This window comes from Gymnoscopelus braueri, assembly GCF_963280865.1.
Source record: "Gymnoscopelus braueri genome assembly, chromosome: 5".
Taxonomy (NCBI): Eukaryota; Metazoa; Chordata; class Actinopteri; order Myctophiformes; family Myctophidae; genus Gymnoscopelus; species Gymnoscopelus braueri.
This window is the reverse complement of record NC_137606.1, coordinates 4,096,856-4,241,034: the sequence shown is the minus strand read 5'-3', so window position 1 is coordinate 4,241,034 and position 144,179 is coordinate 4,096,856. Positions and strand designations below refer to the sequence as shown.

Here is a 144,179-nt window from a genome sequence, read left to right as displayed (position 1 = left end):
CTTGTAGGTCTGATATTTTCAACACGCAACACCATGGTACGAAGAATAGGCTGAGCTATCGGATTACTGTAGCGCTGTGAGATACAGCAGCACCAGGCAGATCATGAAAAAAACTTTAAATAATTATGATGGGTTTTAATGGTAGTTTTATCCAAATATTAATATTAATAATAGGCTTAAATGTGATTTCTTTTGCGTGTGAGAGTGGTGTTGATGACCCGCAACACCCGCAACCCGCATAATTGCCTCTGAAATCTTGACTGTCTGCCCGCGCCGCGGGTTGACCCACGGGACCCGCGGTATAACGGGTCAACCCGCGCATCACTAATGGGTACTGTTCTCCTGATTGTGTCACCTACCTGAAAATGTATTTTCTGTTTATTTAAGAGGTGGAGAGACTGGGAGACTCCTGTTACTCCTGTTACTGAACAAACACTATAGCAATGATTACTATACAGAATACAGTACACAATATCGCTTACCCTACCATTAACAATCAATTCATTCCATATTGTCGTACTATGCATCATCCATCCTTCAAAACGTGATAATGCGTACCTCTATGTATGTATCTGTAAAGGATGCTTCGTAATCCCTGCAAGCTCCAAAGTCCAACAGAATCACCTATAGTGACAAAATGAGTACAAAGCATCGTACATGAGTTGATGCTGGGGACATTATGATGACAATACAAGGAGTCGTTGCTTGCTGCTTCTCTTCTACAGCATGACAAAGTAACGATACAAACAACTGAATTTGTAATTATTATTTTGTATACAACTAGAGAAAAGTTGTATGAAAACATTAAAATAAATCAAAAACCTAAAAAAATAGCCATTTGTGAGCTTGTAGATTGGCTATTTCCGTTATTCATCGTACCACGGAGTACATAAGGTTTAAGTGGTTTAAAAGGCACAAGATTTTGAATTATGAATTCTAGCAGTAAAAAATGCACGATTCAAGTGTTGATTAATTCTCTTGGCATGAGGATTGATTGAGTGAGAGCACCGTGTATAGGCTCAGGTGTTCCGTCTTCCTTTACCTTGTTAGTCTCTGTGTTGTAGAAGAAGTTGGCCCAGTTGGGATCTGTCTGCATGAACCTGAACTCAAACAGCTCTCTGAGAGTCAGCTGGAGGATTTTAAAACAAATCTGTGGAGAGAGGAGAGGTGAGAACATTATTGACTGAAAAAGAAACACCCTTACACAATAATGAACAAAACTCTGTCAGTCTATATATCTGTCCATCCTCATCCAGGGTTCTCCTCTGTGGTTTGACCAGTCGATCTGAACTTTGCACATGGGCATTGACCACTGGCAAACCGTTGCTGTCAGACAGAAAATATGGGTTACTTGCGTAACCCCGGTTTTGTAAATTGCGATGATACAGAAGCTTCACATTCACTCCCTCAGGGCCAAAACCCTTTTTGGCCCGATGGGCCTTTCGTCGCTTCCCGGCAGCCTCCTCGCCCGAGGGCATAAGAGGAGCAGGAACGCGGAAGTCATCCTCTTAACACACCAGCTTCCTTCTGCCAAGCAAAAAAGAAGGGTGTTTTAGTGAACAACTCGTTCGCAATTTACAAAACCGGGGTTACGCAAGTAACCCATAGTTTTGTTGCATTGCTTCTCTCGTTGTTCACTATGGGAGATATAAACCCCCGGAATGTATCTACGAATCGAGATACCACAACCTGCTGTCCCAGCCCTCCCCTGGGCGCCAGGGCCACGCCCCGAGGGGCGTGACCCTTGCCACCCAGGCGCCAACAGACCCACCGGGTCTAAGGCACGGAACAGGAGAAAAGTGGGGCCCTGACAGACCAAGGTCTGCCTTATAAACTAAAAAGCAGGCACAGCCTGTCTATTCTAGTGGGGGAGGGCCCTGACAGACCGAAGTCCGCCTTATAAATCTAAGGCCCAGACATCGGCCTATCCCACACTAAGGCACAGGGGCATGAACAGAAACTACCGCCGTTCCATGCACCCACCCACCCTCAGGTGGAAGCCACACCCAGGACTGCGTGCGCCAATGAAGACGCCGCCACGTCCAGGCTGTAGAAAGCAGCGAAAGTCGACGGCGACGCCCAACTCGCTGCAGTACAAACGTCCTGAATAGACACCCCTCTGCAGAGGGCCCAGGACGCTGACACACCCCTAGTAGAGTGCGCCCTCAGGCCCTCAGGCACTGGGGCTCCCCTACTGGTGTACGCCAGGCGAATAGCCTCCACAATCCAACGGGAAAGCGTAGACTTAGTCACCGCCTTTCCCCCAGGCCCGGGGCCCAAGGAGACAAACAACTGGCTAGGCCGGCCCTGGGCCGCAGTCCTCTGGACATACAGCCGCAAGGCTCTCACTGGACAAAGACAGTGCAGCCTCCGATCCTCCTCTGAGGCAAACGGAGGCGGGTGAAAAGCCACCAACTCGGTTGGCGCAACCACCGTCAGGTGGTTCTTGGGGATGAACGCCGGGTTAGGTTTTAGAACAACCCTACTACCATCACCAGCAAACCTCATGCACTCCGGAACCACCGAGAGGGCATGTATATCGCTCACCCGTTTCGCTGTTGTCAGCGCAACCAAGAGTACTGTCTTGAGCGTGAGGAACTTCAGTTCCACCGTCTCAAAAGGTTCAAAAGGAGGACGAGAGAGAGAGTCTAGCACCAGGACCAAGTCCCACGTGGGAAACAAAGACCTTGAGACAGGATGTTCACGCAACGCGCCCTTCATGAACTGACCCACAAGTGGTTGTTTCCCCGCGTTTTTTCCATCGGGGAAACCAACATGGTTGGCCGAAATGGCCGCCAAGTACACTTTAACCGTGGAGAAAGCGTTCCCAAGATCCAACCTATCCTGTAGGAAGGTCATGATATCTGCGGCCGACGCCTGGAACGGGACCACAACCGGGGACTGTTCCATACACCACTCCTCGAACACGCCCCACTTAGCTCCATAGAGAGACCTAGTGGAGTGTGCCCTAGCGGCCTGAATAGTAGCTACCACCCTAGGTGGAAGTCCAGTCGCAGTCAAGTTCGCCCTCTCACGGGCCAGACCCACAGAGCTAGGTCTGCGGGTCTGGGATGATGAAGTTCGCCCCCCGCCTGCTGCAGCAGGTCCTCTCGCAACGGGAGGGGCCAAGGCCGCTCGTATAGGAAGGGAGCTATCTCCGACCTCCACGTGCCCCATGCTGGGGCCACCAGCAGCACCGTCAGGTCCCGGAGCCTGATCCGTTCCAGAGTGGGGTGGATCAGCTCCAGCGGAGGGAACGCATAAAGTAGCCCCCCCGGCCACTCGTGTGCCAGGGCGTCCAAACCCAGCGGAGCCTGTCCTTTCATTGAGAAAAACAGCGAGCACTTCGCGTTCTCCTCCGAGGCAAAGAGGTCCACCTGGGGCCGACCGAACCTGGTCCAAATCTGGGCCGCGACCCCGGGGTGCAGAGACCAGTCCGAATAATGAGTCCTGCCTCTGGACAGAAGATCGGCTCCCCTGTTCAGAAGTCCAGGCACATGAGAGGCGCTGATTGATTTCAGGTGCGAGTTGCACCACAGTATCAGCCTCCGAGCCAGACCATCTAAGGTAGGAGACTTCAGACCTCCCTGCTTGTTGATGTAGGCCATGGTCGTGGTATTGTCTGTCCTGACCAGAACGTGACAACCACCGATGTGGGACCTGAAATGTTTTACTGCCAGAAAGACTGCCATCAACTCCAAGTAGTTGATGTGTGCTTTCCTCATACTGCGGTCCCATAGACCCCTGGCCATCCGGCCCTCGAATGTTGCGCCCCAACCTGTCAGGCTGGCATCTGTGGTGATCATCTTCCTCGAGATGATCCTCCCCATCGGGACGCCCTCCGACAGGAAAGAAGCTACTTTCCACTGTTGAAGGGATTGCATGCACGCCGCGGACACTGTCACGTGACGAAAACCCTGAGTGGCCGGGATCCTGAGGGAGCCCACCCATCTCTGAAACGGCCGCATGTGTAGTCTGCCCAGACGCACTAAGGAAATGGCCGAGGCCATGAGTCCCGCTGCCCTCATGCAGATTTTGTACTGGACCCTGCGTCCCAGTTGAAACAATGCCAGACACTTCAGGAAGGAATCTATCCTCTCCTGAGACAGACGCGCCCTGAGAGCGACCGAGTCCAGTGCTATACCTATAAAAGTAGCGCGACGGGACGGTGTGAGCACGCACTTCTCGAAGTTTAGCGTGAATCCCAGGGAGGTCAGGTGCGACACCACCAGACTGGTGTGATGACATGCTTCCTGACGCGAATCCGCCGTCAGAAGCCAATCGTCTATGTAACTCGCTATGCGAACGCCACTCTGCCTAAGAGGGGCTATCGCTGCCTGAGTGCATTTCACGAACACCCTGGGACTCAGGGACATCCCGAACGGGAGGACCAGGTACTCGTACACCCGACCCTCGAATTCGAACAGCAGGAATTTTCTGTGCGGTGGGTAAATAGGGATGTGGAAATATGCGTCCTTGAGATCTATCGAGCTCCACCAGTCGCCCTGGCGGACTGAGCGTAGTAACGCTGCTGCCGTCAACATTTTGAATTGAAAAGTTTTCAAATACCTGTTGAGAGCTCTGAGATCCATTATGGGACGTAATCCACCCCCTTTCTTCTTGACCAGGAAGTATCTCGAGTAGAAACCGAGACGGCTTTCTCCTGGTAGCACTTCCCTTACGGCATTCTTGCGTAATAGAGAGGAGATCTCCTCTCGTAACGTCACCGCCGCTTGACCACTCGCTTGTGACAACAGTACTTTGTTGGACATGGGTGGTTTGGTGGAAAATTGCAGTCTGTAACCCTTTGCTATCGTACGAAGCACCCAGGGGTTGGGGTTGCATTTTTTCCATTGCTCGATGTGCAATGACAACGGATTTGGGGGGGTTGTTATTGTATTCGAGCGTACATGAGCCGCCATCTTGGCGCCACTCGTTGGCCTGACAACCGTGCTTGGTGTTACTTCCGGGCCCATGTACGCGGCCATTTTGGAAATACTGGCCACGCACGTGGGCGCCGCCATTGTTGCCGGCAACACGTGTCTGCGAGCAGCAGCGGCCATCTTTATTGGCAACACGTGTTGTGCAGTGGGGGCGGCCATTTTGGCTACCCCCACCTTCCTTACAACAATTTGGCTTATATTTACCTTGTGACTTTCTTTCATGGACCAAGGAAAATTTTGGCGTGACCCTTGTAGGAAATGACGGTTTTGGCCCGCCATAACGCCTTTTCTCTGTCCAACGACCACCATGGACCCCCCGCGGGGGGTCCGTAGTGGTCGTTGGCTCATTTTGGGTACCTTTGGTTGCAGAACTTTTTGGTTGTTTATTACAGCATTTTTCGTCATGTAAGCAACATTTGCAACAAAAGCAGGGGACACATTCACATTTAACGGCGCATACACATTTAAGTAATTCTCTACAACAACATGTGTATTCAATTGTGCATGCACATTCACGTAATTTGCTACTGTGACATGTGTGTGTGTGTGTGTGTGTGTCTCTGAACTCGGGGCTCGTAGCGCAGTTTACTGTCGCCACTGACTCCGATGAAGGTCTCCTCCTCTTCCTCGTCGTCCTGGTACTGAGGCCCGCGGCCACTAGAACCCGATGCAGATCCCCCGTCTGAGGGGAGAGGGAACCGGGGGAGAGAGCCTCCCTGCACGTCTGGCAGGGAGTGATGGTGTCACCTAGTTGGCCCCCCACGCTTGGACGTGCGACCTCTGTAACCGCCTCTCTGGTGAGGCTTGCTGGGTGGAGGGCGAGGACGGTCGTCCTCTCTCCGGTCCCGCTGTTCGCTTCTGGCGGCGGGCGGGGCGGAGAAGGAATGGGTCTGGCGAGACGGAGCGTCCTGTCGGGTCGGTGGTCTGCCTCTCTCCGGCCGCGGAGGACGGTTCTGGGGTTTGGGGGGAAGAGACCTGGTTGGAACCTGGATGCAGGACAAGGCAGCCTCGTCCTGAGCTTTACGCACTGCGGCGCTGTCCTGCAGGTAGCTCATGCCCCCCTTGAAAAGATTACCTGGAGTCACTTTTAGGTTCTGGAGATTCTTTTTGTCATCAGGACCCTTGAAGTTGACGTGGTCGAGCCACCGCGCTCTCTCATGAGTAACACACAGTCCGAGTCCCCTGCCGGTCCACTCTGTGGAGTATTTGTTAAGCAGGATAAGCTCCTGTGTGATGCGCCTCATCTCTGCTAGCTGCTGAGGTGTGGCGGTGTCTCCTGCCTCGCTCAGGAGTACTTTCAGGGACCCCTGCAGCAGCGCTGTGGCGTTGAGGGCTCTAGCTCCGGAGGTAAAAGCTTTGTAGAGAACTCTGGTGGCTGCAGAGCCAGACACGTCCTTCTCGTTGGTCAGAAGCGGAGGATCCTTAACCGTGGAGAAGGGGAGCTTCTGGTTTTTCGGTATGCTAAGGGCGAGTGAGAGGGCTAGGGTGCGATCCATGGGGGGAAGGGCCAGGAGACCGAGCTCGCTCGCACCCGCACAATCGATGTTAAAACGTAGCCTTTTAGGATCAGAGTCGGGGGTTAAAGGGGAATCCCACGACGATGAGAGAGCTGCGTTGAAACCCCTAGCCAGGGGAAGCTTTGATTTCTTGGCAACCTTTTCTTCCACCGAGTCGAGACCCTGAAACTCCGAGGGGTTGGCGGGGGGCTCCTCGGTGTCGTCAGCCGGCCACTTAAGACCGCATCTAATGGTAGCTGTTTTGTAGAGCTCCAGTAAAGTGGTCTCACCTTTTTCGGCTGGTGGGAGAGTGCTGCCAGGCTGAGCCGCAGCCGCCACCGCAGGCATAGTAACAGGGAGAAGGGTCCTCGCTTCAGGTGGGCCGAGAACTGGGGGGCCACGGTCATCCGTGCAGAGCCGGCTGTTGCTGACGCTCGGGCCGCCGACGTTCTTCCCATACGGCGGCTAGGCTAGCTGGCCCGCGGTCCGCCGATCGTCGAGAGGAATAGTAGCGGCGGTCTCCGTCGTACTCGTCCTCGCAGCTCTCGAACATGGCTCGTGGTGGTAGGAAGAGCCTCTGGGCCCTGTTGAACCTTTCACTGAGCTCGGAGGTGTGCAAGCCTGCACACTCGTAGCATCTCGGGTCGCCGTAGACGGCGTCCTCAGCGTGTGCGAGTCCCAGGCAGCTAACGCAGTGGTCATGCTGGTCCCATTCCTCGAGAGGCTGGGAGCATGAACGGGAGCCGCAACGCCGCGGGGGAAGGTCCATGCTGGTCTCCAGCTGTCGGCGATCGGCGACGGCTGGACGGTCCCGTCGATCCATGAAGAAGAGCTAACAAGTTAGCGGTGTTTTCCACGCCGGGAAAATAGTAGTTAGAGGGAGAAAGGTTGGGGAACTCAGTGGACTGGGATCCAACCCGTCGCTATTGAGCTTGTAGAAACCCGCAACCTCGATTCTTAGAGTGTGGAGCTCCTTCACACGCTTGGCAGAAGGAACAAAGAGGATGACTTCCGCGTTCCTGCTCCTCTTATGCCCTCGGGCGAGGAGGCTGCCGGGAAGCGACGAAAGGCCCATCGGGCCAAAAAGGGTTTTGGCCCTGAGGGAGTGAATGTGAAGCTTCTGTATCATCGCCGGAGGGCGCTGTTTCCCATAGTGAACAACGAGAGAAGCAATGCAACAAAACCTCTTATTTCCATTTTCAAACTTTTCTTTTTTTCGTAATCATTTACAAAATGACTTGATCATACAAAATGACTTGATCATACTACAGTGTCACACAAAAGCATCAAAAGTAGCAGATCTGCAAGCTTGAAACACGGCTACTTTTGCCATTTTTTTATTTGAATCCTGAAAAGTAACAGTTTTGGACATGAGGTTTCCGCCCGACGGAGACGAAATGCAGGACGTGAGGAAGTCGATTTTTCACTTTTCCCCAAATGTAATAGCTATTTATTAGCATGTTTTTGCCACAGGCTATGGGATCTGTCATCACAGTCCCATAGCCCGGACGGTCGGACGGTGGGTGGAAATGCAGGTTTGAACTAGTTTAACACCGTAAATTAATTTGAACCTTGATGTTAGAACACCGCAATACTGCACTCTATTTAAAATACCTATCTATCAAGGCCCTAAATACTTCAGTGTCCTGTACACTATAGTAGTACAGTGGTTCACAACCTGCTCTGGATCAGGGCCCACTCGAAAGTGTTTACGGCCCACCGATCTGACCACTTAAGATGGTAAGTGGTCAGATGGGTGGGCCGCATGCATTTTCAGATCATGTTTATTTTAATGATCGATCAATCGAATTATGTTTTTTTTTTTTTTTTTATGTTAAAATTTTAAAGCACTGTATTATATAGTGATTATTGCTATATAGTGTTTGTTCAGTAACAGGGGTCTCCCTCTCTCGCCAGCTCTTAAATAAACAGAAAATACATCTTCAGGTAGGTGACAAAATCAGGAGACAGTACCCATTTATCAGCTTAATTCTGTATAGTGTTCCAGTTCCAATTTGTCTGCTCATTTCTTTGTGTCATCACTTCCAATTTCACTTGTTTATTGTGTATCCTGTTTGAGTTCTCTATCCTGATTGGATACAATTGGTATCCCAAACTGGGGCTCGGGAAATTATTTTCCTTTGCGGAAGCACAGTGAAACCCTCTGGGATTAGCAACCATCAGGGGATCGATCATACTGGAGATAAATATTCTGTGACTACTTCAAAAGGTGAGAAAAATAGAAAAATCGCTAGCACTGGGTGCACGCAGCCAGAAATAAGTCTGGCAGTGAGAGAGTTAATGTGCAACATTGTTTTCTCACTCAACAGTAAACAAACCAACATTATGTAAGTGTATACAGGGTATCTGCACATTTCCAGAGTTACAATTTAATGACTTTTAAGGACTTTTTAATACTAAAGAGGCAAACATTGTGAAAATAGCCATTCTACGAGCTCACGAGGCGAGGCGTTGTGAGCTTGTAGATCGGCTATTTTCACAATATGTATATCTGTGGAACCGAGTCAAACTAAATGTTATGCCTCAACTCCTACAATTCCAAGTGCTTGTCAGGGTGGGGGGTCCCCAGTTCAAATATGATTATGTTGGGGGGAGTCACGGCCTGAAATGTTTGGGAACCCTTGCCCTAGACAAATATCCACTGTGCTCCCAGCTGTTCAGTGTGTGTGTGTGTGTGTGTGTGTGTGTGTGTGTGTGTGTGTGTGTGTGTGTGTGTGTGTGTGTGTGTGTGTGTGTGTGTGTGTGTGTGTGTGTGTGTGTGTGTGTGTGTGTGTGTGTGTGTGTGTGTGTGGCCCTACGTGGTTCCTAGTCTCCTGGTCCAGGTCGACACAGCGGTCCAGAGGGACCCCCTGGACCAGCCCCATGGTCAGGACCCTGCGGGCCGACAGGTCATCGATCACCTCCGGGATCTCAAAGTCCTCCTCTCCCTCTAGCAACGACCTGAACATCATAGACAATGCAAAACACACACAAAAAAACACAGGTACCGTATTATAATTTATAATATGGTGTTCATCGTTATTTCGACCTAAGATAATGTTTTTCATAAGTCTATGATGAAGTGGAGTTGTAGGCTATAAAGACTGCAGGGTTTGGGAAATAGCACTGGATTGTGGTGCAGTTTGTTAAAGGACCACTTCACCCAAATTCAGCCTTCTTGGAAGGCACCATTTCTGACTATTCTATCTGTGTCTCAGAGGAGGGCTGTTTACAGTTCAGAAACCTGCTTACCAGTGACATCATCGGTAGGCAGGTTTGGTCATTTCCAATCTGGGAACCCATTCAGTAAAAAAATGTTTTATATCTTTTTTCTTCGTTTTTGCCTCTGGGGGCACCACCTCCCTTTGCTTAGTCCACTTCATCCGGGGTGATTCTGTGTTTATTCGTACTAACAACAACACTACATGTTTAGGGCAGTGGTGCTGACAGATTCTGCTGTTAGTAGAATCTGTCTTGACTCTTTTAAAGTGTATTATCAATGCAAGAAAGAACAATGGCTTCCATTTCAGCATGCTAACTTTCCAGGGATAGAAAGGCTGTAGTTTCTAATAGCTTTGAATCCACATCGATGATGCCATTGTCAGGCAGGTTTCTGAACTGTCCACAGCCCACCAATGAGACGCAGAGTGTGTAGAATAGATGGAAATTGTAATCATTATTGAATGAGCATTAGTGAGGTCCACGAAGATATGGTTGAAAATGAGTGCTCCTGTAACATTTGGATGGATGCTTAAAGCAGCACTATGTAACTTTCCTCTTCTAGCCCGGATTTGAACCCGTTTTCCTGCGCAGGTGCTGCCATTTTTACCATTGAGCTAATAGAGCCTGCCTGCTTGCCCAGGGGATAAATTGAATCTTGACCATCAGGTCACAATTTGTGTCAGATCCTGTGTCTAGGTGAGACATGACCTGAACAAATGTATATTGTTATATCATATTAACATACTCTACCATACACACAGAAAATCACATTTTATTCATTAAAAAAAAATTACATAGTGCCGCTTTAACTTAAGGTCTTGGGAGGACAAACACACCTTAAACTGTATCCCAAGAAAGTCAGAGTCTTGGTGCATTCGCATACTCCTGTCCTGTGCAGTGTGAAATGGTGTATGACGGTCAAGACTGCCAACAAAAAATAAATAAATCACTTGATCCAAACCTGAACTTCTTGGCACACTCCGCCTCTCTCTTGTAGTCACACTCCCACGCCAGCTCCCGCTGAAGAACCTCTAGGCTGCTGTCTGCAAACAGACCTGCAGGAAGAGCCACAGTGTCATTTTCAGTCCATTTATTGTAGCAAACAGCCCAACATCAATAGAATATGTGGTTCTCCAAGTGGGGTCCGGGTCCGCTTAAAATATATATATATTCAAAGATTTGCACACATTTTCTAAAAATAGCCAAAGTATAAAATAATGGTTAAAGTGGTTCAAATCTAAAATGACAGATCTTTTGGTGTCTTAATGGGTAAAAAATAATTGTGGATGTACTGCACTGTAGGACTGCTTTGAACACAGTGAGGTGGTATATACGTAACATGCCCTGGCAGTACAGTAAGTCATGTTCCAGCCTCCTTCAGGAACATAGTTTTACTGGAAGAATTACTTAAAGACTAATATCCATCACGCATTACGTGACGCCACAAATAAGAAATAACCATTAACATTTCATTTCACTCTTCACGTTCATCTACAAAACGTGAGTCGTCATTGTGTCCTGAAGTTGGCGAACCCCTCATGACTAACGGTGGTAACTGTAACAGTCATCTTGTGTTCTCCTGGATCGCATTCCCTTAATTGCATTGCGTTGCACTTACTGAAATTGGCCTTTTGCAGTCGAGCCGTTTCTCGGTTTTGATGCAAGCTCATTACCTACGGTTGTAATAATTGGACATATTGATGTTGCCTCGTCCAGTGGTTCTCAAACTTTTTCATGCCGCGGACCCCCAAAATGATATGTATTTGGCCGCGGACCCACATCTCAAAATATTCAGGGGGGGGGTCCCTGGCACAAAAGAAATTCAGATGGGGGGGTCCGCGGCTAAATACATATCAATTTGGAGGTCCTTTTGAGAACCAGTGAGTTGTGCAACCTCTGTGTTCAAAGCAGTCCGTCGTCGACAATCCTTTTTAATGGGGACTCTTTATGAGGGAGAGCTTGTGATGCAAACATGGTGCAAGTACTGTAGAACCCTCACCGCCTGGCAACACCACGCTCATCCTCAGCACTGACATCAGGTTGTCGATGTCACTGTGGATGCTCTCTGCCACCCCTGGGTACTGGAGTACACAATAACAACAGGATGGAGAGAAAACTGCCATCAGGCATTGTTTGTTTAACCACTTAAAGCTCCACTATGTAACTTTCCTCTTCTCCCCCCGGATTTGAACCCGTTTTTTCCTGCGCAAGTGCTGACATTTTTACCGTTGAGCTAAAAGAGCCGGCCTGCTTTCTTAGGGGATAAATTGAATCTTGACCATCAGGTCAAGATTCGTGTCAGATCCTGTGTCTAGGTGAGACATGACCTTTGACACGATCTAAGTGTCTCAATAGAAGAGCAGGGAGACAAAATACAACCACCCCAATTGTATAAGTTATATTGTTGTATTAACATACTCTGCCATACAGATTGGACAACATTTTAATGTATTCATAAAACAAAAGTTACATAGTGCCGCTTTAAGCCCTATATACTTCAATGTATGACAAATTGTGAAAATAGCTACAAGCTCACAACCAGTTGCAATGATGTCAGGGCAAATTTAGGGCAAAAATGTGAAAAATATTAAATGTAATATTGACACGCAACGTTTTTCCATCTTTTTAGTATTTTTTAGCCTTCTCTTTTTTCCCTACACCGTCGCGTGTCTAAGGAGTTATGACAGACAAGCACTTATGGACATTAGCACAGCGATTACACACAGAATTCCGGACTTTTTTGCTGAAAACCTTCCACTCGGCTGGGTGGGGGGTGGGGCCCCCTTTGTTCCGGATGGATCAACAAACCCCCGACGAAAAAGACCGTGGCGAAGAGGCACGAGAGCGGGTCTTCTCGTAAGAACAACAAAACGTGGATATAAACCTGCACTGCCTTCAATCCTGCTAGCGAACGTTAGATCTCTGTGTGAATCAAGAACAGTGACCACTATGGACGACTTACTGGCGCGCGTTAAATACAACGCAGAGACGAGGAGGACTTGTGTTGTTGTGCTAACAGAGACGTGGCTAACGGAGTTAGCATCTGATTCTTCTATCACTCCTCCTGGCTTCACCGCGTATAGGAAGGACAGAGATCCTGTACTGAGCGGTAAGCAACGTGGGGGGGGAGTTTGTGCCTTGATCAACAACAACTGGTGCAAAGATGTTAAAATCCTAGACAGTCACTGCTCACCAGACCTTGAACTTTTAATCATAGCCTGCCGTCCTTTCTACCTACCACGCGACTTCAGCATCGTGATTGTAGCCGTTGTTTACATTCATCCTGGAGCTAATAAGGACACAGCTATGAGGGAATTACACCAGGCGATCAGTGCACAAGAAAATCGCCACCCGGACTGCGCAGTCATCTGCCTAGGCGACTTCAACCGGACAGACTTAAAAAAGGTCTTTCCCAAATTCCACCAGCATGTCGCCTGCAGTACCCGTGGTGACAATGTTCTTGACCACTGCTACACGCCCTTCAAGGATGGATACAAAGCTCTCCGCCGCCCACCGCTAGGAAGCTCTGACCACGACGCCATCCAGCTGCTACCTGCCTACAAACAGAGGCTAAAAAGGGAGCCGGTCGTTGAGAAGGAAATCCGAATCTGGTCTGAGGACACAGACGCTATGCTACAATCCTGCTTCTACCAGACTGACTGGGGGATGTTTAAGAACGCCGCTGGGAATAACATCAACGAACTCTCAGACTCAGTCACTGGCTTTATCAGCAAGTGCATAGATGACATTGTCCCAAAAAAGACAGTTCGGATCTATCCCAATCAGAAACCATGGATGGACAGCGGAGTACGTGCACATCTGCATGAACGGGACGCTGGTTTCAAATCTGGCGACGTGGAAACGCGCAACACGACGCGCGCGGCCCTAAACAGCGCCATCAGGAAGGCGAAAAAGGCCTACACAAAAAAGATGCAAGACAAACTCAGCAGTGGCGACATCAGGAGCACATGGCAGGCAGTACACACCTTGACAGACTGCAAAACAAGAACCAGAAGCGAGGTGAACCCGCCTGCCTCCCTCCCCAACGAACTGAACACTTTCTACGGCCGGTTTGAGATCAGCTCCAACCGCGGCAGCCAAGCGGGGCCATCAGCAGCACCAGCAGAGGAGAACCCTCCTCTAACCATCTCGGAGAGAGAAGTGCGTACAGCCTTCACACGGGTCAACATCCACAAGGCAGCCGGACCTGATGGGATTCCAGGCCGGGTCCTTAAGACATGTGCAGACCAGCTGGCGGGTGTCTTCGCTGACATCTTTAACCTCTCCCTCTCCCTGGCTGTGGTCCCTGCAGGGTTCAAAATGTCAACTATTGTGCCCATTCCCAAAAAGGCCAAAGTGACATGCCTGAACGACTGGAGACCTGTTGCTCTCACCCCGATCGTCAGCAAGTGTTTCGAGAAACTGGTGAGGGAATACATCAGCTCCACGCTACCTGCCTCGCTGGATCCGTGGCAGTATGCATACCGCAAAAACAGATCCACCGACGACGCTATTGCCATGGCTCTCCACACCGTCCTCTCGCACATGGACAACAAGCTGCTGAAGGACAAATATGTACGTATGCTGTTCGTGGACTACAGCTCAGCATTCAACACCATTGTCCCAGCAATACTTGACAAAAAGCTCAGACACCTAGGGCTACACCCAAGCATGTGCGACTGGATACAGGACTTCTTGTCCAACCGACATCAGGTGGTGAGAATGGGCAGCATCACATCCGACCCCCTGACCCTCAACACCGGAGCACCCCAGGGATGCGTGCTGAGCCCTCTCCTCTACTCCCTGTACACGTATGACTGCATAGCCACACATGTCTCCAACACCATCATAAAGTACGCGGACGACACGACAGTGATAGGCCGAATCGTCAACAACGACGAGTCTGACTACAGAGAGGAGATCAAATCACTGGCACACTGGTGCCGTGAGAACAACCTCTCTCTTAACGTCGACAAGACCAAAGAACTGATCGTGGACTTCAGGAGGCCGCGGAGAGACCATGCGCCCATCCTCATCGACGGTGCTGCAGTGGAAAGGGTCAGCGAGTTCAAGTTCCTCGGAGTACACATCGAGGAGGACCTCAAATGGGAGACGCACTCCACACACGTGAGGAAAAAGGCTCAGCAGCGACTGTACTGGCTCCGCCGCCTGAAGAAGCTCGGAGTAGGACGTCGCATCCTCAGGCTGTACTACAACAGTTCTGTTGAAGGCATCCTAACAGGCTGTGTCACGGCCTGGTACGGGAACTGCACTGCCCGAGAAAAGGTCAGCCTACAACGAGTAGTGCGATCGGCAGAGCGGATAATGGGAATCGAGCTCCCAGCGCTCCAGGAACTGTACAAAAAGCGGTGCGTGGTCAAAGCCAAGCGCATCATCAAGGACAAGCACCACCCAAGTCACAGACTGTTCAACCCCCTACAACGACCGCGACCGGGCAAGGGGCTCTACCGCAGTATCAAGAGTTCCACCACCAGATTTTGGTGTAGTTTCAACCCAGCTGCTGTCAGAATGCTGAATGGGGCATAAGCCTGGATGAGTTCAGCAGCCTGACAACAGGCGGGGCAGACTTTTCTGGCTCTTCCTTCCTGAACACACCTGTGGATTATACCAGGGACAATGACTTGGACTTTAGCCCCCCCTCGGACACACCTGTGGACTACACCAGGTACAAATGACTTTTTGTTGCACTCCCTCATGGAGCTACATGCGGATTATACTAGGGTCAGTCCACTCTAGGTGGACACGCACTGACCTTTTGCACCTTAATCCCTTGTATAACGCACTGACTTTTTTGGGTCTTTTTATTGTGCTCCTTTTCCTCTAAGCACCTTAACGTCCTTTGTCTATCATGCACAGTATAAGTATAACATGCACAGTATACAATACATTGCTGCTATGCTCAGGCACCTTAGTTTAGTTCTTTAGTTTTTTTATTATCTCAGGTAATTTGTAAATATGTAGATAACTTGTCTGGCCTTCTGTTGCTCTCTTGTTTTTGATCTCCTTCCCACCTGCCCCCCTCTTCTTCTCCCCCCCCCCTCTTCTTTCTATGGAAACTAACGTTGCGATGGGAACGATGTACAAAAAAGAATTTCACCCACTTTTTTACCTTGTAAACCTGTGATGTGACAATAAAACTGATTCTGATTCTGATTCTGATGTAAAATCTTTTGAAAAAAATATGTCCAAAATAGGGCTAATGTCGTTAAAAACGAATCTATTGCTAAGTAGTGCTGTCAAATGTTATATTTTGCATAGAAAATTATATAACTGGTGTCAGTACCTTTATAGCCACAAGAGGGCGCTTTGCCGCAGATTGTCACAAAGAAGCTTACAAAAGGTAATGTGAACCAATATTTATGTCATGTCTTAGGGTTTAACTGACTTTGGACAGGTGGAAAACTATAGCTGATCTATTGCAGAGTGATGGCTCTACTTCAATGTTGTCCGACATGAAATAATGACTTGTGTAACCTACCGGACCAGTACATTAATCCTGATAGTGTTTCAGTAGTGCACATCACCAGCTTGTAGTTGACAGAGCGCTCAAGTCCTATTACGCGATTTCTTGTGATTTCTCCTAAACAATAGCACAATATGTACATGTTTTTATGTTGTTCCTGCTGTTCTACATACTGCCAACCAGGAGAAGAAATCACAGACGGAGGCTTTAACCTTTGCTTTTATGAAATATACCAGACCATTAGGGTTTAATCGAAAATACTTCGAAACATGTTGCTAGTTTGACCACTTGCTCTAATCTAAAAAAAAATAAAAAAAAGGGTATTATTATTATTATTTGAGGCTTGATTATTAACTGGACAGCCCTAGTTACCCCCAATTATAATAATAGAGAGTAAAATAAATAAAGAGGAGGGAGATAGCTTGAGATGGTTTATGTGTGTGTGCGAGTGTGTGTCTGTGTCTGTGTCTGTGTCTGTGTCTGTGTGTGTGTGTGTGTGTGTGTGTGTGTGTGTGTGTGTGTGTGTGTGTGTGTGTGTGTGTGAACGGTGTCTTACCTGGATCTTCATGGCGATCTCTCTGCCATCTTTTAAAACCCCATGATGCACCTGGCCTATAGAAGCAGCAGCGAATGGTTTGTCTTCAAAGGACGATAGTTTTTCTCTCCAGCCTGCACCCAGCTCCTCCTCTAAAACTTTCTGCACACACAACATTAGTTGTGATAAATAATCTGTTGTTTTATGGAGTGTTACATGGAAATGGAGTCTTACACAAAACATACACACTGTATACTATCCATGAACTGCAAGGTGTTAACTCAGTCCAAATCACTCTCACACACACACAGTGGTGAGCTGTGGATTTTTGAACTATGGGGGCTCTATTTTATGACGTCACGTGTGTGCACATAGCCACTCAGCTCAGTGCTAGTTGAAATACTGTATTCAACATGTGATTATTAATGTATTTATATTTCTTATTATTTTTTCTGCATTGTTAATTTGTTGTTTTTATTTTTGTTTCAATTAATTAATTATTTTCCTTTTAGTTTTATATAAAAGCCCTTTACATAGATTCACCCACACATAACTACTTAAAATAATCAGTCAACTTGTCTTTACTTGAATTACTTTTTTTTAAGACTTACATTGCTTTCAAAACAGTGGTTTTTAAAACAAGTAAAAAATAAAAAAAAATACCCTTTTGCTACTCACCAAAACAAAGACGGTTTTGTGGAGTTGAAAGCCTACTTTACTAAATGGGAACACTGTGAGCCCCCACCTCACGTCTAAAATACACTTTTTGGCCAGAAAATAAAATATTTCACCAGAATTAAAACCTGTTTTTGGTTACTTCACAGTGCCCTCTACAGTTCTGGTCAATGGAATGTTCCTATTGACCAGATTCTTCCTTCCGGTGAAATATTTTCTTTTCTGGCCAAAAGGTGTATTTTAGACGTGAGGTGGGGGCTCAGAGTGTTCCCACTTAGTAGAATAGGCTTTCAACTCCATTAAACCGTCTTTGTTTTGGTGAGTACCAAAAGTGTATTTTTTTATTTTACTACAGACGAGAGGTTGCGCTACCACGGTGCGAGGGGAAAGAATGGAAAGTACCATAACGTTAAGGAGAACTCCTTCTAACGCCATGGACCAGAGCTAGACAGGGATAACTTTGTAGCTCTTGTGTCCTCTGATAAGCGATTAACCCTTTCACACTCCATGGCTTTTCTCGAGCAGCCAGGTTGAGGCCATTGTTTAAGGTGTTAAAGACGGCTCGCGGGCGGCTGACGGTGTGTGCTTGCGCGTGCATGTGGAGCTCGTGCATGTGGAGCACGCGCGAGCCCCCAGCCCCCATAGTGTCAGAACTAAGGGGTCGCCGACCCCCCTAGCACCCCCTTCAGCTCACCCCTGCGCACACACACACACACACACACACACACACACGCACACACAGAGTATGTAAGCAGTCACCAGCTCAGTGGCCTTGTGGTTAGAGTGACTGGACTAATACATGACTCAGAGAGTGACCAGTTGAGTTCCTATCAAAGTGATATAATAAGGACTCACATTCATCTGCCAGACCGGCATGAAGTCAGCACTCTGCCTCACTCTCTCAAAGATCTTCTGGAGCTGGGGGTTGATGAAGCTGTTGTCTGGGTGAGGAGAGAGAGGACGGAGCACACGGACATACTGTAAAAAACATTGGTTCTCAAAGTGGGGTCTGGGGACCCCCAGGGGAGCAGGGGGTCCCCAGCAAAATGAGTTAATAAAAGCGTCACAATCATTTTAACCCCTTTATCCACATTTTATACTTTTGGCTAATCAAAAATAGCAGAATCGAAAGTGAATAAAAATCGTGAACATTTTGAGCAAATCTTTGAATATATATATTTTTAAAGCAAACATTTGTAACTCAAATCTTTACTTCTGGGGGGTCCCTGGAACAGAATATTTTGAGATGGGGGTCCGCGGCCAAATACATATACTTTTGGGTGGTCCTTGACATGAAAAGGTTTGAGAAACACTGCTGTAAACATGAGGAAAATGATGAGTCAAAATATATACAAATGGCTATACACAAATGGTTACTAAAATTTAGCATTTTTAGCATTTAATGCTAGACTATGAATTTTAATGCGTTTGCTCCACACACTTGAAATGATAAACTGTGGACTTTAATATGTACTGTGTAGTGTAATCTCTGATGTATGATGTATTGTTGTGTTTTTGTTTGTTGTGTTGCTTTTTTGTGAAGAGGACCACAACAATGGAAAATAAGCCCTCTGGCTTTATTGTGTTTTTTTATTGTGTGTCGGGAAAGAGTGCTATTGAGCTATTTTTTTTTATGTGATATCACCAAATAAAATCAATCAATCAAAACAACAAAAGTTGTTTTGATTGATAAAGAGGGGGTCATTGAGGGAGTTCCAGGGGGTCCCCAGCTAAATGATAGGTAGTTAGGAACCAAATGGACCCTTATGGGTCTGTAACTCTGAGAGTGTACAAATGGAACCAAATGGACCCTTACGGGTCCATTTGGTTCCATTTGTACACTCTCAGAGTTAAATTAACATAGATTTTACAACATAAATTGGGGTCCCAGAGATAGAAATGCCATTAAATGGGGGTCGGTATTCAAAAAGTAGCAGTTTGTGCCGTGTTTCAAGCTTGCAGATCTGCTACTTTTGATGCTTTTGTGTGACACTCTAGTATGATCAAGTAGGAGTAGGGCTTTAATGTACGAAAAAAACACCAAAAGTTAGAATATGTGTGATTAACACATTAACCGCCAAGAACGTAGTCCTACGGTCCGTTAAATCCAACTGTTAAGCGCCGAGACCGTAGCCCTACGGTCCACGGTCTTTTCGCGCTAAAAATTTCCGGGTGCACTTTCGGAATTTTTTTGATCCACTTCCGTTTCCGGTTTGATGACCGGAAACGGAATTATTTGGGATCCGGTTTTGACGATCACGTCCGCCCTCGTTCTACAGACGAAACTGAAACTCAATTCTCTTCCTGTAGTTTTTTCTCCTCGCATTTCACTGTTTAACGTAATCCGCTCTAACTACAACATGGATGCCCCGTTTGACACGTGGATTTCACTGGGAGATACGTTGAGATGTCGCGGATGTAAACAGACCGTGTACGGCTCAATCTTAAGGATTTTAACAAGATCTATGGCGACATGAAAAAAACAAAAAAACAACAAAAACACCTTGGCACTGGTGAGTACATTATGAGATTAACCTCTGGCGGTCGATGTGTTAAGAGGTTTCTGGCCGACAGCAGCGATATAGAATAAATCACAAAGCATTTCGTGGACACACAAACGCACACATAGTTGTTCATGTCCATGTTTGGTCGCAGTGCGTATCCCTGTACCAATGTCACCATCCTCTACTATATAGCTACTGTAATGTACTGTACTATTAGCAGGGTTAGGGTTGGAATGCGGAGGAACCGGATCCCAACATTGGACATTCCGGAACTGGTTTTTATAATCACACTGTCAGAGCTGGTATGTGGACTTCACGTCTGCTATACAATTACAATACCAATGGTTCTCAAACGTTTTAATTTTAAGGACCACTTTAACTCTGAGAGTGTACACATGGAATCAAATGGACCCCCCCCCCCCCCTATAGGAATCGTTAAAGGGAACTGTTAAGGAATCTGACCGTCAAGAGGGAATCGTTAAGGAACCGGAATCGGATCCAAACCCTAACCATAATTCAATGATTCAGAGTCACAATCTGAACCACAGTATGTACAGTCATTACCTTGTATGCTGAGCATCTGGCCGATCTTGAGCGCGGCCCCTCGGACTTTACACAGCGTGTTGACTATTCTCTCAGCGTTGGCCTCCGACAGGAGAGGAGAGTCCAGCAGAGCATCTGAAAGGGAGAGGAGAGGATATTTGGTTGATTTCGTCGACTAAAACTATGACAAAAAATGACTGTTGACTACCTTTTTTTCTCTGACGAAAACTAAATAAAAACTACGCTATGATGACTAAAACTAGGATTAAACATCCTGACAATTTCGTCAACAAATAATAACGTCTGTGTCATTTTAGATTTTAGTCATATTTTATACTTTGGATATTAAAAAATAGCAGATATACAAGCTCATCTACGAGCTTGTAGATCTGCTATTTTTGAAAATAATCAAAATGTGTGCAACTCTTTGAATATAGGCTATATATATATATATATATATATATATATATATATATATACACATCTTTGCTCCTGAGGGGGTGGTTCCCTGGAACTAAATATTTAGAGATAGGGGGGTCTGCGGCCAAATACATATAATTTTGGGGGTCCTTGACATGAAAAAGGTTTTGTTCCAGGGACCCCCAGAAGCAAAGATTTGAGTAAAAAAATTCGTTTCCAAAAAATAAAATACAAAAATATATATATATATATATACACACACACACACACACACACATATACACATGTGTGTATATATACAGTACATTACTTTTCACAATTTTTTTTTTTGCAGATCTACAAGCTCATAGCGCTGCACTTGGTCTTGGTGCCATGCTATGAGCTTGTATATCTGCTATTTTTGAATAGCCAAAGTATAAAATAATGGTTATAGGCTGTAGCTAAAAATATAAAATGACACAGATGCGTTCCCGGATTGAATGGGTTAAATGAATGTTTATATAGCAACAACTAATGTGACACAGATCCCGGATTGAAAGGTAATAAAAGGTACAACAACATATAGGTTCAACAAAAAATGTGGTCATGGGCCAGATTTCAATACTGGAAAAAAAGGTCAGTGACGTGAAGGTCGGTATCCTGACAGCAGTGCCAAACCGTCAAGGCTGGGACAGTGGTACATCATTTAACAGCGATTAAAAGCCTTTGACAACACTGCCCGACAGGTTTGCTAACAAGTTGATTTAATACCAGTCTGCTGCTTGGCAGATTCTAACAAATTAGACAACATCTCATGGGTCTACTAAAATGTCCATCTGCTCTGCTACATCCTGCCAACTCTGGACTGCACTCAACCATTCTGTGTCGTTAAGGGGTTGACAGTAGAAAAGACAGCGAGCAGGAGGTTAGAGAACATGAGGATAAGAGTTACGAGACAAGAGAGACGGAAGGCTTTACCTCCTTGTCGTTTGCCACCACCCAGGGACTGTTTCGCCACCTCCGCGATGGCACCGAAGCCCAGCCCTACAGCCAGTCCTGGGGAGGGAGAGAGGGAGGGAGGGAGGGGGGGGAGAGAGAGAGAGAGAGAGAGAGAGAGAGAGAGAGAGAGAGAGAGAGAGAGAGAGAGAGAGAGAGAGAGAGAGAGAGAGAGAGAAGAGAGATCAGATGAAGTTGCCGTTAGTCCTGTCCAGTGGTGGAAAGTAACTAAGTATATTTACTTAAGTACTGTACTTAAGTACTATTTTATACCTAGGCTATTTGAAAATAGCCGATCTACAAGCTCACAAAGCGTCGCATCGCGACTCGTTGTGAGCTTTTAGTGTTCGCTTGAAAAATATATATTCAAAGATTTGCACACATTTTCATGACTTTTCAAAAAAATAGAAGATCTACAAGCTCATAGCATAGATCTGCTATTTTTTGAATAGCCAACGAAATCAAAAAATGTGATGCGTTCCCGGCCTTAAAGGGTTAAAAACTAATTCTTACCACCAAAGTTAACCAGCCTGCTGAGCCTAGTGGCAGGAACCTTCCTCTCTCTGGCACGCTCACTCAGCTGGGGAGAGTAAATAGATGACACCTGTGTGATTTATTTATTTCACACACCAGACATTCAAATCATGCTGAGGCAACAAACTGCCAGCATTATAATTAATAGTTTAACCACTTAAAGGTAGTTCACCCCAAAAAAAAATTTTTTTAATCAATTACACACCAATTTTTTGGGTTTTTTGTTGCATTCCTGAGACAATAAGTTGATGACCGGGTCATCAGTCAATAGGACACTCAGTAGGAGAAGTTTTCGCGTCCAAAATAGGGATGCTAGGGTTTAAGTGGTTAAAACAATATTTCTTAACCAGGGCACTAGATCAGTGGTTCTCAAATGTTTTCATGCTAAGGAATTTGGCCACGGACCCCAATCTGAAAAGGTTTTGTGCCAGAGACCCCCAGAAGAGAAGTTATAATTTGTGTTAAAAAAATGCTAAATTCTTCAAAATACTTTCACGATTAAAAAAAAATGTACACGCTCGTAGATCTGCTATTTTTGAATAGAAATGTATTAACACAATTTAGCTGGGGACCCCCTGGAACCCCCTCAAGGACCCCTGGGGGTCACCCCCGGAACCTTTGAGACCCACTGCACTAGATGTTCTGATATAGCTGTGGACACACATAGAATAGGAACAATGCATGAATGCACTATAAAATATTTTGGGTTTCAGTTGTGAGCCACTGGTTTTATTATGTACCACAAGGTCTGAAGGTTATAGCCAGGTTATAACCTTGACTTATATCACAAAGGGAGAGACATACACACACATAACATAGTGAGCGTCTGACAGATGTTACATAACGTCTCTGTCGGGTGGAAACCTCATATGTCCAAAAACTGTTACTTTTCAGGATTCAAAAGTAGCAAAGTAGCAGATCTACAAGCTTGTAGATCTGCTACTTTTGATGCTTTCGTGTATTGCTTTAGTATGATCAAGTAGGGCGTTGATTTACGAAAAAAAACACACAAAAGTTAGAATATGGAGATAAGAGGTTTCTGCCCCGACAGCAGCGATAATATAGATTATAGATCTATTCATAATAAGGGTCTGGACACCTTGTCAATGTTTCACCTACGGGGTGTGTCAGGAGAATCTGTCACACATGCCCATGTACGGAACATGGAAAGAGGACTTTTGCGGTTTCTGCCCATTCAGCATGGAACGAGCCACAAAGTATCTTGAAACTAGAGCAGTTGAACCCATTGAACTCTTTGACATCCAGAATGAAAGAGGCAGATTTTATTAATAGATGTTCTATGTTTTTAAGTTGTCAGGTTATTGTAATAGTTTTAATTTAGTTTATTCTAAATTGTATTGTGATGCTTCTTTCTTGTGGGTTTGAAATTGCACTGCAGCCTGTCGTGTTCCCAGGGCTCCCTTAACGAGATTTTTAATCTCGATGGGACTTTCTCCTGTTTAAATAAAGGTCAAATAAAAAATTAAGAAAAACGCAATGTACCAAGTGAAATTACCATTACTACAAATGTGGTGCCTTCAAAACTGCCCTAAAAGAGTACCTTCAGGTGGCTGCAATTCGAAGCTGGCCCCTGTAAACGTCATAACCTAACCCCCCTCAAACTTTTTACTGTACATATTTTAGTTTTTCTTATTTTTCAATTCTAAACTGTTTATATGATGTTCTGCATAGTAGTGTATCTGTCAGACATTTAATGTCACCATGAATTGAGTACAAAAGGACCCCATTTGAAACAAGCCATTAGGCTTTCATGGGCTTTTTAATCCCATTTAGTTGACCTTGTTTTTAAACTGTACTTTCATGTGATTTTTTTCTGCAAACTTCTAAATGAAGTATTCATTCAATCAATGTTTATGTATAAAGATACTTTCATGTTTACTATTTAGTTGTGCTTTGAACATTTTGTATGTACTTTTGGCCAAATAACTTTCGCACCAAGTTCCTATTACACACATTTAGGAGACGCTCTTAATCCAGAGCGACTTCTTCTTCACCACAAATAAAGGCATTAACCTGTATGAATGAGGCATTATATGAATAGTTCTGATGCATCATACTCGCCAGGGATTTTCACATCGTGTATTCGTCACACCCGCAGAGTTATTTTATTAATTAATTATTAATTTAAAAAGTAACATGAAACCACTTTAACTCTAGTATCCCTATTCTGGGCATGTCATAACAGGCAAACATGTACCGCAATCTACAAGCACTCAACGCAATGCCTTTTGTACTTGTAGATTTGTTATTTTCAGCGAAGAGATCTGATCTGGTGTACAGTAGACTAGAGGGAAAAAGGAGGGGACCAAGTATAGACCCATGGGGGACCTCAGTCAATGAAGTATAAGTGGTTTAAAACCCTGCATGCAACAATCATCTCTTGATCGTGAACTTGACCTTTGACCCCAAAACCTCTGCTGGGCAGCCTTTTCCACCAAGTTTCATGAAAATCTGCACATCTGTTCTAAGTTATGTTGCCAACAAGAAAAAAACAGGCAGGACCATTTACAATGCCACACATTACTGCAGGCAGGGGAAATACTCAATACCTGACCTAGGCCTGGTTTACAGACATTACATGGGGCATAGCTTCAGATAACATATCGTTGCTGTCGGGCAAAAACCTCTTATCTTCATATTCTAACTTTTCGTGTCTCTTCGTAAATTAACGGCCAACTTGATCATACTACAGCATCACACAAAAGCATAAAAAGTAGCAGATCCACAAGCTCGAAACGCGGCGCGAAGCGACGCGTTTCGAGCTTGTGGATCTGCTACTTTTGATGCTTTTGAATTTGAATCCTGAAAAGTAACAGTTTTGGACATATGAGGTTTCCACCCGACAGAGACGATATACTCGTCACATCAACACAATTACGCAGTAAGATGCAGTCATGATGATGCAACCAAACCTTTTGCCTGACAGGTTTGACCAGCGCCTTCTTTGCCTCTCTGGCCTTCTGGATGTCCTCTGGCGTGAGTCTGCCGGCCACCACTGTGTCGTGGACAAACCTGACCTGGTAGTGGTGGCGCAGGTGGGGGATCCTAGCGGGGATGTGGAGGAACCGGGCACTCTGTCCTGGCCAGCCTGCCCCGCCAGGAGCCGCCGTCCCTGGGGTCGGAGGAGGAGGCACTCCTGTGGTTGGAAGTAGAGAGAGGGTGGAGGCAGGGATCATCGTACCAGTGGTGGAAAAAGTACTCAAATGTTTTACTTAAGTAAAAGTATCAATACTGCAATGTAGAAGTATTTCGTTACAAGTAAAAGTCCGGAATTCAAAATTTACTTGAGTAAAAGTACAAAAGTATTGATATTAAAATGTACTTAAAGGGATATTTCACTTTCAAAATAACTTTGGGTAATTTTATCGTCTACTCAGGCTTTTGTGAGCCCCCCAAACAGTTTTTAAGTTGCTTGATTCAGTATTTAGATATTTGATATACAATATCAGACACGCCCCCTTCCTAAACAAACCCATTATAACTTCAAACTCCATTTTTAACATGTTAGATTCATCAAAAACACCCGTCCTTGATTCTGGTGACTCACCCTGCCCTCCTAATGCGTGAGGGGGCCGTGTTTTTTCTATTACTTTTTTCATTTATTTTATTTTTGGGCGGTGAAACCGCCCCTATAAGTGAGATTTGGGAAAATGTACATTTTCCTGCGCTGTGATCTGGGCCCAGGAAGTTTGTACAATTATCCTGCGCTGTGATTGGCCAATCACAGACTATTCAGGACTGTGATTGGCCAGTGTCACATGACACATGTGCATAGCCCTATATAAGAAACCATAACTTGAAAAAAACCAAACTTTGGTTTTTTTCAAGTTATGGTTTCGTCCATCATAAAGAGTGTTTCAATAAATGTATTTATCTTTTGTACATGATTGGTTGACTCCATTCAGTATTGTGATTAGCTAGCAAGACACCGCCCACTTCACACAGGGTGTGATTTTTTTATTGTATTTTATTTTTTTCATTTTCCAAAAAATATATAAAAAATAAATGAAAAAAGTTATTGAAAAAACACGGCCCCCTCGCGTATTATGAGGGCAGTGTGAGTCACCAGAACCAAGGACGGGTGTTTTTGATTTTTTTTTATATAATAGGGCTAAAGTGGTTAATGTATGTTTTATAATGTAATAATGTATATCTGCAAAGTAACTAGTAACTAATGTTTTCAAATAATTGTAGTGGAGTAAAAGTACAACATTTGCCTCTGAGATGTAGTGGAGTAAAAGTATAGACAATTGGAGATACTCCAGTAAAGTGAAAGTACCTCAAAATTGTACTTACAGTAAGTACAGTACTTGAGTAAATATACTTAGTTACTTTACACCACTGCATCGTACTATATTGGCTGAAAAATACGACATTATTACAGTGAGAGCCACGACTAAATCAACTAAACAACACTATATGTAGTGCTGAAAATTTATATTTGGTCAGAATTTATTGAGAGGATAGCCCCTTGAGGTGCAGCACCTCATTTTAGATCCTATATAGAACCAGAGACCGTTTCAATTAAGAAGGACAGTTAAAGTGAACACACTAACAAAGGAATAGATACCAGTGAAGTTGCCTTCTTGCCTTGGGCTGCAGCCAAATAAGGGAACTATACAGAGAACAATGATGCGTTCTGTATGGACACCTCAGTACAAATCTACATAGGGAATTAAATAATACATTAAGAGGCTTGAGATGAGTATCTGTGGTGTTCTGATAATAATAATAATAATGTTCTGACAATATCAGCATAATCTACAATATAGAGATCATAAAAAGCCTACACTGAAGAAAAGAAAAAAATCAAAAAACACCTACTGTACAGAAAAGTCATCATCTCTACATTATATGCTACCAGTGGTGGAAAGTAACTAAGTACATTTACTCAAGTACTGTACTTACTGTAAGTACAATTTTGAGGTATTTTTACTTTACTGGAGCATTTCCAATTTTCAGTACTTTTACTCCACTAAATCTCAGAGGAAAATATTGTACTTTTTACTCCACTACAATTATATGAAAACTTTAATTACTTTGTAGATATTTTATATTATTACAAAACACACTAACCACTTCAGCCCTATATATATTTCTGCCATTTGAAAATAGCAGATCTACAAGCTCACAATGCGTCGCATCGCAACGCATTGTGAGCTTGTAGATCTGCTATTTTCAAAAGATTTATACATTTTGAACTTGTGAAATGGGATATTCCGCACAATGAGTAGCTTTACTTTTAGTACTTTAGTACAAAAAGTATATTTTGATGCCGATACTTTAGTACTTTCACTCAAGTAAATTTTGAATACGGGACTTCTACTTGTAACAGAGTTGCAGTATTGATACTTTTCCACCACTGTATGCTATCTGCATGCAAACATGGCAGACCTAACAATACCTGCTGGCATCTCCTCTGTGGCCCCATCTGGAGAAAGCTCAGACCCTACGGACCACTTGGCTGCTTCTTCAGGGTCCACCGCCTCCCAGCCCTCGGCATCAGGAAACACATCTTCCTCTATAGACTGTTGCTGCAACAGGAGCAAGGTTGGACAGGGGCGACTTAGCCAAACGATGTGTACTGTGTAATTACTGGACAGATATGAGTAAGTGTAAACCATTGGTTCAAACCATTGGTACCCCTCCTTCTTTGAATCTTTGAATTATATACATACATTATATAATACATTTTTTAAAGTGAACATTTGTAACTCGAATATTTGCTTCTGGGGGTCCCTGGAACAAAATATTTTGAGATGGGGGTCCGCAGCCAAATACATATCCTTTTGGGGGTCCTTGACATGAAAAGGTTTGAGAACCACTGGTGTAAACAGAGAAAGTCACAGATTCATTACTGTGGCATGTTAAGAATTGTATTTAGATTGCTTGTTGTTTAGAGGCAGATGCTAGCTTTGATGTTTACCTGGTATCCTAGTCTCTTTGAAGCACTACGTTGTGGTCTTTGTGCTCTACTTACAGTATGTTACCATCACTTGTTGACTATGGTGCATGTAGGGCTGTCACGATTACAAATTTGAGTTGACGATTAACTGTCAAGCTAATGATTGCGATTAACGATTTAATAGTGTTTTTGGCATTGAGCATTGGAACATATGAAACAAAAACATACATTTCTGTTTGCCTTTTAGGCTTCGTAATCAAAAATTGCACAGGCAAGATATGTCAAATTAAATATACAAAGAAATTACTAAAAGAAAAGAAAAAGAAAAAACATTTTCTAATAATTTTATACAAATAAAAAAGGTAAAAATAAGCTATTCCTCCTTTTTAATGTATGAACATTTTTCAATGTGGAAACGATTATGACAAAAATAATTGCGATTAGACGATTATGTAATAATTGTGACAGGCCTAGGTGCATGCTTGCTCTACTTACTCTGACTTTGCAGTTGTAAGTCGCTCTGGATAAAAGTGCCTATAGCTAATGCCTATATTGTAAATTGACATACAGATGAAAAATACGGCCACTTGTGCCAAGACTGACATACATGAGGAGGTCCTTAGCCCAATGTTTGACAACATCAGGGAATATAGTCAGGAGAAGAATTTGAATTGTCTCGTCTTTGGGATCTAATTATTACAAAGCTTGGGGGAGTCGCGCCTCAACAAATAAGAGAAGACTAGAACAAGTTTAAATCAGCTGCTCTTCATGTGTTGCATCACTGCAAATCCCACATTTGGATGCACCAAGTCAGAGTTGGATGAACTTTATCACGCTTAACTTTTCTACTCGTATGATAAGACATTTGCAGGGATATTTACATGTAAATATCAGATTATATACTGTACATGATTTTAGCTGTGTAGGAATATGGTATGTTGCGTCAAATGATGCAGTCAGCTCTACAGCTTTCTCCCAAGTAGTTGAAGCATGTTTATATTTTTGTATCAACGCATTGACGGAGATGGCTGATCTACAACCTCTAAAAGAACTTGCAGATCTACAAGAACTTGTAGTTCTGCTTTTTGGTTATTACTTTTTATAATCGAATAATTAGTTTGACTGTTACACCTCTAGACTATATCAGTTCACTTCTCACCCATAGACTGTAAAAAGAAATGGACAAAGTTGTAGACTCTACAGACCGTAAATGTAGCCTATTTTTAAACAAGCAAAAACCCATCATTTGCATTGAGAGTTAATTCTTCTGACACCAGCAGGGGTACAACAGCGAAACTACAGGCCATTCATATGAACTGTCACTTCCAATATAGACAACATTTCGAAGGCGAATGCTGGACCCTTGTTCTCACCGTAGCGCTTCCTCCCATGACGGTGCCCATGAGCCCCTCTACTGCCTCCTGGGCAGCCTTGACCACAGTCCCCGGGGTGGAGTTGCAGGCCATCAGTCTGAGCTGCTCCCCCTGGGTGCTGCAAAAGGAGCAGCCCACCTTGTTGGCCCCTCGCAGCACCTGCATCAGCTCACTCAGAGACACTACGGAAAGAGAGACACAGCAGACCAGACGGATGAATGTCTCAAGATTGCAATATGGGACAAATCCCTGATTACTAAAAAAAAACCTAACATATTAAATGTGGAGATTACAACAGGGGTCTTCAACAGAGGGTCCTCAGAGATAGTGCAGGGGGTCCGCCAAATCTTTGTGTGATAGGGACTTTATTTTTTTATGTTAACTTAACATTAACCACTTGAACCCTAGCATCCCTATTCTGGGGGGAACATTAGCCGAAAATAGTCGATCTACAAGCTCACAACGTGTGAGAGATTGTAGATCGGCTATTTTCGGCGAAGAGGTTTGGTGAACAGGGAAAAAAGAGCAGGCCAAGTACCGAGCCAACGGTGAGAAGTGGAATATAGAAGACATAAATAAGGCCACATTTTCCACATAATAGAAGTGATTCTAAAGAAACCCTGAAGGTTAATGTTCTTTATTCTATACCCTGCTAGACAGGGTTTAACCTTGGATGTGACTTGGCTGTCCAGTGTGTCCATGGCCATGCATGCATGATCATGAAGTACAGTATGTGAACACACGTGTCATTTTACACACCCTGTTTGTATTACAGTGGTCTAAAGTAACTAAGTACATGTACTCAAGTACTGCACTTAAGTGCAATCTTGAGGTACTTTTACTTTCTTCAGTATTTACAATTTTCAGTTTTACATCTCAGAGGAAAATATTGTACTTTTATTCCACCACAATTACATGACAACTTTAGTTACTAGTTACTTTGCAGATTTTGATTATTATTACAAAACATACATTACCCACTTCAGCCCTATATACATTTCGGCCATTTGAAAATAGCAGATCTACAAGTTCACAATGAATTGTACAGCGAAGCATTGTGAGCTTCTATATCTGCTATTTTCAGAAGATTTAAAACTTGTGAAATGGGACATTCTGCATAATGAGTACTTTCTACTTTTGGTACTTTAAGTTAAATATATTTATTTTGATACCAATACTTTTGGACTTTTACTCAAGTAAATTTTGAATCCCGGACTTCTACTTACAACAGAGTATTTCTACATTGCAGTATTGATACTTTTACTTAAGTAAGAAATGTGAGTACTTTTTCCACCACTGCATTTCAGCCAGTTTTTCTCACGTTGTGTAACCGGTGGCTAACGACAGAAGCTAATGCAACTCCATACATCGCAGCATGCTGTATTGTATTGCACGACACGTACAAAACAATGACACTGGACATTCAGTTGTGAATCAAACTACTCACTTATTGTTGTAAAGCGATGTTCATTCACTGTGATGGATCATGTATGTTACAGCAGCGATCTGACCTCCTCCACTAGATTACAACCATTCCTTTGGAGAAATAACACACAGCAACAATTTTGTGTCCCGGAAGCAAGCCGTGACACTCGTCCAATTACATTCTCGCATTCATTGATCACACGGGCGGGAACAGTTTGGGGCCAACCAATGAGAGTGCAGAGAGGGCACGCGCTCCGGCTCGTAGGTGCTCTGATAGGTTCTACGGTCCTATTGGGGGCGTGTACTCTGTGGATGTTTCTCCAATCGGTGCACATAAAGGGCGGGGCAAAGATGGGAACGGGCGTCCAATCACGGTTTCTGAGAGGCGTGTCCGTTTGGAGGTTGTCCTCTGCACATGTAAGGATGGAGTTACAAAACCCTACCATAGCAACATGTGTACTACTGTAGCAGTGTAGCTACTGGATATACAGTATGTCACTATATCTGGTGCTGTTCCACACTTGTCTATTTTTCTTTTCTTTTCTCTTTTTCATTTAATAAATAAATAAATAATACAACTTTTAATATGTTTTTTTTTCTCTATTTCCACCTCCTTTCCCATCAACATCTCTCCTTCCCATAGAGTTGTAATATTGCTCCTTCCCCTTGTTGTATTTCCAATGCATCATATTGTTGTCACCCATCTCTTAATTTTGTAATTCATAGGAACACAAAACAACAGCAAGAAGGGGAAAAAATGCATGGATGAAATAATGATCTCTATTGAAATGATTTAATATGTATCCCTTTTATTTTTACTTTCTGTATAGGTGAAGGGGTTTTACATGCAAAAAAAAGAAGAGAGAAATGGGTCGAAATGTCTGTTAATAACAGAGACATAAAACATGTGAAAATTAGGGCCTCACATCTAGGCCCGATCCGAGGTTGGTCCAGACAGCACTGGCCTAGTCACTCTGCACACACGTCATGCGAAGTCCGGCCCCTCTGGCCTCTCCTCTCCTCCCTCCCCGCTTTGCTTTGCGGCCCTAACCTCTAGTCCCAACCTCCCAACCTCGGTCATGTGATAAAGAGGTCAGACTTCCTGTATCTGGTTGCTATGGCAACCTGCCAGATCAGGCTGAGGGTCTGATAGGCAAATCAGAGAATCAATCAAGTCTGATCACTGATCGAGGTGGGGTAAGATGCCTAAACCATAGCCATAGCTCTGATCAACAGTCTGTGGCGGGTCTTGGAGGCATGTGGAGTGATCCTGTGCTTGCGAATTCCGGACGAACTTTCGGAGCTTTTGTCAATTATATAGTAGTAAGATAAGATTATGGAAGTAAACTGAATGATTTATTGTTAACATGTTTGGACTCAATAAAGTATTAAAAAAAAGAAGGGAAAAAAGAACAAGATTATAAACCCCATAAATATTAAACAAAGTAAAGATAAAGTAAACAAAGACTCTCTCCTGCTTGACTCTCTGGCACACTTGCATGGATTACTAGGATATAGGCCTACAGTAACCATTCATATATTCATCCATGCATAGCCTATATATCAATAGATGTATATTCATGCTTGTACATACATACATTCATTATCCATTCATTTTTTCCTAAAATGTATACAATTCCCATGCTTAAAAACATTCGTTATGAGCTTGTATACATCTGCTATTTTAGAATGTTTTTGAAAATGACATGCTCCAAATAGGAGGACTTTTACACCAGACTTCACTGAACTAGAGTGTCTGTCAAACAGAAGAAATCTGCAACAACTACTGTAGAATGTATTCATTTTATTTAACCTTTATTTAAACAGCAAATCTCATTGAGACCTTATACGTACTGTAGGTGACATTCTCCAGAAAGACCCTGTCAGACAGCAGCAGCAACCCACACACAGTTACAGACACATAGGACATTCAGTAAAAAGATGAGACAAAAACAGATAATAAAATGCAAAGAAAGTTATAAGTTACTGCTAAGTGCAAGTGCAACCTAGCCAGGTAAACCCCCTCCCTCCGGAAATCTCATTTGCATTTGATTTCAGGGAGGTCTGGGATTGCGCAGGGAGTAAGCATGCCCGAACACTGCGTGTTCGAACCAATCAGCGGCTGCTAGGGGCGGGATCATCCAATCACCTGCCTAGTAGCTTGAAAAAAAAGAAAAACTGTCTGTCATCGATTCTGCGACCGGAGTCTCAGATGGGAAGTAGGCTGTGAAACAAATGTGTGTCGCAAGCTTCTTCCATTTGACGGTGTCAGGTTAAGTGCAACCCTCCATCTGCTTAATAATTGTAGTACAATGCAGAATCAGAAACACTATTCAAGTCAAGTATGAGTTTCATACAAAATATTCCATCTATCACCTGACACAGACACAACCCGACATAAAATGGTTATGTTCCCTCAACCCTAACCCCATCCCCAACCTCAAACCTGAGGGAACTTAGGACTGTCAGTTGGAACATAGGACTGTCAGTTGGAACATAGGACTGTCAGAGGGAACATAGGACTGAGAGACCCCATAAGGATCCATTTGGTGAAAAGAGAATAAAGACTTCATTAGGGTCTAGCATGCATACAGTATGTGTTGTGAAGATTTGCATGTGCATGCACACAAACACACATACAGTATACCATTGGCTATAGTACACACACACACACACACACACACACACACACACACACACACACACACACACACACACACACACACACACACACACACACACACACACACACACACACACACACACACACACACACACACACACACACACACACACACAGAATATTCAGCAGTTACTCCTATCTAGCCCTCTGCTGGACTAAAAGCTTTGACTCTAAGCTCCTACTGTGTGTGTAGCCAAGGAAAAGATGCAATGTGCAAAACACTATATGACCACTATGTGTCTTAAATCTATTCTCATACCATTACTTGTGGTTGATGCATCCACTGAGTAGCCTGTATACTGATAATCTATCAGTAGCTTTGTATACTGACAGACTGTAAAATGTCCTACCGAACAAGTTTGATCCTGATAACCTTTTGGCACAGTGATTATGGTGTAAGGTGCTGGTGAATCCGTGGACATTTTTTAAATTAATCTTAAGACATACATTTAGCATTGCTTTTACCTAGGCTCTTTGCACTGAATTCATTTGCTTTTATTTCTGTGTCTATTTTATTTATTTTAATGAGCTTAACCACTTAAGCTCTGTTTTACTTTGTCATACTATGGTGTTGCTCAAAAATAGCAAAATAGCTGATACAAGCTCCTAAGGTGTCACAATGCCACGACAAATTGTTGTTGGAGTATTTGTCACTGTGCACTTCTTGAATACGATTTTGAACATTTTCACCTATAATAATGATAATGATGCATGAAATGTGCTATATAAGTACAGTAAGTTTCATTGATTGATTGATTGACTGACTGAAGGTTCAATGCACCTTCTCACTACAGCCCCAAGTCAACAACAATTGTTGCATCTTACAATGTGTATGAATGCAAAATTGTTCTGTTTGATGTGTGTGTGTGTGTGTGTGTGTGTGTGTGTGTGTTGTGTGTGTGTGTGTGTATGTGAGAGAGAGAGAGAGAGAGAGAGGGGGGAGAGAGAGAGAGAGAGAGAGAGAGAGAGAGAGAGAGAGAGATAGCAAAGGGCCAAAGTAGAGAGAGAGAGAGAGAGAGAGAGAGAGAGAGAGAGAGAGAGAGAGAGAGAGAGAGAGAGAGAGAGAGAGAGAGAGAGAGAGAGAGAGAGAGGGAGGGGGAGTCGTGCAGGAGCCATATATGGGCACACCATCGACTCTGCGCTGCTATTGGCTGCGGGCCTTATGCAGCTGCTTGTCAACAAGATGGCCTTTTATTCCTCCTCTGGCTGTGTTTTGACACACCGATGATTATTTTGGTAGAGAGAGAGAGAGTCCCCGAGAACACACCGTAAAAGACCCTGTCTGTCACCCTGAAATAGACAGCCAGAGAGGAGGAGGAGGAGGGGGGGTGTGAGTGTGAGTGGACCAGTGACAGCAGCACTCACAGGCCTCTGGACAGCAACAACAAGCACCCAGCAACCAGCAACCAGGCAAGGTTGAGCAGAGAGTAGCTGTAGCTTAACAGCTAGCTGCTGGAGAGTGGAGAGAGAGAGAGAGAGAGGCTAATGTCGTTAGCTCCCTCGGCTAGCTGCCTCGGCTCAGCGACGTGGACACATCAGTGGTGGTGGTGGTCGGTGTCACCTGCTGCTGCCCAGTGTCCAGGAGGCTCCTCTCTGGAGGTGTCCTGTTACCAGGAGGAGGACATACTAATGATAATAAGCTGCTGTCATCGATAACGAGTTCCTCCTGGGGAGACCTATCCACGTTACTGAGGTAAGGTGGGTTCATATAGCAGCAGTAACATAGGGGAAGTTAACCTAGCTAACGTTAAAGAGCCCCAGCCTAGCATGTTAGCTGCTGTCCTTCTCCCAGTCGCACAGGTACAACGCTATGCTAACCAGTTAGCAAGCTAGATAGTTTTATGTTGATTCTTTTACAGTGGCTCGGGTTGCGAAGCTTTCCATTTGGTGTCAGAAGAAGTGGGATCGCTTCACAATAAATCACTTGTAGTACTGTATATTATATTATAGTTGAGCCTGGTTGGAGCTCAGATGGGACATCATCAACAGTTAGCCACCGGCCAGGTGACTTGTTATACAGTTGTGGCTAATACACTGTAATACATTAGTAATACAATGATAATTGAACTCTTCAGAGGGTAACAGATGTAACCAAATTGGCTCCATCTGTACCCTCTCTGTCAGAGATACAAATGGATATTATTGACACTGAGGAGTTTATACTGTGTGAGTTTCTCTACCCATGCAGCCACTTGGTTGGCAGGTAAACAGAATGGTGCTGTTGTGTTTTTAAACCTTAAAAAAAAACTCGTTTGATTTGTAAAATACACCAGCAGATGGTTGCTGCTGGTGTATTTTGCAATCCATGCAGGATTGTGTATTTATTTCCCCTATCTAAATGGATATATGAGCTATTTGAGGCAATCAGCTGACCAGAGATCAGTTCTGTTTGTGGTCTCTTTTGGTCTTTGAAACCCCAAACTTGCTGTCATTGTCTGTCAAGTCATATCCTACAGTCATTGGTGCCCTGCTGGACCAGAGCTAGTGATCTCTAACCAAATGCAAGGAAGCAAACGTTAATTGTCACTGGCAGTCTGTACTAGGTATCGTTATGATTGATACCGTAGGATGATATATGTTTATCTAACTGAACCATTTATGGGGTATTTTTTTGTAAGTGCTATGGATAATAATGTAGACGACACGTGCCGTATGGATTTGGCTGTGAACAAAGTTCATTTTGTAACTTGACAGATGTAACTTAACCCCTGTTGTTGGGGGGAGGAAAGGGATGTTGTTACAAATCTCATGGGAAAAATGATCTGATAACCTACATCTAAGTCTTGTTGTTCTTTCTGAAGCGCTCATTTCAGCCCCACAATAACACTGACCTACTGTACTGTTGCATTGAAGTTGGCCTAATTATGGGGTAAACTGGCTGTGATGTTAGATTTTATTAAACGTTTTATCTCCCCAAAGGGGGGTTGAAATTGGGTCATAATAGGAACCGTATAATGGAATTAGTACATGTGCTTTCAAGGCATTTGGTTGGCAAGGCTGTTTTTTAAAATAATTGTACCGTGACAGCTTAACATGAGACATAACCTCTCACATAGATGCTTCCTTGTACACATCATAGAGCTTTTCTAACTAGCCTGACAGGAGGGGTCACTCCAGACGGTTCTGTGTTTTTTTGGGGGGGGGGCAGACTGCTGGAGAGAGATGCAGTCAGTCCTATTGTTCTGTTAGACAGTTTGTAGCGGTGGCTGGCCTGCTGGCCATACTTCTGTTGTATTGTCCCCACAGACGCAGAGGGAGAGGACGAATCCACCCACCCACACACACCCACACACAAGGAGAGAAAGGGCTTGAGTTGAGGCTCGCCAGCATGCTTGGGTGATATATCACTTGCCTGCTAGTGTCCATCTCCATCCAGCTGAAAGGCTCTGAAAAGAGGGGTGAGATGTCAAAGAGGAAAATAAGCTGGAAGAAGAAATGTGTATCTATCTGCAGGTTGACTTTTGATAAAAGGGCAGCCCATAAGGGCTCATTTTATACGCTCTGCAAAAGGTATTTTCAACTGAAAAATGTACACCGGGCAGCACTTTTTTTAGCTGAAAATGTGAGTTTGAGCACTGGTCAAAAAGGTATGATGAAGTGTGTAAATTACCTGGCATCTGTACCTCCCAATGACACCCCTCACAAATAGTCATCGAATACAGCCTATCGTCTATGTCGGGTGTCCAAAACTGTTACTTTGCTACTTTTGCGTGACGCTGTTATATGATCAAGTAGGGCGTTAATTGATGAAAGAAACTCCAAAAGTTAGGAGAACACAGAGATGAGATGTTTCTGCCCGACAGCAACTCTATAGACAGGTTTAATTTACTGAACTTGGGGAAACGTAGTTCATCTGAGACTGATAGATGTGGTTATGTTCCGTCTGTGAAGTGTGAAACGTATAACCACAATGAATAACGCTGCACCTGCCTGTGCTTTATACATGGAGATTAAAGTAAAGTTTTGAGGTCCATGGGTTCAGGAAGTCTAATGTGAAACCTGTCATTGCCTGTCTGAACATTCCTACTCACTATGCAATCAGTACGATCTCTCTTCTTTTCCTCATTACTTTGACCTAAAATTACCCTCGGTCTCAGTCAATGTTTTGTAGATTACCGTGACTTATTGCTAAGGGTCAATAGCTGACGTTTCTCAATCCTAAAATAAATACCCCCCCCCGGGACTGTCAGAACTTTAAGACGGGACCAGAATGATGTAATCAGTATTATCGGCGTGTTTATTTTGGGGGTAAGGCACCTGAGCTGTGAAGTCAATAAGATAAACTGTGACCTGTCAGTTAACTTCCAATGTAGTTCATGTCGTTTCCTTTTAACTGTAATTCTAGACGCCTCTTGCTCGGTCAAACATGTGACACCATCTCTGACGTGGTTTCTATTCTCTTCTGTTCCCATAAACCCTTTCAACCTGGCCGTGCCTATTGTGGGCATGTCATTGTACAGTAAGGTGGAAATTTGTCAAAATTCTAATAAATGAATGAATCAAATAAAAATCCTTGACAAAAATTGCTTCAGAATCAGAAAGACTTTATTGTCACGCCTTTAAAAAAAATGCTTTACAGTAAAAAGAAGGGTGAAATTCATCTGCGAGGGCTCCTCAGACTTCAACGTACGATTATGTATATAGTCGCTGTCGGCAGAAACCTTGTATCTCCCATGTTTCTTTTCCGTAAATCAATGCCGTATTTCATCATACAAGAGTGTCACGCAGAAGTAGTGAAAATGGCAGATCTACAAGCTCACAACGGCTCGCAGCGCGAGGCGTTGTGAGTTTGTAGATCTGCTATTTTCACTATTTTAAGTCGTTTCTAAAATATTAATAAAAAAGGAACCGACACCACCAAGATTATAGGGCTTAATTCATTGATTGGTTGAATACTTTATTAACAGTTTGCAGAAAGTACAGAGGTACAGTTATACAGTAATGCTAAAAAGCATAACACAAAAAGCTCTTAGCGCTCGTGACATATAAAGACATAAAATACTACACGAGATCATCAATACTAGGAGCAGTAAAAGTATATTTACAGAAAAGCAGTGGGGGGGTCATTTATTTTGGCAAGCTAGAACACTTGTCTAGGTTCAGTGCTTTAGACGGGGGCTGTGCATTTCCACAATGCATCACTCGCCCACTTCCATCCATCCTGACTTTCAGATCTTTGTAACTGCTATTGACAAACGTGTAAAACATTTAACTGTACACTCACTCTCCTTCGCTTGGCGTTCATTGGGGGGGAGACTAGCGTGGTGTGAGTGTGAGGCTGTGAGCCACCTCCGTTCTATACTAACAGTGGCCTGTGAAATAGCTGCAGTGCCGCAGCCTGCCTCTGTGTCTTGTGCTTGGGCAGGATTTTGAAGGATTACACCTACATGCAAAAAGCTTAAAACCACCACCAAACCCCCAGCGTATTGATGTGTGTGTGTGTGTGTGTGTGTGTGTGTGTGTCTGACAGTGTGATAAAACCGGTTCTGGAAATGGTTCAAAATGGGATGGAACCGATTCCGGTTCCTCAATGTTAGATCCGGTTCCACCTGATCCCAACCGTGTGTGTGTATTGGGGGGAAGGGGGGCAGAGAAACACTACTGGCAGGGACTAATGAGTTCTAGACTGTGACTGGGCCGATAACCACTTAAAACCCTATATACTTTGTCGAGTCGACTGGAGTCCTAGTTTATACTAGGCCCCCTCCTTTGTCCCTCTCTACACCAAATCTCTTCACCGAAAATAGCCGATTTACAAGCTCATAACCCGTTGTTGTGATGCATTGTAAGCTTGTAGATCTGCTTTTATTTTTTTTCCACCGAATGGTTGCCCCCAGAATAAGGACGCTAGGGTTCATATGGTTAACCTAACCACTTTCAACCCGAGTCCCTAGTCATTATAGGCAACATTTTTATAGCAGTGTGAGCTTGTAGATCGGCTATTTTCGCGGCGCGCCAACCGCCGCGCGGCTTAGTATGAAATGCGGCTGAAGTGGTTCATTCACAGGGTAAGCCCACCCAAGTATTTTTATTCTGGACCACCTACAGTATGAAAACCACTTAAAGATTGTGTGCTCTTACAGCACACACATCAAATTTGAAACCCCACGCGCGCGTCCCTCCCACCATCTTGTGTCGGGAGGGCTCAGTGAGTAGGACTGATTGAATAAAGCCGTTGAGATGGAGACTGATGTCCCTGCCAGTGTGTGTGCGTACCCGTCAGTAGGCGGTCACAATTATTATTACGTAATCGCAATTATTTGAGATAATCGCAATCATTTTTACTTGTAGATTGGCTATTTTTTTAAAGAATAAAGTTATTAAATATGTCAGTTATTTCGTTGTATATTATAAGTGAGTTATTTGTCATATCTGTCATGTGGACATTTTTCCTTTACAAAAGCCTAAAAGGCAAACAGAAATGTATCTTTTTATATTGATATGTTCAATGCCCAAACATTGTTAATCGCAATTATTTGCATGACAATGTAATGGTCAAGTGAAATGTCATGATGGCTGTCAGCCCTGCCCCTCATCATCATGCTGACACACACCGCAGTGGACAGCCTGCTCTCTTTTTATGATCCCATCTAATCTGTCAGGAGGGCTGGAGAGAGTGATGCGGAGAGCGAGAGGGAGGGGGGGAAATAGTGTGAGGAGAGGTCAAATAGAGAGACAGAGAGAGAGACAGACAGGAAAAGCATTCAGCTGCATTTTCCCTCACAACAGTGTAATTTGCCCTAGTCGTTTCTGTGTGATTATGGAAGAAGCATTTGGCTCGCCACACACTGTGTGGGCGGTATTTGCTTTTTTACACCTCTTTTCCACCATTCCATTAGTCCTGAAGGCAAGAAGCAACTTCTTTTCATTGTGCCACACAGAGAAGCAAAACAAAAAAAGAGACTGGTTTCGTGGCCTCTGGACCGAGGACACTGGCCAAAAAGTTAGTCTACACACTGTAAAATCTTTTAACTCTTGAGTTAAATTAACACATCGTTGTGGGTCCTATTGGTTACATTTGTGCACTTCTTCTCTTGCCCAGAGTTAAATTGGCTAACATTCAGGATTTCACTGTGTAGGAGAAACCAAACGTATAAAATCCACAATTTACGGGACAATTTAAAGGAAACGGCAATAACAAATGCTATGGACAAGTTTATATTTGTGTTGCCTCCTCTCCCTAACTTGAACAGACTCAAAGATTGACGGTTACTACTACAGTATGTGCCAACGGAATGAGGCTGCTCTTGTATTACGATCTCAGTAGAGCAGACGGCAAGTCCAGGCTTGCTAAGAGTTAAAAACTGTAGCACGCAGACAGTGTTTGATAGCAGAAGGGATCATTTTGTCATCAAATCCTTTCAGTTAAAGCGGCACTATGTCACTTTTTTTTTTTTTTATGAATAAAATGTTAATCTCTCCAATGTGTATGTTAACCTATTAAATCCGGGAACCCATCTGTGTCATTTTAGATTTCTTTGGCTATAAAAAAATAGCAGATATACAAGCTCATAGCGCGGCAGTGTGCCGCGCTATGAGCTTGTAGATCTGCATTTTTTTTTTAATCGTGAATTTTTTTTTGCAAATCTTTGAATATATGTATATGAGCTTGTATATCTATTTTTGAATAGCTAAAGTATAAAATAATGGTTGTAGCTCAAATCTAAAATGACACAGATGCGTTCCCGGATTGAATGGGTTAATATCCAATATAACAATTGGGGTGGTTGTAATTTGTCTCCCTGCTCTTCTATTGAGACATTTATTCTCTCTTATAGAGGGGGGATTCAATTTATCCCCTGAGCAAGCAGGCAGGCTCTATTAGCTCAATGGTAAAAATGTCAGCACTTGCGCACTGCACAGGAACCCGGGTTCAAATCCAGGGTAGAAGAGGAAAGTTACATAGCGCAGCTTTAAGTGCACAAATTGACACATGCTGCATGTCTATGCCCATTATTGACTGATAACTGATATCTATGACATAAAAGATTTGTGATATTGATTGTTCTCCGATTTAATAGTTTAATAGTAAGAACATAAATGATGTTTGATCACTTTACTGAATGCTGTAACTGATGATGATGAACTGCGATCATAGTCGATGTACATTAAATGTAAGTTCTGACCTTGAATACTTGGCTTTCATAAGCTCTGAAGACTGGATTAGCTGAAATGTCTTCATACTGTATAATGTGCCTGTGCCTATAGTAAGTCAGCTGTAGGGAATATGAGCAGGCAGATTTATGGGCTTTTCTATAGGCTACGTAAGTCCATCTCAATGACCATACAAGCAATTAGCCTATAGTGTTTTTTTTCCTGAAATGGCAGCTGAGAGGCCCGTGTTTCACAGTCTGCCGCACAGTATGTCAGAAGGCACATATCGTCTCTGTCGGGGGGAAACCTCGTACCTATGTCCGAAACTGTTACTTTCCAGTTCAAAAACGGCAAAAGTACGGCTACTTTTGATACTTCTGTGTGATGCTGTAGTATGATCAAGTAGGGCGATGATTTACAAAAAAACATAAAAAGTTAAAATATGGAGAGACGAGGTTTCTGCCCGACATCGGCGATATTAAAAAATTATTAGCAACCTTACCCTCTTGTCTGAGCTGTCTTGACCAAACGCATGCCATAACATGGTTCAGTTAATACCGTATAGTGCCACCAACACGGTTCCTCCGCTCAATGTTCATCTCGTGTCCACAGGTTTGATTACTAAGGCCTTGAAGGGTGCCATCCACACAGAATAACCTGCCATTTCAAACCAACCCTAACAGTTACGCTCCAAACACCCCATTCATTCTATTGCTCTACTGGAAATGGAAATTGCAGTACAGCACCATTGGTCTTTGACTCTCTAGCCTGATTTATACTTCGTTGCACACTGGTGTCGCCTGCGGTAAATAGCAGATATACAAGCTCACAACGACGCGTTGTGAGCTTGTATATCTGCTGTTTACTGAGCACTGACGCCGGCACGCAACTAAGCATAAATCAGGCTTGACAGCAGCATTTTTATTAGGCGCTTGGATGGATGCCGCAGGGGGTAAAGTACAGTACCTGCCCACCACTGCGGTGCATCCGGTTTGGCCCCGAGCGTCTAACACAAAACACAATTGGCCGTGTTCGGGGGGAGGGAAGCTAGGCGGGGAGGGAGATCTATGTCACTGATATACTCCTACAGGCTGGGACAGCGCCTGTGTCCCTCAGTGGGAATGTTGATTGGGAGGACAAGAGGCGTTCTGTCCTCCGGGTGGGTGGGGGCTTCTCACTGGCAGGTGAGCCAGGAGGGTACAACAGCGGCAACACAGAAATGTGTGGGGAGAAAATAATTGGCTACTCTAAATAAAAGAAGAAGGAGGGTGAAAATAACACTATCGTTGCCGAAACATCTCCATATTTTAGCTTTTTGTGTTTTTTCGTAAAGTAATGCCCCTCTTGATCATACTACAGCCAGCGTCACACAAAAGCATCAGATACACAAGCTCGAAACACGGGGCGAAGCGATGTGCTTTGAGCTTGTAGATCTACTGTTTTTGCTGTTTTTGAATTTGAATCCTGAAAAGTAACCGTTTTGGACATATGAGGTTTCCACCCGACAGACGATATTCTTATTATGCAAATGGTTTGGAATGTATGTGCTATCTAATCAGGGACAGCTTGAGGTGGAGAGACAGCAGTGTGTAAAGATGCTTCTGTGTGTAAATACAGAGACAATGTATTAATGACAGTTGATATGTAACTGTAGGCTCAAGCTGTCCCTCACCACGGGCCTTTTAAATCAGTCGCGACACATAAACACGTTGCACCGTCCATCACCACATGTCTCCTTCTCCCTTTAAGCATGCCGGCATGCACGTTCTTGGCAGAGCCCCTACAGCTGGCACCAGTGCGTGACACAGTTAGCAAAGCATTCTGGGTATATAGAGTAGAAGGCTTTCCCCTGTAGCTTGTACTATGGACTCTCCTGGGCAGGGAGAGATGGGTGAGGGAGGGAGTACCGGAGGGAAGGGAAGCGACATCAATTTCACTACTACCAACCAACCCCACCCTACCCTACGCCTCCTGCTGTTGGCTAAAAATAGGCCCAGCATTTGCCTTTGCCTGCCTGCATGCCCTCCCTGTGTTGCCTCTCCTATTAGGCAAGTCTGAAGCGGTGAGAGAATCCATTTGGTGCTTTTGTATCTCACCCCCATCCCACCCCACCCCTCTCCTCTCATGATCGGGGCAGCCTGAAATGGAAGCCCCTTTAATTTGATTGAGACGCTCTGACGCGAGAGAATTGATCTTACAGTAAAGCAGCAGATGTAATGGCTAATTACGTTTTGGCCAAAGTAGGAGACCCGGCTGCTAGAAGGTTACGTGGTTCTCTTAACCACTTAAAGACCGATACTGTACTTTGTTGTACGCCAAATAGCGAAAATAGCTGATCTACAAGCTTATTTCACTACACCATGGAATATTACCTATGTGTATGCACTAACCGTGTTTTTATGCTGTAAAGTATTTTATCAGATTTCTTTTGTGATATTTGTAAACTAGTTTTTGCTTTCTGTATGCTTGTATATTATTCTGTGTGGACCCCAGGAAGAAGAGCTGTTGCCAGGTGTAACAGCTAATGGGGATCTTAAATAAACTCAAACTCATAAGCGCACATTGCTGTGAGCTTGTGGATACCAAAAATATTTAACATTTAGAATTTTATTTTTATAATTTTGTGAAGATTTCTTCCTGTAATGACATGCCCAAAATAGGTATTCCAGATTGAAGACTTTGTTAAGACTGTGTTGTCATAGGAGGCTGGGTTGTCCTACACACTACGTCTGTTTTACAGCCATTATGCAACCATTCCCAACCTCAGTTGACCATTGATCCAGTGCCTCACACACACGTGTCGTGTTATCACTCAGTATCGCTCAACGGTTACTCAGTTTGGAGGACAGAGCCGTTTCTAATGTCTCCGATCTGCTCTCTATTAATCCCTTCCTTTTCTTCCTTGTCCTCCCTTTCCCTCCACTCCCCTCTCTGTTGGTCCAGATTGTATGCCAAGTCGTTCCTGTGGAGTCGGGGAGGCAGACCGACGGCACCCGTCGGGTTGGCGAGGAGGAGAGAGAGAGGTAGAATGACAGGTCTGGCTCTCAGTGCTCGCTGGCCAGCCTAGATGCCGATATGCCCTGGTGGTTCGTTCCCTAGATGGACCGAGACACCTTCTCCCACATCCGCCTTTGGTGCCCGCGCCCCTTCGGCACCTACTCCCAGAACAAGGCTCGCAGCGGCGGCGGGGGGGCGGGGGTCGGCGGAGTGTCGGGGCCGGGCGCCCCCTCGCTCTGCAAGGCTGAGCCCTCGCCGGGCGGCAGAAGGTCGTTGGATGGAAGCGGAGCCGTAGAGATGATGCTGGGAGGGCAGGAGGAGGACGGAGGTGGAGAAGGAGAAGAAGAGGAGGAGGATGCGGGTTCAGAGTCAGAGAACACTCCCCCCGCCCCCGAACTGGGCTCCGGCTCCATGACTCAGAGCCAGGCCCCTCCTCCGCCGCCGTCCTCCTGTCCCCCTGGCCCTCCCTCGCCGCCCTCTTCCGGGGCGCAGATGGAGGACGGCCGCGTGCTGCTGGACACCTGGTACGTCATTAAGCCAGGGAACACCAAGGAGAAGATCGCCTTCTTTGTGGCCCATCAGTTCAGTGGAGCAGGGCTGCCCAGAACCAGCGCCATGAAGGTAAGCAAAGGAGCTGCCACATTCATCTAGACTGCAAACAAATCCAGCAGTCATTTACACATTTTAAGTCTTTATGTTTTAAAGCATAACGATTGTGTATACGTTGGCCTAATGGTCAAGGCTCCAAAAGTTGACAAAAATCTAGGAACGCCAGGTATTTATTTTTGTCCAAAACCAACAGTCCCATGAAATATTTACAGGTGCAGGCCCAGGCAGAAATAATAGTTTGACTAACAAAAATGAAGCAAAATGATAATAATACTAAGACAAAATAACTCGGACGCGTTGTGAGCTTGTATATCTGCTATTTACCACAGGCGACACCAGTGTGACACTAAGTATAAATCAGGCTAGAGAGTCAAAGACTAGCAATTGGTAATTCAATTAACTCGTATAAAGCTAACACAAGAGTTAAGTACACAGTATAGTATACATAAAGGTTTTACCAACAATTTCAAATGCATTTTTGAGTTTGCCAATTCATTCACAAGACCATAAAAAATGTCTAACTTTTACCATTGTTTTCAATATACAAATGTTTAACACCATTGGTAGTCCTTTGTGTTGTTACTCAGGAATGCATTCAGACTTACAGATGATGTTAAGAAAACATACAACACTGTCACTACAGAACAGACACTCCCAAGCCGGCTTGATGTTAATTAATTGGACGCAGCAGTGTAGCTTGTGTGCTTGCAATGTTAGTCTCTATAGGGCACGGGCTGCCCCGTGACAGACTGGGCTGGCCTCTTTGTGTTGGCTTTATGTCTTTGATCATTTTAAAAGATTACAGTCTCTTGATACTGTTATTTATAATGGCCATTGTTTTTGAGACACTTTTGAATCACTAGGATATGTGGACAATTCAGAGAAGTGGTCAAGATATTATGGAATAGATAAAATCACCAGAAATTCGTAATATAAAATCTGAATCTGAAATTCATCTCAAAACGTTTCAGGAATTCTCAGGAGTGTGTTCTATCTGAGCTCTATGCTTCGTCTGATTACAAAACATTTAGCTAGAGGTGAGGTTCCATGGATTAAAGTTCTCAGTCGCCATGACTGATTCCAGTCATTGGATTCCATAGAAGTCAGCATGTCTTCTATGGAAGCATGTTGCACAGCGAAAATAGCCAAGCTCTCACTGCGTCTGCGACGCAAGATTAGGGCATTTGAAGTGGTCAAACTAGCAATATGTTTAGAAGCATTTTACATAAAACCTGAATGGTCTCGGATGTTTCATGAAAGCAAAGATTTAAAGCCTCAGTCTGTGATTTCTTCACATCTTCACATTCGTGAGGTTTTATTTTGCTGTAATCCATGTGAGGCTTTGAAATTAAAAAGTCTACTTGTCTTTATCGCAGGTGAAGGGTAACTGGGCGACGGACTGCAGCAAGGCCAAACGACGGAGACGCTGCTCTTCCTATGACCCTCCCACCCGCACCCAAACCTCTTCGGACCCCCACCTCAATCAGGACCCCTCCTCCCTGGCCCCCGACGCTCTGCCCGGCCCCGACCAGCTCTCGGGGGTGAGCGACACGGACCTGCTGTCCGTGGCCGAAATGGTGGCTCTGGTGGAACAGAGGACGGCCATGGCTCTCCAGGGGATGGTGGCCGTTCAGGGGAGCCAGCAGCATCCCCAACACACCCTCCTCCGGAGCACGGTGTCCGACCCCACCTCCATGATGTTCCTCTCGGAGGTGGACTCTGAGCCCCAGGAGGCCCCTCCCTCTCCCATCCGGACAGACCAGGAGCTGGAGGAGGAGGAGGCGGAGCAGCAGGAATCCTGCAGGGTGGCACAGGCCATCGCGCACTTTGAATCCCAGAACCTGGAGGGCCGGCTGCTCCCGCCGGGCTCCGGTTGTTCCGGGGACGGAATGGACTGCTCCGGCCGGGACCGAGAGAGGCAGCATCGGGTAGTCGGGGGGGAGTCGGGAACCGGTATCGCGGCCCCGCCTCCGCCCCCCGCCCACGCCCACGGCCGCGGCGAGGTGAGGATAGCCTTCCGGGTGTCCAGCCTGTCCAGCCTGGACCCCAGGTCCCAGTCGGAGCCCGCCGGCAGGCCTCGCTGTATGTTCATGAGCTGTGGGGGCGGGGCCAGCCAGGCGGGGGCCAGAGCCAAAGAGAAGATCACCTGTGACCTGTACCAGCTGGTCAGCCCTTCCTCGCGAGACCCCGGCGCTCTGCTGCTCGCGTCGCCCAAACAGGACGGAGACCACCTCCACCACGCCGACAGGCAGGCGTGCGGCAGCCCGGACCCGACCCATGACCTCTCCTCTGGGGAGAAGAAGGCGGGTGGCGTGAGCGTGGGGAGGGAGAGGGTGACGGGCTTCCACGTGGAAGTGGTGGTGACGGGGGCCGTGGACCAGTGCGTGTTTTACGGAAAGGACAGCACAGAGAATGTCCAGGAGGAGACGGTGTGTTTCGCTATGCCCGGCGGGGGAGGGGGCGGGGGTGGGGTGGGAAGCTCCACCGACCCCTCGGCAGACGACCCCCCTCCCGGCCAGCTGTTCTTCCTCCAGCCCCCACGGGGCTCCGAGGAGGACGGAACGGGCGGCGTGTCGGGAATGTGCTCTTTGGACTGCACGCCTGCAGCGTGCGACCGGGCGACGCGGCCGGACTCGCCCCTGGTCGGCGTGGACGACTGCTCAGACCCCTCGCTGTGCCGCCTCTACCGCCACGTGTCCCACGACTTCCTGGAGATCCGCTTCCAGATCCAGCGGCTGCTGGAGCCGCGCCAGTACATGCTGCTGCTGCCCGACCACATCATGGTGAACATCTTCAGCCACCTGCCCACGCGCTCGCTGGCCGCCCTCAAGTGCACCTGCCACGACTTCAAGGCGCTGATCGAGGCGTTCGGTGTGCGCGCGGTGGACTCGCGCTGGAACCAGGACCCGCTGTACCGGGACGACCCCTGCAAGCAGTGCAAGCGGCAGTACGAGCGCGGGGACGTGTCGCTGTGCCGCTGGCACCCCAAACCTTACCACCACGACCTGCCTTACGGACGCTCCTACTGGATGTGCTGCCGGCGCACGGACAAGGACACGCCGGGCTGCCGGGTCGGCCTGCACGACAACAACTGGGTGCAGCAGCCGGCAGACGGATCGCAGCCCGTCCGCGCCAAGAGGGAGGACAGGAGGGAGGAGGCCAGGTAGTCGAGGAGCGGACCTCCTTAAACAGACCCTAACTCAACCTCCTCCTCCTCCTCTTTCTCCCTCTGTGGGTTCAGGGGAGGAATGGAGAGTGAAAAGGATTTGGCACTCCTTTGTTTCACTTGCCTCACAGCGGGGAGGAGGAGAGGTGGAGGCTGTTTTTGTCGCCTCTCCCCAGTTCTCTCTCTGCTCTGATGGGGGCACATCTGGACAGGTGTGTGTGTGTGTGTGTGTATGTATACCAGGGTTGGGGTCCGCTCCTGTGGCTCTGTGTTGTCAGTCAGCTCTCTCTCTGCCTCGGCTCGTACCGTATTCAAGTCTAATTCCATACTTTGTTATTTGGTTAATTTCACGTGAAAACTATGTATTTCATTGAGATAAAGCGTTCATAAATGTGACACATGTAACAGTAAATGCCCTAGAGCTTAACTCCCGCTGTGGCCATTTCACACCTGTTCTGTATATCTACAAATAATCCACGTTGGCTGTACAATGGTGCTTTTTGAGGAACTTAGCTGCAAAGTGGTCCTTAAAGGATCAGAGCTTTTTCAGTGATAGAATGTTTGACATTTACAGTGTGATTGTATAGAGCTAAAGTTGACCTTCCGTTGTACACGATTGCCACTCATATCTGTCCTGGTTCTTTTCTGTTTCTATGAATGTGCTGTAATGTTGTGTTCTGAATGAACAGGCCCCTGATAATGCTGCTGAAATCATTGCCTATGTCACTGATAACATTAATAGCCATACTGTTGGTCACTGACGGGCACTCTCTCTCCCTTGTCTCTTCGCCACGCTTTTGTTTGAGCTGACCCCAACCTTGTTAATAAAACCACACTGCAGAGCCGCCCGAGGACTTTTCCTGGTTTACTGAGAATTATGGGAGTTTCTTGAATGACACTAAGAAATAGTGGGAGGAGGAGAAGGAGAAAAAAAAGCGCAATTTGATGTCACTTTGCAAAGGCCTGATGTCACTTTGTATGAAGGTTTGATTGACATGCTTGTTTATCTATTTTCATTATTTTTAATTGGGGTGTGTGTGTGTGTGTGTGTGTGTAAGAGAATGTTTGCTGTTATATTCCTGTTTTGGTTTTTTTTTTCTTGAGGAATGTTTTGTTATCGCTCCCAGATTGTCTCCTCCTGCAAAAAGATTTTATTTTCTACCCGTGATGGTTTCAGACCCTCAACCCCATCTTCTTTCCTCTTTTCCCTCTCTCCTCCTCCGTGCAACGTTTTTTGTTTCAAAGCCATGGGTCTTGCTTGTTGAAACAGGTGAAAACCAACCACTTAACCATAGAAACACTACACCAGCCTCCATCCAGCCTTAACCCCCACCACCCACTCCAGAAAAAAATATGATCAAATTCTTAACCTGCCCTTGTATGAGAATTACATGTCAGACACCTCACTGAAGCCTGATTCATATTTATACCCCATCATACGACGGCGTTGAACTTAGTATAAATCGTCTCTCTCTCGGGTGGAAACTGTCCCAAACTGTTACTTTTCAGGATTAAAATGAAAAAGTAGCAGATCGACAAGCTCGAAACGCGAGTTTTGAGCTTGTGGGTGGTGGAGTCTCCCGTCGATCCGACGGATGAGTAGACATGCAGTCATTTCCTTTTAGCGTGGCTCCTCATGTGGGAGCGTAGCCCTATCCCTGGGACACACAGTCTTCCACAGATACTGCAGGGAGTTTTGTCCTGTCTTGTCGGCGTTCATTTACGGAAAAACACATAGCTACAATATGGAGATACGAGGTTTCTACCCGACAGCAACAAAATGATAAATTATGCATGGGATGGATGGTGCTTACTGGGGAGTTGCAATGGGTGCTGGACTCCTGATGGATAAAGGGACTCCTTGGTGCTACTGTAGGCTGGGTCAATGTCCAGTGCCTGGTGACGGCTCTGACTATATCGTTGCTGTCGGGCAGAAACCTCTTATCTCCATATTTGAACGGTTTGTGTTTTTTTTCTCCCGTAAATTAACGCCCTACTTGATCACACTATGACTACAGTGTCACACAAAAGCATCAAAAGTAGCAGATCCGCAATTTTCGAGCTTGTAGATCTGCTACTTGTTTCTGAATTTGAATCCTGAAAAGCAACAGTTCTGGACATGAGGTTAACGACGAGACGATTTTTGTTCAAGATCAACCCTCCCCACCGCTTTAACCTGCTTTACCCCCCCCCCACACACACACACACACACACACACACACAGACCTGCAAACTGACAAAACTGGACATGCGTAGTAAAGGACCGTTGTGAAGAATGCCGTTGAAACTGCATGGAGGAAAAAAAAAGGAAGGTGGGGTGAGGCATTGGGAGACCACTGTAGGTTTCAGAACATGTACAATGCTAATGGCAAATATCTGCTTAAAGACAAAGTGATTATTAAACTGGATATCTGGTTGAACTGCCTGGTTTTACTGGTGTTCATTATACAATATATACAGTACATCTGTGTTGTGTCTTTTTTTTCCCCGCCACCTTTGGTGCTGTTCTTTTGAGTGCCGTGCTATGAGCTTGTAGATCTGCTATTTTTGAAAACTCATACATTTGTGCAAATTTTTGAATAGATATTTTTAAACCTTTGCTTCTGGGGGTCCCTGGAACAAAATATTTTGAGATGGGAGGTCCGTGGCCCAAATACATATAATTTTGGAGGTCCTTGACATGAAAAGGTTTGAGAACCACTAATATAACATACGTTAAAAAAAACAACTAGGGTGTAGAAGACATTTGTAGAATCGGAACCTCAGGCCTTAATGGGTTAATTCCAAGGACCACCATAACTCTGAGTGTGCAAATGGACCCTTACAGTTCCATTTGTGCAGACTTGCAGAGTTACAGTCCTGCAAGGATCCATTTGGAACCCCCTCAAGTAACCCAAGAGGGTCCCTGGACCTCACTTTGAGAACCACTACAATATGTATGTAATACTGTATGTATGATTGAATGAATGTTGTTTTCAGAAATGATAATTAAGGCCAAAATTATGTTTTTTTTTATAAATATAGGAATTGTTAAAGGGAACCGTAAAGGAATCTGAATTGTTGAGGAACTGTGACCTCATACTGTATGTCAAACGGTTACTTTTCAGGATCCAAATTCAAAAACAGCTGAAGTAGCAGAACCGCAAGGTACTTCTGTTTGATGCTGTAGTATGAGCAAGTACGCTAGGGCAGTGGTTTTCAACCCTTTTTGCGTCAAGGACCCCCACATTGATACATATTAGCCCAGGGACCCCCATTTGAAAAGATATGCCAGGGACTCAACCATTTTGATTTCTTGGGGGTCCCAATCTACACAGTATCATCATCAGTGTACAAATGGAACCAAATGGACCCTAACAGGACCATTTGGTTCCATTTGTACACTCAGAGTTACCAACAGACAGGGGCCAATTTGGTTCCTAACTATTAATTTGTCTGGGGACCCCCTGGAACCCCATCAAGGACCACTGTTGGTCCCCGGACCACTGGTTGAGAACCACTGCGCTAGGGCATGAAGTTACGGAAAAAAAACAAAAAAAGTTAAAATAGAGAGATGAGAAGTTTCTGCCCAACAGCAATTATTTTTCATAGCAGTGGACGTAGATTTGTTACAACCTTTCCCGCCACTGTTAAAAGTCCATATGTTGAATTTAGATGTCAAGATGTGTCAGTAGGCAGAGCTCACTGATTGTCTGGTGGCTACGCAATACTCTCTCTGGGAAGAAATATGTCATGATTTAACTGAATTTAAAAGAATTACTCGCCACAGTGGAAGAAATGGGTCAGATTTAGTGTTTAATAGTATCATCAAAATCTGATCAGTATACATGTTGATCTTGTAAAGGAATAATATCCTCCATTTCCTCTTTTAAGTTAACCTTCCATTGACTTCTCTGGCCATAGCCTGAGCTGAAGGCTCAATGCCAGCTGCACAACCAGCTGATTTCTGGGACTCAATTTGCTGTACTTCCTCCTACTGTCTGCTATGATTATATATCGTCTCTGTCGGGTGGAAACCTCATACTGTATGTCCAAAATGTTACTTTTCAGGATTCAAATTTTTTTTTTAAATAGCAAAAGTAGCAGATCTACAAGCTCAAAGCGCTTCACTTCGAGCTTGCAGATCTGCTACTTATGATACTTTAAAGTGACGCTGTATGATCAAGTAGGGCATTCATTTGCAAAAAAAACACAAAAAGTTAAAATATGGAGATAAGAGGTTTCTGCCCGACATGTTAAACCACATATAAAACCCTCAGCTTCCAATCTACAATCTACTTCCCTGCATGAAGAGGGCAGACAGTGAAGAAGTAGACATGATTCAATCGCAGTGTAACAGTAGACAATAATGCTATTCTAACCCCATGAATGCTATTTAGAGCACAAGCTGCTGTATCCACTATATCCAGTGTGCTTTTCTAGCACGGTGGTTCTCAAACGTTTTCATGTGAAGGACCGACCCCAAATTGATATGTATTTGGCCGCAGGCACCCATCTCGATTGTGCCAGGGACCCCCATAGGCCTCAGAGAATTTATTTTCGTTACGTTTTCAAAAGGTTATGAAAATAAGCCCATCTACATAAAGCTATGGGGAGAGAGACAAATCTCTCCCCATATAAAGCTGTGTAGGTAGGCTATACATGAAAATAGGGTTGAAGTGTTTGAAGGTTCCTCATTTTTCTGGAACCCCCTCAAGGACCCCTGGTGCTCCCAGCTTACAGCAAAGAGGTGAACATGTTAATCGCAGTGTTGCTTGAGAAAAAAATGATTTGGCCTTTAACTGCACGTGAATAAACATGTGTATCTGTGACTCTGTGTGATCACTGAAACTAACATTAACACTAACAACACACACTGATGAAACACTAACAGTATGTGTAGTAATCTACACATACTGTGTAGATTACTACACATCTACAATCTACACATACTTTGTAGATTACTGTGCATTATTTCGAAGTGCAGTATGACAATATCCCCAGTAGGTGGCAACAATGGTTCACTATTACTGCGGTTCCCAGACTTTTTAGGCTTAGTTTGCACCCCATTCTACATCCCAACTGGGCTGCTGCACCCCCTATCCTTAGAAAATAGCCTATTTATATATTGAAGGCATCACACATGCACAAATAATCACAAAATATAAAATAATACACATAAAAACACTAAATATTCAAAAGAGTACAGAAATGTGCACATTTGAATTAAATTGAATCTACATTGTAACAAAGTTACACACAAGGCAAGGAAAGGAAAGTGTTTTTTGTATAGCACATTTCAACAACAAGGCAATGCAATGTGCTTTATTGTGGTTTACAAACGTCACTTTTAGATGGGGGGGAAATGCTGTCATAATTAAGCCCCATTAAAATAAATAAAATAATAAAAATGGCTGAAATTGCAGCTGAAGTGCATTTTGGGTACATTAATGAATTTGTTAAATGTAGGTTTTTAATTTTGGATACAACTTTTACCAAAGTGTACAAAGGAAATGTTTTAATTGCATTCTTTTACTTCATTAAAATGTTTCTTGTCGTGCACCCCTTAGAGGCAGCTCAAGCACCCCAAGGGGTGCACGCACCCCACTTAAGGAATCCCTGCACTATTAGTACTGTAGGCTACACGTAATTGTAGATTTATTAAAACCACCATCTCCTGTCATTAGGAATGCCATTACAAAGTACTGTAGATCAATACCAAATCAAAATTAACAATTATATCATCTCTGTCGGGTGGAAACCTCAAATGTCCAAAACTGCTACTATTCAGGATTAAAATTAAAAAACAGAAAAAGTAGCAGATCTACAAGCTAAAAACATGTCGTTTCGAGCTTGTAGTAGATCTGCTACTTTTGATGCTTTCGTGTGACGCTGTAGTATGATCAAGTAGGCCGTTGATTTACGAAAAAACATGAAAAGTTAGAATATGGAGATAGGAGGTTTCTGCCCGACAGCAACGATATTCAAATACATTCTTCATAACGGGCACTATATTTTGTCAACTGAGGCCCAAGAACAGTGTTCTTCAGCCTGTTTATGCGTAGTATCCCCACATAAACACGGCTACAGTCATCATGACCAGAGCGTTGGCGTCCAGAGTGTACTTCCACACCGGGGCCTCGCTGATGTCAGGCAGCTGTTTGGACGCCTCGGCCACTTCCTGCTCATTGGCCTCTGTGTCCTGTGAGCCGCCGCCCACACCGCAGAACCAGCCAACCAGGCGGCAGATACCGGACTTGGGGACCTCCTTGTCAGCCACTGAGACGAGAAACAGAGGAGAGGAAAAAAATTCAATTGTGTGAGTGTGTGTATTCCTTTAGTCAATTTGTGTCTTTATTTGTCAATAAATGTTTTGCCCTTTTTTCCTCCCAATTTAGCCGATATGCAAATTAATTCCTCCATACACACATTTCTGTGTTGCCACTGCTGTTGTATCTTCCTGGCTCACCTGTCAGTGAGGAGCCCCCACCAGGAGGACATAGTGCCTCCGTCCTACGCCTCCCGTTCAACATTCCCTGCTGACAGGCTCCGCCCCCAGCCCATAGGAGTACATGCATGTGACAAATATCACCCTCACCGCCCGGCTTCTCTACCCCAAAACACGGCCAATTGTATTCGTACAGACGCTCGGCCAAACTGGATGCACCGCGGTGGATCCGAAGTGGTTTCTCAAATGTTTTCATGTCAAGGACCCCCAAATTGATATGTATATTTGGCTGCGGACCCTCATCTCAAAAATATTTTTTTCAGTTTAAAATGTTCGTTTAAAAAAATATATATATATGTATATATATTCAAAGATTTGCACAAATTGTCACAGTTTTTCAAAAATAGCAGATCTACAAGCTCATAGCGCGGCACGAAGTGCTATGAGCTATGAGCTTGTATATCTGCTATTTTTGAATAACCAAAGTATAATATATGGTTAAAGTGGTTAAAATGTTTGTGACGCTATATTAACTATTTTAGCAGGGGACCCCCTGGAACCCTACCAAGGACCCCTGGAACCCCTGGTTCTCACTTTGAGAACCAATGCCCTTGACTCCAAGGTGGTGGGCAGGTACTTTACTGGACCACACAGAGTGCCCACATTCTTTTGCGTGTGTCTTTGACAACGTCCCCTACTCTTTCTCTCACCTGTCTCGTGCTCAGCCTTCCGTTTGGTCTTCTTCTCCGCCGCCTGTCGGCGTGCTCTCCTCCCTCTCTCCTGGTCCTTCCAGTCCAGGTCCTCCCTCTCCTCCTTGGAGTGGCGTAGACTGAACACCAGACGATGGAGCTGGGTTTACGTATAGGACACAGAAATCATGATCTCTTTATTCACACACTGGAACACAAATCTCACCCACTCATACATAGAGCCCGATTCCTGACTGACGCCACATGTTTGGAGTCCTGACCTAGACCGCTGATTACCCATGTTTTGTCCAATATTTTGTAAAAAATAAATACATTAAAAAGACAAAAGTCTTAAATAAATATTTTAATCAATTAAGATTTTTTTTTTACCTATAAGCAAACTAATAAATAAAAATAAGCAAACTTTTTGCCCAATAAAAAAAAATGCAAATTAAGTATATAAAATCCAATGCGTGAAAGGATTTGTTTTTGTTAAAAGGTTCAAGCACTATATTCTGATAGTAATCATTGATATAGAGTGTTTGTTCAGTAACAGGAGTCTCCCTGTCTCTCCAGCTCTTAAATAAACCGGAAATACATTTTCAGGTAGGTGACAACATTTCAGCCAATCAGGAGAGATTTATCAGCTTCATTTTTATAGTGTTCAATTTTGTCTTCTCATCTCTTAGTGTCATCACTTCCCATTTCACTTGTTTCTCTATCCTGATTGGATAAAACTGGTATACTGACCTGAAAATGCATTTTATGGTTATTAAATAGATGGAGAGACATGTGTTTGTCTATAGCAATGAGTCATTTCAAAATATAGAGCTATTTAATACTTATGTTAACCAAAGAAAATCACTTACCCTACCTTTAATTATACAATTATACAATGAACAAGCAAAGAAGTATAAGACACACAAACAAACTGTGCTCCCAGTGGGGCTCCTCACTGGCAGGTGAGTCAGTAGGATACAGTGATAACACACAGAAATGTGTGTGGAGGAATTCATTGGGGGAGAAAAGGCGCAACAAATCGAAATAAGAAATATACACAGAAAATCTTCGGGTGGAAACCTGAACCAAAACGTTTACTTTCCAGGATTCAAATTCAAAAATATCAAAAGTAGAATATCCACAAGCTCAAAAGGCGGCGTGGTTTCAAACTTGTGGATCTGCTACTTGATATTTTTGTGTGACGCTGTAGTGTAGTATGATCAAGTAGGGCATTCATTAAGAAAAAAGTAAAAAAAAACACAAAAAGTTGGAGATAAGCAGTTTCCGCCCGATAACAACAAAACGGTAGATGAACAACACTCACATGTTGGTCGTGTATGGGCTCAGTGCAGCAGCTGATGAGCAGCACCAGCAGTGACGTGCAGCAGAACAGCAGCACGGCAAAGTACAGATAATGGACCCCACACACCAGCCGGGGGCAGGCGGACGGGAAGAGACAGCTGCCGTTACCAAACCAGAACTCTGGAACCATCCGGCACAGACCCATAGCCAGGCCCCCCATCAGGCCCCAGAACGCACCCTGAGGGGTTTGAGGTAGGGGGAGAGGGTATATGATATTCTGTGCTCCACCATCATTTAGACCAGTGGTTCTCAAACTTTTTCATGTCAAGGACCCCCAAAATGATATACTGTATATTTGGCCGCGGACCCCCATCTGAAAAGGTTTTGTGCCAGGGAGAAGATTTGTTATTTTTGAATAGCCAACATATAAATGGATATAAAGCTTGTGTGCTTTTGCGTGACGCTGACAAGCTGTAGTGGTGACAACAGATGAGGTGTTTAAAAAATTTTGTGCTCTACAAGGCCACTGGCCATGACAATTTTCCCTCCAAATTTCTTAGAGACTCAGCCGCCTCCAATCCTCCAATCATCACTGACCCACATAATAAACCTCTCCATCAAACAGGGATCCGGAACAGGTTGAAAAAACTAAAGTACGAATTCCAATCTGGCTTCAGAACATCCCACTCCACTGACACATGCCTTCTCTATTTGAACGACAACATCAAACATGAGGTGGACTCAGGCAAATACTGTGGCATGGTCATGCTGGGCTTTTGACACCGTAAATCACTCTATATTGATTGATAAACTAAAAGCAGTAGCACATCAATGAGCTGGATGCAATCCTATCTGGAGGGGAGAGAACAGGTGGTGGAGGTGAACGGAACCCTGCCCAATGACGTCCACAATCACAACACCAGAGGGAGCTCCACTAATCACGTTCAACCCAGATTTGGATATCTGTATCTGTCTCACCGGCTCATTCACCCTCTTGACAAACACTGCCAGGAAGAAGACTGACGCGATGGGCGGGGCCAGATAGCTTGTCACTGATTGGATATAATCAAACAGCTGACCACTCTGGGCAGCCTGGACCACTGGAATCCAGCAGATACTGATGGCTACGATACAAAGAACCCAGACTCTAGAGGAGAGGAGAGGGGGAGAGGAGAGGAGAGGAGAGGAGAGGAGAGGAGAGGAGAGGAGAGGAGAGGAGAGGAGAGGAGAGGAGAGGAGAGGAGAGGAGAGGAGAGGAGAGGAGAGGAGAGGAGAGGAGAGGAGTACAGAAGGAGATAATATGAGAAGAGAGGAGAGGATCATAGAAGAGAAGAGTAGAGGAGAGAAGGGGAGAGGAGAAGAGCATAGAAGAGGAGAGGAGAGGAGAGGAGAGGAGAGGAGAGGAGAGGAGAGGAGAGGAGAGGAGAGGAGAATATGAGAGAATAATGAGGAGAGGAGTTAAATAAGCTGAGTACTTTAATGCAAACTGCTTTTTTCCTCAAAGATTTTGGCATAATATCTGTGAATAATCTGTCTTTGTGTGCAGGTGGATCAGACCAGGGAGGTCTTCTTCCCTCCTACCTTCCAACGATCATGAGTTCGCTCTCGGCGGCCTGCGGCCTGATGCGTGTCCAGATGTCCATGGTGAACAGGGTGCTGCTGCTGTTGAAGATGGAGGCCAGAGAGGACATGAGAGCAGCCAGCATCACAGCCAGCATCAGACCACGCAGACCTGAGAACAGCATAGTCTTTTGAATAAAATTCCATTTAGTTTTTGTCATATTTTAGTCATCTGAAATGTTATAGTTTTTGTCTAGTTTTAGTCGACTAAATAATGGCTGATTTTACACTTGGTTGCACGCTGAAAATAGCAGATCTACAAGCTCACAACGCGGCGCGACGCGTTGTGAGCTTGTAGATCTGCTATTTTCAGCATGCAACACCCACGTGGAACCAAACATAAAACGACTTGTCTTTTAGTTCTACTGGATCTCTTCTCCACTAGTCACTCCCTAACATTTTAGTCTGGTTTTTAATTGTTGACAAAATTGTCAATATATTTAGTCTTAGTTTTAGTCATCGTAGCTTAGTTTCTATTTAGTTTTCGTCAGTGAAAAAAGGTAGTCGACGAACATTTTCGTCATAGTTTTAGTCGACGAAATCAACACTGCCTGAGAACATAGGGACAAAAATGCCCAAAATAGGGACGCCAGGTTGAAAGTGGTCGAAGGAGTAAAGTGCTGAAAAGTGAACACTGAGGCAATTGGCCATTATTCACACGTCTCTTTCCCCTCCAATTATGATGTAAGAGCGGAATGGCTGCCGTGTGAACATGGTCAATTGTGATGACGTTGACATAACTACATAATTAAGTATTTATACTCCTAAGGTTTAGGAGTGTGTATTTATTAAGTGTGTGTGTGTGGTTTTACCGCTGGGCATCACAGAGACCACCAGTTTGGGGTAGGCAATGTTGGAGCAGCCCACCTCAGTCCCACACACCATCTTACACACCTCTGGGACCACACAGCCAACCTCATCTAGAAAGAAAAAAACACACACACACACACACACACACACACACACACACACACACACACACACACACACACACACACACACACACACACACACACACACACACACACACACACACACACACACACACACACACACACACACACACACACACACACACACACACACACACATTATGGACCAGTGAGTGGTTCTCCAACTCTTTCATGTGAAGGACCCCCAAATTGATTTGTATTGGGCAACGGACCCGTTGCGGAACGAAGCATCTGTGTCATCTTAGATTTTTGCGTTGGCCATTCAAAAATAGCAGATATACAAGCTGCTATTTTTGAACATTTTTTTTTAAAATCTTTAAAAGTGTGAGAACTACTGATTTAGAAGGCATTTGTAGCATCGGCCTCAGGTCTTAATGGGTTAAACCCCAGCAGCAGATGTGAGCTATTTTTAGCGAAAGCTTTCCCCACTAGCGTTGATTTTGACGACTAAAACTATGACGAACATTTGTTGTTCGTCGACTACCTTTTTTCACTGACGAAAACTGAATAAAAACTAAGCTACGATCACTAAAACTAAGACTAAATATATTGACAATTTCGTCAACAAATAAAAACTAGACTAAAATGTTAAGGAGTGACTAGTGGAGAAGAGATCCATAGTAGAACTAAACGACAAGTAATTTTATCGCGCTGCGACGCATTGTGAGCTTGTAGATCGGCTATTTTCAGCATGCAACCAAGTGAAAAATCTGCCATTACGACGCCATCAAGGCACCGCCAAAATACATTTTAGTCGACTAAATCAACTGTAGATTTAGTCGACTAAAATCTTATGACATTCAGTCGAATGAAACTAGACAAAAACTAAAACATTTCAGCTGACTAAAATATGACTAAAACTAAATGGAATTTTATTCAAAAGACTATGACTAAAACTACATCAAACTTTGCTGTCAAAATCAACACAGGTCTTAACCCCAGCATCCGTATTGGCGGGGAAAGCTTCCGCCGAAAACAGCAGATGTGAGCTAGTTTTAGCAAAAGCTTTCCCCACAATAACAGAAAACAACAAAAACTTGTTTTGCCGGGGACCCACTAGAACCCCCCCCCCCCCTCAAGGACCAGTATGGGGGTCCGCGGAGCCCGCTTTGAGAAGCACTGTTCTCCGCCAGTGTTGATTTTGGCAGCAATTTTTTATTTAGTTTTAGTCATAGTCTTTTGAATAAAGTTCTGTTTAGTTTTAGTCATATTTTAGTCACCTGAAATGTTTTACTTTTATTCTAATTTTAGTCGACTAAATATCATAAGATTTTAGGCGACTAAATCTACAGTTGATTTAATTAAATTAATTTACTAAAATATATTTTTTGCGGGGCCGTGATGGCGTAGAAATGGCTGATTTTCACTTAGCTGCATGCCAAAAATAGCTCATCTACAAGTTAATCGGCTATTTTCGGTCTGTGACACCCGCGCGCACCCATGATGACTTGTCTTAGTTCTACTGGATCTCTTCTCCACTCGTCCCTCCCAAACATTTTAGTCTATTATTTGTTGACGAAATTGTCAGTATATTTAGTCATAGTTTGAGTCATCATAGCTTCGTTTTTAATTAGTTTTCCTAAGTGAAAAAAGGTAGTCGACAGACATTTTTAGCGGTGCCAGCCGCTCTACATTTGACCGTGTGTGTTTGCGTGTCCGTCCGAGCACGGCATAAGCAGCTGCAGCACAAACAGGACACAGTGCAACACATGCTCCACTTAAAGACATGCGCACACAGGCTGGTGCGCACGTGTACACACACACAACACACACACACACACACACACACACACACACACACACACACACACACACACACACACACACACACACACACACACACACACACACACACACACACACACACACACACACACACACACACACACACACACACACACACACACACACACACACACAACCTGGGTAGAGGACTCTACTGATCATGCCAGGGAACACCATGAGGAACATGGGCAGCAGCTTGAGGTAGCCACACATGATGCAGCCCGCCTTCACATGGCTGAGGCTGCGAGCCGCCAGGCAGCGCTGCACGATCACCTGCAACACAACACAAGGCCATTGATTATTTCTGCCCGCCGGAGAACCTCAGGTTAGCTCTCCTGTTCTCCTTGAGAAACGGCATTGTCACACAGCCTCAACACTAGAGGGCGCAACCATGATCTGGTACCACCCAAATTTAGAACAAACATGGGAAAATTCTCATTCTACTATACTCTACCACCAAAATGTGGAATGCCCTGACACCATCCATTAAAGCGGGGGTTTTCAACCTTTTTGGCTGGCGATGCCCCAAAAAGACTTGGCCAGGGCTCACGACCCCCCCTCCTTCAGCACTCACCAATCTAACAACATATATATACGCACTGAACAAACGTGCATTGGTGTGTGCACACTGAACTAACACGTGCATGCTACAGTACACACATACTGCGACTGCTATACTAAATGAAATAACTATAATAGTTCATCGTTATAAGACTTTAATTATAGGTACATTTTCTAAAACTAATATTAGTAACATTAAGCTCGAGTCGAACCTTGCATCTGAGAGGGCAATATACGCACCTCTTCACACAAATCCAGTAGCCAAAGGCACTGGCCACCAACGTTGACCTTGCAATTCCACCTCTTATGTTGAAAAACTCGACTGATTTATCGATGTGATTTGGGTGTTTGGTTTAATCTTTGTTGACATAAGTGTAAATTTTGTTCACCTGCTTTTTAAACAGCTGTGCCTCAACGTGCCCACTGTGAGCTTCTCACTTGCGGGTCAAAGTAGTCAATACTAGTGGGGTGTTAGGTGTGTGATATCTTTTTTATGGATCTTAGTATCTTACCGCAACAGCAAGATGCATCCACCACACCGTTCCATTCACAGGCTGTTGAGAGCAACCGTTTCATGAATTGCGACCCCTCCAAATTATTTTGAGACCCCTCTGGGGGTCGCGACCCCCAGGTTGAAAACCACTGCATTAAAGCATGTGTAACGCTGATTTCTTTCAAAATTGGCCTGAAAAAAACATCAGGAGAAATGTAAATTCCCATCTCTTTTGCACAGTACAGTACACTACATATAGTGTCTGTATTTGTTGATAATGTCATGTATTATTGTGTTCATTCTTTTATGCTATGTTGATGAATCAATTGAATACATAGGACCACAATGGAACATTTTTATGTTATCCTTTTAGCTTTAACCACTTAAACCCCGGCATCCTGAAAATAGCAGATCGACAAGCTCACAACGTTGTGAGCTTGTCGATCTGCTATTTTCAGCGAAAGCTTTCCGTTTCATGAATTGCGGTCCGCTCCGGTCTGGTGCAGAAGCAACCCTACGTCATCAGGCGAGTCATGCAGGCGGCCGGAACCCGCAAGCCACACCCCAAAATAACTCCGGCTGCAATCAATGGCATTGTAATAGGGCCTACCTAATAAAATCCTTGATGTGGCGTAGTTTAGGTTTTTTTTAAATACAAAATAAGTATAAATGTCCCCACGGGGAAATTCTATTTAGGGATCTAGGGATTGGGGGATTGGGGAAACAAACAGGGGGAAACAAAACAAAACGGCTCCGCAAAACCGGAAACCACAACACCCGGACGCCAGAAGCTTTTTTCTTTTTTTTTTCAGTAGGCGTGGCCTAGACCGGATTACACGGGCAATTTCATAACGAATACGAATACCAGGCTTTCCTCCGGGGTGGAAAGACTGGTGATGCGAGTTTACATGCTGTTTACATTTCTAACCAGTAAAGTATTCAATCAATCAAAACCTGTAAACCTGTGACGTGTCAACAGAGTTCACCAAACCTGGTCTGTGCACCAGTACCAGCCTCCCACAATGGCGATGCCAAACACCACTCCAGGCCAGGGCAGGTCCCCTGAGACGGGGTCCCTCAGCAGACTGAAGGCATCCTCCCTGGGCGTGTAGCACTGTGGGGAGATGTTGTAGCGCTGGGGGTCCAGGGAGACCGTGGCACTGGGCAGGGCCGAGCTGTAGCGAGCCAACAGAGCACTGTAGCCTCCTACTTTAGCGAACGCTGGTATAAGGGAAATAAAAGGAATTCGAGTGTGAGGGAGGGAGGGAGAGCAGTGGAGTCAGCAATAGGCTCTATGCACAGCAGCCATATTGGACAGAAATTGGGCCTCTTCCTTGCTTCCTTCACAGGTGTTAGCAATGATACTAATGAAGGCTCTGTTCCATTCAGTGTAGCACAGTGGTTCTCAAACGTTTTCATTTCAAGGACCCCCATAACTCTGAGAGTGTACAAATGGAACCAAATGGATCCATTTGTCCATTTGGGTCCATTTGGTTCCATTTGTACACTCCCTCAAGCCATGAGGGTCCCTGGACCACACTTTGAGACCCACTAGTGTTTCTAGTGAGCCAACATGCACAGTATCAGCACCCTGACTCTGTTTGACCAGAATGGAACAGAGCCTTCATTAGTAACACCTGTGAAGGAAGTAAGGAAGAGGCCCAATTTCTTTCCAATATGGCTGCTGTGCATAGAGCCTATTGCGGCCTGCATCGTTCAAAACAATTTAAAGTATACAGACAGTATGCAGAGGACATTAAAAGCAGGTGCTGTTGGCTGTGGGTGCTCAGCTACAAAAGTATATCTCTGCTGTCAACAGAAATCAACTATGTCCAAAATATTAACTTTTCAGGAAATGAAAAAAATTACGTTTTTTTAAAACAGCACAATACTGCCTCATCAAAGTTAGTATGGATAAGGATAATTCCTTTTAACAGGACGTTCATGAAAGTCCTTGCGGGCTTGTTTCCAATGAGGGCCTGTGAGCAATTAGGGGTTAAGAGTCTTGCTCAGGGACAAATTTAATTTCATCGACACATATGCTGGCGTGGCCTGGAATCGTACCTGGGGCAACCAGGGCCTCTGGCTCCCTAGGCGGGCTCACTAACCACTCAGCGATGGCCGCCCCATAGTATTGTGACTTTATACATTGTCAGGCACTTGCTTGTGTCATTATATTATCACCACTTTACCCAAATCCAGCTCAAGTGTTAGGAGGTCTTTGAATGTGGAGATAGTTGTTACAGTATGTCCATCATTCATTAGAATGACGTAAATGACGTAAATCTACAATCTCACAATGCGTCGCATCGCGACGCATTGTGAGCTTGTAGATCGTCTATTTTCAAATGGCCGAAATGTATATAGGGCAGAAGTGGGTAATGTATGTTTTGTAATAATAATCAAAATCTACAAAGTAACTAGTAGCTAAAGTTTTCAAATCACTGTAATGGAGTAAAAGTACATTATTTGGTTCTGAAATGTAATGGAGTAGAAGTAAAAGTACTGAAAATTGAAAATACTCAAGTAAAGTAAAAAATAGCTCAAAATTGTACTTAAGTACAGTACTTGAGTAAATGTACTTAGTTATGTTCCACCACTGGTTCACACACTGTTGTTGTCAAAGATTTGTCAATGCTCACTTTGTTGTTCCCACTTGCCTTGCCCGGTCCTAAGGCCTGATTTATACTTATAGTTGCACGCTGGTGTCTCGCACCGAAACAGCAGATCCACACACGCTCACAACGTGTCGCGGTGCGACACTTTGTGAGCTTGTAGATCGGCTATGTTGGGGGGGCGCGAGACACGATACGCAACCGAGTATAAATCAGGCTTACAGGGGCTACACCATGCATTTAAATAAAATATTAAATATTTAATATCATATTGTGTATGTCCCTCAAACGTTTTTCAAAAGGTTTGAGCCTAAATCAAGCACGTGGCGCTATTGAGCGTGAACGTTTGTATGCATGTTATCTCCTGGTTGTGTGTGGAAAAAGTTTTTTAAAAAAGTGCTTTGTAGGCATAGCCGCGGGAAGACCTTTTAGGTTAAAGCTCCTTACACACCGGGGGCGATTTTTTCATGCGAATAATACGTTTTTTTTTTTTTTTTTAAACCTCCGTCCGAATTTTGCGTATATTCGCATAATCGCCGGTGTGTAATGACCTTAAGGGTGCGGTATGCGCGCGTGAATTCTTTCCGCGGTTTTGGTTTTTTTTTGTCACCTAAATTCGGTTTATTCGGTTCACCTAAATTCGGTACCTGGGGGGAGGGGGGGGCGGCCGCACCCCCAGCACCCCTACTTCCCGCGGTACTGTTTGTAGGTATCGCATCATGTGACGGGGACAAATCAGTTTGGCCTGTTTTGAGACCAATTTACATAAAACCCCAAATATGCTGTGAAAGCCTGAGTGCTCAAACTTGGGTATTTTTTGGGGATAGAAGAGAGGTAGGGGAGACCAAAAACACACAAAAAAGAAGGAAAAGTTAAAATTCATGGTGTAGCTCCTTTAAAAGGATCACTTTGAACCCATTTCAACCGTATCTTCATATTGGTCCTCCTCACTAACGCTCATTATAAGACGGTACCATTTCTGTCCACTCGCTCAGCCTTTCAGAGGCGGGCTGTGGACAATTCAGAACCCTTTAAGACCGGGAGAGCATCATTTGTGTCATTTTAAGATTTCTTTGGCTATTCAAAAATAGCAGATATACAAGCTCATAGCGCGGCACCGAGTGCCGCGCTATGAGCTTGTAGATCTGCTATTTTTTTTAAATCGTGAACATTTGGGCAAATCTTGGAATATATATGTATTTTTTAAAGCGAACATTTGTAAAATATTTTGTTCCAGGGACCCCCCAGAAGCAAAGATTTCAGTTACAGATGTCTGCTTAAAAAGAAAAAATCTAATATTTGTAAAAATGTTGATTTGTCAAAAAAGTTATATCTGCTATTTTTGAAAAGGCAAAGAAATCTAAAATGACAGAGATGCGTTCCCGGATTGAATGGGTATTAACACATCGGGTGCCAAACACGGTCTGAACCGTGTTTGCGCAGAGTAGCGGTCCGGTGCCGAACACGGTCCAGACCGTGAAATATGTCTTTTTGTTTTTTTCGTTTTTCTCCACACGGGCGGGGCTAGAGCAGCTCTGGGAGTACCCATTGTGATCTTGAGAAGGATAGGCCAGATAGATCACCGGAAAAAAAAAACATGGCTGCCATCCACTTCCTGTCTATTTCCTTCTTTAAAACACCTATATCTCCGAATCTGTTTCCGGTGGGGAAAACCGGTCATGCGCGATGCGCGATCCCCCCCCATTGTAACTCGCGAGTGAAATGTTATCGTTCCAGGCTGTAGCCAGGGTCATCGCGCAACATGAATGGATGTTTTTTTTTACATGGATTTGCTCCTCGTGGAGTCTAGAGCTTTAAACAGCAAAGCGCAGTCAATGGGGAGAATGCTGGCACCCAACGTAAGTTGTTATGAAAAAATGCTGGCACCTGATGTGTTAAGCCTTCCCCCAATGACATAATCGGTGGTACTTTCAAACACGATTTCATTTTATTGATGCAAGAACACTGGCTTCTATTTCAGCGTGCCGACCTTCCAGGAAGAAAGAGGCTGTAGTTTTTAATAGCTCGGAATCCCCATTGATAGAAAGGTTTCTTCACTGTCCAGAGACTCAGAGCAAGTAGACAGAAAAGGCATCTTATAGGCTAATGACCAACAGTGAGGACCAACTATATGAAGAAAAAGGTTGAAAATGGGTGAAGTGCTCCTCTAGTGTGTCATTTCTTGGAGAAGGACACGTACAGTAATGCAGTCGCTCTCAACCTTTTCAGGCCACGACGACCCTCCAAAGATAATCATATTTGAACTGGGGACCCCCCAAAATAATCATATTTAACTGGGGACCCCCCAAAATATTTTAACTGGGGACCCCCCACCCTGACAAGCACTTGGGAATAGTAGGAGTTGAGACTCGGTTCCACAGATAAATATTCTTACAGTATATGAAAATGTATTTTTTTACTAATCTTTGTGATTACTTTTGATACAGCAATGGTCTTTTGTTTTTCATTTCATTTCTTAAAAGTCCCTAAATTGTCACCTTACTGTCAACTGGGGACCCACAGGTTGAGAACCACTGCCGTAATGGACGCTTGGCAGCACACTGGACTTACAAAATCCAGTGAGGACGAAGGCCCCGGCGATGATGACGAAGGTCTGAACGGTGTCCGTGTACATCAGAGCAGCCAGGCCACCTGTTAAGACACAACCATCAATATCAGTCATTCAATACAAATAATCTCACTGAGGCTAATTAACTCTTATTCAATGTACTGTAAAACAACTGCAGAGAGTCATCTAACACTCATCAGCTCAACAGATCCAGTTACTTGACACCTGAACACACATGTAAAGAAATACACACCTATGTCAAGGAACACTTACTACCAGAATGAGGTTTGACATCTTAGTCAGTCAGTAAGAAGTAAGACATTTTCTCCCAACAATAGCATAGATTGTCCTCCCAGCAATAGCACTCTGTTTCCTAAACAGTTAGCACAATATACATGTAATTATGATGTTTTAGTAATATTGTTCTAAACCTACGTACGTTCCTACTGTTCTACATACATCCAACCATGTGAAGAAATCACAGATTGAGGCGTTAAGCTTTGCTTTAATGAGATATCTGAGACCATTAGGGTTTTATGAAAGATGCTTCTGAACAAGTATTCTATTGTTTGACCAATTTAAACGCTCTTTTTTTAAAATCTGTTGTATTACCCGTTTGACCACTTCAAATACTCTTTCATCTTGAAATAAGTAATGACTGCAAATAGCTGATCTACAAGCTCACAATGCATCGCAGAGCGACACATTGTGAGCTTGTAGATCAGCTATTTTCGGTGCTCAACATGCGTCCATTTAAGACTTCTATGTAATCCAAATGACTGAAATCTGTCGTGCATGGTGACTGAGAATTTAAATCCATGCTACACACATGTGCTAGCCAGCAAAGTATAATTGACTGAAAACAGTAAGCTCCAATTTCCATAGGTCTATGAGTTGAATAAGTGTCAATTTAGACCAATGTTGCACAAACCGTGGACTTCAACCCATGCTTAGGGGTAACTGGAGACGTCTATTTGGTCGTGGACTTGTGAACAGCTGCATTATAGTGGCAATGCAATTACATGATAGTAATGTCAATTCAATGTTGAATTTTAAGCATTGAGCTATTTCTGTTTTTATTTCTGCTCATAATTAGATGTTGTTTAATGGCATTTGTTATGTGCATTTGTTTATGTACTTATTTGCTATCAAAAGCATGGCTGTAAAACTATTAACTGTCAAGTAATCGCTAATGAATAATAAATGTTATGCAATATTTCATTGTTAAAATGGTTTGTGAGACATACAGTACTGTACTAGTGAATTACCATTATATTAGCATAACAAATACTAGTAGCTTGACTCACCAAATTGGAAAACACAGCATAATATGACTTTGATATTACAGTACACATACACCTGCCACGGCACATTTGGTCAGAACTTATTGAGAGGATAGCCCCTCATTTTAGAAGGGTCCTATACACATAATTATACACATAGCCTAGCCCAGTGATATTCAACTGGCGGCCCGCGAGCCAAATCCGGCCCCAGCGGAGCTTTCTTGTGGCCCCTGGAACATATTCCATGTTCCAATGTAAAATTAAAAAGTATTTTTTGGGCTGGTTGTACTGGATGACCATTTTGAATGTGTTTTTTCATAACCGTTAACCGAAGCTTTTTGGTTAATCAACCATTAACAGATAAGAATAAAATGTACTGTAGGCTACTATTTAGAATGGAGGAATGTTAGTGACTCACTAAGTAAGTGAGTCACTCACTCAGGGTCCCAAATCAACTCTACTGTACCAGTACTGCATTTGCAATCAAGACACTGCTACCCCAAGAGCGGGCAAATGTAATCTTTGGTGAGTAAGTCAACCATAAGAAAATTACTTGGGGGAAAGTTTTAAAGTAGCTCACTTCATTATGTACATAAGAAAAGTATCTGGTGTTAAAATGTATTAAGTATCAAAAGTAAAAGTATTAAGACCTTTTCATGTAGGCTGATGATAGGTTCTTGGTTTACGTATGTATTAGTTATTATTAGATTATTGGTTTACTTATGTATTACTTTATTATTAGTTTACTATTTCTATGCATTTGATATATTATTGATGTATTATGATGTGTTGTGATGTGCCCTTGCTTACTGTAAGTCGCTCTGGAATAAGAGCGTCTGCTAAATGCCTAAACTGTAAACAACTTCTCTACTCTAGTTTTGTGTGCAGTTCATCCATCACAAACCATCCATTTGTAACTATTTCTGAGTTTTGAGTGGATGTTATTTACAAAGAAATTATTCTCTTTATGTATCCGTTAGCTTGTATGTGCTAGGTTTGTGTGTATTTTGTCAATCTTCCATCTTTTCCAACTTCATCCACTTCAAACTCAAGAGCTTAAGTGCTGTTAGTGCTCAAAACGTAAATACAAAGCAAAAACCTTTCATTCATACGTCCATGTAAACACTTTACTCCTCACAAGGACGCACAGAACACACAAAAATATCTACTTCCTCTTTTCTATATATATATTTATCTCCAGTATGATCGATCCGTTGATGGTTGCTAATCACGGAGGAAATCACTGTGCTTCCGTGGGAAGAAAATGTCATCGTGACCTCCCGTTCTCTTGTTATACCCAGTTGAAAATAGCATGTTTCGTCAAAAATACATTGTAAAACACAGGAGCCGAGATGCAGGATGTTAAAGTAATAAGTTAACCAGGAAGTGAATGGAGCAGTAAATCTTCGGATCACGTTATCTTGGGTTCTGGACGTTCAATGGCGATGAACGGGTGGATTTTAAATGACGGAGATCAATGGCAGTGAATGTGTTAATGTGTGGTAACATCAAAATGCAGTATGTAGCAGGCCCTACAAAGTTACCATATTGAACATACATTACATAATATGTCCATTGTTGTGTCCTATCGGACCTATAGCACATGTGACAGGGTTGAAAAAGGGGTATTGTTAATTATTTTTTCTGTAATTTATTTGTTAGTGCATATTTAAACCCTTAAAGCATGTATGTGATGATTTCATTATATAATTTTTCGTTTCTGTATGTGCAATAATTGTTTGTTGGTCCCTGGGTCACATTCCACTGCCCTGAGTACTTGAACACTGACATCTGTGGCAATGACCGAAGCCGACCAGTGAGAGCAGAGCTGTGCGGAGCTTCCCCACTATAAATGAGAGCGCGGTCTCATTCAAAGGAGAGACACAGAAGAGAGAAAGAGCCAGGTGAAGACAAACCACCGGAGCTAGCATGTGTATTGAGCCAGGTGAAGGTGAAACCACCGGAGCTCGAGGTGCAGAGTAAGCAGAGAGGAAGGTTGGGAATACAGAGAGGTGAAGGCACAACAGAGAGAAGGAGCTGTTGGAACCGAGAGAGTGTCGGAGGGGACGGAGGACGAGCGAGCCAGACGAGTGAGCACCACCTTAAGGAGTGGACAAGGAATTGGAGCGAACAGCGGCGGGCCAGTGGCGATAGCGTTGCACACGCAACTCCATCAGTGGGCAGGGTAATTCCTGCCTCGGGAGTAAGTACCTGACCACGCAACGCTAACTTTTATAACTACTACCCCAGAGATATTACCCATGAATAGATGAACTGGTTCCAGTTTCTGAAATTTCAGGCGATGATGTGAAGAGCGCATGACGAAGATTCCTGGCCTAAGCCACAAAACCCCCACATTGGACACTTTTGATGCCTTTTGATGAGTATTTAGCACTTTATTAGCATTGTCACTTTACTTCTGAAGTAATTGGAACACATGATTTGCTAGTATTTGCACTCTGCTAATTTGCACCACTGTCATAGGATTTTAGTAGTATTTTATTGTATGTTAGTTAGTTTATTTGACGTCATAGGAGGATGGGGATTTTTAGAAGTATATTTGATGTATGGTTTTGTGTGTATTTTATGGCGAAGAAGCCGATGTCAAGGGAGGGACTAATAAATGTACTTACCTTTTATACAAACTGTTTCCGTGTCAGATTCTCTCAAGCAAGGTTTAATTGTGTTCTCAGAAACATTACCTGGTATTAGCTCGAACCTGTGTAGCCTTAGAAGGAAATGTTGATATATATATATATTTAGGGGACCTTCCCTTCAAACAAAGGTGGCGTAGTCGACAAACATAATTGCTCAATTTGGGTTTCACAATAATTTTCGCACCCTGCACTTTAAACAGTGTAACCTTATATTTTATTGTTGTGAACCCAATGCAAGTAATTAACAAACTCCCTGTGCCATATTTGAGTATAACTGGGCAAGTTAACAGTTGGCCACCTTCACACACACAAAAAACGGTCAAACAGTTAACCATGAGCATTTTGTCCATTTTTGTTGTCATGGCCTTGAAGTCATTTCACAATTGTGGCCTCCTGCCTAGTTGAATACCCCTGGCCTAGCCAATTGTTACCTCGTGACTTATTGTGCCCTCATGATAGTAGACTTCTGTGATTTTCTACCCATTACCTGTGAAATACGGATAAGGGAGCTGGCACTGTCCCTAAACGCTATTCTGCTCCAGCTATACCCGCTCTGCATTATGCCGACTCCGTTATTTGCGGATGGAGGTGTGGTCGTGGGCGTGTTGTTGCTATATCCCCAAAATTTGTATTCTGCCCACACACTTTGGGAAAGCGCACAGCAGACTCTAAAAGCACCCGCAATGCCAACTTGGTCTGGTAGAACGCACAGGCTGCAATGGATTCCTGGAGAAGGCCAGGACGCACAGCGCGGCACCTCTCTCTACTAAGCTATTATTGTTAACAAATCTCTGTGACTCTAATTTTACTAAAATCAGCAGAAGGGAGGGTGTCAATTCCTTGTGTCAATTGTATTTATATAAGATGATAGTCTATTTAAAGAAGACAATTTGTGCATTGCGCAATGCAATGCTCCACTTTACACACGTCAGTTTTATTCATCGATTACGCAGGAAATTATGAACTTATTACAAAAATATACAATTATTTCTAATCAATAACATGTAGGTGATACTATGTCTATCACATGTGGTTTTATTGAAAGGCAATCAAAGGCCAGAGCATAGAAACCAAATGTCGGTGTGTGTGTTTCCATGTAAAATCCTCAGTCTGCTGCTGCTACGTGCAGGAGCTGTGTTGTCAGAATTTGTGAGAGAAATAAGCAACCAGGTCTATGAAAACAAGCCCAAAAGAAGCGACTATAATAGGCCACATGAGCACTTCAAACCTATATATGTCGTCCATTAAACAATGTGCATATTTATATATGTTGGCTTTTTGAAAATGGACGATCCACAAGCTCACAACCGTTCGACCATTATGCACAAGCAACTTCAGAAAAACAAGGCCAATGTGGCTTATAATAATCAGACCAGGCAACACTGCAGACAGGAATAAAGCAGTGCGTAAGATTGGATTGGGGATAATGGCTAGCGCAGTGTTCCCTTAAAGGTAATGGCATCTGGCAGGGTGATTGGTTTTATCATTGTAACGCCCAAACCACACCTATGCATAATGTAACGGGTAGCGCAGGTGTTTGGTGGGTAAGGTAGGTGTCCCAGAAGGGGTCATCCCTATGTTCCCCATGAACACAGGCCTAGCTGTTTACACTTTCAAATATGCATATCGCTGTTGTCAGGCAGAAACCTCCTATCTCCATATTTTACTGTTTTGTGTTTTTTCGTAAATTATCGCCCTACTTGATCACACTACAGACTACAGCGTCACATAAAAGCATCAAAAGACCGACAAGCTCAAAACGTGTCGCTTCGTGCCGCGTTTCGAGCTTGTCGATCTGCTACTTTGGCAGTTTTTTTTTTTTTATCCTGAAAAGTAACAGTTTTGGACATATGAGGTTTTTCCACCAGTACAGACAGAGACGATATCTGAAGTGATACTGATACTGGACGCACACACACACACACACACACACACACACACACACACACACACACACACACACACACACACACACACACACACACACACACACACACACACACACACACACACACACACACACACACACGCGTACCTGTAACAGTGTACAAGGCTGTGATGGAGAGGAGAGCAATGACAGCCACATAGATGTTCCACCCCAAAGCCTGCTGGATGAACACAGCTCCTGAGAACATGTCCACCTGCACACAGGTGGAGACACGGGGAGGAAGGAGAGAGGGCACAGCTTGAGAGAGAAAGAGAGTGAAATGTTCAAACTTTTTTATTTTTATTTTATTGATGCAAGAACAACGGCTTTCAGAGTGCTAACTTTCTGCTCTCTACCCACCTCTTCAGTATGACTTTCCCCAGCTAACTGCACACCCCCCTGTCTCACCAGTCCACTGTTTTCATTGATTTTATTCCATAATCGCCTTTTCTTGGTGTTTTTTCCTAATTAAGTTGATTTTCTTTTGTTTTCTCCTCCCCCAATGTAAAGCATCTTTGGGTACTAAATTTAATTAAATGTGAGATATTACAAAATGTTGTTTCAAATTGACCAATGGTCAAGGCCACAGCACAAGGTCAAAGGTTAGCCATATGCTTATACATGGGTGATTAGCCTGTGAGCCCTAAATGGTTGGTATCACCTGAGGGGAATAATGCTCATAGTGATTTCTGTCATGGTATACATGTCTAGAGCTAGAAAATATGTGGGGACATATTGGTGAAGCAATAGGAGGCGGCGCTGGAATCCAACCGCCTGGGTTTGGATCCGCCCTTCAAGACCATCGATAGGGCTCGGTCTTTCAGGCTAGTGTCCAGCTGACTCTCGTTGATGTTATATGCATCAAGGCAATTATGTTTCTACACTGTCAAATAGGCCAACATCTAATCTAAGATTGGGACTCATTCAAATGCCCACAAGTGAGTCCCGCAACATCACTGTATTATATTATATTTATTAGATATGTGATGTTGCTACCTGACAATTAGGTAACCGATATCAACCGATATTGGTAAAAAAGTCTATATCGAACATCCCTACTAAAAATCTAGGACATTATATGTCTCATAAAGCCATCATTTTCAAGATGGCGTCCAAGCAGTGGCGGAGCGTCCGGGGAGGCCAGGGAGGCGGCCGCCTCCGGGCCCGCGACCCAGGAGGGCCCGGGCCGTCAGATAATAAATCGGTAAAATCAGGCAAAAATAAGAATTAAACAACATAACCCTAACCTAACCCTACCCTAACCCTAAAACCGAAATAAAGTGACAAAAAGCCCCCCAAAAAGTGACCGAATCCGCGGAAAACCAGCACAGCGCGCGTGCGTGCATGCGCAGGGGGGGCCTGATCACTGCGCTGTGCCTCCCGGCCCGGCTTTCAGTTGTTCCGCCACTGCGTCTAAGATGGGTGCCAGGAGCTTAAATGGCTTTATGATACTGTTCAACCTAAAGGTGGTTTTGGTGTCTAAAGGAATGTGACTGAATCAGTGAAATTACCATCAGTTAATTATTTATTGCCAAATCAAAGATGGTGTCCATCCCAAGGGGATGTTCCATTGTCCTACTGCATTATGTTAAAAACAACAAATTGCATTGCAGTTGTGTGAGGGAATCTGTGAACTTATGGTGATTCATATGAGGACCTGGGGGGGATTTCATAGGAGTAGAATCTATTTCTAATGTTATATTTTCAATTGCCGGTCAGTCTTAGGCCTTAGCACATAGGCTAAAGGTCAGGTCAAGGTCTCTCTCGCACCTTATCATCCAACCAGGTGTCCAAGTAGGCAGCCAGGGGCGTCACGGCCATTCACTGTGCGTACGGCGTGACACCCTCACTCTCACAGATCCGTGATTTCATACCCCCCACGTTTAGCAAAAAAAATTATTGAATTAAATAACATAACCCTAACCCTAAAACCGAAATAAAGTAACCAAAAAAACGGAAAAAAACCCTAACAAAATCCGCCAAAAAAACAAACAAAAAAATGCGAACTGCGCGTGCATGGACTTTGGGTGGACGCATGCATGCACGCGCAATGGGGGGCACCTTCTGAGAGCCTGTGACATCGCTGCAGGCAGCAGATATGGTCACTGGTTGACATGTACAGTATTCACCTCAGGATTAACAAGCAGCTGATGTTGACACCTTGCAGGTATGTTGGAATCAGCCAGAACAGCTCTATAAAGTAATTGTGCATCCTGGTGGGATGCATGTTATACAGTCATTCCTCAGCTGCATTGCAAAACTGATGCAAGGTTCAGCACTGGAAAATGCATGTGGTGGCAGCATATGGGCGGCTGACAAGCAAGTTCAGTGGTAAGTCCTCAGTGTATCAGCAGCACTCTTGAAGTGGTTTCTATTTCTATCAACTGGGCCAAAGACATTTGAACAGATACAGCAGTAGCCTACCTGGATACTGCACATCTCCATCCTACTGGCTGACAGTGGGTAGACAACTTCATTTTTCCTACACTTTTTTGTTTTTGTTGCATTCCTAAGACAATAATTTGATGGTGAAAAATTCATGGAGAAAGATCTCCATGAATTCAAGGCTTCATGGGGTGTGTAATTGATAAAGAATAAGTAATTTTTGGGGTAAACTATCCCTTTAAGAAAAGTATCTGGTGTTAAAATGTAGCTAAGTATCAAAAGAAAATGTACAATAATCTAAAGTAAAAGTACAAATATCAGGTTTTTCATATAAAAAATATGGCCTAGGGCGCCAAATTGCCTAGCACCAGGGAAGAGCAAAACTTGAGTTTTGAGTGCAGTTCCTCCATTACATGCTATCTTCCTCAATTTATAGCTACCCGCATTTTGAGTGGACTCCAATCACCCAATAGCATCACAGGCTCAACTAATGGTCAACTAATGGTTCATGAAACGCATCATGAGAGCTTGTGTGCTCTCTCTCTCTCTCTCTCTCTCTCTCTCTCTCTCTCTCTCTCTCTCTCTCTCTCTCTCTCTCTCTCTCTCTCTCTCTCTCTCTCTCTCTCTCTCTCTCTCTCTCTCTCTCTCTCTCTCTCTCTCTCTCTCTCTCTCTCTCTCTCTCTCTCTCTCTCTCTCGTCCCGACTCCCGTACTTTTACATCCATTAGCTTTTACACAGTCGTATGTTTCATTCAATCACTCAAGAGCATCCAGGGCTGAATGTCATGATGCTGTGACTCAACAGATTACTCATGAAACGCATCATAAGAGCCTGTGCCCTTATCGGCCATGTACTCAAATACAAACAAAAAACAAAAAACAAGAAGTAGTATGTCACCAAAATGGACATATGTCCATTACCGTCCTATAGGACCTATAGCACATAACAAGGACATCATGTTGTAATATAGCACACAATGGCCTCTTAGTTATTAACCATTAACGAGTCTTGGTTAACGGTTATGAAAAACATTCAAATGGTCTTCCTGTACAACCAACCATTCAAGATTATTATATATTTTTTGGAGTATGGAATGTGTTCCAGGGCCACAAGAAAACTCCCCACGGGCAGAATTTGGCCCGCGGGCCGCCAGTTGAATATCACTGCTATAGTAGGATGAGCTACAAAATCAGCATTAAGGTCATAGGACAGTGTTGGTACCCAGGTATAGTCTCACACTCACAGAGATCTTGGTGAAGATGTAGAGAAACAGAGAGATGACCGACAGATAGAGGCTGATTCTGCTGCCTCCAAACCTCTTCTTCAGATACTGGGGCATGGTGATCACCTTGAAAACACAAAGCAGGACACGTTTTTCCCTTTTATCTCATCAACCTGTAACTCTCTGCCTTGCCTTTTTCCTCTCAGGGTGTTTTTCTCTCTCCGTTTCTAGCCCCCCCCACAAGGAAGGTAGTACCTTACTTTTATAACCTTTTCCCCCCTTATTACATCTTATGCTATATGTTGGACATTTCACTGTACATGCAGGCAACAATGCATTTGAATCTTGTCTACACCTTAAAGGGATATTTCACTTATATCCCAAAATAATTTGGGTACTTTTATCATCTACTCAGGCTTTTGAGAGTGTTTTTTCGATTACTTTTTTCATTTTCCAAAACAAATATAAAAACATAAATGAAAAAAGTTATTGAAAAAACACAGTATTAGAAGGACAATATCAGTCGCCAGAACCAAGGACGGGTGTTTCCGATGAATCTAACACGGCTAAAATGGAGTTTAAAGTTACAATGGGTTTGTAGAGGAAGGGGGCGTTTCTGCTAAAATGAATATCAAATGTCTAAATACTGAATCAAGCAACTTAAAAACTGTCCGGGGTGCTCCCAAAAGCCTGAGTAGACGATAACATTTAAAAAAAAAAGTGAAATATCCCTTTAAGTTGCACAGAATGTTTGTGTAGTCGTTTACAACATGGCTGGCTGTAACATAGCAACCAGTGTTTTGTACATGTCAATGGAAGAGGCTGGCAATACATTTGCCGTCTGTATCATGTAAAAAAAAGACATCACAGTACAACAGTAATATTAAGATATTAAGTGTTTACTTTTAAAGTCAGCGGTTATAAGCAGCCATTCTGGAAGTGAACTCCACTAATACATTGTGCAGGCATCCATTACAAAATACTGTATACAACATTCTATAATAATAATAATAATAATAATAATAATTTGATAATTCATGTGCTATTTGATTAACTCTGGAGCAGTTTTCAGAAGGATTGATTTTGAATTAAACAAATTATACAATATGATGAGTCTTTGTTGCAAGATTGTCTTATTCTCAGTGTTGGGTTAAGTAAAGCTGTCAACTCAATTTCTTCCAAATTTAAGGATGGTTCGCAATTTTAATCGTAGATTAGTTTTTTCTAAAACCTAGGCCTATATGTGCAAAATGGTTTACAATTACAAAACAGACCAGAACCAAAATTCTTTCTGCTAGGCCTCTATCCAGTTGGACACAGAATAAAGCGCAATGAGAGAATATGTATAGATATTTGTCTTTTACAAGCTAAAAGAATAATAGCATTGACCTGGAAGAGGCCGGACAAACCAAGCATTGCACAGTGGTGCAGGGAACTGTCTTTATGTCTACCTCTGGGAAAAATCACGTATATTCTCAAGGACAAACAAGAGTTGTTTCAGGAGGTGTGGGGTTGTATATGGAAAACAATAATCTGTCACATTTAATGGAAGAATCTGGAGAGGAGTAGTGCTGTTGTCCTTTTGTTATTTTGTGATTGTCTTATAATGTTTAAATGTAATTGTCCATTTAGTTTTTTGTAGTGTAATGTAATGTAATGTTGTAATGTTATGTGGGAAAAGAAAAAATCTATAAATATATAAAAATAAAAAAAATTACAAAACAGCACTATATTAGTTCTCTCCATATAGAACAAAAGAAACTAGAATTTTCGCAATTCTGGGAAATTGCAAAGTGTGGTTGCGCCGACGCCGGTCTTGGGTCGCGGCAGCCGGGACTCGAGGAATACGCCGGGAGGAATACCGCCGGAGGCCGCGCGACGTGCCAATTTTGCAATAAACTATGAACCTCCCCTCCAAGTTTAGCTTCAACCACAATAAATAAATAAATAAATGAATGAATGAATACGTATTTGACTGGACCTTTCGTTCGTGATTGTTGATTTTTTTTGTCAAATAGGCCCCTCCCACAAACTTCAAAAGCCTATTACGGATGAACAAAATTCCGCTTGGATATGTTTATCGCATGGGTCCAGAGATCATGTGTACCAATTTTTGTGAAATTTGGACAAAATATGTGGGAGGAGGAGCTAAAAGTGTGATTTGAAGAAAATTTAAAATTGCGGAAAATCTATCCAGACGCAAATGGGCGTGGCCTATATGGGGAGTTGCGTCATGACCCAAGGAATACACGGGAAAATATTTGTTTTATTCTACGACCTACGGTTCAAGAGTTATAGGCCAAAACGTAAAGGGGCCTGTTATAGCACCACCATGAGGCCGACTGGTGTAATTATTTTTTTAATAATTTCGCACTAAATTAGGAACCTCCCCTCCAAGTCTTGAAACTCTAGCCCTTACGGTTTTTGAGAAAAAAATACTTGATTGGAAGTTTTTTCATTTTCCCATTAAAGTTGATGGGGAAATTTAATGCACTAAGAAATCAATATCAATTAAACTATACAATGTATCTTTTAGCAAATAACATAGCCATCGATTCCCGATGAAGCCGGTCAATTGGCATGAGTGTGGGGGAAAAAAACTGTGGGAGGAGTAGCGTGCCAAAATAAAGTTTATCTAGAAATAAAGTTCATCTATTACTATAGTCTGGTTGCAACCACACTAATAAAGTCGGAAGAGTACTATAGTCAACCACACTAATGACAAGGCATAATGCAAAAGTATATTTTATTTATAATTTATATAAGAAATGTGCAACTCCCCAATTTCCAACGCCATCATCGTGTTCATCCTCAACAGGACCGGACTGGAACGCTGCATCTCTGGGTGACGTTTGTCTTCTTCCACTGTTCCACCAGCCTGGCTCTCTACAACACTTTCATCCAGAGTTTCATCGACTATCTGTACGCTTCCACTCCCTTGGAGTGGAAGCGCTCCTCTTCACAGATCCAGACGGGTCGAGGTCCACCACAGCAGGTGAGTTTTCGTTGTCATCAGACTGGGGATACTCAGGGGAGGGGATAGGAGTCCTTGGCCTCTCTCGTTTTCGAGCGGACCTTGCTGCTCCATCCTGAGTCTTCCTGACCCATCTGTCTCAGCCAGGCTGGCTCTGTGCTTGAGCCCACGCTCTCCGCCAGCTGAGCATGCAGCTCCGACTCCACCCTCATCGGCTCTTGAGCCTTCTGGACTCTCGTCTCGATGTAGCGCTGAGACCCCTCGTCCTCCTCCTCGTCGCTGACGACCTCCTCAAAGAATCAAGATGAAAAAGGTCCATTGTCACTACCTATACAGGTTCAAGCAGCAAAATGCAAGTGGTCCACCAAACATCATGAAGTAAGTGTTGTGGTTAGGAAATAAAATACTGTGCAACAACAATCAACATAATAAAGCTTTGCAACATCATAATAAAGCTATAATAACAAATGAGGTGGGGGGGGGGGGGGGGGGAGTATTCCGTTGGCAGCAATAGCAACATCAGCATGAATAAATACGGTGCAATAAGGAATGACCACGTATATATACCTTTTACATTATACTTGTGTTTATGGAGCAATTTGTACAGGAATAACTACCTGCGCGAACATTATAGGTTGTGATGGGAGATCCCAAACATCTCCATGGAGTGCAGGTGTGCTATGTGTTCATCCAGCTCGGGGTCTGTCCTGCGGTGCCTGGAGTGGTCTGCAGCTGAAGCTGGGTATGGGAGGAGCGCATCTCCTGCAAGCTGAAGAGCTCCTTCAGATCCTGCTTGCTACCTGTGAAGATAAATATATTGAATGTATCATCTTACTGCGCAATTAAAATTAAACTGGTCATGCGTCGGGTCTCTGCTCGATATCGTTGCTGTCAGGTAGAAACTTACGTTCAAAACGGTTACTAAGTAACAGTGTTCCAATCTGGAGCCAACGTAGTTCTTACTTAGTCACAAGCTTTTGTTAATACTTTTCATTAGTTCAATATTTATATTTCTCTGGGTCAGTGGAACAGTTGGAGGAGTTTAAGGTTTATATTAATTCTAGAATGCCATCGATATCCTTCACTTTAGAGTTTAGTAGAGAATCAGTGTCATTCTTGGATGTATTAGTACAGAGAGAGGTAGATAAGATTTCTACTTGCGTCTACAGAAAAAGAACTGATAGAAACAATTATTTACATTTTTCTAGTTATCACCCGTCAGGGTTAAAGAGAAGCTTACCTTACAGTCAACTATTGAGGACGAAAAGAATCTGCAGTACTGACAGTGCTTTCGAAAGACAAGCAAAGGACTTGTGCGATCGTTTCAAAACTAAAGGTTATAGTGATAAAGTGCTGAGTGTTAATGTACAGAGAGCTCGAGTGAAAGAGAGGTCTAGCTTGTTAACTCCAAAACCTGCTCGTGCAGGGGAGTCTAAGATAGTTTTGTCCACAACCTATTCCCCTTTGTGCATTGATATTAAGAATTCTGTTAAAAAATACTGGTATGTGTTATCGAGTGATCCTAATGTAGGTCATGTTTTCAAGTAGCCCCCCATCTTTGCACACAAACGTGCCAAAAATGTGAGGGACTCTCTAGTGAGGGCAGACTGTTCCACCGCAATATTTTATGTCCGATTTGCCTACGGGCAACTTTCCGTGTTATAACTGTGTTCATTGCAATGCAATGATCAGAGGGAATCATGTATTACATCCACATTCAGGAAAAAAGATTGATGTTAAAAGCATCATCACCAGTAAAACTAAGTTTGTGGTTTATCTGCTAAAATGCCCTTGTGGCCTTTGTTATGTGGGTAAAACCAAAAGAGAACTTAAAGTTAGAATTTCAGAACATAAAAGTAATATTAGAAACAAGGATGAAAAATCGCCTGTGGCTAGACATTTTAATGCGGTGGGACATGAAGTCTGTGCTTTAAGGTTTCAGGGTATTGAGGCAGTACTGCCCTTAAAAAGAGGTGGGGATCGTGAAAAACTTCTATTGCAACGAGAGGCATGGTGGATACACTCTCTCCAAACAGAACACCCTAAATAGTAGGGGGTGCTAAGTGAAAAATCGTTACGCGGCGGATATAATCATGAAATTTGATACAGATGTCCCTTGGGTCATCCTAAAACATCCTAGAAGGGGTGCCCAAAAAGATCTTAAACAGGAAGTGAGTTATGGACAAAATCCAAAATGGCCACCTAAACTGTTGACCGTTGACTCAAAAGACACCAAAAGAATCTCCAAATGCATACAATTTGGCACTTATGTCCCTTGGGTCATCCTAAGACTAGCCTGAGGCTACGAGCTCAATCCATGGTCTTGAAGGGCGGACCCAAACACAGCCGCCTGGATTTGTGCGTGGCTTCCTATTGCTTCACCAATCTATGTCCCCGCCTCCCCTCCCCTCCCCCCTCGGCCTGTGCACGGAGCACGCTGACGTCACCAAATTTAGAGCGACGCCCCTCTGCACTCTGATTGGTTAGGAGATAACAAGGTCCAAGACCATCGTTCCTACATCGCTCCCCCAGGCTTTTTTTCTTTTGTAACAAAAAAAAAAGCCTGGGTTTCCGAGGCTATCCTAAGACATACTAGAAGGGGTGCCCAAAAAAGTGTTCAACAGGAAGTGAGTTATTGACAAAATTGAAAATGGCCGCCTACAGTGTTGGCGATTGGCTCAAAAAGCCTATAGAATCTCCAAAAAGCATACAATTTGGCACATATGTCCCTTGGGTCATCCTAACACATCCTAGAAGGGGTGCTCAAAATAATCTCATAAACGTCATAAAGGTGTATCATTTGGTACGTACATTGAGTGCTTCTTAATATATCCTAGAAGGGGTTATTTATTTGTTTGTTTGCTTTCTAAATGGCTGTTTAAACAGTTGACCACGGCAGTCTGCATATTATGCAGACTCAATACGACAGGTTATGCAGTGCATAACCTGCCGTATTTTGTAGTCTACCTTCTGTTTTCATTTCTACATCATCTTATTTATTTTACTTTCTGCATTATTTTTTTTATTTTACTCTTTGAATCTTCTTTATTTATCTAACTCTCTGCATATTCTTATTTATTTCACTCTGCATCTTCTTGCTGGTTTTACACTATCTTCTCATGTATTTTCTTCTTGATCATTACTGTTTTTTTGTGATTAGTGTTTAGTAACTACATGTATTCATGTGTGCCATTTCGCAATTACCAGCACATTGGCATAATGCTCTGCAAGGTAACCCAGCATCCCGGCATCTACACTTTCTCGAACAGAAGGGCTCAGCTTTGCAGCCACACTTGAGTTCTCTACAAACTTTGGCAGCCTCTGGCAAGAGTGTCCATAAAGGTGTCCACGAATCAGCGACTTTAATCCATCCATATTTGTCAGGAGATGGTAGAGATTGCATAGCTTTCAGGCTTCTGGACCAAATGCCAGATTGGCAAACTGCTCGATTTGAATGTTGTAGCAGTGCAGCCTGTGGGGGAGGAGTGTTTTCCATTGAGAGATTATTAAAACTTAAGATGCATTCAGATCACCCAAGGGATATTTGTACCAAATTTCATGCTTTTATGAGATTATTTTTTATGAGTGTCTTTTGCATCATCTGTCAACACTGTAGGCGGTCATTTTCAATTTTGTCAATAACTCACTTCCTGTTTAAGATTTTTTGGGGCACCCCTTCTGGGATGTCTTGGGATGACCCAAGGGACATGTATGCCAAATTGTATGCTTTTATGAGATTCTTTAGTTGTCTGTTGAGTCAATCGATAACACGGTCATTTAAAAATGTGTCAATAACTCACTTCCTGTTTAAGATTTTTTTGGGCACCCCTTCTAGGATGTCTTAGGATGATGACATGTGTGCCAAATTGTATGCTTTTATGAGATTCTTTAGTCGTCTTTTGAGTCAATCGACAACACTAGGCGGCCATTTTCAATTTCGTCAATAACTCACTTCCTGTTTCAGATTCCTTTGGGCACCCCTTCTAGGATGTCTTAGGATGACCCAAGGGACATATGTGCCAAATGTTATGCTTTTTGGAGATTATTTTGGTGTCTTTTGAGTCAACGGTCAACAGTTTAGGTGGCCATTTTAAATTTTGTCCATAACTCACTTCCTGTTTAAGATTTTTTTGGGCACCCCTTCTAGGATGTTTTAGGATGACCCATGGGACATCTGTATCAAATGTCATGCTTTTATCCGCCGCGTAACGATTTGGCCATTTTTTGTGGTTAGCACCCCCTACTAAAAGGTCTAAATGAAGAAGTTTTACTAGGCTGTTTCTTATAGTATTTATTGTGGTTAAAACAGACAGAGTATACCACTTTAGAGTGAAATGAGTTTATTTTTTAGAGCAATGAATTGATGATGTGACAAATGAGTGATTAATGCCTCTTTTTCGAGTGACAATGTGTATACTTCGGTATTTAAAAATGTGTTTTGCAGTTTTTACAAATGTGTAAGTCTTGAATGAAATCTGAGTCTGTCTTTATGAAGGAGTACAGAGGGACTCGCACAGACAAAGGTTTTAAAACTGGGCTTTACTGCTAAAAAAATGAGGATCGTGTTCTATGTAATTTTCATTTTCTTTATATGCATTTGCTGTTTTATGGTGACCCGCCTCTTGTTTAAAAAAAGTGACGGTCTTATTTTGTTGTTACCCGGACCGCTCTGTGCGTGGCACCAAGGTCCCTTTATAAGTGACACAAAAACAGAGTGTTGTCATTATACGGAATATACGCTGAAGAAGGCCTCCGGGGCGAAACGTCCGGTTTGACGCTGCTGCTGGGGAGCTATATGACCTAAATAAATAAGAGCCTAAAAGGACTTAAGTGGGTGCTGGTATTCCTTTCTATGAACTTTATCCGCCTGAACCGTGCACCCTGTACATTGGTACTTCGAAAACTCGTCTCATGGGTGCTTGCTTCCTTCTTTTTCAATATTTATAAAAACCACAGACAGACTTGACCACTTAAAAAAAAATTACACTCATGTGCCATATGAGCTCGCGACAAGCACGCCTTAAAAAAAACATACCAAGTTGAAATATGGGGATACGAGGTTTCTGCCCGACAGCAACGACGTAAACTACTGTATGATAAAATGTAATCTAAACGTATAATTCCACAGCATACCTGAACGGGTTCTTCTTGTCCCTAGCTGTGGTCTGTCTAATCAGGGAGTCTTTGAAGACTTGACGCCTGTAGATCTTCTCCTCCACTGTGCCACAGGTAACTAGACGCATCGCAATTCTGGGAAATTGCAAAGTGTGGTTGCGCCGACGCCGGTCATGGCCGCCGGGAATCGAGGGATAGGCCCCTCCCACAAATGTAACGGGCCAATCACATTGTCACGTCACTCCTGATATCGCTTTTATTTCATTTTGAGAGGATTGATCCTCCCAAAAACCATGTTTTTGCATCAAACGGTTACGTTTTGTGCATTTATGGCGCCCCCTATGGGTCAAGGTGGAAATGCTTTTGGGGATTCGTTGAGTAAACCACCATGTCACTTGACATGTGATGCCGTTTGGATATGTTTATCGCTTAGGCCCAGAGATCATGTGTACCGATTTTTGTGAAATTTGGACAAAATATGTGGGAGGAGGAGCTAAAAGTGTGTTTTGAAGAAAATTCAAAATGGCGGAAAATCTATCCAGACGGAAATGGGCGTGGCCTATAAGGGGAGTTGTGTCATGACTCAAGGAATCCAGGGGAAACTTTTTTATTCTACGACCTACGGTTCAAGAGTTATAGGCCAAAAGATAAAGTGGGCTATTATAGCGCCACCATGTGGCCGACTGGTGTGATTCTTTTTTTAAATAATTTTGCAATAAACTATTAACCTCCCCTCCAAGTCTTACGGTTTCCGAGAAAAAATACTTGAATGGGACTTTTTTCATTTTCCCATTAAAGTGGATGGGGAAATTTAATGCACTAATAAATCAATATCGGAAAATCTATCCAGACGCAAATGGGCGTGGCCTATATGGGGAGTTGCGTCATGACCCAAGGAATCCAGAGGAAAACCTCCCCTCAAAGTCTTTTAACTCTAGCTCTTTCTAGTTTCTTTTTAAGTGGATGGGGACATTTAATGCACTAATAAATCAATATCAATTAAACTATGTAACCAATCTCTTAGCAAAGTACAAGCAGTCTGGTCCCGGTGAAGTTGGTCATTATGACATATGGCACGAAATTGGGAAAAATAAACTGTGGGAGAAATAGCGCGCAAGAAAAAAGTTTATCTAGTGAAATAAAGTCGGTAGAGTACTATAGTCTGGTTGCCCATTCGGGCAACCACACTAATGAGGTGGTAGACGACCACATTCCGAGTCTGCCCAATGCGGTATGTGCGGTCCATGGCCTGGGCGTCGGTGGCAGGGTTCCAGCTGGGGTCGTAAATCAACCACACGGTTGCAGCGGTCAGGGTGATGCTGACGCCACCCACCTGGGTGGTCAGCAGGAAGATGGTGTAGCGTCCGTCTTTCTGGAACTTCTGGATGAGCCGCTCCCTCTCGGACATCTTGTTAATGATGACATCCAGAAAAAGTGGGGTAGGGCGACCCCAGCAAAATGCAGTTTAATTTCACAGTTATAATTTATAGGCAGTGGTTCTCAAGTGGATTCCAGGGACTTTCGTGTACAACTGGACCTGAAATTAACGGGTCCACTTGGTTCCATTTGTATACTGTCAAAGTTAAGGGAGTTTGAGAACCATTGATTTAGAGAATGTATAACAATGGTAACAATGACTATTTAGATTATAGTTTTAACATCTTGTAGAATAATCTGCCATCTCCCCATCTACAATCATCCTCTATGTTTTGTTTAAACAAACAAAACATAATCTTCCAAATGGGGGCCCGCAGCCAAATACATATCAATTTGGGGGTCCTCGACATGCAAATGTTTGAGAACCACTGAAGTGGCAACAACATATGCTAAAACGTAAGTAGGATAGCCAGCAGACATCAAACCTAGCATTAATTCATAGTATTCTTCTCACTGATGTGTTATGCTGTGTTCTGCCCTACAATATGGCACAATGACACAGCTCATTTGACAAATGTAATCATGTGCCATTGATCACGTTGATTGATCAAATGTCAGCAAACAATACGTCTGTGATCAAATACTATAGACTAATGCTAACAAAATATCTAACACACTTGTCATCTGTTATCTAAAAAACATAAAAAGTATCTAATTAGGGCTGGGCAATACAGTATCAATATCATGATACAAGACTCAATATCATATGGGATTTTTGAGACTAGACATCATTTATGGGATTCTAGATAATGTGAAATATACGCAAGTGTCGTCTTTTCCTGGTTTTAATCACTTCACTTATACGCCCCAAAATACTGTCAAATTCTACAAGATCACAACACGCTGTGAGCTTGTATATCTTCAGTTTTTGCAATTTTTGAAAAAAGAAAAAATTGGGATATTACCACCACAACACAACAACGATGGAGGTATTTGGTCAAACATATCGTGACATTGTATTTTGTCCATACCGCCCAGCTAAGCATCTACCAAAAAAAGTCAAGAAGTGCCCACCTTGAATTCCCTGTTGACAAGGAATGTCCAGCACCTTCCGGAAGTGTGCGAAGACGAGGGTGCGATGACCTTCATCCCTGAGCCTCAGGAGGAGCTGGACGAGGAAGGTCATCTTCCCCAGAGATGAGCGTTTCATCTAAGATGCCATCAATGCTGCATGCTGCAGACCAAGGGGCCAGCTTCTGAGTTGTACATTTAGGCTGTATTCACCTTATTTGCGGCGTTGCCCACCGCTTCCGGTAGGCTTCCTTGTCTAACGTTGGGGGTAGGGGGGGTGGGGGGTGAAGAGTGCCGTATCCGATCCGAGTGTGAAACATATCAATGGGTTTCCGGTGTACTTGCATTACACATATCAGTAATGGCGTTAACACAACGTTCACGGATGCCAACCGCCATAAACCACCAAAAAGAAGAAGAAGACCTGTCACCTGCATTGTGGGCTTTTTGTTCTGTGGAAACTTTCCACAGAAAGCTTGGTGACGCGAGGTTAGACTCAACTGACTGAACTGATGAATTGGGAACATTCCCAGCGTTTAAAGGACGGGTTGTCAATCCCACACCCGTCTACAATACAGACCTGGGAACAATATGTTGAAATGGCCCGACGTAGTATGCGAGAAAATCCTGAAATACATTTTGGAGTCGGTTGCGGTGGATGGTGAAGCAATGCAAAATCTGAAACCTGCAGCAGCTTTCGATTATCTACACAGCAACAAAATCGGTTGTGTGCTCATGCATAAACACGAAAGTTTTGTGTTCTTGAAGGCAAATGTGGAACCGAGCCAGTGTGCATATAATTCCTGGCACAACGCATGGGTTTTGGTAATGGAGGACGGCGATGTTGAGACTACTGGATGCATGACTTGCAGTCATGCTATCGCGATCCTATGGAAGGTATGTATTTATTTATGTCCTTATGTATGTATTTTATTGATTGATTAATTGGCTTGTTTCACTTTTACCACCATCTTTCCTAATACAAACTCTACATGTTCTAGCAGTTGATTGAAGCTTCTCTTTAACTGCCAAAGACGAGTATATTTGTCTTTTAAAATCCACTCGTTAACCGCCAAAGACGATTATATTCGTCTTAAAAAAAAAGAAGAAGAAGAAAAAAAGATAACGTAATCCGAAGATTTACTGCTCCATTCACTTCCTGGTTAACTTATTACTTTAAAATCCTGTATCTCGGCTCCTGTGTACTTGTTTTTTTTACTATGTATTTTTGGCAAAACATGCTATTTTCAACTGGGTATAGAGAGTATGCACATGCGTCACTTTTCCTCCGGGACACGCCCCCCCCCATCTAGACTGAGTGGCAAAACATTGAGCAGTATGGAGCATTGGAGTTTGGAAGCGCTCGTTGGAAATCACTCAGCGGTCCTGCGTACCACCTGTTTCTAAATTGCACACAATGCAGGAGGCAGCAGGACGTTGCGTTATTGAAAACGAGCGCTTCCAAACTCTGACACTTAGAAAAATAATCACCTGCACGGAATTTATTGACAGAAAGTAACTCATAACATGTCAACGGTGGATTTTGATGAAACAAAAACTTTGCAGATAGAAAGAGGATAATTGAAGCTTTTCGCACAGCTGCCATGTTGTTGAGTTTAACGTGGTTTAATACAATCAGATAGGACTTTTCTGTTTAGATGTATGGGCTGTCAAGGCCAGAAAGTTGTTATTTTGCCACTCAGTAGGTGTTCCCTCATAACGTCCGGGTACGATGATGTCATGCGCATAGCCTCTATAACAAGAGAACGGGAGGTCACGATGATTTTTTTTTTTTCACGGAAGCACAGTGATTTTCTCTGTGATTAGCAACCATCAGGGGATCGAACATATAGTCCATGAGCCAGACAAGATTTCATTATCGAAAGAGTGGGCAAAACCAAACCTATATTAAATTGTTCATAGGGTCAATACGAGTAAATAAATATATGATAACCTCTCCACAGGAGCAGCTTTTTCATGGTTATCACACATTTTGTTATTTTCCCCATACGTACATGACAGGTGAAAAAATTACAAAATTAAAAAAATAGTTATCATAATGAAACTTCCTGAGTTGATTACTTACATGAAGACAATGATTTATTGTATTAAAAGTTTTCTGAAATTGTATATTTAAATATGCAAATTACGCATTTAGTCCATGAGCCAGAGCCTCAAAATTGAGCCAGATATTGAATATTCCCTCGTTAAAAACCTTTGACTCCAACATCTTAACAAAATGAAATAAGAATGTTGACTCTGGCTTTGTCCAATGTTCCAATGTTGATTCTGGAAAGTTATGCAAATTTGGGCATATTTTCCTAATGCCTAATTTGCATATTTAAATATACAATTTCAGAAAACTTGTAATACGATAAATCATTGTCTTCATGTAAGTAATCAACTCAGGAAGTTTCATTATGATAACTCTTTTTTAAATTTTGGCATTTTTTCACCTGTGGGAAAATAACAAAATGTGTGATAACCATGAAAAAGCTGCTCCTGTGGAAAGGTTATCATATATTTATTTACTCGTATTGACCCTATGAACAATTTAATATAGGTTTGGTTTTGCCCACTCTTTCGATAATCATTGCTCAATTTTGGGGCTCTGGCTCATGGACTAATACTGGAGATAAATATTCTGTCGTTCTTGAAACATTTGTCAGAATGCTGGCAGTAGCTACCTGCCAGCATTAGAAAGCCCCTGGCATGTGTTCATTATAGTTGTTATTTTCATTAGAGGACACTGCCTCTCAACCAATGCCAATCAGCTTTACTTGTCCAGTTCTGCCCTCCTTTGACTTGTAAGCAAATAGCTCCTTCTGAACAGATGACATGACTTCTGTTTTTGCGCTTTTACTGGACCATTTTCTCCAACAAAGGATTGAAAGCACATTTAGCTATTTTCACAGAATTGAGGCAGCTATTATCATTTCTTCTAGCTGTCTTGTTGTCTTCACCTGATGCAATTCTGTACAGGCACCATGTTCAATATTACGAATCTCCTGCACATATTAATGAGCATGTAACATGTTACTTTACGAGTCACCAAAGTTATTCAAACACATTTTTTATGTCTTTACATTATAATGAAGAAAATATAGGCATATTTTGATTTTTTTTTTTCAAAATAAAAAATGTGCCCCGGACATAGACATGTCATGTCTTGCCGCGGAAATGGTTGTCCGTGTACGGACATGTTGATGACCTCTGGTTGCCATGTTTGGGTCCAAAAACACCTGGGTTCCTGACACAAACATGTTTGAAAGTGAAATATCCCTTCAGTATCAAAAGTAAACGTACAAGTATCAAAAGTAAAAGTAGACCTTTTCATAGTACAAACAAAACAGCCACACATGTATGCTTCAACTACTACTCTATTCACTACTTTAAGAATAATGTAGCTTTCAAGTGGTTCAGCCATTTCTTTTTTCACCATGTAGCTGCCTGGGTATCATGACAAAATGCTACATTGTTACACTTCTGTAGCCTGGTATCCAGCCTGCTTCGCTACGTTCGGCGGACTTTATTTTCTCTCTTGAGAAGCGAAGAGAAAAAAAAAAGTCCGCCGAACGTAGCGAAGCAGGCTGGATCCCAGGCTAACACTTCTGTAGGCGTCAACATAAAAGAGCACAACAGATGAGTTGCAGTTCATCCATCACAACCCATCCATTTGTAACCATTTCTGGGTCTTGAGTGGATGTTGTCTATACACTAAAGAAATAATTAAATAATAATAATTGTCAATCTTCCATCTTCTCCATCTTCATCCATATCATACTGTAAGAGCTTTGTGCTCTCATCAGCCGGATGATCAAAACAGAAGCCAAAACCTTTCCTTAAATCAAAATCAAAGCCTGTGCACTACAGGACTGGCACAGAAATGATCCTAATAAAATCCTATCAAAAGGCATGGATGCCGTATAGCCCTGCTGTGTGCGAGTGTCTATTATTATCTTTTGAATAAAATTGCGTCCATGACGGCAGGTAGACACAATTTGTGTGTGTGTGGGTGGGGGTGGGTGTGGGTGTGGGTGTGGGGGTGTGTGTGTGTGTGTGCGCGTGTGCGTGTGCGTGTGCGCGCGCGCGTGCGTGCGTGCGTGCGCGCGTGCGTGCGTGCGTGCGTGTAAGACTAGATCTGTGTGACCTAGGTCTGAGGAGGATGTCTCATCATTCTTAATCTAGCACAGTGATTTGATTGATTGATATTTGGCTCTCCAAGTAGGCCTATTATGACTGATGTTAAAATACAGTAGCATACACGTACCCGCTAGCATTTCAAGCAGACGGTGATGACGCAATCTAGCTACTTTAGTCTGTAGTCTTATTGTCCAACAAACTATTATGTGTATGTGTTTACTCAAATACATACACACCATGTACAATATGAATCTTGCATATCACTGCATAGTATAGAAATTCCCTAACGAAGATAAAAATCTATAAATATTGATCAATTAATAGGCCTACATATTTAAGAGGTTATTTCATTCGGCGACCGCGCAAGCACGTTGAGGAAGAAATGATATGGCTGATATATCTTTACAATCTTTATATTGTAGCTAGCATCACTTATAATACTTCTACAATACATTATGATATTTGTCAGCTTGTAAGAGCCTAGATGTCTCGGCCTAATAGCAAATGTTTTGGTACAGCCTATCTTGTTATGGTTCAGTTTGTCCTTCAGGCGGCTATGATCTCTGCCCTGTGCTGTTGGCAAAACTACCGTACCACTGACAAGAGTCATATTGCACCCATGATCAGTTAAATATACTTGAGTAAAAGTACAAAAGTATTGGTATCAAAATGTACTTAAAGTACCAAAAATGTATATAGGGTTGAGGTGGTTAATGTATGTTTTGTAATAATCAAAATCTAAAAAGTAACTAGTGACTAATAAGATTTGTGACTAATAAGATTTCAAACAATTGTAGTGGAGTAAAAGTACAAAATTGCCTCTGAGATATAGTGGAGTAGAAGTAAAAGTATTGGAAATTGGAAATACTCAAGTAAAGTACAAATCCCTCAACATTGTACTTAAGTGCAGTACTTGAGTAAATGTACTTACTTTCCACCACTGCCCATGATATCATGTACATAAAGCATCACCACCACCTTGAATATTGTCTCAACTCCGATGTGCCTCATCGATTACTGATTGATCCAGAATTGTACGACAACGTACATGAGTGGGCATGTGCATGCTCTTGAGTCAATATAGGTTCTCCTCCTGTGATGTTGTCAAGTTTCTTTGCAAAGCATAATTCCCTCCCATACCCACCAGCAGTGACACATGCACCCCCAAGAAAGGAGTATAAAAGACTGCTCTCTCTTCCCAGCATCAGGGCGCTTCAGCTCTGTCCACTCGTCATTGTGTGAGAATCAACAGCATCAACCGTGAGTATAGGCTACTTATCAGGGTTATTATAGTTTTGCATTTTTTCCATTACTTTTATTTGCATTTTTATCTAGTTTCCATTTTAGTTTAGTATAGTTTGTTTTTCAATTTTTTTCTTTTTTTTACTACTTGCCAAAAATAGCGGATTGCGACTCATTGTGAGCTTGTACAGTAGAGCGGTGAATTTTTTGATGAAGAGATTTGGTCACTTTCTTAGTCCACTTCCTCCCGGGTGCTTCTGTGCAGTTTACTAAAATAAATCAATATATCTTTTCACCTGAAGACGAGTGCCTCAGTATTTTTTCCTCTGCCTCACCACAAGCAGCACTTTGGTTTCCTTTGCTTCTATTCCTATACCTGTTCCACTGAAGAGCACCTGTTTTGAGCCACTGTGATTGAACCCAGGCAGCGCTTCCTTTTCCTTTGTTTTATAATGACTAAATATATTTCATCAACAAATAAAAACTAGACTAAAATGTTAGGGAGGGACTAGTGGAGAAGAGATCCAGTAGAACTAACTCATTTCATGCTTCAAAAATTGCCGTCTGCGACTGCCACATGTTGTGAGCTTGTAGATCGACTATTTTCGGCACACAGCTAAGTATAAATAAGGCGACTTAACTCTTATATTTAGTCGACTAAAACTAGACTAAAACTAAAACATTAAAGATGACTAAAATATGACTAAAACTAAATGGAATTTATCAAAAGACTGTGACTGAAACTACATCAAAGTTTAATGTCAAAATGAACACTGCTTCTGTGTTTAGTCCAGTAAGATTTTGGACAAAGACTAAGAGTCATTTTCTCTATGATTTTAGTTACTTAGTTTTGTAAACACACAAGTTTACATTTTTATTTCAGTTAAAGGACCACTTCACCCATGTTCAACATATCTTCATATAATTGGTCCTCACTAATGCTCATTATAATATTATGGTACCATTTTTGTCTGCTCAGTCTGTGTCTTAGAGGAGGGCTGTGGCCAGTTCAGAAACCTGCCTACCAGTGACATCATCGATGGGTAATAGAAGCTAATAGAAAGCTAATAGAAGCAATGCATTGATATTAAAAAGCATGTACATTTGAATTCTTATTTTACTTCTACTTACACACTTCGGCTAATTTGAAAATACATTTTCAAAACTTGTGAAAGGAAAGTACTTTTACTTTTGGTACTTTAAGTATAATTTATGCCAATACTTTACTTTTACTCAAGTAAATTCTGAACACCAGACTTTTGCTTGTAACAGAGTAGGCTATTTCTACATTGTGTTATTGATACCTTTACTTTAAGGACAACTTCACCCATTTTCAACTCATCTTCATGAAATTGATCCTCACTAATGCTCATTATACTAATATGGTGCCATTTCATTCTACTGGGTTTGTGTCTCTTAGGAGGGCTGTGGACTCTTCAGAAACCCACCTACGTACCAGTGACATCATCGTTAGGCAGGTTTTGTTTTGAGTTTTTTCTCCACAATTTTTTAATTTAGATTTTTATTAAGAGAACATTGGCTTCCATTATAGCAGGCTCACTTTCCAGGAATAGAAAGCGTGCAAGAAGCGGTGACAAAGCTATGGATGTCTGGCAGGAACGCTTCTGGGAACTTTTCTCACGGAGTGAAGTCTGTGTGGCAGTATATTTTACCTTTTATTTTTATTTTGTAACTTTATCTCTAGCAATGAATGGCTACCTCCTGTATCTGACAACAGTGAGACACAGATATCCCAGTAAACCTCACTACACCATCCTGAACAACCTAGCAGTGTGCAATATTTTGGTAGCCATCACTCCATGTGCGTATCTGCTGCCCAACACGCTGCAGGGAAGAACAGCAACATTAAGTAACTGGTGTGTAAGTTATGTGGGCACAATGGGCAGTTTTCTGTTAGCGACCCAGATGACTTTGGCCTTAATGGCGGTAGAGCGCTATATTTTCATTTGCCACGGGCTCCGCTACCTCAGGCTCGTGCCATCAGGTCACGTTCGTCGTGCTTTGGGGGTGATTTGGGGTGTAGTCGTGCTTATAAATATTAATTACGGAGTTCTCATCGGTCGGAAGTGGTACCACGACAACAAGCCCACTGTTATGTGACCCGTTGACATTTTTGAGGTACACAGAGCTGACGTCTATAGACATGATGCAGTTTTACGGACCGCCTACCCTCATCACAATTGTAACGGTCGTTGTCATCGTCACCTGCTTTTTGCTGATGTTTCAGGCTGCGTACAAGGTGGCCCAGGAGCTACGACAGAGCTATTGTACAGCTATGACTACGGTGGGTTTCTACCTCCTCATGGTCTTTGTGCAGATGCTGTCCATATTTTGGTGGGCTATTGCAAGGGTGTCACCGCGTACAATTAACGAACAACTCAACCATCTCGTGCTGGTATTTCTGACCCCGGTATCTCCGTTGGTCAACGCAGCCGTCCTGCTCTATCGCATCACAGAGTTTAGGCACTCACTGCTCTCTCCCTGCCGTCACAGGGAGGATCAATTACCTGAGCATATGAGGGAGATTCGACTGAGAAGAGAAAGGGTTCTGATAGAGAATTGTGAGACAGCGTTGTAACTGACAGAAAGATAGTATATCTTTTTTGCCCCTTTTTCTTCCCAATTTACTCGTTGAGCCAGGCTCAGTTGCAAGACAGACGACAGCCAAGGTTTCAAGATAACAAATTTCCTTTTATTTTACAAGTAGCCGTACAGGATCACATAGGCTGCTTGCTTTTGATTTTTTATTTAATACTTTATTAACAGTTTGCAAATAGTGCAGTGGCACGATTATACAATGATGCTAAAAGGATAACACAAAAAGGTCTTGTTTCCATTGTGGTCCTGTATGTCATGCTGCCATACTACAGTAGATCTCAAGATCCTGTAGCTACAAAATAGCTTTTAAATGGGGAGAGCAGATGGTGTTCTGTTCCGACAGTGGCTCTCCCTGAATGTTTGTGGAGATGACTGACTTATTCTGTTGTGCCTTGATTTCCTCGATGGTGTGTGTGTGTGTGTGTGTGTGTGTGTGTGTGTGTGTGTGTGTGTGTGTGTGTGTGATTTTGTGTGTGTGTGTGTGTGTGTGTGTGTGTGTGTGTGTGTGTTTTTGTGTGTGTGTGTGTGTGTGTGTGTGTGTGTGTGTGTGTGTGTGTGTGTGTGTGTGTGTGTGTGTTGCCTTTTAACTAGTTATTCTCTTAACAAACTTGTTTCTTTATTTTTTAATATTTTTTTAAATATTTTTTATCCCACGATTTTGTAACCCATTTTTTCACCCAGTGCCAATTGCCTATGTAATCCTGAGCACTACTCTCCCTCTGAAAGCCTAGGGAGAGCCCAGAACTGAGCTCATGCCTCCTTCAATGCATGAGGAGCTAGCAAGCCGCTTCTTATCACCTGACAGGGGGAGTTACGTAGTGCGTGGAAGGAACACGTAATTCAACCAGTTCCTTTCCCCTCCATCAGAGGGAGGCAGTATAGAGACCAGGATTAATGCATGTTTTTGTGAGGGTACCTACCCTAGGGGACACGGGGAGAACATGCAAACTCCACACAGAAAGGCCCTTTCACCAACCCCACCTAGGGTATGGGCACTGATGACACGGAGGAGGGGACACGCCCCCAGCGCCCACAGCGTCCCCGGCAGGAATCGAATCCAGGACCTTCTAGCTGTGAGGCGACAGCGCTACCGACTGCGCCACCATGACCCCGAGTTGATAATGTAATTCTATATGTCGTCGCTGACGGGCAGAAACCTTGTTTCTCCATAGTTTAGTTTTGTTCGTAAATGAATCATGCTTTGTCATGCTACAGTGTCACACAAAAATTGTCAAAATAGTCTAAATGACATACGGTAGCTACATGCATTACAGCTAGAATTCTGTGAATGTAGTTATGTGTGTCTGTGGGTTTTTATAAATATTGAACCAATGAAAAGTATTAACAAGAGCTTGTGACTAAATATATACATTGGAACCATTGGAATACAAGTTATTGTTTTTCCATTTCCTGAAAAGTAACAGTTTTATAGACATACGCCGTGACGATCATGGTGACTTTTTTTATACTGTATCTGCTGCTAAGTGTTGTCTCTACCTGAACCAGAGATTATTATATTGTGTCTCATTTTGAGCCCATATGTGACATTGTTCACTCACATGAAGTGACTTTTTTCTGCACCTCCTTAATACGTAACCATGACTACTACTTAAAATGTTGCATATAGAAGGTGCTGTGAAGTTGTTTATGTGTAACTGTGTTTATGTGTAACTGTGTTTATGTGTAACTGTACTGTGTATTGTGGGAAATAAATGCTGATGTCTGATGTATATAATATGCAAAGCTTATACGGTACGAACATTGTATACGCGCTGATCTATTTTTATTACCCCATTAGTATAAAACTACTGACTCTCTTTGCTCTTGTTTTGCTCTCTTCGCCTTTCGTATTACTTATGCTGCTACATTTACTGAAGGAAGCCGAACAAAAATAAGATTTAGTACCTGTGCAAAAGATGTAACAAAAAAATACAAGCTTGAACCGTGAACCGTGAACCTTGTATCATGTCATATGACTTTGTTTCCTTCGTTAATTTATCTCTATTCTCATGACTGTATTTGAAACTGCTACAGTAAACAAACAAAAAAAATCATCCACTCTTTCACACCTGTAAACTTGTGATACGTGACAATAAAGTTGGAGTTAGATTGTCACTCTTTGTGAACTGTAGTGTTCATTGATTTCACAGCTGGAGTTTGAGGGGCCAGGGGGGTCCCCCAGCAAAACTGCTTAATAGCATCAAAATCTGTGTAATCAGTGTAACCACGTTAACCCATTAAGACCTGATGTTCCGATTCTACAAAATGTCTTCTAAAATCTTCTAGCAACCTTTATTATCAAAGGAGCCACTTTTGGCCCAAAAGATTATTAAAAATGTTATTTTGTGTGCTTTTTTTGGTGTGTCGATATAACTTTTTTTATTGTTTGCAGATCAAGTATACCTGTAAGCCAGCAACGTCGGCGGTGAAAGCAAACAAACCAAGCATTAATAGTTTCTTATATTTATCTGGTGTATGGGCGACACTTTTTACTTTACAATAGGAGAATGTATGAATAATGTTATGCCTATTGCAATAATAAATTATGATTGAAATCAGATAAAAAAAAACGAAAGAAAACCTCTTTCCTTTGCATACTTCTTTGCCCAAGCAACTGGGAGCCACGGGAGAGGGCCTAAGAGCCACATGATGCGCCTCTAGAGCAGTGTCCTACCCCCATCTTAACGGATATTTAAAATGCTCAAACGATATTTTAAGGCTGTTGTTGCACTGCACAAATGTAACGTGGTCTAATCAGAACTGGAATGTTTGCAAAATGTAGGCTATATTTAGTCATGATGACATTAAAATATGACCTATTAAATGCTGAGCTTGTAGATAAGCATTTTTCGGGGAAAATCGCAGATATCTCCAGAATGTGGGGTCGCACACCTAGGCGCACCTTGGTGCTGAGCCAAAAGAACAGTAAATGCAATGCATCCCCTGATCAAGCAGGCAGGCTCTATTATCACAAATTTGGTCAAATTTCAGCACTTGCACTGGAAACTACGTTCAAACCTGGGGTAGAAGAGGAAAGTTCAGGGACCCCCATAACTCTTAGTTACAGACCTGTAATGGTCATTTAGGGATAGCTACTTGAAACACCCTATGACCCCAGGCTACAACACTGATGATACGTCCCCAGTGCATCCATGTGATGTATTCTTTATAGTTAGTGACTCTATTTATAGTGGCTCATAGGAATTAGACTACGTGACAACCAGGAATAGTTTGGTGACCATGCAACGGAGAGACGGGTGACAGCCGGAATGTAGACGGCATACCGGGAGCAGTATGGGTTGGCGCCCCAGCCTGTGTCTTCCGTGAGGAAGAAGCCCAACAAACCCACGGTGAGGCCTTTAGGAGGGCCATTCAAGCAAACCGCAAGTGGAGCTAATACCATTAGACGGCCCAATCTAGTGGTATCGGCCCAAGGAACCATCACGCCAGAAGGAAATGTTTGGATCGGGATGGTGCAGAGGATCTGGTACAGCGCTCAGGTCCCGGACCTGGTGAGACGAAGGAGGAGCCCTGCCAGGAGGCCACCCACAGAGCCTAGTCCCTCCACGTGCCAGAGCCTACCCCGAGTTCCGGCAGAGTAGTTCTGGAGAAGCGGACTGATTGGCCCTGTCTTTCCCTATAGGACTGACCGTGGGTAGCTACCTGGGACGTAAGTTGGGGCTTGATCAACCCCGGCTGGGTCACCTGGGCGAGGGTGTATGTTGCGAGACCCGAAACACCCTATGACCCCAGGCTACAACACTGATGATACGTCCCAGGTGCATCCATGTGATGTATTCTTTATAGCTTGTCTACTCATTTTGTATGTCCATGGCAAAAATATAATTTTGACAAAAATGTCCACTACAAGCCAGCATGGCGATGACCCCTTGATTATAGGTATCTATCTGCCCCCTCACCCCCTCACGCTATGATTACAGCAATGTTGATGTATTTGGTCTCTCGTTCTCTCTATCTTTCTCGCTCTCCCCCTCCGTCTTGTTATAGTTTGCACTTAGGACGCAGACGCAGTAATGTTAATGCGAAGTATAGGTCTTGTTCTCTCTCTCTCCAGTTACAATAATGTTCTCCCTCCCACTTGTATTGTAGACCATTAGGTCACTTATATCTGGATCTCTTTGTGCACCTTCTGCAAATATCGATTGACGTTCGAAGTAGTTGCAATTCCATCTGTGATTTACATAATGCTTTATATGATGATTTGCATACTGCTTTTCTTGTCTTGTCTTCCACCTAGTAATCTTTAAAACCGAACGATATTGTCTGTTACATTGAACTGTCTAAAAATAAAAAAACCCGATATAGCTGCTGGAGTCGACATTTTATTCAACCTGGCTTCCAGCAGCGACGGCAACACGTGTAGCACAGGCACTACTACATTATGACAGGTGTCACTGACGGCCGGGATTCCTGACTAAAAACATTAATAGTTGATTTGACACTATTTCGGCTTGCTGTAAGGTATTAAGTGAAAATAATTTTCAAGTCAAGTCTCAAGTCTTTGGCGTTCAAGTCAAGTCAAGTCTTTGACATTCAAGTCCAAGTCTATTTTTGATTTGACCAAGCAAGTCTAAAGTCATCAAAATCGGGACTCAAGTTCAAGTCGAGTCTCGAGTCCAAGTCCCCACCTCTGGAGATCAGAGATAACCATAGACATATGGAGATAAGAGACATATGGAGATCAGAGACAACCATAGACATATGGAGATAACTACTTACCCCAGCTGTGAGGTAAACAGGTACAAACAACCAACCCAGGAGCAGCACAATGAACAAAGCCTGACGAGTGAGAAAAAACAGAAAGGCATAAATCATCAGAGATCCACCAAAATAGCATATTAAGTTGGATGACGATATAGCCAGTGCAATACAGTACCAATATCACACCAACAGTAATAGTCTGCTATTTGCGCTCCTTTCAACTTCATTTTAATCTCTGTGACATTTAGGCATCCCAAAAATGTATGTACCAATTTAGACTACTGTACTGTACATAGAACTTTCATTTTCGATATGATTCCTCCAAATGAGAAATGCCTTTTTCGTTTTGAAACTTGTCAGCTTTATTTAACTTTTTTTTTTTTTTTCAGCAAGGGATGCAATGATATAAACTTACTGTATAAAATTATATAATTAAAATTATTCATGTATTAATGATCTGCAACATGGCTGTAAGTATGCATGTGGTTTTCAAATATATTTTTGCCAAAGACCCCAAAATTGATGTGTTTGGCTGCAGACCCCTATCTGACAAGATGTTGTGCCAGGAGCCCCATAAGAGAAGATTAGTCAACGCTGTTAGAAAATAGCCGATCCACAAGCTGACAACGCATCGCAATTTGTTGTCAGTTTGTGGATCGTCTATTTTCAAATAGCTGAAAAATAAAATACGGCATTTTGCTGGGACCCACTGGAACGCTTTCAAGGACCCCTGGGGGACCCCACTTTGAAAACCACTGGCAGTAGTAGTAGTAGTAGTTTTATTTTGGTCATCAAAAGCAAATGAATACAATGCCTTAATTTGACACAGATCAAAAAGGTGTAGGTGTAAACTTATTTTGCTTTTAACATTTGAATAACAATCAAAGGTAAGGAAATATACTACAAAACAAATAACAACAAAAAACTAAATTAAACAATCATGGAGACTAGAGTTGTACTTACATTCCACTCAAACCCTCCCACTGCGATACCACTGGCTGCCCCTGTGCCAGCCAGGCCCACAAAGTGACCACTGCCAATGTTACTGGCAAACAGAGACGCACCAACCTGAGAAAAACAGATGGCTGGTTAGGAAAACAGTGAACCCACTGCATGCAGAATTTAGCCAGGTAGTCTACAGGTCAGGACAGGAACAGAGTGGAAAACATGAAGCTATCCATTCTTTAACCCATTCAATCCGAGGACACATCTCTGTCATTTAAGATTCCTTTGGGGCTATTCAAAAGTAGCAGATCTACAAGCTCATAGCGTGGACTGAGTGCCGCGCTATGAGCTTGTATATCTGCTTTTTTTTTTTTTTTTTACAAATCGTGAACATTTTTGCAAATCATTGAATGTATATATTTTTTAAAAACAGAATTATATACATTTTAAACTCAAATCTTTGCTTCTGTGAGGTCCCTGGAACAACATATTTTGATATGGGGGTCCGCGGCCAAATACATATCATTTTGGGGGTACTTGACATGGAAAAAGTTTGGGAACCACTGATATTGGTATATATTGGATATTGGATATTAGCAACATAAGATTTTTCAAAAAACTGTTTTACCAGACATTTGTAGAATCCCCCAGAAACAAAGATTTGAGTTACAAATGTTCGCTTAAAAATACATATATATTCAAAGATTTGCACATATTTTCACGATTTTACAAACAAATAGCAGATCTACATGCTCATAGCGTGGCACTCTGTGCCGCGTTATGAGCTTGTATATCTGCTATTTTTGAATAGCTCAAAGAAATCTAAAATGACACAGATGCGTTCCCGGATTGAATGGGGATTGTAAAGCTCAATACATGAGGTTTGTCAATGAAGTCAGGGGTATTCAAACCTTTCCATGCCAAGGACCCCCTAATAGCCATAGCCTCTGGCTTTGGCCCTCTATTGCCAAAATAAAGAAAATAGTGGAAAACAATCTCGCAAACCCATCGCATCACTTTTAATTGTGAACTCCTTATTCTGCTATTTTTTACTATGGGCGATTTCATGAAAGTTTAAGAAATGTTATAAAAATTGGGTTTTAAAAATATCAATGATATTAAACCCCAGTTCCAGATCCAGTAATCAATTAATTGTCTGCACTTACAGGCCACCAGGTCATGGTACGACCAGCCAGGAAGTAGCCTCCAACTGTTCCACGATTGGTACGGAACATGGACTGAAACACATAGAAAAAGGACAATTTGAGCTTAAACATTTAACCCTATACACTGCACTTCATTGACTGGGCGGGGGGGGGGGGGGGGGGGGGGGGGGGTTCCCCCATGGGTCTATCAGTGGTGGGAAAAGTACTCAAATGTAGAAGTACTCTGTTACAAGTAAAAGTCCGGAATTCAAAATGTACTTGAGTAAAAGAACAAAAGTATTGGTATCAAAATGCACTTAAAGTACCAAAAGTACAAGTACTGAAATGTTTGAAAATAGCAGATCTACAAGCTCACAACAGCTTGTAGATCGGCTATTTTCAAATAGCCTAGGTATAAAATAGGGCTAAAGTGGTTAATGTATGTTTTATAATGTAATAATTTATATCTGCAAAGTAACTAGTAACTAAAGTTTTCAGGTTTCATTTTTGAGTAAATGTACTTACTTTACACCACTGGGGTCTATACTCGGTCCCCTCCTTCCCCCCCCCCCCCCACACCAAATCTCTTCACCAAAAATAACAGATCTACAGTTGCAACGCGTTGGAAACTTGCAATATGCAATTCATATGGTTATCAAGTATTATGCTATTCAACTTCTGCTAAATCCATACATAGCCTACATATAATGCATATCGTCTCTGTCGGGTGGAAACCTCGTATGTCCAAAACTGTTACTTTTCAGGATTCACATTCAAAAATAGCAAAAGTAGCAGATCTACAAGCTCGCGTTTCGAGCTTGTAGATCTGCTACTTTTGATACTTTTGTATGAGACTGTAGTATGATCAAGTAGGGCAATAATTTACGAAAAAAACATTAAAAAAAGTTAAAACATGGAGATAAGAGGTTTCTGCCTGACAGCGACAATATTATATTGAATGCCACCGTTTTATTTCAGCAAATTGGTGTACCAACTACCAACCACTGAAAAAGCAGAGCACTCAGGTGGTGAGAATGGGCAGCATCACATCGACCCCCTGACCCTCAACACCGGAGCACCCCAGGGATGCGTGCTGAGCCCTCTCCTCTACTCCCTGTACACGTATGACTGCATAGCCACACATGTCTCCAACACCATCATAAAGTACGCGGACGACACGACAGTGATAGGCCGAATCGTCAACAACGACGAGTCTGACTATAGAGAGGAGATCAACTCACTGGCACGCTGGTGCCGGGAGAACAACCTCTCTCTTAACGTCGACAAGACCAAAGAACTGATCGTGGACTTCAGGAGGCCGCGGAGAGACCATGCGCCCATCCTCATCAACGGTGCTGCAGTGGAAAGGGTCAGCGAGTTCAAGTTCCTCGGAGTACACATCGAGGAGGACCTCAAATGGGAGACGCACACCACACACGTGAGGAAAAAGGCTCAGCAGCGACTGTACTGGCTCCGCCGCCTGAAGAAGCTCGGAGTCGGACATCGCATCCTCAGGCTGTATTACAACAGTTCTGTTGAAGGCATCCTAACAGGCTGTATCACGGCCTGGTACGGGAACTGCACTGCCCGAGAAAAGATCAGCCTACAGCGAGTAGTGCGATCGGCAGAGCGGATAATGGGAATCGAGCTCCCAGCGCTCCAGGAACTGTACAAAAAGCGGTGCGTGGTCAAAGCCAAGCGCATCATCAAGGACAAGCACCACCCAAGTCACAGACTGTTCAAACCCCTACAACGACCGCGACCGGGCAAGGGGCTCTACCGCAGTATCAAGAGTTCCACCACCAGGTACTGGTGTAGTTTTAATCCGGCTGCTGTCAGGATGCTGAATGAGGCATAAGCCTTGTTCAGCAGCCTGACAGCAGGCGGTGCAAAAACTTTTCTGGCTCTTCCTGAACACACCTGTGGATTATACCAGGGACAATGACTTGGACTTAGCTCCCCCTCGGACACACCTGTGGACTACACCAGGTACAAATGACTTTTTTGTTGCACTCCCTCATGGAGCTACTTGCGGATTATACTAGGGTCAGTCCACCCTAGGTGGACACGCACTGACCTTTTGCACCTTAATCCCATGTATAACGCACTGACTTTGTCTTTTTATTGTGCTCTTTTTTCTCTACGCACCTTAACGTCCATATGTATATCATGCACAGTATAAGTATAACATGCACAGTATACATACATTGCTGCTATGCTCAGGCACCTTAGTTTTTATTATCTCAGGTACTTTGTAAATATGTAGATAACTTGTCTGGCCTTCTGTTGCTCTCTTGTTTTGATCTCCTTCCCACTTGCCCCCCCCCCCCCCCCCTCTTCCTTCTATGGAAATTAACGTTGCGATGGGAACGATGTACAAAAACGAATTTCACCCACTTTTTTACCTTGTAAACCTGTGATGTGACAATAAAACTGATTCTGATTCTGACTAGAACAAACACTCACAAACACCAGTGGTGTAAAGTAACTAAGTACTATACTTAGGATAAGGATAATTCCTTTTAACAGGACGTTCATGAAAGTCCTTGTGGGCTTGTTTCCAATGAGGGCCTGTGAGCAATTAGGGGTTAAGAGTCTTGCTCAGGGACAAATTTCATCGACACATATGCTGGCGTGGCCTGGAATCGTACCTGGGGCAACCAGGGCCTCTGGCTCCCTAGGCGGGCTCACTAACCACTCAGCTATGGCCGCCCTTAAGATACAATGTTGAGGTATTTGTACTTTACTTGAGTATTTCCAATTTCCAATAGCCTACTTTTACTTCTACTCCGCTACATCTCGGATCCAAATATTGTACTTTTACTCCACTACAATTATTTGAAAACTTGAGTTACTTTGTGGATTTTGATTATCACTACAAAACATACATTAACCACTTCAGCCCTATACATTTCGGCCATTTGAAAACAAGCTCACACACACACTCACCCAGATGCCAACCGCGATGACCATGAGGAAGTACCCCACAATGACAGAGATATCTGCAGGGTTGTTGATGGTCACTTTGTCTGCCGTGGAGGTCACTACAGAGGGATTCTCCATTGTTCTATACGCCTACTCCAGGATCTGTGTTGAATTTAGTTAACAACCCTGCTAGAGGACTATGAAAGTCAAATGAATGTGTCCACTCCCAGTGATCCGTTTGAGAGAGAATTAACAATAGGCAATAGGGCTGAGATGGGCATTACTGTAGGCTAAGACCTTTGGTCAGCAGGGCCAAATGAGCAGATTCAGCAGTTTATTATTGATAGTAATTATTAACACCAACCTTAAAATGATCACCAACAGTCCAGTTTTAGGTAAACAGTTTTGAACTGTTTTGAACTCTTGGGTGCAATATAGCCCAGTGCCATCTGAGCCAGATTATCCATTAGGGGTGTAACAGTTAATCAAACACATTTAATTTATTGAGTAAAAGTACACAAGTATTGGCATCAAAATATGTTCAATGTACCAAAAGAAAAAGTTCTCATTTTGCAGAACGTCCCATTTCACAATGTATTGCTCAAAATGTGTCAAAATATAAAGTACTGAGAAGTGGACACATTCAAGTAAAGTAAAAGTATCTCAAAAGGGTACTTAGCAGTAGTTACTTTCCACCACTGTTGAAATGTGTCCAGTTCAATGTTGCCTTGATTTGGTTCAAGGTCATTGATCAGCCATGGTGGCTACAGAACAAAAATCACATTCAGCAGCTTTTGAAACAGTTTTCAGCTAAGAGAAATGTAAACCAAAAATGTACAAAGAGAATCGCCAACAAAGAGAACTTTTATTAACAAATATTATTTTAATTATTTCATAACATAGCTCTCATTAAAATATCCACTGGCCAGTCAGGTAAAAACCTACATCACATTGTATGAATGAGGCCAACTTACTCCTTGGACTTGTGGGGTGGGAGGATGGGGGACGTTGCAAAGAGATGTTTTGTTTTGAAAAGACATATCAAATTATCCACCATTACACACACATATACACACACACCATAATCGCACACATACAATCATTCTTTGCTAGGGGTCAACCGATTATCAGCTCTGATATTTGTTCTTTTCTATCCTCAATATGAAGGCTACAGATTTTGCATTGGCTCTATACTGCAGCCTTTTTTTTTTACTTTCCAATTGTTTCCAGACTTTCCACACAGCTTTAACAATGAAAGCTGGGACTTTGTCCCCAGTCTCCAGTTGAGAAAAGAGTTTAGAGACTTGACTAGTGAGTCTAATAAACATACGGCAATTTTACGTTATAGTACCTATTCTGTGTCCGAGTTAGCTCCTCTGCTTAATAAATACAAAAGTATTTTCACTGAGCTTTGTAAACAAACGCACATCTTGACGGTGGGCTTGGGTTGTCTTAACAAGACGATGAGGTAAAACATAATGACACTGGGAAACTCAAAGAGGTTGTTAAAATCAGAATTTCACAAAGTTGACTGTAGCCACTTAGTTCAAATGCTTAATGTTGATAGGTTATTTAAACCTGTTGATTTAAATTCAGTTTTGCGTGCGTGTGTGTGTGTGTTTTTAAACACTGCAGTGTTTACATTCACTGTAATTAAATAATGGTACAAAATGTCAGCAATCATCTCTCTCAAATTCATTATGATCGATCAACGGTACCAGCCCAGAAAACCATATCGGTCGACCCCTACTTTTCACATCTTAACCCTAGAGTGGCGGGGAAATCCTGTGTAAAATTAATATAGTAAAATTCCAGTTGGTATTTCATAGCAATAAAGACAAAAAAAAAAAGGGAAAAATACACAACAAAACAGTGTATCATGTGCATTTGATACACAGTAAAATGTCTCTGATCCTTATCACTGAATTGACTGACCTACAAGCAAAATGAATAATATTTAAGCAATGTGAAAAAAATATCCCATTATTAATGTGCAAATGCAAATTAATTCTTCATGCAGGTTTCATCTTTTGGAGTAGGCATTTTGGTCACCTAAACATTTTTGCAATGACATTTATCTGGGCTTTTCATATCGATGAATTTGTAAATTATCTGTTGTTCGGTCAGGGCAAATTAATGGAGAGGATACTGAGAGGGTTTTGACAGAATAAATGGGATATTTTTTGCTTAGTTTTTCATGTACAATGCTTGTGAGGGGGCCAGAGTGACATGACTCCAAAAATGTCTGGACCTACCTGATGGAATAGAGACGAGTGGAGAACAGGACAGTCAGATCGTCTCTGTCGGGGGGGAAAAACCTCATACAAAACTGTTACTTTTCAGGATTCAAATAAAAAAACAAAACATATCAAGCTCAAAACGTGTCGCTACGCGCCGCGTTTCGAGCTTGCGGATCTGCTTTTGTGTGACGGTGGCTGTCGTATGGTCAAGTAGGGCATCAATTTACGAAAAAACACAAAGTTAGAATATGGAGACAAGAGCGTTCTGCCCGACAGCAACAAAATGATATCCGATTTGCTTTAAAAAAACGAAGGGTCTTAGAATGGTACAATGTCCATCTGTCTAGTAAAACAAAGTTTCTGGGGGTTTTTTTTAGCTCAGGATGTAATTAATGAATGACTCCCTTGTTTAAGCTTTATCGTGTAGGCTACAGATCTACTTCTGTTGCTTTCTTTGATAGGGCTGTCAAAGCAACCTCGAACATTACAGTGCTTTATTTGTTATTGCTCTGCCTATCAAATTAGGATGAGCGTAATATATTTCTGAATAACACATTTATTGAAAGCATCTTACATGGCCAATGTAAGATAATCTCAAGGTAGCCTACATCCCAAGGACATTCAAAATTCCTTTGGCTGGTAAGCAAAATATTCTGAGCAGTGAAATCAACGCAAACTGTCACAATGTGATGCTGTAAATTAAACATAAAAAGTAACGTTTCGAACAAAATTAAAGGTAAAAAATACAACTCATTGAAATGTGATGTGGTAGCCAAGGTCATGGTTTCAATACATTCAGGGCCTTGCTTTCTGAAGGACTTGAGTGTCCACTATTGTGAGAAATGGTCCATTATAGAGCCCGACCGATGGCAGATTTCAAAACGTTTAAAGAAATAGCAGATCTACAAGCTCACAACATTGTGCTATTTTTGAAAATCTTTGAAAACTTCTCAATTTACACCAATGTTTCACATACCCAAAATATGGACACAAGGTGGTTAAACGTAATTGCAGATACCGAAGTCTTAAAAATGTAAATGAATGGCCGATACATCGGCCGGACTCTAGTAGATTACATTCAGGTTCTGTTACCCAGTTTCTGGCCCCACTCACTCACTCACCCACTGTCTGCGTGAATATCTGCCTGTTTTAATTCATTTAACTTTTTTTGCATCAGTAAGTCATTTACTAGACCTACAATACCATGGCTGCTGTTCAGATTGTCAACAATGGTCTTATCACCGTAACTTCACCTTAATCGTCAGCATTTCAAGGAGGAGTTAAACCATTAAGACCGGGCGGGAACGCATCTGTGTCATTTTTTACACTCGGTGCCGCGCTATGAGCTTGTAGATCTGCTATTTTTGAAACATTTTAAAAATTCGTGGCAAAATCTTGGATTATATATTTTTCTAAAGCAAACATTTGTAAAATATTTCGTTCCAGGAACACCGAGAAGCAAAGATTTGAGTTACAAATGTCCGCCAAAAAAAAAGAAAAAAAATCGACTTTTCATGATTTAAAAAAAATAGCAGATCTACAAGCTCATAGGGGTGTGCCGATACACTAATTTCACCAAACGATACGATACGATATTGGGCTCACAACTTCGATACGATTTCGATACGATACGCACTTTTTTATTATGAAAATATATGGGGGAGAAAAAAAGCAAATGCAAACAAATAATTCTGTTTTTGCATTATAGTTGCATTGTTTTATTGAACTGCAACAAAAATGTTAAAGTAACTAACAACAGTCAGTACAGTACTAGTCACAGTACTATTGTAATACAGTGCATTCTGCATTGTCACTTCTCAACTCCTCTAACTTTCACTAGTCGTCGTCGTCCCCCCCAAAAAAAGAAAAAAAAATCAAACCGATATTTTTTTTCTTCCAAAACGATACATATCGTCACGAAAACGTATCACGATATATCGCGGGACGATATATCGGCACACCCCTATAGCGCGGCACTCGGTGCCGCACTATGAGCTTGTAGATCTGCTATTTTTGAATAGCCCAACGAAATCTAAAAATGACACAGAGCTGCGTTCCCAGTCTTAAAGAGTTAACCTAACATTGTAAAGCATTTTCTAGCCAATCCAAACACAGCCCAAGAACTCTCTCTCTCTCTCTCTCTCCTCACACATCATTGGTCCGTTTTCCAGGCTAGTCGCCGGCCTTCTTGCAGTTCTCCCTGGCTCCCCTCAGTCTGGACAGGATGTGTTTCTTTGGGAACTTCAGAGTGGTGCATCCAAACTGACTCACCCCTCCCGTGTCCCCGGGGAGCTTCTCCCGTCTCTGGACCCAGCTCCGCCAGCCGGGCTTCCAGCAGTAAACGCTGTCGTAGAACCGCGAGCCGTTCTCCCCGCCCAGCACGTAAATCCGCCGCTTCCAGCGGGCCACGCCCCCGGCCGCGATCCGCCGCGGCAGGCCGGGGAACACCACCGGACTCGGGGCGCGGTCGCTCCCTCCGCCCGCGCCGCCCCGCTCCCCCGCGACCGCCCCGGTCACCTCCCTCTCCGCCCCGGACCCCCTGCCCTCTCGGAAGAACAGCACGCGGCCGGTGGCGTCTAAGGTCTCTAAGTTGGTGTAGTTCCCGTCCAGGAATTTGGTCGCGTCCCTCATGTAGCCTCCGATGGCGCAGACCCCGCCTCGCACCGCCACCCCTCCCGCCAGGCAGGTGGCGCCGGAGTCCAGCGTCACGCGGGTCCAGCAGTCCGTCAGGGTGTGGTAAATAAGCACTCCCGAATGAACCACCGCCCTGTTCTGTTCTAGCGTGGTTCCCCCCAGCAGGTAGAGCCGCCCGCGGAGGGCCGCGCAGGCGAAGGCACGCAGGGGCAGCGGCAGTCTGGGCCCAAGGGACCACTGGAGCGTGGCCAGGTCAAAGGTCTCACACGAGTCCAGCAGGGCAGAGCGGTTACAGCCGCCCAGAGCGTAGAGTGAATCTCCGCAGCCCAGCAGCCCCAGCATGGCCCTGGGATGGACCATGGAGGGCCTCTCTATCCAGCGGTCCAAAATGGCGTCGTACTCGTGGACGTCCGCGGACACCGTGCCCGTCCGAAGGATTCCGCCGGCCACAAAGAGCCGGTCGCCCACGGCCGTGCAGCCGGGACAGACCAGCGAGCCCAGCGCCGCCAGCTTGTCCCACTTCCCCGTCCGCGGGTCGAAGCAGTCCACGGTGAGGTCGCGCTCCGGCAGGGAGTCGTCCTCCCGGGGCGTCAGGTCCACGCAGACGATCTTCTTCTCGAACATGCCCTCCCGCGGCCTCAGGGGTCCCCCGAGGCCCTCCCCGGCGGCGGCGGGCCCCAGCTCCTGGCACAGCCGTCGGCTCTCCTCCTGGGAGAGCAGCCCCGGCCGGAGGTGGTGGAGCAGGGCCGGCATGTGGATGTAGCGCTCCAGGGGCTGGTGCTCCGCCCAGCGGCGCGCCGCGTCGTACACCTCGGCCTCCGAGTCCACGCCCAGGCGGTCGGAGCCCAGGAGGCTGCCGAGGGTGCCGTGGTCCAGCAGCAGGAAGTCCTTCTGCCGCGCCACGCGGGGGAAGTGCTGGGCGACCAGGCGGAGGGAGGCCCGCAGGAGCAGCTGGTCGTGGTGAGAACGGGCCAGCGAGTACATGCCCAGGGAGTTGTCCACCGACAGGTGCTCAAAGAGAAACCTGGACGGATTAGAGGAGAAGGGGAGAACATAAGGCAAGCGAGAGGGGATTACGGGAATAGAGGGAGATGAGAGATACATGAAGAAGAACAGAGAGTAGATAAAAGGGAAAATAGAAGTAACATAAAAGAGTAAACAGGCTCTTTAAAATGCAAGTCATAGGCATAGTTGTGGCAATTGACTCATTAACTGCCATGGACGAGTTAACTCGTTGAATTCTGCCAGTGCTCACACTGCCAACGAGTTTGGACGAGTGTGTATATATATATATATATATATATATATATATATATATATATATATATATATATATATATATATATATATATATATATATATATATATATATATATATATATATATATATATTAGAGATGGTCCGATCAGGTTTTTTTAAACCGATCACCGATCCGATCATTTTCAAATCTGATCATCCGATACCGATCCGATCCGATCATGTTGCGCAATATTATTTTTTATATTTTTTAACTTTTTGTATTTTATTAAACTTTTTTATTTATTAATTCATTCACTCATGCATGTATTGGCTGGTCGTCCAGGCCCAGAGGTGGACAGAGTACTCGACCCCAGTACTTGAGTAAGAGTACAGAGTACTCCTGGTTACATTTACTCCACTACAACTAAAAGTAGCTCAGTCAATGTTACTCAAGTAGAGTAAAAAAGTACTTGCTTTTAAATGTACTTAAAGGGATACTTCACTTTCGGGTCGGGGAAACATTTAAAAAATATATTAAAAATAAATGAAAAAAGTAATGGAAAATTCATGGCCCCCTCACGCATTAGAGTGTCCTACTAATGTGTGAGGGGGCCTTAATTTTGCCATAACTTCTTTCATTTTTTTTATATATATTTTTAATGTTTATTTTATGTGAAAGTGAAGTATCCCTTTAAGTATTCAAGAGTACATGCTTTTAAAAAAGTACAAGTAAAAGTAAAAGTACATTTATATTTTGTTATAAGGCTTTTTTAAATCACAAGTCAAATGAGTGCAGCATTGGTTCAAAACGAGTAAACTAAATCCACAAAATATTACATTTAAATATACTGTCTTCAACAAACTAAAATATGTCTAAAACCTCAGCAATTCCAATGCAACAAAATAACTCCTAATCTAAGCAGTAACAGTGATGTTAGGTTTTCAATGTAGTTAGTGGGTGCCAGGACCCAGGAGTATGCCATACTGTCTGAATGAAAGCCATACCATTTTGGCATACTGAGTATAGCAACATTGTATGCCTTTCATTGTTTTCAAGGCAAAAAAGTACCATATGTCATTGCTTTGTGCTAGCTGCTAACACCAAACTCCGCTGGAATTGATAGTTTTAAACTCTCTAAAGGGATCTAAAATGTTGTGCTTAACTCGACAATAAGTGTTGTCCCTATCTACTTCAATGGACTACTTTATTTGGGCTGTGTTTGCTGGTTTCTTTTTTTTAACGAGGCACAACGAGCGCACACACACACACACACACACACACACACACACACACACACACAGAGTGAATGTTTTTTTCTGTGCGCAACAGATTTCAGCGTTGTTGTTTTTTTCATAGCGTGTGTCGCATCGGTCTCACACACTGTAAAGAAGTTCCACACCGCGGACATTTCAAACCTGCGTGCATGCAGTGCAGCAGAGCAGTGCAGCGAGATCATAACAAACACTTCTTCCTTCTTTTAAGGCGGCTGTTATTACGCCAGCGTTTCACCGCCACCTTCGGATCCGGAGTGATATCAAACTCTTGACATATATAAGTCATGATCGGATCGGTTAATTGACCAAATTATTTTCATTGATATCGGGCCTATCCGATCCATGGCCGATTGATCGGACCATCTCTAATATATATATATATATATATATATATATATATATATATATATATATATATATATATATATATATATATATATATATATATTCACACAGAACCAGGAGATAACGTGATCCAAATATTTACTGCTCCATTCACTTGCTGGTTAACTTATTACTTTAAAATCCTGTATCTCGGCTCCTGTGTTTTACTATGTATTTTTGCAGAAACATGCTATTGGCGAGATGAAGTAGGCCAGGCCGAGGTCATTGATGGCTCACTACTTTCAGAATATTGTAGCTTTCAAGTAGTTCTTTATCCAGCATGTAGCTGGGTTGCTTAGCAACAAATTCCTACATTCAAGCGGCGCATCAACATACAAAAGCACAACAGATAAATGGTACATGGTGCATTTATATAGCGCTTTTGTCCAAGCACCTCATCGATTACTGAGTTTCTTTGCAGAGCATAATTCCCTCCCATACCCACGCGCAGTCACACAGGCACCCCGAGATAAGCAAGAGGAGTATAAAAGACTGCTCTCTCTTCCCAACAGGGCACTTCAACTCTGTCCAGTCATCCGAATCAACAGCATCAACCGTGAGTATAGGCTACTTATCAGGGTTATTATAGTTTAGCATTTTTTCCATTACATTTATTTGTATTTTTATCTAGTTTCCATTTTAGTTTAGTCTAGTTTGTTTCTTTTTTTACTACTTGCCAAAAATAGCCAATACTTTTGTACTTTTACTCAAGTACATTTTGAATTCCAGACTTTTACTTGTAACAGAGTATTTCTACATTGCAGTATTGATACTTTTACTTAAGTAAAAAATTTGAGTAGGCTACTTTTTCCACCACTAATATACACACCATTGCCGATGGAAGTTCATTCCAACTTGGGTGTTATTGTGTCAGGGGCGTCACGCCCATTCAATGTGCGTGTGACGCGACACCCTCACTCTCACAGATCCGTGATTTCATACCCCCCACTTTTTGTCTGGTTGTTTTTCTTTTTTTTCCCCATTCCATAACATAAAGCTGCTGATTTCCCAATAGCGTGAAGTAGGCTACCTGGCTACTTCTATTTCCAGTAGTATTTCAAAATAAAACGTGTGTTGAATTATAACATTACGTAGATTAAAATAACTCTTATTTTGAAATGTGCATTTTTTTAAGTGGAAACAGCTTTCTGGGGGCTCCTTGACTAACGTGCGTCGCAGCGTCAAGCCTTTACGTTGATGTTCTCAAAAAGTTAACAACACCGGTCCGGACGGACGTGGGACATATTATGGAATATAAAGACTTTGGGGTAAAAGTTCATATTTACCACCATGCTCTCTGAAACCAAGACAATGTGGGCATATGGAACAAAAGTGTGTTCTCATTCGTCATCTTTGTAGAAGGTGAGTAACTTAATTAATTAATCTAATGCTGACGGAGGTGGAAAGTAACTAAGTACATGTACTCAAGTACCTATACTTGAGTATAATTTTAAGGTATTTTTTACTTGACTGGAGTATTCCAATTTGCAGTACTTTTACTTCTATTCCAATACATCTCAGAGGCAAATATTATACTTTTACTCCACGACAATTATTTGAAAACTTTAGTAACTACTAGTTGCTTTGTAGATTTTAATTATTATGACAAAACATACATAAACCACTTCAGCCCTATTTAAACTTTGGCTATTTGAAAATAGCCGATCTACAAGCTCACAAGTGATGCAACGCGTTGTGAGCTTGTACATCTGCTATTTTCAAAATATTTTAATACATTTGATTTTAGCCATGGACCCCCATCTGAAAATGTTTTGTGCCAGGGATCCCCAGAAGAGAACATTTGTCTTAAAAATTAAAAAGTATAAAAACGCAGACCAAGTAAAAAAAAAAGTTCAATTTCATACAATATAGAAGGGGGTCCCCTGCTTCATCTCTCTCAGCTCACCTTATGTCACTGTTTTGGCTTGTTTTAAAGGTATAGTAGGCAACATTAAGCCTATATTTGAAAAATACCTCTATATATATATTTTGCATTTTTTCCCCTCTATCAGCCACTATATAATGATGCTGGGGTGTTTTCCTGCATTGAAAAACACTCCTCTTTCTGAAATCCGTATTTTCCCTACTATTTAGGTTACACATCCGGGTATCCGGTGCGTAAATTCACGCACGCATGTGCGCATCCGTGCGCGTCCGTGTCCGTGTGAACTTTTTACTTTCGGTTTTAAAATGCTCTCAAACTTCGTTTTTTAGGCACATAATTTACTTTTCAAAAAGCGTTTGGATAGAATTTAGTTGTTTAACTTCATATATGTGGTCAATTAGTCATGAAAGAGCCTATTTAAAAATTTAAATTCAGAGAACCGGCAGGGGCGGGCAGTTCCGCGAATTGTATCCGTATAAAGTAACCTATATTCGGCATGGCCCGTTTAGAAGTCTGCTTACTCTATGGAAGTCCTCCGTGCGTCACCCCCTGGTGGTCGGGGAAACGAACTGCTGGATTTTTTTCCTTTGTTTATCTCTGAATCGCCTACAATCCCTTTAACCTCTGACTAAAAATGTTACACTACTCTGTTGCTCAGTGGACTTTGTTAAACTTTCGGATGAGTCTTAACGAGCTTTAATAGGCTACAGCTGGATAGATGAGAAGACATCTGTATAGGCACATGAATTAAACCAGCGGTGTGGATGGCTGCTATCATGATCACAACGTCTTTTAGAGTTGTTGTTTGAAGCTGTTTACAGCATTAAGGACTTTTCAGATGGCGCCTAGTAATTTATTTGGAAGAGGCAACCCTGCAGGTAGGAGGAATGAGCAGCTACTGTCTGTATGAGAGAAGTGCACACACACACACACACACACACACACACACACACACACACACACACACACACACACACACACACAGAGTGTTCTGGAAGTGGTTTTAAGGGGCTTGTCAAAGTATGAGTGTATGACACTGTTAACATCAAAAGCAGGTGCAGAAGTCCGTTTGGCTGTCCAGACGACAATATGACGTTCATTCAGAGGTTCGGTGTACAGTCCTAAAGTCAGCTGTACGGTGACACGGAGATGTTGTTGTGACATTCCCCCGAACTCATTTCGCCATTCCGCAGTGTTTCCTTATTCATTCAGCACAGCTTCAATTTCATTTTGTCGGCAGTGAAGCCAAGGAAACACCGGTACTTTGGAAGAGACACAAGCCGACTTCTAAATGCTTGTGGCCGGGAAATGAGCTTCGCAGAGCGGATAGTGTGTCAGCTGTCACTCGCTGGCCGAGTGGCTGTGCGTGTGCTGCAGGCTGGGGAGAGGTGATAGACCAGCGTTCTAAAAACGCTGTGATTGATTGGTTGAAACGGCTGTATAAACGAATCCTAAACAAGAGATTGTCCTTAACATCCCGCCCCCCAATTGCTGTAATTGGTTTAGATGCGCAGAGGGAGTGTTCAGATCAGGAAGACGTGAAATTAGATCTACGGATGCCTCTAAGGGTCAAAAAAGGCGATTTTGGAAATGGGCGATTATTGAGATACAAATATTAACGCTGTTAATTCGGTCATGCGTTAACGCGTCAATACTGCGTTAAAGGAGAATTCCGGACATTTTAAGTGTTATCTTTGATGTGTCGTTACTCACCTACCGACGTAAACAGTGGCATTGTTTATTTCCAGATATTCCCCTGTCGTCATATTTTCAACCTCCTCCGTTGTCATAATGGGAGCGCGTGTCATAGGGAAATTCGTCTATTATAACCGATGCAAAGTTATTTTTTTCTCTACTACTACTCATTGTGGAGTCTGATGATAGTCAAACATGCAGTGAAAGTTCCTGAGAGGCTACCGCTAATGACGAACGAGCTAACGCTAGTTGCTTGTTTCTCTCCCAGAACCTGGCAACTTGGTGTTGCCATGTTGAGAAACAAGCAACTAGCGTTAGCTCGTTCGTCATTAGCGGTAGCCTCTCAGGAACTTTCACGGCATGTTTGACTATCATCAGACTCCACAATGAGTAGTAGTAGAGAAAAAAATAACTTTGCATCGGTTATAATAGACGAATTTCCCTATGACACGCGCTCCCATTATGACAACGGAGGAGGTTGAAAATATGACGACAGGGGAATATCTGGAAATAAACAATGCCACTGTTTACGTCGGTAGGTGAGTAACGACACATCAAAGACTAGAAGGTACTGTTCCTGAAGAAACAGTGTGGGATCGCTAAGAATGTTGATGGTATTGAGTATTGATAGTGTTAGTAGAGTTAAAGGTTTGAAAGGTTTAAAGGTTTTAAAGGTTTTAAAGGTTCTAAAGTTTTGAAAGGTTCTAAAGGTTTGAAAGGTTTGAAAGGTTTAAGAGGTTTGAAAGGTTTGAAAGGTTTAAGAGGTTCTAAAGGTTTGAAAGGTTCTAAAGGTTCTAAAGCTTTGAATGGTTCTAAAGGTTTGAAAGGTTTGAAAGGTTTAAGAGGTTCTAAAGGTTTGAAAGGTTTAAGAGGTTCTAAAGGTTTGAAAGGTTTGAAAGGTTTGAAAGGTTTAAGAGGTTCTAAAGGTTTAAGAGGTTCTAAAGGTTTGAAAGGTTCTAAAGGGTATTTACTTTAAATTATTTTTAGTCACTTTATTTACTTTAAAGTATTTTTTACAAATTTTTACAACTTTTTAGTATTTTTACTATTTTTTTCAACTTTTAAGTATTTTTACTCATGTTGAGTACTTTTAAGTATTTTTACTCAGTATAAGTACTCTTAAGTATTTTTAATCAAGGTACTTACTTTAAAGTATTTTTAGTCACTTTATTTACTTTAAAGTAGCTTTTACTAATTTTTACAACTTTTAAGTATTTTTACTCTTTTTATCAACTTTTAAGTATTTTTACTATTTTTTTTCAACTTTTAAGTATTTTTACTCATTTTGAGTACTTTTAAGTATTTTTACTCAATATAAGTACTCTTAAGTATTTTTACTCGAGGTATTTACTTTAAAGTATTTTTAGTCACTTTATTTACTTTAAAGTAGCTTTTACTAATTTTTACAACTTTTAAGTATTTTTACTCTTTTTATCAACTTTTAAGTATTTTTACTATTTAAAAAGTGAAATATCTCTAAAAGTACAAATTATTTAAAAAAATTCTAATGGTAGCCAATATGTCCTAAGTAGGCTGAACGTTATAGAGTTGGAACGGAGTTTCTATCTAAAAGTATGAATTTCTCCATTGAAATGAATGGGAGTTTTTTAGAAGTAAAAAGTGAAATATCTCTAAAAGTACAAATTATTTCAAAAATTCAAATGGTAGCCGACATGTCCTGAGTAGGCCGAACGTTGAAGAGTTGGAACGGAGTTTGTAGCTAAAAGTATGAAGGACTAGTTAGCCGTCAAAAAACGGTGTTGACAATAACAGTAGTGTGATCGCTTTAGCGATCCCACAATAACACTTAAAATGTCCGGAATTCTCCTTTAACTTTGACAGCACTACTTATATTGTTTACATTCTATCTACAGTATAGGTTGAATCTGAAGAGGTGAGTTTTCAGACTCACTGCAGTGGAAAAAAGAGTCAGCTATTTTCACAATTGTTGCCTCTTTCTTAGGTCATATTTGACAATTTGGCCAATGTTGTTGATTACTTTTGACGCAGTAATGGTTTCATTTTTATTCCATTGTAGAGGAATTAAAAAGGTCTTAAGTCCTTAAAAGTGCAGATGCCCTGTATGCACTTACACTGTATGTTGGTTTTGTTTACTCGTGTGAGAAAAACAAATGATACGCAAATTATTTCACAGTTTGAGAACCACTGTTTTAGGGAAGGTTTAAACAGACTTCCTGTGTTAGCTAATCTAAGTGAGTGGGGGTGCCTAGGAAAGTGTTTTTTCGTGTTAGAGAGTTTTATGGTTGCTGTGGCGGTCCACACATAAGCTGTGGTGCAACTCCACAGCAACATCTATGTAAGGAAAAGAATATGAGAGTCTACCGTCTGTTCTAATAATAACAATACGAGCATCTGTCCGAAAGTCCTTCTGACAAATGCATACCTGGAGCACAGGACCTGGAGGGGCATGACTTGAAGCCGATTGGCTGCCACAAACAGGTCCTCAGCCGTGTCCAGAGACAGCCCCGCCTCTCCCGTGTAGACAAACTGGATCACCGTCTCCATGACGGACGGCGTTACCTCCTCCAATCGGATCTCAGTGAGGCGAGACTCCACCAGGGGGCTAGTGAACATCGCCCGGAAATACGGACTCACTGCTGCTAAGAGCACTCTGTGGCGAAGGGATGAAGGAAAGGAGAGAGGAAATGAGAAACGGTGCACTTCAGAGTGAAGGGCCATCCACACCAAGAACGATAACTATGATGACTATGAATATGATGTTTGAAACATTGTTCAAACTCAAGCGGATGACGGAGTTCACACCCCAACTGATGACAATGGTGAACGATATTATTTATCAATTTCAGGGCAATTTTAAGAATGACAGAAACACTGATATCAAGTCAAAATCCATAAGACGTTTACATTTTAACTCATTCTGTGCCAAAGACGTGTGCACGTCCAATTTTTTCATTTGCCTAGGGTGCCAAAGACGTGTGCACGTCCAAAACTGTGTTTTCAGTGTTTACCACTAGATGGCGCTCTTGTGCTTCCTACGAGTTAAGATTCACACCTCTAGTGGAAGCTGACATCACTATCATTATCACATCATCAAAGATTGTTAATATAGAAAGATACACAATCTCAATTGGAGAGGCGAAATAGTACTCAAATCCTACAAATAGTCTCCTAAGTAGGCGTGGTTTGCTTCTCCGCCGACCATCCCACCACCCTCCCCCTCCCCTCTCCCTGGCTGACAACGTCATGTGGATGTGCATTTTCTTCATTAAAGAAAATAAATGCTTTACATGTTTGAAAGTGCACTGTTATTGGCAAAGATGCTTTTAAGAAACCTATGAAATTCCCCCTACAAACACACATGTATTATTCAGTCTTATGCTAGATGTGCTCCTGTTTCTGCTCTATATATATATATATATATATATATATATATATATATATATATATATATATATATATATATATATATATATATATATATATATATATATATATATATATATATATATATATAATATATATATATATATATATTGTATTATATATTTTTACCACTATAGACCATAGTATGTTTAGCATGAATGTTATGTTTAGAAAAATGTCATGATTCCCAAATCATACCTCATCAACCAAGACAGTTAATAATGGAAAATTATATTATTGAGCATTGGAACACACATTTTATTTATTTTTTAATATGTCCATAATGATTTCAAGTACTATATTCACATATATAATCTCAGTTAATCAGTTTTTAGAACATCTTATGGGGACAGAGCATAGAGTTAAAAATAAGGGACAGAGCCCTCTATGTCTCGTCCGTCAGACTGCAGATGGACTCTTCAGATATCTTCCCAAATCTCGCGAGAGTGTGTTGCTGGGATAGAGAAAAGTTGATAACAAAGTTGATTTCCCCCTCATTTGTGTCTCTAAAAAAAGCAATTTTAGAATGAAAATCTTGTACATATTGTGTGTCTTGTGACGATTGGGTCCAATATTTAGTTCAGTGACCATGGAGCTAAAGAATGGTTCAGAAGCTGTGTTCACGTTCACTCTTCCATTGGAATCAATAGACTCCAACTTGCCTCCTGTCTCCTAAAAAGGCGTCCACTACGTCACGCAGAAACGGGAAGTAAACCTGAGAATGCGACTCTTGCTATTTCCCTCTTGGACATCATGTAGGCCTGGGAAGGAGGAGTCTATCTCCCGTTTCTGTAGCGTGAGACGTCTTGATGCATCCCCTGGACATGACACTAATTATGTCACCCCCAATCCAACCATTGTAACTATCAATTATAGTTGTAGTATTAATAATATGTTTATAGCTTTCATTCTTTGTGTAGATGGCCCTTGAGTCTTTGCAAACACAGCTCTGTGTGGAAGAGGCTTGGCTTACCTGTGACACATGAACTTCTTCCCCTCCACTAGTAGAGTGACATCACATAACTGCTGGGCATCCAGGAGTTGTTTCAACCCTGAGATATAGGAGAGTAATGATGAGATACAGGAGCAAGATGGAGAGGGAGGGTAGCAGATACAGAAATGCAGAAACAAGTTGAGACGACAGACACATGGGAAAGAGAAGAACTGCAAGGCCAGAGGCTGGCATTTATGAGGACTACTGGAAAAAAAGGTTTTCTACAGCAGTTGTTCTCGGAGTGGGGAGCCCCAGGGTTCCTCGAAGGGGTTCCAAGGGGTCCCCAGCAAAATGTAATATATATATATAATAAATTGTAATATAGCATCATTATCATTTTAACCACTTAGTTTAAATCTAGATATTGGCTATTTGAACATGTTTTCAGTTTGGATTTCCACAGCCAAACACTGCACATATTACTTTTGAGGTCCTTGACATGAATAACAACATCTAGAACCTATTTCTGGAAGGCAACTCTGCAGTTTCAACATAATGTTGTGTGTTACAGTAGTGGATAAGAAATAAAAATCCGCACACCAGTACTAGTACTGCTACTGCAAAATGCAATTTACAAACATTTCGAGCCACCAGGCCTTCAGACCTTCACACAATGTGTAGACACCAGAGCATGTGAGCGGAGCGGAGCGAGGAGTGGAGCGACATGATTTTGACGTGAGCGTGGAGCTGGTTTGTAAAAAGGTTGGAGCGCTACTCTGAGCGGGGCCGCGCACCGAATGTTTGAGCATGCCCGGTCGCACGGACTCAGAGACACACAGACATCCAGCAGTGCACAGCGCACGTCCTTGATCAAGATTTCATTCAAATTTCTACTTTCTTTTCTTTTCTTTTTTTACTGTTGAGTGGCCCGGTTTGAGCGGGGCATGGAGCAAGAGGTGAGCAAATCAACGTTGAGCGACCGCGGAGCGGTCAACATGAGCGAGTAGCGAGCGTGAAACCAGGCCCCTGGAGCGCCGTGCAGCATTTCCACCCGCTCCGCTCACATGCTCTGGTAGACACTACAGTCATTTTTATACAGTGCGACATGCTTCCTGATCACCACACCTGTGACCTATCAGCCATCAGTCCCAAATCAGTGCCAAGTGACATTGACAGTAGTACAAAACATGTCCCAGTGCATTACACATCATACTGTACATTATATACTGGTACATAACAAAAACAAAAAATACACATCATATTTTCATTAAGACCTTTTGGAGCTAGAGTCTGCGATGTGTGTATCCAAAACAGTTCCCTTCTTAAAAGCATGTTGTTAATGTCTCCCCCTCTGCGATTGAACAAACAGGGAAAAAGTATCAAATCTAAGGCATTATTTCGTGTTCACCAGCCAATGTGATCTACTTGTTAAAATGTCTGGGCGGCCTGGCCTATATTGGTAAGACCTTGAGACCGTTAAAAACATGCACTGCTGAGCATCGCAGTACAATCAGCAACAATGTAATCTCTAGTCCTGTGGCTATGCAATTCTGCAAAGCTGGACACAATGGCCCTCATTTATCCATGGAGCGTAAAAAACGGCTTATATTTTTCCATAAATTCGGCCGTACACCAACGTCCAAGTCACATTTATGAAGCGATCCTATAGAGCCAATCCTAGCATACGTTTGGTCGGAGCCTTGATAAATGTCACGGCTGAAACCAGGCGTCATTTAAAAAACACGCCCTTAAATATTCTCGAAACGCCCCAATTTTACGACATGAAGAACCAATATACGACCAAACAACGCATGGAAAGCCAATAAGAGTTTCCCCCGCTCGCCTCCTTTCATGTCTGCGCCTGACACACACACACACACACACACACACACACACACGGAAATGGCACACACACATGGAAATGGCTAGCCCCTACGGAACCTCTCCCTCCGCTATGTAGCGCCGAGATGAGGTTCCTCGTTGTTTCCTGCCGTTTGCGGTCGACATTGTCGCACATTTTCCACTTTACATGTTTCTTACCCCTTTCTGCACATCGTATCCAAAAAGTAAAGCATTTGCGCCACTCTCTCAGATGTTTTAAGTTCTAGCGGAACATAACAGCTTCCAACGAGTTGAAGAAAGTATTTAATTTGCCTCGGTTTTCATCCGGTTCCATAATATTTTGCATTAGAAGATGCAATTCAACATTTGACCAGTAGGGTAATCAGTCATGTTATCTCTACGGGCGCAACTCTTGCGCAATGTCTTAAAAACATGTAACCGGATGAAAACCGAGGCAAATTAAATACTTTCTTCAACTCGTTGGAAGCTGTTATGTTCCGCTAGAACTTAAAACATCTGAGAGAGTGGCGCAAATGCTTTACTTTTTGGATACGATGTGCAGAAAGGGGTAAGAAACATGTAAAGTGGAAAATGTGCGACAACGTCGACCGCAAACGGCAGGAAACGAGGAACCTCATCTCGGAGCTATACAGCGGAGGGAGAGGTTCCGTCGGAGCTAGGAAATGGCAGTCTTTCATGTATTCCGTGATGGTACAATCTTTGTCAAGTAGCCTATACATGAATGACACTATAATCTCATCGTCATAAATCATACCATGCCTTTGTATATTAATTTAACCCACTGCCACCACTCTAGTTTACACTAAAATAAAGCAATCATCTGAATCATGTATTCCCCCTTGAGTCACGGGCTGCCGTGACGCCACGTTAAATGAGAAATAGCAGGCAATAATCTGAACGTTTAGGAAGTGATCATTGATGAATGAATTATAAACATTAATGGATGAAGGCTGGTGTGTGTTTTGGAGTGTTAAATGTCCGATCCCCCACGGTGGCCCAAATGAATCCACAGCATGAAGAATAACCTGATCTGGTCAAAGGTTTGGAGGGTCGGGTTTATATCCTCAACCCAGCCCAGGTTGTATAAGGCCCGGCCCGCTCGTATATTTTGAAAATAGCAGATCTACAAGCTCACAACACGTTGTGATGCGACACGTTGTGAGCTTGTAGATCTGCTGTTTTCAAATAGCCAATGCAGCCAGATCTGCAAGCTTAACCGAATGACTGTTAAAGCAGTTTGTTTAAATGAGTTTATAAAATGTTATCTTTTTACAGGGATTATTAGTGTGGTTGCCCGAATGGGCAACCAGACTATTGTTATAGATAAACTTTATTTGTAGATAAACTTTATTTCTAATCGTAACTCCTCCCACAGTTTATTTTTCCCAATTTAGTGCCATATGTCAAAATGACCGGCCTCACCGGGAATCGTGTGCTTGTATTTTGCTAAGAGATTGGTTGCATAGTTTTATTGATATTGATTTATTAGTGCATTAAATTTCCCCATCCACTTTAATGAAAAAGTGAAAACTCAAATTCAAGTATTTTTTTCTCAGAAACCGTAAGAGCTAGAGTTACCAGATTTGGAGGGGAGGTTCATAATTAAGTCCGAAATTATTGAAAAAATAATTACACTAATCGGCCACATGGTGGCACTATAACAGCCCCATTTACGTTTTGGCCTATAACTCTTGAACCGTAGGTCGTAAAATCAAAATTTCTTTTTCCCTGGATTCCTTTGGTCATGACGCAACTCCCCATATAGGCCACGCCCATTTGCGTCAGGATAGATTTTCCGCCATTTTGAATTTTCTTCAAAAAACACTTTTAGCTCCTCCTCCCACATATTGTCTTCAAATTTCACAAAAATCGGTACACATGATCTCTGGACCCATGCGATAATCTGGAGCGAAACAGAATTTTGATAGTCCATACCGTTCGTCCGTAAATGGCTTCCAAAGTTAGAGGGAGGGGCCCGTTTTACAAAAAAGCCCACAAATCACGAACAAAACGTCCAGTCAATCCCAAATTTAAATCACATGTCAAGGGTGGATTTACTCAACAATTCCCCAAAAGCATTTCCACTTTGATCCATAGGGGGTGCCACAAATGCTCAAAATGTAACCGTTTGATGCAAAAACCTTATGTTGGGGGGATCAATCCTCTCAAAATGAAACGCAAGTGATCTTAGGAGTTACGTGACAATGTAATTGACGCAGCCTCCGACGGTATTCCTCCCAGCGTATTCCTCGAGTCCCGGCGGCAGCGACCCGCGACTCACGTCGGCGCAACCACACTCTGCAATTGCCCTGAATTGCGGCGCGTCTAGTTTATTATTGTGTTAGATAATACATTTTGGAGTGGATACGTGTCCAGATGCCTGTCAGACAGTCAGCCGGGTGCAGCCAAAGCCAACAAATGCTCTCGACCAGACGTGAGATCTGAACGGAAGGTACGCTGAAGGCAACGTCAGGATATATTGATAAATGCCGAAAGTTGCGGTGATCTCGCCATACGCCCATTATTTGGTCTGCACCGCGTTGATAAATGAGGGCCAATGTATCTACGCTCAGATACACAGGCATTGAATTAGTACCTGTCCCTGTTTTTACTTACCTTTAGAATAGACAAGAGGCGCCTCATTCAGCATTATGACGGCTTATGAGTCCTTTTGTACAGTATATACAATGTCTGTAAGTCTTGGGCAAACAAGATTATGTCTATTTTTTGTTTTTGTTATGTATATAATGTGTATTTATGTGTAATACACTGGGACATGTTTTGTACTACGGTCAATGTCACTTGGCACTGATTTGGGACCGATGGCTGATTGGTCACAGGTGTGGTGAGCAGGATGTCACACTGTATAAAAATGACTGTCTACACACATTGTGTGAAGGTCTGAGGAAGAGCCTGGTGGCTCGAAACGTTACTAAATAAATTGCATTTGGGAGCAGCAATACTGGTGTGCGGATTTTTATTTCTTATACACCGTTTCACTTTTTTCCAGCACCCAGCCTAGTAGGTCTGGGATGTGCGTGTCTTTCAGCCGTTTATCAGCTTCTCTTTCAACGTGTGTTAAGGTCAGTCCACACCAATGCAACTCCTTGCAACATGCAACTTACTCGCAACCATTATCCCCAATGGCAGTTGCAAGGAGCCGCATTGGTGTGACATGGCCTTAAAACTATATTGTTGCAAGGAGTTGCGACTAGTTGCATTGATGCAGTTTTAGCCTGTAGAGTAGTAAGTACCATGCGTGACGTAGTCTCCCAGCGGGGTGGTGCTGTCGTCGGGGAAGTCCTCCTCTTCAGAGTCGCTGTCCGACAGGGGCTCCCCTCCTCCCCCGTCCCCGTCCTGCCATGGCTGCGGACGCCATGTGACGGTGCCCGCCCGCACCGCGTTCATCTGAGAAAACACAAACGTATCGTTTCTTATCTAAAAGCAGCAAAAGTAGCAGATCTACAAACTCGAAACGCATCGCTTCGCGCCGCGTTTCGAGCTTGCGGATCTTCTACTTTTGAGTGACACTGTAGTATGATCAAGTAGGGTAATATTCTTTTACGAAAAAACACAAAAAGATAAGAGGTTTCTGCCCGACAGCAACGATATACACATTTATACAGTGGTTCAAACCTTTTAAAGGCCATGGTTTGGTATGCATGATTAGGCCACAAACCCCCATAACGTGCGAGTGTGTGATGTGACGGGTCCATTTGGTTCCATTTGTACACTCTCAAGAGTTACAGACCGAAAGTGTATTAGGGTCCATTTGTTTCCAAACAATTAATCGTTTAGCTGGGGAACCCCTGGGGGCCCCCCCAAGACCCCGATATGAGAACAACTAAATTAATATTTTAGAAAAATACACAGATGCGCGTACATACAAGTGTGTATGAACCAGTTCAACAGTGGAATGCATGTCCTTATCGCCAGCAGACTCTGATCAGGAACAGACAGTACACCTCTCCAGCCCAAGTTAAAGTGCAGCGTATTACAAGATAAGATAATAACTTTGGAATAGTGAAAATCCTGCCATTTCCATGTTTACCAATAAGTGAATGACCTCTACAGAGCCATTCAGAGACAGGACACTGCAGCTCAAAACTAAACACGTCACGGTGCTGTATCTTTTTTAGCCTGTATTTTAGTCAAAGTCAGACTCGATAAAATACATCTACGATAGTCTTGATCTAAGGCTATATAGCTGCTTCTTCGTGTGTTGACATTTGAGCTTATATTATGAGACATTTGCCGGGAGAGTCAAATGGAACTTGACGGGTCCATTGATTTGTTGTACACTGTCAGTTATGGGGGTTCATGGCCTAATGCGGTGGTTCTCAATGTGGGGTCCAAAGACCCTTGAGGGGGGTCTAAATGGACCCTTACAGGTCTGTAACTCTGAGAGTGTAACAAATGGAACCAAATGGACCATTTGGTTCCACTCTCAGAGTTATAGAGGTCCTTGAAATTAAAAAGTTATATCAAACAACTAAATACACATACAATGGGGTTGGAGCTTTTGCTGCGTGCGTGCGTGCTAACATTTGAGCTTGTGCTACAGCAGGGGTCGGCAACCTTTTTGACTTCATTTTCTTGATGGTCAGTCAGTGTGCCATCTCAACATCAAGTTAATTATGACACCACATCAAAATTAAACCTTTCCAACTGATTTTGATTGTCCATAGGCTATACATAACCTTTATTTTTGTAAGAATCTGTAGAAACATTTTCGGGTTCAATGATCATTAGACCCACCCATCACCCCAGTCTCCCACCCCAGTCTCAAGACTTAAGAGTTAGGAGTTTGAATGAATGTAGAATTATGTGCAAAATGTAATTCGTATATAGATGTGAGGGGACTTAATTTAACTGACTGAACATTGTTTTAATATAAAATTGTAAAAGAACAATCCTCTCTCTCACGCTTAATGCCAGTGTGCCAGTGATCACCCTCCCCTGTGCCAGTGATCACCCTCCCCTGTGCTGTGCCAATGTTGGCTCCCTGTGCCTGCCTATAGGTTGCCTAGACCCCTGAGCTACAGCAACACAGTGTTACCTTCGCTCTCCTCCTGGTTTCCACCTTGATGGCTGACGTGCTCCCCTTTTCAACAGGAATCCAGGCGGTGGTGATCTGGGACAGAGAGGCGGTCAGAGACACACTTCCAGGCCGGCCTGGAGTGAGAGGATCCCCGCCCGGCCTTCAAGCTCACTAAACAACACGCTAACCTCCTTTAGCGCTCTCTCTCTCTCTCTCTCTCTCTCACACACACACACACACACACAGAGAGAGAGACAAACACACTCACACAGTGAGTCAGTCAACTCCTGTACACACACCAATACCCTCCTCCTGGGTGAACCGCGACTCATTCATCAGTGGCTTAGTAAACGTAAAGTTCATTAATAAAAATACAAAGTGCCACCAGAAGCAGACGGCTGTGTGTGTGTGTGTGTGTGTGAGGCACCGCGTTATTACCGTCACACACACAGCAGCTCCACCAGCTTCCGCCTCCTTCTTGTTTTATTGTTTATTTATTTTTGGTGCCCTGGCAGACAGCTCCCCGCCAGCGCATTACCGCCACCCACCGATCTGGAGTGTGAATTGAGGCTCTCTCTCTCTACCAGTCAGTGTTAATTTTGTTGACTAAGACTAGACTAATAAACATTTTCTGAAGACTAAATAAGGCTAAACAATTTCAGAAGACTAAAATAGGACTAAAACTAAATGGTGTGTTATTCAAAGGACATAGACTAAGACTGTCAAAATTAACACTGCTACCAGTGGTGGAAAAATAAGTAGTAATGTTTTTTCTTAAGTAAAAGTATCAATACTGCAATGTAGAAATACTCTGTTACAAGTAAAAGTCCGGAATTCAAAATTTACTTACTTACTTAAAGTACAAAAAGTATTGGTATCAAAATGTACTTGAAGTACCAAAAGTAGAAAGTACTCAATATAGAATGTCCCATTTCAAGTTTTCAAATGTATACAAACCTTTTGAAAATAAAATAGCAGATCTGCAAGCTCACAATGCGTCGGAATTGCGACGCATTGTGAGCTTGTAGATCGGCTATTTTCAAATAGCCGAAAGTTATATAGGGCTTACTGTATGTTTTATAATAATCAAAATCTACAAAGTAACTAGTAACTAAAGTTTTCAAAAAATTGTAGTGGAGTAAAAGTACAATATTTGCCTCTGAGATGTAGTGGAGTAGAAATAAAAGTATTGGAAATTGAAAATGCTCAAGTAAAGTACAAATACCTCAAAATTGTACTTAAGTAGTACTTGAGTATGTGTACTTCGTTACTTTCCACCACTCTCTCAAATTCATATTTCTATGAAGCAGCTGTTGTGGACTGATTGATTCTAGTCGTTCTCATAGTGGGGTCCTCGGCAAAATGATGATAATTAGGAAACAAATGGACCCAAATACACTCTCAGTACAGTCTGTAACTCTGAGAGTGACTTCTCAGAGTTATGGGGGTTCGTGGCCTAGATAGATGATGCATAACTAACAAAACTGCAGTTTTGATTTAATTTCTTAACACACATTGACTGCCAGAGTTTTTTCAGAACAGTCTGTAGCCTCTGCCAGGGTTTTGAACGATTTTGGTACCTTTTCGCATAGCCACAGAATATTTTTCTCTAGTATGATTGATCCCCAGAAAATTTCTAATCACAGATGAGATTCAGGTGTGGTTTCACAAATGTCAACGAGGTCAATTTGACCTTGTTGTCATGTGTTGTTTGATGTTTGAAAATAGCTCAAAACCAGTAGTTTCAAACCAAAAAACATTGTGAATTGTTTGTCCGTTTCAATTTTAACATTGAAGTGGATGGAGCAGCAAATATTTGGAAATTGTTATCTCCTTATTCGTTTGGAATATCGAAAGAGTGTCAATTATAAATAATAAGAAAATCTTTTTAGATTTTTTTTTTTTTTTTTTAAGTTTTTTTTTTTTTTTTTAAAGTTTTTAAACGTCTTTGGCAGGCAATAGCTGAATCCCCAAAGACGTTTATAAACGTCTTTGGCAGTTAATGTGTTGTTAACCTTGAAATGGTTTGAGAACCTGGTCTGAACTGCCGACAGTCATGGTGGTGTATTTTCTTATTTGCATGCTTTCTTTTATGTGCATGCTAATTGCTTTTGGATTAGTCCTCGCTTTCTTTCTCTGTGTTGTTGTAGTTGTAGAACGGTTCCTGAATCCTTGGCAGTTAGTATTTGTGCAATATTCAAAATATATCTTACTTTGGTGTTGATTCATATTTGCGGTAAGAACCGTGACATCTGATCTCCTGCGGTCCAAACAGAAACACACAGAAGCTATACATACCAGAGTTGGCTACACATACTTAGTAGCTGAGAGTGTAATTCATTGTATTACCTATTGAAGGATGCGATCGACCAAACAAAGAGGAAGATCCAACATTAGGGATGTATAAATATTATACACCAGCATTAATCACCAGCCTCACCAGCCTCTCTGCACTATTCCTGAATTTAAAGAACCTTCTAAAAACTAAGAATAAAAATGCAAAGCCTAAAGAATCTCCTGAAACCGAGAGATGTAGGTTCTATAGTGCTGTGAAATGAACCCCAGGGTTCCATTGCAACCCCTGCTACAACCTTGGTCAAACCAGTAAAACTCACGTTAAGGTTAAATAGATACCAAAAGCTAAATGTACTCACCAACAAACTGGGAAGGGAGGTCATTGTTCTTTTGAAGAAAAACGCTAAAAGCTTTTATTTGCGACACTACAAAAAATAGACTACAAAAACTCTCAAAATACAAGCAATGATATTAAGGAACATCTGAGGCACAAAAGCTCTCTAAAAGTCTACCTGCACGTCTAATGAAAAAGTGAAGTAAGAAATCTTGCTAGAGATCCTGCAGTCGAAAAGATGAAAAATAGGAAAAAGAAGTGAGCTTTGTCCAGCCTAGGGTTCTTGAGGCCAAGGGTGGGGATGAGCGAGAGAGAGAAACATAGAGGGGTAACAATACATAGGCTATTCTGAGGGATGGCAGGCACATACAAACACATAGACTCAGTTTATTGGGTTAGCTGCAGATAGGGGCGTGTTACATAGACTCAGTTTATTGGGTTAGCTGCAGATAGGGGCGTGTTAACTAATGTACTGTAAGTAGCCTATGTTTCGGGGCATCCTGTAACATGCTCGTGTGCGTGCGTGTTTAAGGCCATGTTGGGGAGCTCTATCAAAGCCACTATTCATCGTCGTAGGGAGGTAGGATCCTCCCTCCCCAGGCCAGGTCTCAAGGTCTGTCTCGCTGACGTCGTCTTCGCAGTACCGGGTGGGAGGACAGGCTGTCGGGCCTCTTCTCGCCGCGAGATAACCACGCGTGGCACCTGGCGATGGGTAATTGTTGTCGTCAGGCCTCCGTTGAAGCCCTGCATTCTGTGGTGGTGGGGGGATACAGGAACCACGCTCCTCTACTCACACCCCATGGCTGACTCGTGCATGGCCTCTCTGTTGTTGCTGTTGACCCCCATGGTCCTGAGAGAGGCTCGCCCATTCCCCTGTCCCCCACAGTGATCCTGGGGTTGATATGGCTCCCTGGGAACTTGGTCAGAGTTGGGGTTAAAGCGGTCAGCTCTTCTTGCTCCCACTGTGGAAAAAGTACTACATTTTGTTTTACTTAAGTAAAAGTATCAATACTGCAATGCAGAAATACTCTGTTACAAGTAAAAGTCCGGAATTTCAAATTCACTTGAGTAAAAGTACAAAAGTATTGGTATCAAAATTCGTTGCTGTAGAAAGTAGAAAGTACTCATTAGGCAGAATGTCCCATTTCACAACTTTTCAAATGTATAAAATGAATACAAATCTTTTGAAAATAGCAGATCTACAAGCTCATGCGACGCATGGTAGATCGGCTATTTTCAAATGGCCGAAATGTACTGAAGTGGTTAATGTATGTTTTGTAATAATAATCCAAATCTAACTAACTAGTAACTAAAGTTTTCAAATAATTGCAGTGCAGTAAAAGTACAATATTTGTCTCTGAGTTGTAGTGGAGTAGAAGTAAAAGTACTGAAAACTGGAAATACTCCAGGCAAGTAAAAAATCACACCCAGTGTGAAGTGGGCGGTGTGGTCATCACAGTGGTCATCATAGTGATGGAAGCTCACTTCCAAAAAAACTGGATTTTTGGAAGTGCTTAAACCTATTTATAGGTTATTAATGTCATCATGTGTCTCGCTAGCCAATCACAGTGCTGAATAGAGTCAGCCAATAGAGTCGTACAGGAATCACAGTACAGGAAAGTGGGCCAAGTGGGCCAATCACAGTGCAGGAAACTAATACTAATGAGGTGTCCCAACCCCACTTATAGGGGCGGCTACACCGCCCAAAAATACCTCACAATTCTACTTAAGTACAGTACTTCAGTACATGTAGTTACTTTACACCACTGCTGTGAGATGTGTATTCCTCATCATAAACATGCTCCCTAGTACCCTATGCGACCTATGGTGCCTAACAGCGCTGGCAAGATACCGGTAAGGGTCTCCTTGTCTCCCCTTGTATTTACCTTTGCCTTTCTTTATTTTTCAGACACATGCAGCTGTCGCGACTTCCTTAACAATTATTATTATTATTATTATTTTCTGACAGGTCACATCACATGTAATTTGCTAACTTCAAGTATGATCTCTGATCTCTCTCTTTACTTATTTTTACTATGAAATATATCAATCCAGTAGGTGGCGGTAATGCAACTATCAAGGATGCCAACCGCCATAAAAACTGAAGAAGAAGAAGCTTTAAGGCCATTCTAGTGGTTCCAGTAGGTGGCGGTACGCGCTTTATCGCTGACATAACCCCGGCAAGTGAAGAAGAACATCCAAAAACATGGCGACGTGCATGAGTGTGAAGATGATGCTCGCTCGGCTCGGTGTCACTACAACACTGCGTGTATACAGACCGGTGGTGACCGCCAGGCGACATGCTGCGAGGCAGCAGCAGCAGGGGTCCGAGGTGCTGGTCACCCCGCATCGCCTGTGTCATCGCGTCGCCCGCAGCAGCCTGTATGAACACATGGCCGCAGGCTACAGCGACGCCCCCGTCATAGACATGACAGAGGTGTGTGAGAACACACAGCAGGTCATCCTCAATGTGGAGAACAGGAAGGGGGAGCTGCGAGGCGATGACGTCAGAGAGATGGTAAGCTGCTTTTTTAAATGATGTATTTATTCATTTCGACAAAGGTGCAAATGGCCCGTGAGCCAGGGGTGTTGCACCCAAGGGGAATAATGCTCATAGTGATTTTTGTCATGGTGTACGTCTAGATTTAGAAAATATGTGATAGCCTTGCCCTTGCACCAGTGGTAGCTTTATGGGTGCTATCATGCATTTTATTTTATTTTTTCTTTTTTCATACTCCTTTTTCTCCCCAATGTAGTTGTTATGACAATAGGATTCGAACCCACAACCTCCGTGGTGGTGGGCAGTGACTTTACCACTGCGCCACCCGAGCGCATTTTATTTTATAACACTAGGCGAAAATTACTTGGGTCAATATATGAAACCCTAGGTTTTAGGGTACAAGGAATGTGACTGAATCAGTGAAATTACCATCAGTTAATTATTTATTGCCAAATCATAGATGGTGTCCATCCCAATGTTGGTGATGTTCCATTCTACTACATTACGTTAAAAACAACAAATTGTATTGCAATTGTGTGTAAGGGAATCTGTGAACTTGTGATCATATGTGGACCTGGGGGGTCCCCATATGAACCTATAGTCTTTGTGCTAAAGGTCAGGTCAAGGTCTCTCTCGCACCTTATCCAACCAGGGCAGGTGTCCAAGCAGGCAGCAGATATGGTCACTTGTTGACATGTACAGTATTCACCTCACGATTGACAAGCAGCTATTTGTTGACACCTTGCAGGTATGCTGGAATCAGCCAGAACAGCTCTATAAAGTCATTATCCCGGTGGGATGCATGTTATACAGTCATTCTTCAGCTGCATTGCAAAACTGATGCAAGGTTCAGCACTGGAAAATGCATGTGGTTGCAGCAGGGGGGCTGACAGGCAAGTTCAGTGGTAAGTCCTGAGTGTATCAGCAGCACTCTTGAAGTGGTTTCTATCAACTGGGCCAAAGACATTTGAAGAGATACAGCAGTGGCCTACCTGGACACTGCACATCTCCATCCCACTGGCTGCCAGTGGGTAGACAACTTCATTTTTCCTACACTTGTTATTATTATTATTTTTTTGCATTCCTAAGCCAATAATTTGATGGTGAAAAATTCATGGAGAAAAATCTCCATGAATTCAAGGCTTCATGGGGTGTGTAATTGATTGAAAATACTGGTAAGTAGTTTTTGGGGAAAACTATCCCTTTTTAAGAAAAGTATCTGGTGTTAAAATGTAGCTAAGTATCAAATAAAAACTACAATAATCTAAAATTAAAGTACAGGTTTTTCATAGTACAAAGAAACAAAAAAAGAAATGTGTTTTTTGTTTCTCTCCTCGCTTTAAAATTAACTGATTTTAACTTTTTGAAAATGTTAAAGCAATAAAGAGACTGGATCATTTGTCCCAGTACCATTCTTTCAGATGAATGATTTCACACATCAGTGTGTCTAGCTTAGCCAAGCTTGTGACTAGATTCACTACTTTCAGAATGAAAGCTAAATCCCTACATTTTCAGTGGCACATCCGCAGGGAAGAGCACAACATGATTTTTGAGTGCAGTTCGTCCATTACATGCTATCTCCATAAATCTTTTGCTACCTATTTTTGAGTTCTCAGTGGACTCCAATCACCCAATAGCATCCCAGGCTCAACTAATGGTTCATGAAACGCATCATGAGAGCTTGTGCTCTCCCTCTTGCTCTCGCTCTCTCGTCCACAGCCCTCCTTCTAAGATGAAAGACAGAAATTGGCCAATCTTATAATGAGCCTAGTGAGGACCAATTATATGAAAATGCATGGCTATCGCATATTTCCTAGCACTAGAGGTGGATACCTTCTCAGAAATCCCTATTGACCCCACATTTGGGGCCCTGGCTCACGGACTAAAAGGTATCCAGTAAGTAACCATAAGATGTCAAAAGTACATTTTCTTTTTTTTGTCCCCTTAAATCTACCCCCGACCCCCGGTCCAACATACAACATACAAACAATTACAATTACATAGCTGCTTATAATAAACATAAATTAACCAATTCATGCAGTAATTATGATTTATGATGATTATGATTTTAAGATGATTTAAGGGCTTCTCACACGTTTTTAATTTCAAGGACCCCATAATTTTTTTTTATAGAAAACTCAAGAGTTACAGACCTGGCTGTAAGGCAGTGATATTCAACTGCCGGCCCACGGGCCAAATCCGGCCCCAGCGGAGCTTTCTTGTGGCCCCTGGAACATGTTCTTTTTACATGTTCCAATGTTAAATTAAATGTAAATATTTATTATATGGTTGGTTGTACAGGATGACCATTTTGAATGTTTCAGTAAACCATTTACTGAAGCTTGTTAATGGTTAATCAACCATTAACAGATAAGAAGAAAATGTAGGCTACTATTTAGAATGGAGGAATATTAGTGATTTGGGACACTCAGGGTCCCAAATTAACAGTACTGCATTTGCAGTCGAGACACTGCTACAGGAACCCAAATGCGGGTAAATGTAAGTCACCCCATAAGAAAATCACTTGGGTTAAATTGTTAAAGTAGCTCACTTCATATGTATTTAAGCTTCTGGTGTTAAATATATGTATTAAGTATCAAAAGTACCTGTGCCTGGCCTACCGGTCCAGGCACATACCACAAAGGCTGGTAATCCAGTCTTACAGTGTGTTGCGGGTTCGACTCCTGAATTTACTGTGTGTCACCCCCCCCCATCTCTCTCCCTATTCCCTGTCAGCCTACTGTCCTCTTAAATAAAGGCAGAAAAAGCCCCAGAAATATCTTTAAAAAGTATAAAGACCTTTTCGTGGTACAAAGAAACAAAACAGCCGGAAATGTTGTCTACTTCCATGCTTCTAACGACTTTCAGAATAATGTAGCAAGTAAGGCAAAAGCTCAAGGTAATTATTATGATTATTTTCACCATGTCACTACAAACCACAACAGGGGTTTTTGAGTGCAGTGCATCCTTCACAAACCATCCATCTGTAACTATTTCTGAGGTAATTACACCAAATAAATTATTCTCCTAATGAATCCATTATTTCTTTGTGGATTTTGTCCATCTTCCATCTTCATCCACTTCAAATACATAATAAGACCTTGTGCTCTATCACCCGGTACTCAAAACAAACTAAATAAAAAATCCTTTCATTCATACGAACGTATGTAAACACTTCACCTAGTCCCCAATACTCTTTTTACAAAGATGCTTCCATGCCAGGGACCCGTGCACAGAACATACTGAAATATCTACTTAATTTCTTAATATCAAAATCTAAGCCTGTGCACTATAAAGGACTGACACAGAAATGCTCCTATCAAACATCAAAATGCATGAATGCAGTATGAAGCAGGCCCTAATAAGTTACCATAATGGACATAATGTGTCCATTATTGTGTCCTATCGCACCTATAGCACACAACAAGCGGTTAAACGTTTTTTTGTCACGGTCTTGTGGCCCATGACTTCAAGTAATTTTACGAATTGTGGCCCCCTGCCTAATCTAGTTGAATATCCCTGCTGTAAGGGTCCATTTGGAACCCCCTCAGGGAATCCTGAGGGTCCCTAGACCCCACTTTGACAATCACTGTTTTATGCAGTGGTGGAAAAAGTACTCACATTTTTTACTGAAGTAAAAAAGTATCACTACTGCAATTTAGAAATACCCTGTTACAAGTAAAAGTCTGGAATTCAAAATTTACTTCAGTAAAAGTAGTGGAATCAAAATATAGTACTTAAAGTACCAAAAGTGAATCCTGGTCTATAATGCCTCCCCCTGGTCAGCCGGGGCGCCTGATGGAAGGGAAAGGAACTGGTTGGAATAACGTGTTCCTTCCACACGCTAAGTCCTACCGGGGAACCTCCCCCCTGTCAGGTGACAAGACGCAGTCTGCTAACTGCTCATGCGTTGAAAGGAAGCATGAGCTCAGTTCGGGGGCCCTCCCCAGACTGGCAGAGGGAGAGTAGCGCCCAGGATTACAGCTTAGGCATTGGCACCGGGTGAAAAATAAGGGTCACAAAATCGTGGGATAAAAATTATAAAATAAATAAAGTACCAAAAGTAAAAGTACTCATAATGCAGAAGGTCCCATTTCACAAGTCTTCGAATGTATAAAAATCTTTTGAAAATAGCGGATCTACAAGCTCACAATGCGTCGCATTGTGAGCTTGTAGATCGGCTATTTTCAAATTGCCGAAATGTATATAGGGCTGAAGTGGTTAATGCATGTTTTGTAATAATAATCTAAATCTACAAGTAACTAGTAACTAAAGTTTTCAAATAATTGTAGTGAAGTAAAAAGTACAGCATTTGCCTCTGATATGTAGTGGAGTAGAAGTAAAAGTACTGAAAATTGGAAATACTCTCTTATGTCGGGGCTTCTCGCATTTTTAATTTCGATTTCATTAAATAAATAAAAACTCAAGAGTTACAGACCTGGCTGTAAGGGTCCATTTGGAACCCCCTCAAGGAATCGTGAGGGTCCCTGGACCCCACTTTGACAACCACTGTTTTTTTTAAATAATTGATTTGTTCTTCCTACTAAAAAAATTTATGAAATGTTAATAACACCGACAAAAAAAGGGCTAAAAAATGATAAAACCTGCCTTCAATCTGCACATATTGTACACTAATGTATGTGTATGTGTTTCATCAGCATTATCTTGTTATATTGTAATTGTTATTTTCAGCACAGTCAGCATAGCATGCCACACCAACACTGAGGATTTTACTGTGTATTATTGACCTACTAAGACCGGGAACGCATCTGTGTCATTTTTAGATTTGAGCTCAAAAAGCATTATTTTACACTTTGGCTATTAAAAAATAGCAGATACACAAGCTCATATCGCCTCACTGAATGCCGCGCCACGAGCCTGTAGATCTGATATTTTTGAAACATTTTGAAAACGTGTGTGTGTGTGTGTTTTAACATGTTAACATTTTTAACTCAAATCTTCTGGGGAGTCCCTGGAACCAGATATTTTGAGATGGGGGGCCAAATACATTGAGAACCACTGATTTTTAGAAAACTGTTTTAGATTTAGAAGACATTTGTAGAATGGGCTTCAGGTCTTAATGGGTTAATTGCGTGTGTGTGCTTTGTGTCCATATACTGTATCTGGTAATTGCGTGTGTGTGCTTTGTGTCGATATACTGTATCTGGTTTTGCATATCACATCATTTCACTTCTCTCTCTCTCTCTCTCTGTGCTGTGTTTTAGGCCAGGGTGTGGCAGCAGCTGCAGGCGGTGAGGAGGGACATCTCTGAGCTGGAGCAGCAGAAGAAGCATATCAGTGACACCGTCAGAGCCTTAGTGGTCAGTAATCAATACCAAATGTACACTGATGACATTGAAGAGGAAAGTACTGGAGCTTATGAATAGACCTCATACTTAGGCACACGAAATCGCCGCTGTCGTCGGGTAGAAACCTCCCATCTCCATATTCTAATTTATTTATTTATTTATTTATTTTTAAATTAACACCCTACTTCATACATGGGCAACTGGCGGCCCGGGGGCCACATGCGGCCCCCACCTTCACTTAATGCGGCCTGCAGGTTGATATCGGAATACTGATATATTATTGATTTCAGCTGTTACAATTCCAAACATGCAAACATGACCCGCTTTAATTACTTCAGTCTATATTATAGTAGGTTAATGACTAGTTTGACAATTCTAGTCTTTTTTATGTCCAATGTATTTGTATTTACGCGTGCGACGAGTTTTGAGCTTGTAGATCGGCTATTTTTGCTACTTTTGTGTGACATATAATGGTGAAGTACGGCATTAATTTACTAAAAAAGTTAAAATGCGGAGATAAGACGTGTCAGTATATGCAATGTGGCCGTCTGGAGTGAGTGTGGAAATATAGTGGCCCTCTCCATCATCAAAGTTGCTCACCCCTGCCCTACTTCATCATAAAACAGCGTCACACAAAGGCATCAAAAGTAGCAGGTCTGCAAGCTCGTCGCGACTCGTTTCGAGCTTGTAGATCTGCTTCTTTTGCGGTTTCCAGTTTGTTTTTTTAGTGAGGTTTCCACCCGACAGAGACGAAGTGTGATTTCAGTGCAGTAGCATCTTGGTTCAGATTACAGCACTATTAAAGATGGACCTTTATTAATCCCTCGGGAGAAATGCAAGCTTCAACTTGACCCAGCTGATAGTTTCTCAGATGGTCATTGTGAGCGCCTGGAGGGAGCTCTCAGGGGTCGAGTGTCTCGCTCAGGGACACTTCGGCGCGTATATTGGCGGACTGGGGAGCGAATCGGATACCTTCTCATTACCAGACGGCCTCTGTAGTCTCTATCCACTAAGCCAAGGGTTCCCAACCTTTTCAGGCCGTGACCCCCACAAAATAATATTTGAACTGGGAACCCCCCCCCCCCCACCCTGACAAGCACTTGGAATTGTAGGCAATACATTTGGTTTGACTCGGTTCCACAGTTAGATACTGTGAAAATGAAAAAAATTGCCCCTCTGTTAGGTAATATTTGACAATTTGTTCAATGTTTGACCATTTTTATAGTAAAGTTTGTTGGTTACTTTTGATGTAGTAATGGTCTTTTTATTAGTCCCCCCCCCCCCTTTTTTAGGCATTAAAAAGGTCTTAAAAGTCCTTAAATTGTCATTGTTGAAATATGCAGACACCCTGTATACATTTAATACTGTATGTTACTGTTGAGTGAGAAAACAATGTTGCACATTAAGCTAATCATCTGGGGACCCCCCCAAAATCATTTGGGGACCCCCCCGGGACCCCCCAGTTTGGGAACCATTCCACTAAGCTATGGCCGGCTGCCCACCATTAGATTAGGTGATCAATGACACAATGGGGTTTCAGACTATTGTTAGTATTAATATAAAATAACATTATCATCTTATGTAGTTAACATTTAATCTTATATCTCCACAGGACCAGAACGACAAGAAAACCCTGGCTAACGTAAGCTAAACATTGACTTAATCATCGTCTCTGAGTCAATCCGTCGTGACACTCTTGCACCTTTTGTCATGATGATGATAATGCAGAATGCCTGGTTGTTTGTCACTCAGCTGCCAGAGTACCACCAGGCTCGGCAGAAAGGTCGAGACATCCGCGGTCGGCTGAATGACCTTTACCCCAAGGAGACCGAGCTGGAACAGGAGCACTACGGACGAGCTCTCCGACTGCCCAACACCACACACCCTGATGTGGTGAGCACACACACACTTGTGCTTCTCCCTTTGGGAGAGATTTATTATACTCTTTGATCTGCTTTTTACTTATTGTACTACCATGTTGCTTATTGAAAATAACCGATTTTCGACTGACAATTTCAACACGATGGGTCAAGTAATACTTTTGGCAAGCGACACGGCCGTGTGCCAAAGTATAAATTAGGCTCTGGTCATTGAAAACGTTGTGGTCGTTCCAAGGTCATTAAATCTCCCCATTTTCCTATTCCAGCCAATCGGAGAGGAGAGCCAAGCCAGGGTGGTGGAGCTGGTTGGTGAGACACCAGGTGATGAACCTGTGCCTCGTCTCTGTCGGGCTGGAAACCTCATATGTCCAAAACTGTTACTTTTCAGGATTCAAATTCAAAAGCAGCAGATCTACAAGCTCGAAACGCGGCGCGAAGGAGCTTGCGGATCTGCTGTAATGTCTTACATTCTATTCAATGGAAACAAATTCAGGGCTACATGTTGACCCCCTTTTTCTCTCTGTTTTGCTACAGTATTTGACTTTAAGCCCAGAGGCCACGTAGAGCTAGGGGAGAAATTGGGCCTTATAAGACAAAGGTGAGACTTTAAAATGTTTTCCCTTTGTGAAACATCCTCTCCACGTTATCTTATATCTGCTCCAGTCTATTGTGTCCATTCTCTTTTTGTTTTTAATCATTTTGTGTAGCTGTTCTGTTATTATTAGTGTGTATGAATTATTTCATAGCGCCATTAATTACACGTATATAATAAACACATAAACCCATTTTTACCACCATTGATAAAATTGTTTTCCTCCACCCTCAGATTATATTTGATCTGGAATGAGGTTTGTGTTTGTAGATGACATACAGTCAGATTGCTCTTGCTGCTATTTGCCTTGTCTAATATTGTAGCTAATTTCCTAGCACTTGCTTGTAAAAACACTGTACCCCAATACTTGTGTATTTAACGAATTCCAGGGCGTAGAAAACTATTACCAAATAACATTTCGACGACAACGCATGTCTTCACCTGAATGGAACCGTCTTTTGTACTTGTCCAGAACAACTGAAAAAACTGAGTTATACTGATTGTCCTACTTTATGAGCACCGGTCCCTGTGGTGAAGAGGCTGATATGTGTAAACCATTTATTATGGATAGTTCTCTCTTCCAGGCATCTAGCCCATATCTCTGGCCACCGGTCGTACTATCTGAGGGGAGTGGGGGCCAGGTTACAGACCGCTCTGCAGAACTTTGCCTTGGACACATTGGAACGGCGGGTAAGTCTTGTGTGCGGCAAAGACGGCTATATGAAGTCTACAGCACTGGTTCTCAAACCTTTACGTGACATCAAGGACCCCCAAATTGAGATTGAATTAGTCTAGTTTATTGCACATTTAAAAAATACATAAAAAACAAAAAATTGAAAAAACTATACTTTTATATGGAAAGGAACAAAAAATCTAAATCAAAACACGATGTGCCGGGAAGGCCAAAAAAAAACAGATGGGCTTATTATATTTGGCCACGGACCCCCCCATCTGACAATGTTTTGTGCCAGGGACCCCCCAGAATGGATGATGTGGAAGAGAAGAGAAGATGATTGTGTACATTTTGTTTTTTAAATAATAAAAATGTTTCCACACATTTTCGAGATTTTTCAAAAATAGCAGATGTACAAGCTCGCTGGTCTACAGATATGAACGTGTGTAGTCATTTCCCTCTACTTACAACACCAGGCCTCTTGTTTGTCTTGCCACATCTACAGGGCTTCATCCCCATGGTCGTACCAGACATTTTAAAAGGAGCCGTTTTCGTGAGTACTTCGCTCTCCCATTTGACCTTGACCTCAAATCAGTTGGATTGACATACCCTGGATATCGTCTCTGTCGGGTGGAAACCGCATATGTCCAGAAACTGTTTTCAGGATTCAAATAAAAAAAATTAGCAGATCTAGGGCTGTCACGATTACAAATTAAGATGACGATTAACTGTCACTCAAATAATTGCGATTAACGATTTAATTGTGTGTTTGGCATTGAAACATATGAATCAAAATGTAATTTCTGTTTGACTTTTAGGCAAACGGCTTACAACGCGTCACTACAAGCTTACAACGCGTCACTTTGTGACACGTTGTAAGCTTGTAGATCTGCTATTTCTGTTTTTTTTTTTTATATTTGAAAATGTGCGAACATTTTTCAACATGGAAACGTTTATGACGATTATGCAAAAATAATTGCGATTATCTCAAACAATTGCGATTAGCTTAGACGATTATGTAATAATTGTGACAGGCCTAAGCAGATCTACGGAACTTGCAGATCATTTGTGTGAGCTGTAGTATGATCAAGCAGGGCGTTAATTTACAACAAAAACACAAAAAGTTAGAATGTGGAGATAAGAGGTTTCTGCCCCGACAGCGACGATATACAGGGATATATACACACCCTTCCCCTTTTCCTCTCTCATCCACCTCTCTCTCTCTTGGTCGTCCCGTCCAGGAGGGCTGTGGTATGCAGCCCAATGCCCATCGCTCTCAGGTCTACTCACTGGATCCCACCCGCTTCCCTGACCACAACCTGGCTGGAACTGGAGAGGTGGGAGTGGCAGGTAAGGCTGCATGCAGTATGCACTCATCATAATTCAGAATGAATTGGCCAGAATGAGTTAAATCACCAAGGACTGTGTAAGCATATTGGATTGGGCCATTAGGCCTGTCACGATTATTACATGATCGCCTAAGCGCAATTATTTTTTTGCATAATAGTCATAATCATTTGTTGTTAAAATGTTAATAATGTTCTTATTTATATTTCCGAACATTCTCAAAAATAGTGGAAATAGCAGATCTACAAGCTTAACACATTGGGTGCCAGAATTTTATAATAACAGAATACGTTCGGTGCCGGGAATCTCACCGTTAAGCTCCATTGTGCTGTTTAAAGCTGTAGACTCCATGACGAGCAATCCATGAAAAAAAAGCATGCCTCCATTTTACCCGATGGTCCTGGCTAACGGCTGGAACGATAACATCTCTCACGCGAGTAACAATGGCGGAGTGATCGCGGATGCAAAATGAGTTGTTTTCCCCATAGAAAAAAGTTTCGGAGTTATAGGCGTTTTAGAGAAGGAAATAGACCGGAAGCGTATGGGGAGCCATGTTTTTCACACGATGATCCATCTGGCCCTTCCTTCTCAGAATCGCCTAGGGTGATCCCAGAGCTGCTCTAGCCCCTCCCGCATGGGGCGAAAAAAACTAAGAGATAAAAATCACGTATTTATACGTTTTTTAGGAAAGTTGGCACTCCACGGGTGTATTTGCAAAACCGTATTAATACGGTTTTGGCACTCAATGTGTTTATGTTTAGTTTTTTTTAAGTATAAAGTCATTCAATGTGTATGTTATTTGTCATATCTGCCCTTTGCAACTTTATTATTTTAGTATAAAAGTCAAACAGAAATATAATTTTAATGTTAAGCGACAGAAACGCAGTTAAATCAATCGCAATTATTTGAGTGACAATTAATCAAGTAAAATTTCAAAATCGTGACAGCCCTATTGGGCCAAAATGAGTCTGTATTGTGAACACTTGACTTTCATACAGTAGTATGAACCTCGGGAAGTAAAAATAGACTAGACATCAGATATCTGACAGTTAGTTAATGGTTGTCTGTTTACATCTATCCTCTCCATTCCAGGATACTTCATGGACCATGCGGTGAACTGGAAGGACCTGCCAGTAAGGTGACAAAGCACTTCCTCTGTTTGGGGAGTTTAGTCACTTAGCAGTGTATGAATGACACAGCACATTTCTAAATGGAATTACTGTACAATAAAATGGCAATAAATAAAAGAGACAACAAACGCCAGAGCTGAATTAGAAATGTAA

The 144,179-nt window shown here is 42.7% G+C and overlaps 5 protein-coding genes across 8 annotated transcripts in view; 2 read left to right on the top strand and 3 right to left on the bottom strand.

The window, feature by feature from the left end:
* Window positions 1–31,178, bottom strand: part of coq8b (coenzyme Q8B) — a 37,247-nt gene extending 6,069 nt beyond the window's left edge. The window contains exons 1-14 of one of the 3 annotated variants that reach the window (XM_080428871.1): window positions 31,078–31,178; window positions 29,631–29,812; window positions 27,757–27,886; window positions 25,265–25,488; window positions 22,311–22,377; window positions 21,780–21,857; window positions 20,424–20,537; window positions 18,211–18,296; window positions 16,702–16,842; window positions 11,661–11,742; window positions 10,623–10,716; window positions 9,259–9,400; window positions 1,043–1,150; window positions 559–624 (exon numbers count right to left, since the gene is read on the bottom strand). In XM_080428871.1, the coding sequence (XP_080284997.1) occupies window positions 559–624; window positions 1,043–1,150; window positions 9,259–9,400; window positions 10,623–10,716; window positions 11,661–11,742; window positions 16,702–16,842; window positions 18,211–18,296; window positions 20,424–20,537; window positions 21,780–21,857; window positions 22,311–22,377; window positions 25,265–25,488; window positions 27,757–27,886; window positions 29,631–29,812; window position 31,078 (1,515 nt within the window). In that variant the 5' untranslated portion in view covers window positions 31,079–31,178. The remainder of the gene's footprint in view (window positions 1–558; window positions 625–1,042; window positions 1,151–9,258; window positions 9,401–10,622; window positions 10,717–11,660; window positions 11,743–16,701; window positions 16,843–18,210; window positions 18,297–20,423; window positions 20,538–21,779; window positions 21,858–22,310; window positions 22,378–25,264; window positions 25,489–27,756; window positions 27,887–29,630; window positions 29,813–31,077) is intronic. The other 2 variants (XM_080428872.1, XM_080428873.1) reach the window with 2 other exon arrangements.
* A 3,728-nt stretch (window positions 31,179–34,906) lies between these two features.
* Window positions 34,907–49,449, top strand: fbxo46 (F-box protein 46). Of its 2 annotated transcripts, none has more exons than XM_080428876.1 (3): window positions 34,907–35,431; window positions 44,776–45,450; window positions 46,815–49,449. In XM_080428876.1, exons 2-3 carry the CDS (start codon window positions 44,932–44,934, stop codon window positions 48,603–48,605), a joined length of 2,310 nt encoding a protein of 769 aa, XP_080285002.1. In that variant the 5' UTR covers window positions 34,907–35,431; window positions 44,776–44,931; the 3' UTR covers window positions 48,606–49,449. The 2 variants fall into 2 exon arrangements, with proteins under 2 accessions (XP_080285002.1, XP_080285003.1); XM_080428877.1 differs by having other exon boundaries at window positions 34,907–35,436.
* Window positions 49,450–54,638: 5,189 nt separating this feature from the next.
* slc5a2 (solute carrier family 5 member 2) lies at window positions 54,639–105,433 on the bottom strand (the record flags this gene model as incomplete). Its single annotated transcript, XM_080429461.1, has 15 exons — window positions 105,395–105,433; window positions 102,467–102,538; window positions 101,319–101,423; window positions 100,374–100,433; window positions 77,114–77,218; window positions 73,594–73,699; window positions 67,621–67,701; window positions 63,426–63,655; window positions 61,518–61,653; window positions 59,455–59,562; window positions 58,604–58,754; window positions 58,001–58,169; window positions 57,045–57,260; window positions 55,742–55,880; window positions 54,639–54,862 (listed from the first exon to the last, which is right to left on the bottom strand). The coding sequence occupies exons 1-15, from the start codon at window positions 105,416–105,418 to the stop codon at window positions 54,639–54,641; spliced, it is 1,926 nt and encodes a 641-aa protein (XP_080285587.1). The 5' UTR covers window positions 105,419–105,433.
* An 800-nt stretch (window positions 105,434–106,233) lies between these two features.
* LOC308086089 (kelch repeat and BTB domain-containing protein 8) lies at window positions 106,234–128,373 on the bottom strand. The gene is made up of 5 exons (XM_080429459.1): window positions 127,985–128,373; window positions 126,180–126,333; window positions 121,102–121,180; window positions 119,128–119,355; window positions 106,234–111,268 (listed from the first exon to the last, which is right to left on the bottom strand). The coding sequence occupies exons 2-5, from the start codon at window positions 126,331–126,333 to the stop codon at window positions 109,783–109,785; spliced, it is 1,947 nt and encodes a 648-aa protein (XP_080285585.1). The 5' UTR covers window positions 127,985–128,373; the 3' UTR covers window positions 106,234–109,782.
* Window positions 128,374–132,809: 4,436 nt separating this feature from the next.
* The window catches only part of sars2 (seryl-tRNA synthetase 2, mitochondrial), a 14,983-nt gene continuing 3,613 nt past the window's right edge, over window positions 132,810–144,179 (top strand). The window contains exons 1-10 of the mRNA XM_080429460.1: window positions 132,810–133,113; window positions 138,321–138,416; window positions 140,017–140,046; window positions 140,157–140,297; window positions 140,551–140,605; window positions 140,819–140,882; window positions 141,461–141,566; window positions 142,055–142,102; window positions 142,791–142,899; window positions 143,989–144,034. Of these exons, the coding sequence (XP_080285586.1) occupies window positions 132,814–133,113; window positions 138,321–138,416; window positions 140,017–140,046; window positions 140,157–140,297; window positions 140,551–140,605; window positions 140,819–140,882; window positions 141,461–141,566; window positions 142,055–142,102; window positions 142,791–142,899; window positions 143,989–144,034 (995 nt within the window). The 5' untranslated portion in view covers window positions 132,810–132,813. The remainder of the gene's footprint in view (window positions 133,114–138,320; window positions 138,417–140,016; window positions 140,047–140,156; window positions 140,298–140,550; window positions 140,606–140,818; window positions 140,883–141,460; window positions 141,567–142,054; window positions 142,103–142,790; window positions 142,900–143,988; window positions 144,035–144,179) is intronic.

What these genes read in the sequence shown, in the direction of transcription:
- fbxo46 (XM_080428876.1), top strand. Translation starts at nt 44,932, where the DNA reads ATGGACCGAGACACCTTCTCCCACATCCGCCTTTGGTGCCCGCGCCCC. An exon ending in CCAGAACCAGCGCCATGAAG is followed by an intron (nt 45,451 to 46,814) that starts GTAAGCAAAGGA and finishes TCTTTATCGCAG; the next exon opens with GTGAAGGGTAACTGGGCGAC.
- LOC308086089 (XM_080429459.1), bottom strand. Translation starts at nt 126,333, where the DNA reads ATGAACGCGGTGCGGGCGGGCACCGTCACATGGCGTCCGCAGCCATGG. An exon ending in GGGAGACTACGTCACGCATG is followed by an intron (nt 121,181 to 126,179) that starts GTACTTACTACT and finishes CCTATATCTCAG; the next exon opens with GGTTGAAACAACTCCTGGAT. An exon ending in CTCCAGGTCCTGTGCTCCAG is followed by an intron (nt 111,269 to 119,127) that starts GTATGCATTTGT and finishes TAATCCGTCCAG; the next exon opens with GTTTCTCTTTGAGCACCTGT.